This window comes from Cydia fagiglandana, chromosome 8 (genome assembly GCF_963556715.1).
Source record: "Cydia fagiglandana chromosome 8, ilCydFagi1.1, whole genome shotgun sequence".
Classification (NCBI taxonomy): Eukaryota; Metazoa; Arthropoda; class Insecta; order Lepidoptera; family Tortricidae; genus Cydia; species Cydia fagiglandana.
In genome coordinates, this window is record NC_085939.1 from 4,946,859 (window position 1) to 5,091,037 (window position 144,179).

General features: G+C 37.5%; 6 protein-coding genes and 1 long non-coding RNA gene across 9 annotated transcripts; 1 reads left to right on the forward strand and 6 right to left on the reverse strand.

Moving 5' to 3' along the window:
- The first annotated feature begins 763 nt into the window (after positions 1 to 763).
- Positions 764 to 10,404, forward strand: LOC134666914 (uncharacterized). The gene is made up of 4 exons (XM_063524219.1): positions 764 to 1,549; positions 5,179 to 5,256; positions 5,871 to 6,024; positions 10,217 to 10,404. The coding sequence occupies exons 1-4, from the start codon at positions 764 to 766 to the stop codon at positions 10,402 to 10,404; spliced, it is 1,206 nt and encodes a 401-aa protein (XP_063380289.1).
- A 613-nt stretch (positions 10,405 to 11,017) lies between these two features.
- Positions 11,018 to 22,701, reverse strand: LOC134666506 (NADH-cytochrome b5 reductase 2). Of its 2 annotated transcripts, none has more exons than XM_063523688.1 (7): positions 22,566 to 22,701; positions 21,143 to 21,356; positions 19,848 to 19,966; positions 17,505 to 17,709; positions 16,149 to 16,343; positions 11,909 to 15,503; positions 11,018 to 11,694 (listed from the first exon to the last, which is right to left on the reverse strand). In XM_063523688.1, exons 1-6 carry the CDS (start codon positions 22,590 to 22,592, stop codon positions 15,331 to 15,333), a joined length of 933 nt encoding a protein of 310 aa, XP_063379758.1. In that variant the 5' UTR covers positions 22,593 to 22,701; the 3' UTR covers positions 11,018 to 11,694; positions 11,909 to 15,330. The 2 variants fall into 2 exon arrangements, with proteins under 2 accessions (XP_063379758.1, XP_063379757.1); XM_063523687.1 differs by lacking the exon at positions 22,566 to 22,701 and adding an exon at positions 21,925 to 22,081.
- Positions 22,702 to 25,404: 2,703 nt separating this feature from the next.
- Positions 25,405 to 26,101, reverse strand: LOC134666998 (uncharacterized). Its single transcript, XR_010098571.1, has 2 exons — positions 25,916 to 26,101; positions 25,405 to 25,596 (listed from the first exon to the last, which is right to left on the reverse strand). It is a non-coding gene; the product is annotated as an uncharacterized LOC134666998 (long non-coding RNA).
- A 5,174-nt stretch (positions 26,102 to 31,275) lies between these two features.
- On the reverse strand, positions 31,276 to 45,113 carry LOC134666508 (proton-coupled amino acid transporter-like protein pathetic). Its single transcript, XM_063523690.1, has 9 exons — positions 44,950 to 45,113; positions 38,885 to 39,025; positions 37,990 to 38,140; positions 37,105 to 37,226; positions 35,178 to 35,262; positions 34,456 to 34,700; positions 33,286 to 33,498; positions 32,578 to 32,747; positions 31,276 to 31,786 (listed from the first exon to the last, which is right to left on the reverse strand). Exons 1-9 carry the CDS (start codon positions 44,985 to 44,987, stop codon positions 31,548 to 31,550), a joined length of 1,404 nt encoding a protein of 467 aa, XP_063379760.1. The 5' UTR covers positions 44,988 to 45,113; the 3' UTR covers positions 31,276 to 31,547.
- A 4,246-nt stretch (positions 45,114 to 49,359) lies between these two features.
- Positions 49,360 to 55,350, reverse strand: LOC134666509 (proton-coupled amino acid transporter-like protein pathetic). Its single transcript, XM_063523691.1, has 8 exons — positions 55,208 to 55,350; positions 54,489 to 54,639; positions 53,844 to 53,965; positions 52,686 to 52,770; positions 52,330 to 52,574; positions 51,451 to 51,663; positions 50,358 to 50,527; positions 49,360 to 49,728 (listed from the first exon to the last, which is right to left on the reverse strand). Exons 1-8 carry the CDS (start codon positions 55,273 to 55,275, stop codon positions 49,475 to 49,477), a joined length of 1,308 nt encoding a protein of 435 aa, XP_063379761.1. The 5' UTR covers positions 55,276 to 55,350; the 3' UTR covers positions 49,360 to 49,474.
- Positions 55,351 to 56,411: 1,061 nt separating this feature from the next.
- On the reverse strand, positions 56,412 to 76,057 carry LOC134666511 (proton-coupled amino acid transporter-like protein pathetic). 2 transcript variants are annotated; one of them, XM_063523697.1, is made up of 8 exons: positions 75,797 to 76,051; positions 74,648 to 74,798; positions 63,928 to 64,049; positions 63,180 to 63,264; positions 62,548 to 62,792; positions 60,733 to 60,945; positions 60,192 to 60,361; positions 56,412 to 57,469 (listed from the first exon to the last, which is right to left on the reverse strand). In XM_063523697.1, the coding sequence occupies exons 1-8, from the start codon at positions 75,892 to 75,894 to the stop codon at positions 57,219 to 57,221; spliced, it is 1,335 nt and encodes a 444-aa protein (XP_063379767.1). In that variant the 5' UTR covers positions 75,895 to 76,051; the 3' UTR covers positions 56,412 to 57,218. The 2 variants fall into 2 exon arrangements, with proteins under 2 accessions (XP_063379767.1, XP_063379768.1); XM_063523698.1 differs by lacking the exon at positions 60,733 to 60,945 and having other exon boundaries at positions 75,797 to 76,057.
- Positions 76,058 to 78,312: 2,255 nt separating this feature from the next.
- LOC134666512 (protein yellow) lies at positions 78,313 to 89,341 on the reverse strand. The gene is made up of 3 exons (XM_063523700.1): positions 89,111 to 89,341; positions 80,716 to 80,904; positions 78,313 to 79,461 (listed from the first exon to the last, which is right to left on the reverse strand). Exons 1-3 carry the CDS (start codon positions 89,334 to 89,336, stop codon positions 78,389 to 78,391), a joined length of 1,488 nt encoding a protein of 495 aa, XP_063379770.1. The 5' UTR covers positions 89,337 to 89,341; the 3' UTR covers positions 78,313 to 78,388.
- Positions 89,342 to 144,179: the final 54,838 nt, after the last annotated feature.

Consider the following 144,179-nt stretch of genomic DNA (forward strand, 5'->3'; position numbering starts at 1 on the left):
AAGTTCAAATAGCGTTAATAAAAGTTGATTTGTGACATCATTTGTTTCATTTATGTGTTCAATACAAAAGTGTCCATTAATGGATGTTCATAATTGGGTCCATGTCCATGACTGGGTGTCCATTACTGAATTTTTGATGTCCATCAATGGTGATTTCGTAAATTTCAATTTATATATTTTTTATTAATTATGTATTAAACATACAGAATTTATGGTTTTGTTTAAATGTTCCTCATGTATTTAAGTGCCGAAAAAAAAATCACCATTTTTGTATCGTCAAAAAACATCCCATTTTTAAACGAAATTCTAATTTAGTGCGCTTAACATGTCCATGATTGGTGCCGTCACTCTAGGTAGATTTGTATGCATGATCTATTATACACAGTCCATGTACATACGGAATGAAGTCAAAAATAAATTACCGATTGAATTAAAATTATATACATTATAGGTACCTACTGCGACAAGTAGGTACCAACCCAAGTGCATAGCAATTCCTGAGGTGGACTGTACCTACTTATAGCTATATACATTGGTTCGTATACCTACCCCTGCTGTTAAACTACCTATTCGTCTTCAAAAACTTTATGAGTCCATAAAATTTAATAAGCTATCATTGTTTTTATTGTGTCAATTCTGGCTAATACCTATCCAGAATTGCTAACATCCGTTTTGACGATTCGGACGGAATATTCTCTACACTGTTTAGTCGATACCGGACAAACACAAAGTAAACATACCAATACTTAGACAAGCCCGCAAAATGTCGATCCGTGAATATTTATCAGAGAACTTACTAGATAATAACTTTGTAAAGTTAATATCGCCTGTTTATACGGCACAATTAATTTTAGGAACTAGCTGTTTAGTAATGAGCGGAAATCTCGTATCAACTATAACACTTTATCAAAAAATATATTCCATAATTTGGATAATTACTGTGAGCGGATCATTTTACTATTTCGTACTATCGTATTACATTTCTTACTATGATAAAGAAAAAACTCTTTTTTACACCTTTGCATTTGGTTTGTTAGTTCAATACGTATCGTATTTGTTAAATATATTTCACGCCAGATTTTTGAAATCGAAAGAAAGTGTAGGAGTTTTTCTGAAAATACAGAAAGTTGACCGCTTCCTCGAGAATAAAAACTTGAACGTTGTAGATCCGGGTTATTATTTGAACAGAGTGTGGCTTGGGTACATAATAACAAATTTCGGCAGCGGATTCTCAATATTCGTATACAGCCAAATAGATAAGCCCCTCTACACCGTACCAATGGGGTGTGCAATACTGAGCTTATACCTAGAGATAGTACTTACTGGCAGCTGTATTTATTATTTGGCACAACGATTGCAACATTTAAACACGATTATTGAAAAAAACATTGTAAACAAAAAGCAGAACATTGACATTAGAAAAATTGATGTACCAGGTTTCACTAATGTGGGAGAAGCACATAAAATTATAGGTTTGAAAGATCTTACTAAAATACTGACGTCTATTCTGAAATTATTTCACGAGTCGTCCAATCTATTCACTTTTGAGGTAAGTACGCATGAATCAAAAATATTGTTAATGACCACTGTATAAAGTTATATAGTAACAGCACCAGTCATGGGACATTTAAGAGGATATTTGGAGTATTTATGATATTTCCCTTATACATGTAAATGGTCTACCGCTTATAGCGTGTTAAAAAATGAAAGTCCTATCCGTCTTTCATGTTTTATGCATGTTGTATCAAAGATACTGCAATTAGTTTCCACATATTTAACAAATTAAAACTATGCTGTTTTTCTCCAGTCATGGACACCAAAGCTCCAGTAATGGGCCCCCGGTAATGGACGTGGATCCAGTAATGGGCCCCCTATAATGGACATTGCTCTATCAGTATAAAATATTGAAATATTGTTACGGCAAAAAAATCAATTTTTAGGGTTCCGTACCCAAAGAGTAAAACGGGACCCTATTACTAAGACTTCGCTGTCCGTCCGTCCATCCGTCCGTCCGTCCGTCCGTCTGTCACCAGGCTGTATCTCACGAAACGTGATAGCTAGACAGTTGAAATTTTCACAGATGATGTATTTCTGTTGCCGCTATAACAACAAATACTAAAAACAGAATAAAATAAAGATTTAAATGGGGCTCCCATACAACAAACGTGATTTTTGACCAAAGTTAAGCAACGTCGGGAGGGGTCAGTACTTGGATGGGTGACCGTTTTCTTTTTGCTTTTTTTTGTTTTTTTTTTTGCATTATGGTACGGAACCCTTCGTGCGCGAGTCCGACTCGCACTTGCCCGGTTTTTGGTATAAGCTTTTATCGCTGAATGTATTTTTCTTTCCACAGCCAATTATTATTGTATTAGAACCATCGAGACAATTCTAATATACCCAAACACAATTAGTTAGGGTTTATTGCGATAAAGTTCCCATGGTCACCTCCTGTCTCCATCATCAGATCAGGTCCATGTTATCATAATATTGCATTATCATCCGATTTGCATACTTAATTACATACTTACACAAAATTTCAACTGAATCGGAAATCGAAAAGTGGCTCTAATTCAGCTACCAAGATTGGACCCACACTAACTAACAGGGGAAGTTAAATAAAAGTTTGGAAAAACGATATTAATTTATCCGAAGTCCGAGAATACCTCCTGATTGACATATTTCGTAACTACATTTTACTTCTGTATTGTTTAAACATGAAATTATGGCATGGCAAGCATCATTCTGTCAATTGTCCCATCATAGGAGGTACGCAGTTTTACAGCTCCTATAATGGGATTGGGCCAAATACTACTATTTTTTTACATCTGTGGAGTCACAACATAGGTGTGTTGTATACCTTATCTCATGGTAAATGCAATTAACAAAACACATTCTAGTTTTCATCAAGTACTAATTAATTAAAATTTAATAAATTAACTCTCCTCTCTTAGGGAAGTTGTTAAGAATTCGTAGTGGTATTTTTTTTCAGTGACACGACAACTTTTGGGTTGACGCCAATTTCTTAAAAAGCAACCAAATTTAATGAAACTTTAAACTGAAACAGCTCTAGGACTCTTATTTATGATAATACTAGCTGTTGCCCGCGACTTCGTCCGCGTGGACTCTTATCTTGAACATTTTACATCTTGAGTACCTACCTATAATTTTCATCGATGCAAACTTTATAATACAAACTTTTAATATAATGTTAATGCCCTTTTACCAAGTTTGAAGTTCCTAGCTTGAAAGCTTGAAAAAAAATGTTTGATATTCATACAAACTTTCAACTCCTTTTGCATCACGTTAGGGGATGAATTTTCAAAAACGCTGAAATGAATTTTCTTGTAATTTAATATAATACCTTTCAAAGTTTGCAATGTTTCAAATTCCTAGCTTAAAATAAAATTTGCACCCCAAGACGAACTTTCATCCCCCTATTAACGTTGCAATTACTTTTTTTTGTAATCAGCTATTACGCTTTTCTAAGAAGTTTCAAAGCATTGTAATGGATTCAAACTTTCAACCCCATTTTAACCCTGTTAGGGGATGAATTTTACAAAACGCTGAAATTATTTTTCCTGTCTTTTAATAATATCCCCAAATACAAAGATTCTAGTCCCGCGTTCGAAAAAAAATTTGATATCCATACAAACTTTCAACCCCTTTTTCACCACCTTAGGGGATGAATTTTCAAAAACGCTGCAATTAGGATACCTTTTTGCAGTCTCAAGTTCCTAGCTTAAAATAAAATTTGCACCCCAAGACGAACTTTCATCCCCTTTTTAACCCCCTTGGGGGTTGAATATCCAAAAACGTTGCAATTACTTCTTTTGTAATCAGCTATTACGCCTTTCTAAGAAGTTTCAAAGCATTTGTGATGGATTCAAATTTTAAACCCCTTTTTAACCCTGTTAGGGGATGAATTTTACAAAACGCTGAAATTGCTTTTCCTATCCTTTAATAATATCCCCAAATACAAAGATTCAAGTCCCGCGTTCGAAAACAAATTTGATATCCATACAAACTTTCAACCCCTTTTTCACCACCTTAGGGGATGAATTTACTAAAACGCTGAAATTAGTTTTCTTGTATTTTAATTAAATACCTTTTTGCAATGTTTCAAGTTCCCAGCTTAAAATAAAATTTGCACCCCAAAACGAACTTTCATCCCCTTTTTAACCCCCTTAGGGGTTGAATTGCCAAAAACGTTGCAATAACTTATTTTTGTAATCAGCTATTACGCCTTTCTAAGAAGTTTTAAAGCATTTGTAGTGGATTCAAACTTTCAGCCCCTTTTTAACCCTGTTAAGGGATGAATTTTACAAAACGCTGAAATTTCTTTTCCTGTCTTTTAATAATATCTCTAAATACAAAGATTCCAGTCTCGCTTTCGTAAAAAAATTTGATATCCATACAAACTTTCAACCCCTTTTTCACCACCTTAGGGGATGAATTTTCAAAAACGCTGAAATTAGTTTTCTTGTATTTTAATAGTATATTTTTTTACGAAGTTTCAAATTCCTAGCTTAAAATAAAACTTGAACTCCATACAAACTTTCATCCCCTTTTTCACCCCCTTAGGGGTTGAATTTCTCAAAATCGCTTCTTATCTCTTGTACACTTTATAAATGTAATCTAGTGTGCAAATTTCAACTTTCTATCTTTTGTAGTTTCGGCTCTGCGTTGATGAATCAGTCAGTCAGGACACTTGCATTTATATATATAGATATATAGCCAGTGTTTATAAACTACTTTTAGATACTTATTTTAGAGGAATTATGTTTTTTTGTCCCATTACTGGTTCCACGTCCATTATAGGGTATACTACTATATATAACATTTTTATTTTATTCAGTTTGTGACTTTTCTAGTGCCCTAGCCCTAACCTAGGTTGGTAGCAAAAAAAAGGTTTTAAAAACCCACTCTGTAATATTGGTTAATTTATGAGTAGGTACCTAGGTATTATGATTTATAAGAAACATAGCGATTAGCGATTAAAAATATTAATGTTTTACAAGGGGGCAAAAATACTTAAAGCTCAAGATTCCACTTTTCGAACCACTCGCCACGCTCGAGGTTCAATTTGGAATGTTTCGCTTCCTCGGGTATCAATATTAGCACAAGTAGGATGCCTCGTGTCATCCAGACACAAAATGACTATCGATATATTTTTCTCAGATTTTCAACTTGGTTGTCACAATGCTAATCTGGACATTCCTGGTGATTGAATCGACCGTCGTAGGACTAAGAAGCAAGGTAAGCGGGTGTGCACTACTTTAATGTTCCTTTTTGGAACTCTTGGAACATAGGTACTAAAGGTTATATGTGACATCCCACGGGTAAAGGTACCTTATGGCGGTTGGCGTTTACGCTATTATTAACGTCGCTTCAATATATTATGCCGGCGCTATGCGATGAAAGCGCCAGCCGCCATAAGGTACCTTTTACCGTGGAACGTCACGTCACATACATATTAGGTATCAATTTATCACTACACATATAAAACAAAGTCCCCCGCCGCGTCTGTCTGTTTGTGTGTATGGGCATTTTCACAGCAATCGTTACAAAACTGACGGTCAATGTCAAATCCCATATGTACACTTTGTCAGGAATGTAACGGTTAAACGTTACTGAAACACGACTTAAGTCGCGCTTAACATGTACAAAATAAATGAAAATGCCCGTATGTATGTTCGCGATAAACTCAAAAACGACTGAAGGGATTTTCACGCGGTTTTCACCTATCAATAGAGTGATTCTAGAGGAAGGAGGTGTATATTTTGTTAAGGTTTTGTGTAACGGCGGGCGGGTCGCTAGTTATGCATACATATTATTCCGTGATAGAAACAATATTTATTGTTGTGTTTCAGTTGGTCTCACTACTAGCCTCAGTGATCCTTATGTTGTGGATAGCGTTCTACTTCACCCAACTGATGTCGGTGGCGATCTCTTGCGATTGGTTCGCAAAGCAGGTGCGAGACACAAAGAGGTTGGCAGTGCACGCGTTATCGGTTTGTCATGAAGGTTAGTTTACCTAGTATAACTGTCGGCCCGATTCGAACTTTAACACATTCAGAGACAAGAACCCGACTGTCGGGTACACTGTTCGTAGCGACTACGAACTAGCGTAAGGAGCGTGCCATACGGCGAAACCGTGGCTACGCGCTACGAGTGTAACCCGTAGCACTTAGTGCCCTTTAGTGGCAATGAATGTGTTAATATATCTGGGATACCGAGCTTTACTCGGAAAATACGTATATGTATATAAATACTCAAAAAAGCGCGTTTTCCCAGAGATAAGACCTAGCTAGATCGATATATCCCCCCGAAAACCCCCATATAGCAAATTCATATACATGTGCTGATATGTTAATCCCGTACCGGAAGGCGCAGCGTGGGTAGACCCCCCCACAAGGTGGACTGATGACCTGGTGAAGGTCGCGGGAGTCCGCTGGTTGCGGGTGGCGCAAGTCATTGTGGCTCTTTGGGGCAGGCCTATGTCCAGCAGTGGACGTCCTCTGGCTGATATGATGATGATGATGATGATATGTTTATGCGTCGCTACGAACAGTGTACCCGACAATCGGGTTCTTGGCGCTGAATGTGTTAAGAGCCAACGGGAGTGGTCATTCCTCCATACAAACGTAGTCCTCGTTTTCCTCCGTGGTTTTTGAAGCTAGAGCAATGATTTTTTCAACACAGATTAATATTGTCAATATCTGTGTCGGACCGTTTTGCTTTTTTTGATATTTTTGTTTTTTAAGGCGCTAGAGCCCTTCAAAAATGGCCAAAATGGCCTAATTGACTATGCCGCAATGAGAGGCGTGGTATTCAAAACTGAAATCAATTAGCCAAAAAAGTAAAACGGTCCGACACAGATAATTTCATAATCATTCAGATTTCCAAATTTGGTTACGATTGGTTAAGATTTGGAGGAGGAAAAAGAGGACTACGAAACCTCGATTTTTGACATTTTTACGCAGGATTTTTCGCCTAAGCTGCAGTTGTCCCTATCGCACTAATTTTAGGGGCGGGTTCAAGTTTCTAAATACGTACACAGACAGAAAAGTGATGGGCAATAGTCGACATGTAATATCGATAATCTAGTGATGTGAGAAGTTATCGATAAACCATAACAAAGTCGCGATTTGCCTCTTAGTAGGCGAAGTTAGTGAAGTAAGTAATACCTGTTGCACTTTTGCCTCAGGGGAAACCGTTTAACACTATTATTTCTTGGTTCATACAAAGCTGAGTAGACGCACTTTTATTTAATAATAAATATTGGCGTAAAGGACATTTTTAGCGAAAATGAGTTATATATACAGTTTTAATACCTGGCTTAACAACCTCAAAGCTGTACTCTGATTGCCTAATCATGCATGCCATACGATTAAATAAATAAATATACAGTTTTGTTCAGAATTCCAAGCGCTTTTGTTCTGTATAGTTAAAATTTCGATATCTCGTAAAAAGTTGCCTTTACGACCCAATTTTTACACTATGAGCTTGCAAAAACAGCTTAGCTCAAGGGGCGTAAATGACCAGTTATTTTTTCTTTTTTTTTTGTAATTAAATTATGTTGTAAAGGACTAACAATACTAACATGTCCTTTGTCGTCATTTAGCCCTTCATTTGTCATGATAATTTTTCATATCGTGTGGTCAAGATGGTCGTAAAGGACATTATTTGACTATTGAAATTATTTTACTTGCCCTTTACGACCCGTCCTAAAAATGATTTTACCTTAAGTATACGAGGCGAACAAATTGTAAAGGACTTTTCTAACTTTTGTGTCGTTTAAACTCCAAATTGCAAACAAGTAACATGGACGTAGCAGTATGTAGACTATCAAAAAAGTCGTTTTCTGGGACCTTTATTACTATAATGTAATGTTTGCCGTCAAATTTGAAAGCATTTACGCAAGAGTTCATGCACGTAAAGGTCTATAAAGCCAAATTGATAAATAGTTTTATGGGTCCTTTATTACCAAAATATAGCGTTTGCCCTTCAAATTAGAAAACTCAGCTCAGTGTTTTTCCGCAACTATTACTGTGTTTCTCGCAGTGGAATCTCTTATAGTCTTGCGACAATAACATATGTACTAGCCTGTGCATAAAAAGTATGTATTATCGTAAAAGGCTCTCTGTTTTCTCATATGTTTTAGTTTTGAGCCATTTGGTTACAGTAGACTTACATTCATGGGATTGTTTAGGGGTCATCCATTAATTACGTCACACGAATTTCTAGGTTTTTTGACCCCTCCCCCCTCCTTGTCACACTTGGTCACGTTTGGCAAACCCCTCCCCCCTAGTGTGACGTCACATTTTTTCTACGAAATCGCCTAATCGAATTAAGTATTTTAAGTAAGTACCTAAGTATTATTAATATTTTATCAAAATATTTTTGACGATATAAATATTAGTAATTTTATAACCCAAAACTGCTTAGGAAAGAAAATTAAACGAATAAAAAGGATTATCGTTTTAAAAACTTGTTATTTAAATGTACAGCGAATAAAATAAATTAAATAAATTTTCGGTTACTGATGAAGTTAAAGTGACGTCACAAAGTTTGTGTCTCCCCCCTCCGCCATGTCACAATATGTCACATTTTCTTGACCCCCTCCCTCCCCCTAAACGTGTGATGTAATTACTGGATGACCCCTTAGGGTAAATGTTTAGGATTTTATTGATTTTATTATATATGGAAGCGGATTTTGGGTTCATTTGTGAGTTCGCAAAGGTTGTTCTAGTATGAGAAGATCTCGCTACATTAATTAACTACCGTTTGATACATTTTTAAGCTTCGTTATAAACTATGCTGAAAACAGTTAACATGTGTAGGTACCGTGGCTGGTAACTAATACACCCCGAATTTGGAATAAAATAGTCTCAGAATGTCACTTACGACCCTACTAAACAAGATACACTATATTATCAAAAAACGCAGCATGGGTGTAAAGGACATTCATAGTGTTTTTGACCAATTCTATAGGACATTAACTTCTTTCGTTTTTAATTTATAGATATGATTGCAATTCAGGTTAAAGATACTAACATTTTGAGTACTTTTTTAATACACATCAAAAATATAGCTCCATAAACAACAAAAATAAATCAACATTTTAAAAAATCTCTGTCTCCTGAAAAATAGCATTTTGTCCTTTACGCCAATTGAACCCAAAGGTATCGAATATTGTATGGGAGGTCTCAGGTCTGCAATTCTTTTTTAATAGTTTTTATTTTACCGTTCCGTCGCAATGCGTGATTCATGTATCCATGCCAATAAGTTGCCAACTTGCAGCTTTTTAGCACTTACGATCACGAAGCAAAGCCTCGGATCGGACAGACAGGCAGACAGACGAACATGGCGAAACAATAAGGGTTTCTTTGGTGACTACGCAACCCTAAATATCGGACCACTAATAAAACAGTTATTAAGATTTTAATTTGATTGCAGGTTGTAGACGGATATTGAATTCAGTTAGGTACCTAAAGCCAAGAAGTTAAATCACAATAACAGGGAATATGATTCGGTCAAATTGTGTTCTAATGTATGGGGAAGACAAACAAATTATAGCCAGCATTCAATGAATGTAGTATGATACCTTGGGGTATGGTGCTTTACGCACACTAGTGTCCCGACCCCTAAAATAAAAATAAAACTGCCAACCGGGACTTATTTCATGTTAAAAGGGGTGGGGGGGATTGCGTCAGGGGGAGGGGGTAGGACGCTAGTGTGCGTAAAGCACCATACCCAAAGGTATCATACTACATTCATAAAATACTGGCTATAGTTAGTTTTTCAAAAAACACAATTTGACCGAATCAAATAAGTAAACGCTTAGTGGCGGTAGCGAGCTAACGAGTTACCACCGAAGAATAAGTTTGTACTATAAGAAAAGAACTAGGTGTAGCAAAGCTATACCGGGCCGACCGCTTCGCGAGGCCCGTGAAGGCAAATGACGTGTGCGTCTGTGTGCGCGCACCACACACACAGGGATAGTCCTTCACTACGCAGCGCCGCCCCCGTCAGCGCGACGGCGATATTCACCTCAAAATCTCAAAACGATCGGGCTGACGTCCTGTTTCGTCTTAACGCATTCACTGCCAGGGGGCGTGGCCTAAGGAACAAACTTGTATTGAAGGTGAACGCACATGTGCGACTGTGCGTTGGAGGCAGTGAATGTGTTAAAGCAGCAATAACTATATTCCAGACAAGGACGCAGATATCCGTAAAGCGGCGTGGGAGCTGCTACAGCTTATCGAGTTTGAGAAGCCAGTTTTCTCGGTGTATGGTATTTTCACTCTGAACACCAGACTGCCGATTCAGCTCATTAGCGTCATCACCACAAATGTACTAGTTCTGATTCAATATACTTCTAATGCTCTAAATACTAATTAGTCATTCGCTACTTAAGTTTGTTGTAAGGTGTAATACCGAATGTCGGATAATTCCGAAATTCAGATGAAAATCACCTTTAATTCCATCATAATAAAAGTCTCCTTTCGGAATTATCCGACAGTTTTCGACATTCGAAATTACCCGAGTAAACCTTACAACTCTACTACCTCTAGTTTTTTGTGTGACTTAGGATAAGTTTGGTTATATTAAAAATTTGTAAAGATGTAGCATATATCTCATAACTGACTTGCTGGGCTATTAAACAGAGTTGGTCATCTGATGTATCTGGAAAAAACGCAACCAGTTTGGGCTCATTACAATTGTCTCGAAGACGATTTGATACACGAGACGTGCAAAGGACGGCAAATGACAGGTGTACAGCACAGCAACTTACCCTCTAGATATTATTTGAGATTAGACATGTGTTTTATTACCTATTTAAAATCTAATATTAAGATTGATAATGTTAAATACCTAGATTAACTTCTAAAATAAATTAATGGTATGGCCACGTATTGTCTATTACAGCAATACCATGCAATATTTAATGTAAGCTACTGTGTTTGTGTAATTTTGTGTAATGTTCAGAAAAGTGTTAAATTAAAGGCAATAATAGTAAACTAGTATTTATATTTTCTAAAAACCAGTCCAGAGTATAAACTACGAAAGCAATAAAAACGCACTATACATATAAACAGATAACAACATTGAATAATTCTCATTCACCTCTTTTATGCTTAATGTTAATATATATAGTCAGTCAAGCCATTTCCGTCAGTAGAAAAAAGCGGCAAATTTAAAAACAATTAGGCGCGAAGGGTAATCGTTCCATAGTAAATTAGAAATTCGCGCCTTTTCCAACTGACAAAGTTGTTTGACCGGCCATAACAATTTTTCCAAAAATACGAAACCGTCTTCAAGATAAAAGACATTAACGGTATCCCTACAACCCTCTAGAAAAATGCTTTGTTTTTTCATTTTCATTTAAATGCTTTGTTTTTTATGAATGGCAAGAGTTCACAAAATATTGTTCGTCATAATATTATGGTTACAGATAGAAGTAACCACCACAAACTTCCTTGCAAACATGGACGCAGAAGAGTTTTGCCGATTGTACAATCGCCATCGGATATATCGGAACCGCTCCGATATATCCGATGGCGATTGTCACGTCAAGGCGCTCACAAATATCTGAACACGCCTCTATTGTCAAGGCGTTAAAGTGCGTGTTCAGATATTGTGAACACCTTGTCCGCTCCGATACATCTGATGGCGACTGTACATACTAACCTCGGAGTAATTAACAATGGAGCCGCCATTAACAGGCATTCCCCTCTGTCGAAAATAGGCGGCCAATGGTCAACCATATGTATGGACTGACGTTTATCTGACATGACGTACCTATACATTTGATGTGCCCCTCCCCCGCAAAAAACGGCAGACTATTTTGTACCGAAAATTTTAGACATGGCGTCTCCGTTGTTAATTACTCCGAGATACTAACTCATCACATATAAATATTAACAATATATCCGATTGCACATATTGCGACTAATAGACTGGTCATATTTTTCATAAAAACGATTTCGACTGGCAAAGCATATTACTTTTTGGCAACCGGGTTTTTTAACCTAATTAGACCTCGCTGAATCCGAATTTGCCGGTTGCTTGATCGAATTCGTGACCGGAAGTGAGATATTTGACATTAAAGGTCCCTTTTTTTCGTTTTTCGTAAATAACTCTTAAACGGTGGCGCATAGCAAAAAATGTTCTATTACATAAGTAATCTGCATAAAATTGCCTACAAGAAACATTCGGTACAATTTTTCGCTAGGATCAATATTCAAAGAGATTTCAACGCGGGAAATTTAATTATAATCACTTCATAGGTCCCGTTTTTTAGGTTTTCGTAAATAACTCATAAACGGTGGCCAATATCAAAAAATGTTGTTAGACTTTAATAATCTACACAAAATTTTAAATAAAAAAGATTCAGTACACTTTTCGCAGGGATCAATATTTAAAAAGATAATAAAGAGGGAAAGTTCATTATAATAAATTCTAAGGTTCCTTGTTTTTATTTTTTCGTTAATAATTTGAAAAGTATGACTCATAGCAAAAAAAATCTTATACATAAATAATAAACGTAAAATTTCCTACAAGAAACATATAGAACACTTTTCGCTAGGACCAATATTTAAAAAGGCAAAGCAGCGGGTAAGTTAATTATAATCAATTTTAAAGTCCCTTTTTAGTTTTTTGTAAATAACTCGTAAACGGTGTCCCATAGCAAAATAGGTTTTTAAGAACAAATTATCTACATAAAATTTCCTCCAAAAAACATCTAGAACACTTTTCTCTAGGATCAATATTTCAAGCGATATTAAAGGAAGAAAGTTAATTACAATCAGTTCACAGGTCACTTTTTTTTAGAGTTTCATAAATAACTTGTAAACGGTGGCCCGTTGCAAAACAATATTCTACATAAATACTAAACATAAAATTGTCCACAAAAAAGGTTCTGTACACTTTTTCGCTACGATCAATATTTAGGGTCGGTTGCACCAAACTGTTCGTATCGTTAAAGAGTTCGCTAAATTTTTATGTATGGAAAGTTTCATAGTAAAGCGCCGGGGCGCGCCGGCTGACTTTGACCAGTCTGTCAAATACGGTTGGTGCAACTGGCCCTTAAAGAGGTATTAAAGGGGGTAAGTTAATTATAATCAATTTCCAGGTCCCTATTTTTAGGTTTTCGTAAATGACTCGTAAAATAAGGCTCATAGCAAAATAAGTTCTTAATGTTCTTGTAAATAAATAATCGATATAAAATTTTCTACGAAAAACATATGGAACACTTTTCTCTTTTTAGGGTTCCGTACCTCAAAATGAAAATAAACCGGCCAAGCGCGAGTCGGATTCGCGTTGCAAGGGTTCCGTACATTACCCAATTATTAATAACAATGTATTTTGTATATGTGAAACGCGAGTGATTGCCTTTAAAAAACCTGTCGGGATCGGTTCAAAAACTAAGTAATGCCCGACTCGCGCTTGACTGCATAATTCTAATAGGTTTTCCTGTCATCTATAGAGGTTCTATTCTGTATATTTTTTCAAAATTTTAGATCCAATAGTTTCGGAGATAAAATAAAACATTAAAATACAAAAAATGACCATCCCCCCCCCCCTTTATCTCCGAAACTACTGGGTCTACATTTTTAAAATAAAATAAAATAAAATAGTTATTTACCTATATAGACGACAACCTAAAAATAGGGACCTGGAAATTGAATATAATTAACTTACCCCCTTTAATACCTCTTTAAATATTGATCGTAGCGAAAAAGTGTACAGAACCTTTTTTGTGGACAATTTTATGTTTAGTATTTATGTAGAACATTGTTTTGCAACGGGCCACCGTTTACGAGCTATTAACGAAAAACTAAAAAAAGTGACCTGTGAACTGATTGTAATTAACTTTCTTCCTTTATTATCGCTTGAAATATTGATCCTAGAGAAAAGTGTTCTAGATGTTTTTTGGAGGAAATTTTATGTAGATAATTTGTTTTTAAAAACTTATTTTGCTATGGGACACCGTTTACGAGTTATTTACAAAAAACTAAAAAGGGACTTTAAAATTGATTATAATTAACTTACCCGCTGCTTTGTCTTTTTAAATATTGGTCCTAGCGAAAAGTGTTCTATGTGTTTCTTGTAGGAAATTTTACGTTTATTATTTATGTATAAGATTTTTTTTGCTATGAGTCATACTTTTCAAATTATTAACGAAAAAATAAAAACAAGGAACCTTAGAATTTATTATAATTAACTTTCCCTCTTTATTATCTTTTTAAATATTGATCCCTGCGAAAAGTGTACTGAATCTTTTTTATTCAAAATTTTGTGTAGATTATTAAAGTCTAACAACATTTTTTGATATTGGCCACCGTTTATGAGTTATTTACGAAAACCTAAAAAACGGGACCTAAGAAGTGATTATAATTAAATTTCCCGCGTTGAAATCTCTTTGAATATTGATCCTAGCGAAAAATTGTACTGAATCTTTCTTGTAGGCAATTTTATGTAGATTACTTATGTAATAGAACATTTTTTGCTATGCGCCACCGTTTAAGAGTTATTTACGAAAAACGAAAAAAAAGGACCTTTAATGTCAAATATCTCACTTCCGGTCAAGATTTCGATCGAGCAACCGGCAAATTCGGATTCAGCGGGGTCTAATTAGGTTAAAAAACCCGGTTGCCAAAAAGTAATATGATTTGCCAGTCGCATCAAGAAGGAGAGCGATTTTGAATTTTTTTGTCTAGTCTATAACATGGGCCGTTATATAAAGAGCTTAATCTGTAATACAATACAAACGAGAGCCTCTTTCTAGCAGCCGTTATGATAGAGTTGATAGACTGTCGCCTTTATTACACAGGCCTTTATAAAACTACCTGTTAGGTTTCTTTAACACCACAGTATGTAATGGAATCACGCCTAATTCGGGCCGGAAGCGCCTGAGGCAAGCGGCACAGTTCGACAAAAAAGGGTAGAAATTAAATAAATTGAAAGTAAAGTATTTAATACCTGGCAACACAAAATTGTGTTGAATTTTCATTATGACAAACACCCAGTTGCACTTATGTTGCAATGAGATGTATTACAATAGTGTTCCGTGAACAAAGTTTTGTACGGAACACTAAAAATGAGGTAAGTATTACCACTATCACGCGAATGCAACATAGGTCACAAATATTCAGCTTAATTATTAGCTTAGCAACCATGCATACAAAACAAATGTAATGTAGGTATATAAGCTAATAGCTTTGCCGACTGTACAATGTTTAGTGCTTACGCTCAGCGGCGCCATCAATACACTTTCTTGTCGGACCTACACAAATGTCTAGGCTTACGTGATTGAATTAGTAGTTAATAGGCGAAGCGCAGGTGTTCCTTGAAGCCGAGCTTCTCGAGCGCCGGCGTGCAGGCGAAGTTGATCATGGGCGGCGGCCCGCACATCAGCACCAGCGTGTCTTCGCCCGCAGGGAACATGTGTGCGCCGATCATTTCGTCGTTTATGAATCCCGTTCTGTATTTCCACCCTGAAACGTCAATATTTATTGTAGATAAGTGTTAACTTACCACTACCGGTGGGAACCGTCGCGAGAGGTCACGAGATTTTATACACGGTGTAACATGTGGAAACCGATTAACTTTATCCACGCATTTATGAGGTCAAAAGAAGGAAACAATTTAATATGAGTTTAGGTCAATTTCACCAAAAAAAATTTTTTTTGATTTGTTTTTTCAATTTTTTTAATGTATTTGTACATAAAAAATAAATGTTATTGGTATAAACTTGTCACTTAAAATTGTTTTTTTTTTTGTAAAACCTACTTTTTCAAAATGTTACTTGTTACTTTTTGACATCTATCAATAAGGATTTGTAGGCTACTTCCCATAACAGCAACATCACCTTCAAAAAGGCCTTTTACACTATGTAACAATAAAAACTTGATTTTTTTAATATTAATATTATATAAGTAGGCGAATTTCAAAAAAAGTTTATAGGACATTTTTGTCTCTAAATATGATCAGGAATACGCTGTTAAAATTATTCGGTTTCCTCATGTTACACCGTGTAGATACAGTGACAACAACACAAACTTTCACATTAATATACTGCGGTGTGGCATCTAAGCCCCCGATCACTGGTAATTATTGAATATTCATAGTCGTACACTAACCTGGGTCAGCCCTATCAATGGTGTACCACAGCTTGAACTGGTTAGGGTAGTTGTTAGCGTAGTTCTCAAGCTCGTTCCTCAACAGGATGTCCTCCTCAGTCTGGTTGGCGAACAGCAGCCGGAGTTCCGTGTGGTCGTTGACGTCGCTGCAGATATGGCGGATCAGCTGCAGCATGGGAGTGATACCGGTGCCACCTATAAAAATACACATAGAATTAGCCTCATGCATGACTTTTTATTTAATTTTTTAACTTTGACTAAAATTATTAGTGTGGTCATTTTAAATCTATAATACTTCTAGTATTATTAGTCAAATACCGTTAAAAATGAGCCCCAGTAGTTTTGTAAATGGGGATCCGAATTTTCCTCACAACTTAAAGTACAAATTAAATAAAGCGAACCAAATATCTACCCATATTATATCTACAGTCACGGACAAAGTGCCAAAAATATATACACACTGCCTAGTATGGGCGATAAGGTCTTGCGTAGATATTTTTGGCACTTTATCAGTGTCGAATTGTCGATTTTAATCATTTGACCTTGCAGTGCCAGATTTCTTGTTAAATTATATTCCTATAGGTACAGTCGCTACTAAAAGATATATCGGAGCGGCCAAGGTCAACGCCTCTATTATCAAAACGATAAAGATTCAGATATTTTTGAGCACCTTGGCCGCTCCGATATACGTGAAAGTGATTGTACGACAAAACAATAGGGATGTTTCCTGTACTTAAAATAAATTATTTCAAACCGTGCATGAAATAAAGCACCAGATAATTATTAGAAAAACATAGATAGCAGCTAGTTTTAAACTCAATTTTGTATTTAATAAATCGGAAATATAAAAAGTAGGTGAGTTTACCGTGACGTCACTATATGTTTTGTGTGTTATGTGTTGTTTTCATATAAATTCCATATTAGCAAATCGTTTCGACAGTTCTAAAAAAGAAGCTGATTTGACTAGTAGGAATGTAGCCTACTAAAACGTTGTTTACATGGTGGGACACAGCTAACATCCAGCGGCCGTAGCATGATCGCATTTTTATAACCTGTCACCATGCCTCTCACCTCTCACGTCCTAACAAGTATGTAAGTGAGAAAGTGATCGGCATAGTGACAGGCAATAAAAATATAAGCATGCTGCCGCAGACCGCAGGAGGCGCTAACGCAGCAATATCAAATAAGTATGTATGACTGTTTTCCGTTTGCAACTATCATGCTGAATGTAGCATAATACGTAGTGTAGATTGCTTAGGCTCAATAGCGCCCTCAATTTATTTCCTCTTGACGTACTGTAGGCAATTTAAGTAACAATAGCTATGGGTTAACATATGCGCATAAAATTAAACATACCAGCGATCATATTCAACTTCTTAACAACCACTTTGGTAGGCGGGTCCTTCCTAAGTTTCTTTATGAGGAACTGGCCATTGCCGACGTACTGCAGACGCCCTGAGGGTCCCCGCACGTCGATCGTTTCTCCGAGCTTCATGTTTTCCAAGTGTTGGGACATCTTGCCGCCGTCGGGGAATTTCGGGTGCACATTTTTGAAGTACACCTGCAAATAATATTTTAAAGATTGTAGCACAGTAGGTATACAATTTAAATTATTAGCTAGTTGGTTCTATGGCCTGTACACACAATCCCAAAGATTCCTAAATTTTTTTCTATTACAGTCGCCATCAGTTATATCGGAGCGGCCAAGGTGCTCACAAATATCTGAACACGCCTCTATTGTCAAGGCGTTAGAGTGCGTGTTCAGATATTGTAAACACCTTGACCGCTCAGATATATCTGATGGCGACTGTACAAAATTCGTGCTTCTCGTTTGACAACTGATGTAGATGGCGCTATACGGCTCCGAACTATGTTATGCGGTAGGTAACTCTGATTGTTCAAAGTTGATGTTTGACAATTTAGGGCCACCACACATTAGCGTCTTTTGAGCGTCGGCATCTAGTAATCGCTATGGAAAATGGCATCGCTGCGCCGTTGCGCCAGCGTTGCGTCGAACAGTAGCCATAGACGCTAGATTAGGGTGGCCCTTAGTGATCACAAAACAGCTGGCAGCATAAAGCCATCTTAAGGATCGTTAAGGATCGGCCACACATTGTGAGTTGATAATTTATTGATAATCATGGTGACAATGGTAAATTTCACGTCATCCATTGAAATAGCTCACGTAATAGCTATCAACGAATTGGTAAAAAGATAAATCATATAATTATGCTAGGTAAGTAGATAAAATAAATCATTAAATCATAATTAACTGTATGACGGTAATCATACGTGCGTATCACATGAGGCACATTACTTTCAGATTAGTAGGTAGGCATTTATAATAATTTAAAAAATAAAAAAATAAAAATAAAAATAAGCCTTTATTGCTGTGTAACATGATAATAATATAAGTATTAAGTTGCACTATGTTTCTTTTATACTACACTATATATTTTATATCTAATTCCTTAACTAAGTGAATCGGCAACCGGTTTTCGCTTCTTCCTTTTTACAGCTTGTCTTTCGACATAGGCCTCCTCTAAACCTTTCCATTTTATCCTGTCTTTTGCAGTTCGTCTCCATGTAGGGCCAGCTATCTTTCTTATGTCGTCTTCCCAACGTTTAAATTGTCCTCCTTCTTTTCTTGTCCCGTCCCTCGGGTACCATTCCGTTATTATTTTTGTCCACTTTTCTGTTCAACAGAAAAAAAAAAAAAAAAAAAAAAGTATAATAATTTAATTGATAACAAAGGAATTTTAAGAATTTAGGTCCATTTGAGCGCAAGTTGTATTTTCGCATCTAAGAATCATAATATTCATAATACAACTTCCCCTGTGTCTCAAGCGCAAACTCATCGACATGTGTATCCTGCCTATCCCAACCTATGGTGCTCAGACATGGTCATTGACTGAGGCTTTGAAGTCCAAACTCAAGGTTTGCCAGCGAGCGATGGAGCGCAGTATACTGGGTGTTCGCAGGACTGATAGAATCAGAAACACGGAACTGCGCTCCAGAACTAGAGTTGTAGATGTAGGTGTCAAGACCGCTAAGCTTAAGTGGGACTGGGCTGGACATGTCTGTCGTATGCACCCTGAAAGGTGGGCCAAAATGGTTACGGAGTGGGACCCACGGAACACCATAGATGGTGCTAGCCGGAGTGCAGGCAGACCGAAAAGGAGATGGCGGGACGACTTGGACGTTTTTTCTCCGGATTGGCGGGAGACTACAAAAGACAGGGTTGAGTGGAGGAAGTGAGGGGAGGCCTTTGCCCAGCAGTGGGACACTTAATCAGGCTAACAAAAAAAAAAAAAAAAAACCTTAACATCAGAGAACTACTACCTATTATATAATCTTGGCCACTTCCCTCATATCAGTATGAAATAAAAGTAATACCACTATATTTGTTGCATTATCTGAACAATGTCTATGTCTTCACATAGCCTACTTAACTCTACCTACTTCATTAAAGGGGTGCACAGATTAGCAGTTCGCCTGACGATATTGGCCTGTCAGTTTAACCCAAAATTTGACAGTCCGAACTGACAGGCTGATATCGTCCGGTGAACTGGTAATCTGTGGGCCCCTTTAGAATCAAACCCAATGTGCTGTTGACTCATGATATACCTACAAGATTTTTAGTTTAGCATTGTTACAATTAATTTCCCTAATTCAAAACAAAATCTGCAAGAGCATTACCTTAATAACCAGATCCACATATCCTTTTTCTTCATCACTGGACACAGGGGTATATGCTCTGATGACCAGATCATCAGCCAGCTTCACTGATAAGTGGATGTGCTGTCCTATGGGCAAACCTGAAATGGAAAGAGATGAAATAGTCATTAGGATTTTTACAATTTAATGATATATTTTCATAACATAGGATTCCACTTCCAGTCTTAGAATTACTTAGGATAACCTAAGTAATATACACGGTGTAACATGAGGAAACCGAATAATTTTAACCACGCATTTCTGAGGTCAAAAGAAGGAAAAAATGTAATATGAGTTTAGGTCAAATTCACCAAAAAAAAAATTTTTTTTTCTTTTGTTTTTTCAATTTTTTAAATGTATTTGTACATAAAAAATAAACGTTATTGGTAAACTTGTCACTTAAAATTGATTTTTACATTTTTAGTGTTCCGTACAAAACTTTGTTTACGGAACACTTATGGGATCACTTCGGTCTTGTTTTTCGTAAAACCTACTTTTTGCAAAGTGTTACTTGTCACTTTTTGACATCTATCAATAAGGATATTTAGACTACATACCATAGTAGCAACATCGCCATCAAAAAGGCGTTTTGCACTATGTAATAATAAAAACATGTTTATTTTTTAATTGGTATTAACTATGAAACTAGGCGAATTTCAAAAAAGTTTATAGGACATTTTTGTCTCTAAATATGATCAGGAATACGCTGTTAAAATTATTCGGTTTGTTCATGTTACACCGTGTATTATAAAATATAAATTTTACTTTACAGTTAATACAATAGGTATAGACCTAAACAATAAACAAATAGTACTCAGATACCATTCTTGAGTATCTAATTGCATTAGTTGTATAATACACTGTTAACTGCACGTTGGTGGACCTTATGCCTTGTGTAATAAGGTCCACCAATGTACAGTTAGGAGTGTTTGTATGTTTGTTATAATTACGGTAATTAGCAGACAAACGTAAGTGCTTGTTTTCCTCTTTAATAAATGAATTCAGTATGTTGACCAAAAACTGCTACGTAACAAAAATCACATACAAATTCTTGAACAGTTTAAGACCATTGTACTGACGTTGCAGTTGGCATGCAGTTCCCTTACAAATTGCAATCGGGTTGCAGTTGTCTGTATCGGCCCTACTGAAATGGGGCTTTAAGTTAGATCCTGATTTCAAACAGAATATTGACTGTGTTTAAACTTTCAGGGGGTGCATTAAATGTATAAATTGATTACCTATGTTAGATTAAAACATAAATAATACAATTCACCTACCTAATACATGATCTTTGCTTGGCAATCCAAACCGGAACCGTCGTGTGTCGTGACTGATCTCCTCTCGTTCTATGAGCGGCAGTGCGTATTTCGCATTGGGATCCACAAGGGTCACCGGGTTCTTGCTTTTGGCCTTCTTCTTGCCCCATAGACAATTAGCTATCACCGTCGCTAGGACTACCGTAGAACCAACAGCAATAACTATAGGCAAAACCTGAAATGAAACTGTTCAGTTTAACAATGAATACATTTTTGAGCTTTATGATACCATGATACATTTTAAGTGATTACTCCACCGACCAGAGCAAAGCTATGATTAGGGAATGCTTCCGGTACTGAGTTTGTATGGTGACAACCGGGAATTCCCGGTTCTGGTACTGTATTTGTATAGAAAACCAGTACCAGGAGCACTCCCTAGTTATGATGATAATGATAAAAGGTGCAAACTTGTTCAAGATAACCTTAAACTTTTTATGGTCTATCTACTCTAAGTAATGGTCTATCTACTATAACTAAATGACTTATAGTAATGCTGGTGGTAAGGATGACTGACATATAGGTATTAATATATACTTGATAAAAAAATTGTAATGCAATGGTGTTATCTATTATCTACATATCTATCTCAACATTCTCAACAATACAAAATATACATTGGACAAACATTTTTATTTGATTTCTTAATAACTCTCTTGTAAAGGAGTGTCCTCTGTTCAAAGTTATGTCTGCTTGTTACCTTTGACCCGAACTAAGTAAAAAAATGAGGTTAGTTTAATACATACTGGCACACTGTCTAAAAGATCTGCTGTTTCAACTTCCAGGTTACTCATGATCACACAAAACCAGTATGTCACTGGCAAAACTGGCTTAAAATAAGTTATAACACAAGAATTGAGAAATAGGCCGCAAAGTAACGTGCACACCGTATGAACTTAAGTTATCAACTGTTTCAAATTCAAATGACATTACTACACAAACACAAAGACCTTGAACTTGGTTATCTAAAGAACTTTGTCATCATTATTCGACATAACCATAACCAATGTTTGCATCTCATCATGAATGTAGGTATGTTCGAGAGTTCGAGTCTTCGAGACAAGCTTGACATGGAAACTAAGCTCTCTCTTACTTACTAACCATGTTCAATGTTGATGTCACCGCAGCTCACGCTATAGCCCGCTAACGTAAACTAAAATAAATATCCTAAGGAGAAACATTTACCTGTCTGGACTTTCCGATAAACGATAAAAATGATAAGTATTATCGACAGTCATCGTACTTAACTTAATCAATGTTAGTAATCATACCACAATCATACTAATACAGTGTAGGATAACCTACGAAAATGTCGATTAGATGTCGATAGATTAATAGCAAATAAAAGAACTAGAATAAAACATATCTTCATGCTAAGCATACTTACAAGTTTGCTGTTGAAATTTAAACTCATTTTGACCGATTATTTAACACTAACAATAAAATAACCCTAAAATATAACACTCGTTCACGAATCACTATCACTCTTGTGTAGCTATGGTGTGTGGTGTCGACTGAAACTCACGAGACAGACAGATTAAAAATACTAATATTTCAGTTCATTGTCCCAAAACTCGAACACGTTACACTTTCACAATTTTAACGATGACGACCTAAGAAACAAAAATAGGAATTTCAAGGGATTGGTGTTGAGGAGTTGTTCCTATTTAGGGCTTTAGGTAGGTATTGGCACAGGTATGCCATGCCCAAACTTTCCTTTTCATCACATGAATATTAATATCTTTCTCCTTTCTATTTTATAAAGTAAAAGCTTTCTTTGATTGCAGTCAAATCAAATTGTATTATGGCGGCATTTTTCGCAGAAACCACAAACTAACCACTGTTTTTTTTTTATTATGGACTTGAGGGCTACTGGTTTACAGTGGTATCCAGACGGAACTGATCAAATCGGTCGATTTGATCAGAAATGAAATTGGCGTCTATCTATTTTAGATTTATGGTGATATTAGAGCCCTCTAAATTGAAAAAATGCCCCAAAATGAAAGTACCTATTTGTAAGGCCAGCTCACAAATTGGTATTTTTGCGTCCGCACCTCATTTTATCGGTAATATCGGTCATTATCGGCGGTTGAATGCGGCGAGCCAAATTGATATTTGCGTCCGCACCTCCTGCTGATTCGATCGGGCAATTGAATCAGATTGGCGAAAAATTTACTAATCTGGATACGCCTTAAGTCACAGAAGAAATATAATAATAGTACTACCGTACATACAGAAAGGACACTTCCTACAAACCCGAAGTTAGACAGCGATTCAGGGTCGAATCATGCTATGCCTTTCTAATATATAGCACTATCCTTTTCGGCTATTTAGGGTTGTCAAAATGTGATTATCTTATCTGTGGTCGTGCACGCACAAGGAAGTCAAGTGGTGCCAACCCTAATAATTGCTCGGAGCAATGCAGGGCTATAACCGTGAAAATCGAAGTTCGCAAATTGCGTGCATCTTTCTCTGTCACTCTAATTACGCCTTCATTGGAGCAAAAGAGAAAGATCCCCGCAATTTGCGAATTTCGGTTTTCGCGGTAGCCACTCTGAGCCGAACGGAGCCGAGTTCGACCGAAGTCAGGAGTGTCTCCCCTCCCTCCCTCTACACACTATACAGTAAAGTTTTGCTCGCGATTTTAAATTGGCAAAACTTCTACTCGTTCTATTTTCTGTGTACATTTTTCTTTAAAATATAGCCCGCTCCACACTGAACTTGTGCGTGAATCGCGGATTAGTAATCCGAATTGGGAATACAGATTCGGAAACCTGAATGCTCTTTTTTTCATACAAAATGTTCGATCAGTCGCACACGTTCTGTATTTTTTTGAAAGCGTATCCATATTAGGAGATTAGTCAATGTTTCGCCAATCTGATTGAATTGCCCGATCGAATCAGGAGGTGCGACGCAAATACCAGCACCTCTAGCACAACTGGCCGCGACAGGCGTGAGAAGTGACAGATCGGCGCGACTTGGCGGCTTGTCGCGTGTTGGCAGCACAACTCACGCGCGAGAGTCGCGACAAACTCGCGATCAGGTGTCACTGTCAGAAAATGACAACGATCGCGACTTTGAACTAAAATCCGTAGCACAACTGCCTATTTTGAGACAAAATATTCTCTCGTCTTTATGTCAATCCGCGAGTCGAAGTCTACGCGACTTTATAACGCGACTCGCTCTCGCGGGTGGTTTGCTTGTACTTTTTTAACTAAACTCTTGATAATTATAACTTAAAAACAAGTTTCATATATTATGTAATAATATAATTTGTATAATTACTTATTGCCCTAAGGAATACGGAAGTATGGAACAATCACTAAATGCGTTTTACGCACTCTTATGTTGATTATGCACGGTGATACCTACAAGTACCACAACACACCCATCATGTTTACAACTTTAATTTCAAGCAGCTAGTTTTTAGGTACTCAATTAAGTAATTAGGTACATATGTAGGATTTTTAAATTTCAATTCAGGTTCGTAAGTTTGTAAAAGTAATCCTAAGACTTCCTTACACAAAACTTTCATCAACCTAACAACGGAGCCCGCTTGCTTGTACATAAATGAAGCCGATGAGGTGGGTAGGTACAAATGTTCAAAACAAACTATCCAACTTATTAAGTAAGCCATAGTCTTAGTAGTAATATTTAGGATCACGGTTACATGTCTAATTTCAACAATCTCTTACTATTTAGGTACCGTTTGGAACCTTCCTCGACTTCAACAAAACATACCTATGTACATGTGGCCTGTGCCCGCTGCATCGTACTGTAACAGAATGATGTAATACGTGGCTATAACAGGATCATGTCCGGCTCAAAATCATGCTTTGTATGAAATATTATCAGTCATCACCCACTAAACCATTCCGTCCCCTGACAACACCATACCGTGACGTGACTGGACCGAGCCGACCAACAATATTTTGAAGGAGTTATTACGCTCATGTCATAGTCTGCGTAGGTAGCATAGGTACGGTTATCATAATATACGGTCTACCATATTGAAACTCCTCTAGATCAAACCCGTGTTCTAGATGTTTCACTTCATGTTTGACAGGGCCTGATACGATCATGCTATGATAAGTTGCTGTCAGCATTAGGTATGAAGTGGGCCTTGGGGAGCTAATTAATCGTGGCTTCTAGGAGTTCTAGGTACTTACCTACCTACTTTATTTTTGTTTCTTTTCAGGTAAAAATACAGGAGAGAAAAAAAACAATATTTAAATTAATAGTATATTGCTTTGCCTTATATATTCTTGCAATATTCGACTTCTTATTATTAAACCTAATATATATTAACATCTAGAACCACTATAGAGAAATTGTAAGAATCTTCTTTATTACCCTTGAAAAGTATTTTCTCTCTTCCTTTTTCTTCGACATGCGGCGTAGGACAATTAAATATCACCCTGGAAAGAAAATTGGTTTATAAACAAGACAATAAAATATGGTCATGACTTCATCGAGGACTATGAAATAAGCTTCTCATATCAATTTGTCACATCATAAACAGTTAGGTACACAGTACACACACATGCCATCCATTATTGGCACAAGAAAAACTATATGAAACTTATTTGAGAGTTACTGTGGCAGCTTAGATAGGTACGCCATAACCATTAGGGTTATTATTAATAGTTCACTTCGTCGGTGGTGTTCTTAAAGCTAAAGCGGTTCTCACATCTTAGTTAATTTAGAAAAGCGGACAGCTCCGCGTTTGAAACCTACAAGCTTGCCTAGTGTGTTTCTTTTCCTGAATCTCCACTTCGGGTCCCGTTGGCACGTTCCTGTTAATAATATTTTCCTTTGGGTGCTGGGATATCAATCGTGTCTAGGATAATGCTGAACTTATTCTGAAAAAGAAAAACACTATTTACAACAGGAATATGAGAACAAACCCAATAATAGCAATTCCATTATGATAGTTACTTACAAAAATATTTTATTTAAAAGGTTTATTAAACAGAAATTTTTAAACAATATATATATTAAGGAATATTATCAATATTAATTATATAAGGCTCTATTACTTACATTTTTTCATATTTTTTCCCATAATTAAATGCTGACAAAATTTGAAAGTTCTTTGACTTTGACAGGAAAAACTTAACCATCGACAAAAAACTAGATTTTTTACCACCAAAGAACGAATGATTTAGCGCATCCCTGGTTTCCGATTCAGTGTTGCCACTTGCAAATATCGATTTGTTTAGACTTTGATTTCGCCGGGTAACACTGACGAGTCGCGCCGCGACTTTGAGTTCTCTACGCGGCTGTTGCAGTCGCGGGTACAAGTTATGCTACGGAAATCGACAGATTTGACAGCCGCGGGAATGGCGACTCGAGTCGCGGTCTAAGTCGCGGATGCAAGATGTGCTAGAGGTGCAGGGGTGCGAAACTCCTGTCTTCGGCCAAACTCGGCTCAGCATTGCTCCGAGCAATTTTTAGGGTTGGCACCTCTTGACTTCCTTTTGCGTGCACGACCACAGATAAGATAATCACTTGAATTTTGACAACCCTAAATAGCCGAAAGGGATAGTGCTATATGTTAGAAAGGGATAGCATGATTCGACCCTGAACCAGGGGTGCGAAGCTCCTGACTTCGGCCTAACTCGGCTCCGCTCGGCTCAGCATTGCTCCGAGCAATTTTTAGGGTTGGCACCACTTGACTTCCTTTTGCGTGCACGACCACAGATAAGATAATCACTTAAATTTTGACAACCCTAAATACCCGAAAGGGATAGTGCCATATATTAGAAAGGGATAGTATGATTCGACCTTGAACCGCTGTCAAACTTCGGTTTTGTAGGAAGCTTCCTTTCTGTACGGTAGTACTATTATTTATTCTGTGCCTGAACCGCTGTCAAACTTCGGTTTTGTAGGAAGTTTCCTTTCTGTACGGTAGTACTATTATTTATTCTGTGCAAATAGAGTCTGGCTACTGAAATTTTACCTAAGTTATTGGCGGAAAATTCAAAAAATCTCAGGCTGGTCACAATTTGTGTAGTAGGAATTATAGGTTTGATACTAGACAATATTTTTGATTTCCTGTGCACAAGTAAGATACCTAAGGAAATAAGTTAAATAAACGTTTACGTGCACTCAAAAGTCAGCTCACATAATTTCTACCACTATTTAAATTACAGTCAATGACAAACACATATGTTTACGTTCCAATATTTAGATTTTATAGATATTTTTCAGAACTTTATTTTATACGTTTCTTTATACACTTGTCCTGTTTCTGAGATTCAGGCATTAATAAATTCACGTACTTAATCAAAGTAACAGGCAAATACTAGAACTAGTATTTAAAGTATCAAAATATTTATAGAGCACCAACCTCATCATTTGTTTACATTTGGTTAGGAGTTGTAAACATTGCAGTTTTTCGTTATACAACGCTACACGTTGACTTCGCACATTGTCGTTATAATTTACGTGTTTAGCCCGCTCCACACTCGTGCGCGAATCGCGGCGCGAAGGCGCGAACGCGAGTCTGGAGTCGATTTCGCATATCAGCGAACTAGACTCCACACTCGCGTTCGCGGCTTCGCCCGCGATTCACGCGCATAGTCTGGAGGGCGCTTTTAAATAATAGTTTGCGAACCTCACTCAGTATAGAAATATTAATATTATTTAAAATAAACCCCTTAAAACCAGCAAACAATTTGAATGAATGACATAAATTGACAACTGACCATAGACTTACAATATATAGAGACGGGGTCTCAGCGAGCTGTCACTGTTGCCACTTTTGTTTAGTGTACGATTAACAATTTAACATTAACACCACCTTGCTGTAGCCATGTCGATAAAGTCATATCGATAAACTATCAACATTTCTTACAATTTTAATTTTACTTCAAAGGTTTGACGATATCTAAAATGAACAAAAACGCTTTTATTCTTTATTGTGGTTATCAAAGGGCCTACCGCGAACCACGTTCGACGTGTTGCCTTCCTGTCACACTTACGTACGAATTTACAAGTGCGATAAAGACGCAACACGTCGAACGTGGTTCGCGGTAGGCCCTAAGATCACAATTTTATCGTCACGCCCCAGCAGGGAACCAAGGGAAAGTTCAGATATTTAATTAAAATACATAAAATACCTACTAAGATATGTGTTCCGCAATAATTGAAATATTTTATTATATTCTAATATATTTATTATTCATTAGCATTTCAATTATGTATATGTTTAACGGAGATATTGAAGCTTCAATTAATAGCTATTTTGTTCCACTGTGTAGCGTTTATCGATATATAAAACGATTAAAATCGACTTTTCACATCCCTAAAAGAGCACACATACACGTTTTTACGCACGCATACACAGCCTGGATGCATCAAAAAAGGCAACACTTGATTTGAAGTTCACCTTGTCAACAGTATGGTTGTCCTTTTTTGACAAATGGCACTTTAAAAGAGCGAGGAGAGAGAAATGATACTAGTTGCTGCGCCGTCAAAGAGAACAGAAAACGTAGGGGCCTTGCAACTGACTTTTAGCTTTTTTTTAAATCATAGACAATTGGTGATACAACAACGAAATATCTGTCAACAATTTTTGGCTAGCCAGACTATACCAATTTGGCTCGCCGAATTCAACCGCCGATAATGACCGATATTACCGATAAATTGAGGTGCGGACGCAAGAATACCAATTTGTGCGAGGCCAGTATTTTCGTTCTGGGGTATTTTTCAATTTAGAGGGCTCTAATAACACGATAAATGTAAAATTGCGATTTACGCCAATTTCATTTCTGATAAAATCAACCGATTTGATCATCCCGTCTGGATACCGCTTTAACGTTTATTTCGGTTAATCGACCTAAATTATAAATATCAATCATATAGCTAATAAAAAATCATTAATTAAGATTCAATTATATAGCGTGACTGGGTCACTTTTTTGTATCCTAGACTTCCTAGAGGGATGACTTTTAAGCACTCTTTTAAGCAAGTTGTGTGAAGCGCTTTAAGCCCCCTTCACACTCGGCTTCGCGTCGCGATTCGCGCACGAGTGTGGAGTGGGCTTTAGATTTTAGAATAATTCGGCGATGAAAATTGCGTGTTGCAATGTGAGTGGAGCCCTTTATGCTGCACTGCACTGGTTTTGTGCCGGCTACATACGTAACGATAAATCGTTGCGATAAAACTGTGCAGTCCGACTGTGCAGATAAATCGAACCGTGTGTATGGCAAATCGTTGTCGATTATCGTATAGCCCGCTCCACACTCGTGCGCGAATCGCGGCGCGAAGCCGCGAACGCGAGTCTGGAGTCGATTTCGCATATCAGCGAACTAGACTCCACACTCGTGTTCGCGGCTTCGCCCGCGATTCACGCGCATAGTCTGGAGGGCGCTTAACGATTTGTCATACACACGGTTCGATTTTTCTGCACAGTCGGACTGCACAGTTTTATCGCAACGATTTTAAGTATAAGTTTTTTCATGTCGAAAACACGGCGAAAATCATGTACCTACCAGTATTTGAACTTACCTACTTATTTAGGACGTTGTTGTGATGTGAAAATGTGATTCCTAGTTTTGTAAGTTTAAAGAAAACTGCTGTTTGCCGCAGGTTTGCAGCCATGCTTTGCAGTGGGTAAGTCTTTTGCTGCTCAGCATTTTCAACAGTAGGTTATTTTTTTACCGGTTCCGAGTTCGATCGTAAGATCAGGCAAATCGTAATGTTCCTGTGTAATGTTTTGACGATAGACACATAAAACCAATATATAGGCAGGATAGGTTCGTTAGGTTGCTTCAAATGCCCGAAGGGCAAACTGCCCAGAAATAGTCTGCCTGATCTTACGATCGGCCGCCGACGTTGCGATCATTCTATTGGTGGCAAGTGGCAACCGCCAACCGTCTGAACCGCCATACATGTTTTTCTCATAGAATAGGAGACGGTGACTTTAAAGTCGTATCCAGACGAGACAATTTTTCGCCAATCTGATGAAATTCTCTGATCGAACAGGGCCGTGCGGACGCAAATACCAATTTGATTCCCCGATCACATCAACAGGTGCGGAAACAAAAATGCCAGTTTTCATAGTAGAATGCAAATTGGTGATTTAATTTGTGTACGTGTGAACGCTAGATGAGATTGGCCAATTATTTTCCTGAACAAATCGACTGATTTCGTCACTCCCGTCTGGATACCCCTTAACTGCTGCGAAACGCACGCTCCGAGTGTGTCTGTATAGGTACTTTCGACGTTGACGCCGACTGTTATGTTTCTTCTTCTTTCTTCTTCACATGCACGGTCGGAGCAATGCACATACACGCTCGGAGCGAGAGCGTGCGTTCCGTTCAGTGGCTCTTCTGTGGCTGGTACGGGCAAAGAGAATGTAATGGTATTTACAAGAATGGTAAGCATAAGAAAATATGTGACGTTCCACGGAAAAAGGTCTCTTATGGCGGCTGGCACTTACGTCGCATAGCGCCGCAATAATATTGGAGCGACGTTAATGGCTCCTCTACACGATGGGCCAACTCCGGCCACTCCAAGGGACGCATTTATGCGTTAGAGGGAGGAATATTCAGCTTTGAATATTGCTATCTCATTCTACCGCATGGCTGCGTCTCTTGGAGTGGCTGGCGTTGGCCCATCGTGTAGAGGAGCCATAATAATAGCGTAAGCGCCAACCGCCATAAGGTACCTTTACCCCTGGGACGTCACATATTTCAGCACTTTTGCTAATAATAATATTGCAATGTAAATCTGGTTTTATCGGCACGGGACTACCGGACGGGCCTAAATGGAATAGACCCTCTTTTCGCCTGTTGCTTGCTATCTCTATATTGCGCGCATAGCGCTTTAGAAGAAATATTCAGTGAATAAAAGGGAATAATATTATTTAAGTAGGTAAGTATATTCTTAAGTACTACTATTTATTACTTTTTCTATGTATAAGTATATATGTACAATAATAGTCTAAAAAATAGGGAGTTGGAATAAAACGAAGGCAAATTTTATATAAAGCATATTTTATTTTATATTTTAATATAAAGTATATGTATGTACTATATCGTTCTTAATAAAAACTTATAATATGTATAATTACGATAATTTTGTATAATATATAGTTTGTACATCTTTGGTCACATTCAAATCAGCTATCATAAAAGAAGTTTAATCGGTGTAATTTTGCGACGTAAATTACCTTCATAGGTACCTATCAAGCTTTATAAACAGGAGGTCCCTTTAGCACATTACGATATACATATAGTTCTTTTCATTATCTTATTTTATTAGGTTCTTTTATCTAAAGAACAACGCACATTTAGTCGTATATTCTTTTATTAAAACTATACTTATGGATATTATTAATAAAATGACACAGCCACTTTCACTAACTAGTTCTGATAATTTCTCTAACACTCTGGGTTACTCCAGTGAACAACACGAAGCACCCAAATATGATAAGAATGACATCCTTCACTAGTATCCAGTAATATTTGCCTAGCCCTCGCTCCCAGTGGAAGATGAGGTCTATGATAGATGGGACGATGAGGCCAAGGAAGGAATAGAAGAATGCTCCTTCTAATCCGATTACTTGATCTAGGCGAGGCAGCGTTGCCGCCGCTATCACTGAAAGGACAAAATAACCAATTAGAAAAATAAAAAATCCGCATAGCCAGGTGTAGAGGGCCTGCTGCCGCGAGCCACGTTCGACGTGTTACCTCTCTGTCGCACTTGTAAATTCGTACGTAAGTGTGACAGGGAGGCAACAGATCGAACGTGGTTCGCGGTAGGCCTTTAGGTACAGCTTACAATCTTAAAATCCGAACCACACCAGCAGTGTGTGACGTACCTAGAGGTACCTACGCGCATGTGGCGTATTAGCTATGCTAACTAAGCCAACAAGAGCCCGTGGCTAACTCATGAAAAGGAGGCCTATGCACACGGCCTCTCGATCAAATTAGGGGCCGTTTCGGGTCAATGTCATGATATTTTGCCCAATTTGCCACCCTAGAAACGGCTTTCAGGTCCGTCCACGACTTGCCACGCGGTTGCGAAAAGCAGCGGCCATAGGTGGGAACGAATGTTCTTGTTTCTCGCTTTCACGTTGATTCCAACTTGTAAGGTAAGGCCTGAGTGGACGCTCGGAGCGGAGCGTTCGGCGGGGCGTGCAGCGTGGCGTCTGGCTTACAAGTGATTTGAGCAGCGTGCACTAAGGCCGCTCCTATGCGTTTGCAATTATTTAACATGCACGCCGCACGCCCCGCCCCGCTGCACGCCCAACTCGAGCGTTCACTCAGGTCAGGCCTCACACTAAGGCCGCCGCTCATCGCTGCCGCGCGAAGTTGTGGCCGCTCTGTTATAAAAAAAAGCTTTAAAACTACTAATTAATTATATACATATAATGTTTATAATCTTACCAGTAAGGGTAGCAAACACTGCTCGCATGACGCTTTGTCCCAGGTTATGGTGTTTTTGCCCCAAGTATCCTTTAGTGTTGCGCCACACGATTTCCATGGGGACGTAGAATTGAAGAGTATAGGTGAAGAAGATGGCCACCACAATAAAACTCTTTGCCATCAATGCTGGGCTGAAAAATAATTACACTTTAAATCGAGTGTCTCGTCATTTTTCCAAAACCTACATGTGCCTTTACATTTTATTGATAATAATGATAATTGATAATGGAAATGATTCCTAGCAAAAGATGGTATTTCCTAAATTGTCGCTTACATGTGTAGTCGCCATATATCTGAACTGTTCACAAATATCTGAACGAAGCCTCTATATTATCAAGACGTTAAACTGCATGTTCAGATATTTTATTGCCTCTTGGCCGCTTCGATCTATTTCATGGCCACTGTACATAGTAATAATGACCGGGCCAATGTTTGGTTTATGTATATATTGTTTAGGTATGTAAACTATGCTAATAACAATATACTATGTATAATTATGTGCGTGAGCAATGATTAAATTTTTTAAGGCAAGTTCATCGACATTTTTATTGACGTCGTTGATCATGATCACGTCATATCAGTTGCTTTAAACGATTTTGGTTAAAATAAAGTATTTGTACTCGTTGTACATACATATTGAATTAATTCCATTATCTACTAGGTACATACATTTCACTCGTAGGCAGATTTAGCGTGATACTGCCCTCTGAGGCTTCTCCATATTTAACATATCCCAGGAAACCCATAATCATGTATAGGAGCACCACGACCGTCATGGTGATGTTGAGGACCCCTGGGCAACCCAGGAAATGTTGAGGTTTGGCCATGGTGTTCTCAACCGGGAGCACTACGCCGATGCCCTCCATGGCAAAAATCACTGTACTGAAATAAACGCCAAATGAGTTAAGTTTATCATAAATCATGTCTTGTATGTACCTAATGTTAAATGTATAACTATGTTTTTCTGAATAAAATTTTTATTTATTTTTATTTTATTTTGTATAAGTCTGTGATTAAGTAATTTGTGATTTCATAATTTGTCTTAAGGTGACAGTCCATTTCCAACGACAGCTGCACTACTGTTCATTTTACTATGGAAATTGACAATGACAGCGACGCGTCAGTACGTAGTGCAGCTGCGGTTAGAAATGGAATGTTACCATTAGACTAATTTAACAGTAACATATGATGTAGGTACATTTGTAATCGGTTACTTTAAAAGTGCGGTTCTAATTCAATTATCTATTAATAATAAAAATAAACTGGCAAGGAAATACATAGTTACCTACTATCCTACTGCAGGAGTAAGTTTTTTTTATTATTTGTGGTTATAGCGGCTATTGAAACATAAGTTTTAGAAAAATTCAACTGTAGACTTACATTCAAGCTTAGTCATAGAGTTTAGATCGTAACACTGCAACGCCACTATAAAAACGCCTACACATATGAAACAGGCAATATTACTTATGTTTACAATCCAACTGTTTGACGGGCGTTCGGGCAAACCAGCCGACAACGAAACGCTTTGTGTCTCTATCACTCCACCATAGGTACACCATATTAGTGCGACAGTGACAGTTGCGTTTCGATCGCTACGGATCTTTATCCGTATCTAAAATCTCTTTAGATTTTAGACAAGGCAAACGCGAACGCTCGTCACGCTATCGAATGAAATTGGTAAGTATACTCACCGCAATACCAATTGGCGACTGAGGTCATGATGCTATCTCTTTTACCCTTGATAAGACCAACTAAGAGTGAAAGAGATAGCATTATGACCTCATTCGCCAGTTGGTATTGCTGCTACTATAAAGGGTAGAAAGAGCTGAATGAATTTACCCGATAAACAGTGGCAGTTTTCCAATATCTACAGACATAGGACGCTGGCTCAGGTCCGGGAAGTCTGAACAGATGTAGTAAGAGCAAATGAGAAATGTCGCTACAAGTAGAATATTTGCGACACCCGAGAAGGGGGCCAAGTACTTGAGGTTCCTTATTTGGGTAAAGGCCAAAAGTGGTACTAGGAATATCAGGTAATACATGTACACGCTCAAGTTGTTGTCCTCGTAGAAGAAGTCGACTATCTGCAAAAGAAAATAAAATCTGTTACAAAACATTTAAGTAGTAGCAAGGGAATTTGCAAATAACGGCTCTCATGAGAAAGAATTAAAACAAAAGCAAATTTAATATTATTTAGTAACTGAAAAATTACATGAAGAAAAAAAATTCGTAAAACTGGATGACGAAATTATCTGAAAGAAATCGAGGGAACTCTTCAAGGCACATAGTGATTTGTGTATTTTTCTTGGCTTACAACTACGGAACCTGATTTTTTTTATTAATTTAATACCTACATGATTTTATTCGACGAGAAGAAAACCCCTCAACTAGATTTTTTTAATAATATAAAAAAACATGTGAATAAACCAAAAAATGCAAGATTTATTTTTTTGTTTGTTGATTTTTATTTCACACCTCCTACTCGAAACCGAAGTTATGTTACATTATTAGTCTGTTTATTTTTGTTAAGGAATTGACTTTGTCACGGTTCCAATACCTACCTGTTTAACAGAGTCCACCAGTAGGATGACGTATACCGCACAGGCGCCAAGTATGGTAAACGCCATCGCCCAATCTATAAATATCCTGTAACATGAGAGAAACGTCATTTCCTGACAAACTAAATTGCATGTCTAATTTAAAAGCAGACAAATCTCAATCTTTAGATAAGTAGGATGATAAAATTGATAAATTTGCGTATGCAGCACGTCCCTGTCTGCAGGTCGAGCACGTCGTAGGTTAACTCGTATGTGTGCGCGTCACGCGTCTTGATTCATAGATGCAGACAGAGACGTGCAATTTTTGCATGCATACTCATTCGGTATGCACTGGCCTTTAGTGAATATCTTCGAAAAAAATATTAGGTACTCTGAAAGTTGCAGCTAAAGTAATAAGCAGCTGCAGTTGTTAAAGTAACATGAGGGCGCGCCACATTTGCTTATGCAGCTCTCGGTTCCCTGTACAAGAGCCCCAATGTTGGGTAATGAAGCTTATTATTTTCAGGACTAGGTACGTGCTTCCACTATGGGATTGGGTTCACAACTTCAAAGTGAAAGTACACGTGAAAGGTTAAATAGTTTAGGGCCCTCTCTTATTCAAATGCCGTAAATGATGCAAATCTGTATTCTTGGATTTGTATTCGATTTGTTCGCATCGAATGGATTTTTATTTGCACATTGATATCATCGGCAGCACTGCGTGATATCATCATGCATTTTCCGGTTTAAATACTAATTATTTTTTGCATTATGACCTACTGTATTATACGAGCATTATGTTTAGGTATATAAGCTACTGTTTAAAAATATTAAGTGCTATTTCGGTAGTTCAGTTGCTCAGGAAATCAAATAGGACCAATCACAATCAATTGGAGTAACCGGCGAATCACTCTGCCATATCGTGATCTGATTGCCTTACGTTGATGCTCGTTCAATTGCAAAGTAAATATTGAATCATGTATTCTATAGTATTCACTATAATATTTTACTGTTACAGTATGTTAATAGATCTATGTCAAGTGTGCTGAGCAGTCTAGCTTTTAATCCTTACACTTTAGTTATCGGTAACATCATGATGTGTAATTATGTAAATATGTAATCCGAAAAAGGCAACGTTCTTATATTAATTGCCAAGAGAAAGAAAATTATGTTACTTAACTTTCTTATAGCACTTGATTTCACATTCCTGATAGTGATTGGAAATATTCGATATTTTTTCTAGGTTTTTAGGCAAAGGCTACTTTGGAATGAAATAGTAACTCCCCTTGTGAAAGCTCTGTTAAATTTTGTCGCTTTCTAATAAATGTCAAAAAATGTCAAAATGACGGATAGGGAAAAACGATAATCAACTGTTTGTTAGATTTGACACACGTTTTTAATAACTTTTTTTTTGGATTTTATGGCCTGGTTACGAGAGAGATAAGTAGTTAATTGTTGCCAACTGCCAATGTATTATTTATTTAAGTATGATAAGGTGTATTTTTAGCATCAAAAATGCACAAAATAAATTTGCACAGAATAAAAGATTCTTCGTGTATATGATACTTAGAATATATGTCCACGACGACAGGTTTGAGGACCTGTCTGGCCTGGTGGGCAGTGCCCCTGCAGACTCATAGAAAATCTCTAGGAAACTCTGAAAATTAACTGGTATGATTTTTAGGTATCAAAAAGGTTAAATAAATAAATACAATATATATACAGTGGTACTACTAAACGAAATTAATAACTAACTTAAATCTAAAATAGGCCCCAGAGGCATTGTACCAAGGATGCTGGCGGCATTTCCTCGCTGTATCGCAATGCTGATACGGTGTGTGAGGTAGCCGCCAGCTCTAACATCCGTCTTATAAATAAATTAATTAAAACTGCCTAAAGAGTAGAAATAAGAGTAGACATGTATAAAATATAAAATTCAAAAATAATTTACCTTGACGCCTTAGACAATCTTCTCAAAGGCCTTGGTCCTGTCGCGAAGACCGCTTCCACGGTTTCTGCGTAACCCAGGGATGGCACCTTAGCCACTTTTGAGACGTCTTGTGAAGTTTTGACCTGTGAATACAAACATCTCTATAAATATTTTAATTACAAAACTTTCATGTCATGAGACTCAGACGACGTAGGTACACTGGTACAGTCGCCATCAGATATATCAAAGTGGCCAAGCCACTCATAAATATCTGAACACGCCTCTATTGTCAAAGCGTTAAAGTGCTTGTTCAGATATTTTTTAACACATTGGCTGCTCCGATATATCTGATAGCGACTGTACCTATTAAAAACGTGAGATATAATTTGGGATCTTGAAATTTGAAATATCTATTCTTTAATGTTTATATATTTATACATATAAGTATTTAAACATTGCACACAATACAAAATTGATAATGGCATTATCTAATTGGCAGTCAAACATCGGGCTAAATATTAAATTGTAATAATAGTGTAGTAAGCATTGAATTGGAGGAAGAAATAAGAAGAAATACGGGCGGAGGTTAATTATAGGTACATTCAATAAAAAGCTTATTCCAAAATCCAAGTAGATACAAATAGCAGGTTCTGTTAAACATCGAGTTACGACCTACAAAGCTTAAACTTAGCGAATTATTAATACCTACCTAGTAATTTATGTAACACTCGCATAGCAAGGGTTTTTAAAGTGCGAGCATAAGTTACGAAACTATAGAGGCGTACCTAGTTGAGTTTTTTGATATTAGATATTACCTAAGTATTATAAGTCCTATTTGGTCCGAGTCATGTTACGTTGCATAAAGTTATTGATTGAATGTTGGGGTGAGTTATCATTATATCTTACCAGTAAATATACACAATGTGTACAGATGTAGCCCAGGATGATGGTTCCGAATATTCCGACAAGAGTTCCGGAATTCTTAAAGGCAGCTGGCATGGCTAATATACCGGACCCAAGGGACGACTTGAGCAGATTTGCGAATGACCTTAAATCTCTGAAAACGAAAATTTGTTAATTTTAGTGACAAATCTAATCAGATTTGGAGCTTCTTGCGAAATCTCGCAAGAATTGTATTGATAGTTTAAAAAAAACCTCTTCCCGATCTATTTATGTTTTATTATTTAATAAACCTAACCTAATAACCATTCCGTGGAATTTGGTTGTCGTGTGGACCCCAAGCTTTCCAAGTTAGGCGTGGCAAAAATGCCGGGACAACTATAGGAAAATGACAATAAGAAACACACAGTTTGCTTAATATCTAAACTAAAACCTGACAAAAAAAAAGTAGTGCAGGGTCTCTAGAAGAGTGTTGTGTGCATAATAGTTAGATCGCAATTTGAATGCTGCAGATCATCATGCACTAATGACTTGCGATGTCGCGCGCGACTCTATATCTGAAGCGCGAATAATCTTGACGTTACAAGCCTTTTACCAGCACCGGTGGTCACGGGTAAATTGTGTAGACATTTTTGTATAAAAAGAGATTTTTTATATAAACAATCCCCACAATTCAACGCTTTGGCCTTCTTGTTCTAATGTATTTAATAGCTTGTTTCTTTGTCAAGTTGAATACTGGATCTGAAGAGTGGTGAAGAAAAACTATTTGACGATGAACTAGAGGTCTGACAAATTTATTATAGGTAAATTAAACTTAAAACAATACTGCTTGAAATATTAGGCCCCATTTATGCCCAGACTTAACATTGTTAAATCAAAAAGTAACTTAAAATATACTTACGAATTAGGATATTGTAGTTTTCTGTTTTGGAATGGTTCATATTCGTTCTTCTCCGGGTCATTATTATTCTCTTTACATTTGGTGTTGATTGTGTTGATGGATATTGTTGATGGGAATACCCCATTTTCTGTTATAATTGCCCTGAAATCATGAATACCAGTGATTAGTTGGAAGGTGTTAAGGTGTTTTTATGATTATAGGAGGCAAAAGAGCAGACGAATCGCCTGATGGTAAGCGATTACCGTCGCCCGTTAGACACTCGAATTCTCGTAACACCAGAAGGGTGTAGGGGGTAGGGGCTATCAGTGTATTCACGTATTTGTATGCTGTTTTAAAATATGGCCCAAAACTACCGCAAGATTTGAATTTAGGGGGAAGTCCGGTAGTGTATCCGGTCTTCGTCATAGTCTAAACATACTATTAGATGCTTCAAGTCCGCTTCAAGTCAAGTTCCGTTAAATTTGCTTTTCACTTGTTTAATTAGTTTCCCCCACAGCTTTGCCTTTTTCGTTACTTTTTATGTCATTGGCTTATTGCTTAAATAAATTGCAAATTTCACTTCATTTTTTTCTTTTCCATTTTTCCTGCTCCCTCCTTCTTTCTGAGACATCGGAGGTACAAAATACAACCGAATAAAAAACATGTGCCCTGTCCGGCTTACGGGACACTTCGTGTCCAGTACTGAGGGTCAGGAAATCATTAGATTTTTTTATTGTGTTACCTCAACTGTTTTCATTGTCCAAAATACTGTTATAGACTACGAAATGTAAGTGAATAGTCAGTATTTTAAAAATGAACATATCCAGCTGTACACAAAAAATTGGCCAAAACACTCTATCGAATCTTATGCGGCGCAGTGCGTTCCCTACAAAAACACGTGTACGTCCATGGTACGTCTCTCCGCGCCCTTCTCACATACCTACCCTTGAATTGCTCGGGTGTCCGGAGCTAGATGCCGTCCGGCGATACGGGACTTCCCCCTAATAGAAAACACAGTTTTTAGGGTTCCGTAGCCAAAATGGCATAAACAGAACCCTTATAGTTTCGTCATCTGTCTGTCTGTATGTACGTCACAGCTATTTTACTCGAAAATATAAGATATAAAATATTATATCTTTATTAATAAAATTTGCAACGTATGTGTATTTTGGGAGCCGCTACATTGGAATTTAAAATTTATAAAAATATATTTTCATACATGTAAGTTGTAACTAAAAGTAAAAAATAACAACATCAACAGGGGGCACAATATTAGATGATAGGTCTTTAAAAATAACATCAAACCAAGGTATGGACAAAATTGTACACTCGTAGAGTAATAAAAACCCTTTGCTTTCCACGCATTTGGTTTCTATCTATCTACAATATTAGATGATAGGTCTTTAAAAATAACATCAAACCAAGGTATGGACAAAATTGTACACTCGCGGAGTAATAAAAACCCTTTGCTTTCCACGCATTTGGTTTCTATCTATCTACAATATTAGATGATAGGTCTTTAAAAATAACATCAAACCAAGGTATGGACAAAATTGTACACTCGCGGAGTAATAAAAACCCTTTGCTTTCCACGCATTTGGTTTCTCATGGGTTTTTATTACTCTACGAGTGTAAAATTTTGTCCATACCTTGGTTTGATGTTATTTTCTCTTTAATAATTTTGTCCATTCCATAACTTCCTTATTGCATAATGTAAAAGATATTCACGTTTATTTGTTATACAGTAAAGTTATTCTTATCATGAATAGTTTTAGACTTTTTCCAACCATCACGAGCGCAAAGAGTGTGTATTTATATAACCTTGTCAATATTTAATTATAACTTGGCTATCTTAATCCTAACATACTTAACATAGTATAGCTGTGTCATTACTGTCATTAGTTATACTGACTAGGTACTAATAATAATATACCGGGTGTGGTCTGTAATATGAGCAAATAATTAAAACATAGATTGTATTTACTCCTCAAATGGTGACACTTTGTTCTACAACTTTTAAAAATTATGAATTATTTAGACTCCCTATTTTTCATACAAAATAAATATTATTATTCAATGGACGCCATCGCCACGCCATATCATTGTGATTAACGTTGCTTGTCACGCCTTAAACAAAACAAAATTCGCAATACATTGCGTCTTAGAATAAACTTTGAACTGTATTAAAAATCAAACCACAAGTTATGTTTAAAAGTCGCTGAACAAATGTTAGTCAGTATGAGGAGTACAACCTACAGTTTAAATTTTTGCTCATATTACAGGCCACACCCGGTATGAATGCCGGTAGTCGCAAAATGCACCAGTTACATACCTATGAAAATTTATTTTTTTATAAAATATTTTAGGTAGGTAAGTACATAAAAGATACATAATATAATATAATTATGAATATGATAGCGGACAAGCCTTATTATTCATTAATGTTACGCTCTACGCTGTGCGAGACTTCATTACCCAATGGAGGCTTTCAGAACAGTAATGTCGCGAAGCACGAAGAATTTCGTACATTGACCCGCATATTTCTATCTCTATCGCACGCTCGTGTTTACGCCCATTATGATGGCGGTCAATGCCATTGTGCGAGCGGGACGGTTTTTCTGAAATATTTTCCTCATTGCACCCACGCTCCAGACGCTGTTTTGCCGTATGGTTGATTAGTAGAGAATGCCATAAGGCATTACGTCCGCCATTTGTATTTATTTTTATTTTTGAAGAAAGTTTCGTGACGTCACGATTAAGTTAAAGCAGTCTTGAAGTATGGACAATAAAATAAATCTATTTTGACGGTGGAATATTGCGAAAGATATCATACGTATGTAGTTTTAAGTGTAGACACAGTACCATTATATTTTCATATAGGAGGTTTAAAAATTTTTGGAACTTCGAAGTCTTTTATTTCTTTATCAGTTGCCGTTTTTATTCCAATTCCGTTACGCTCTTATGACACGGACAGATAGCATATTACGTACTGTTCATGACTGTGAACACGTGAAAAGTTACAAAACTTGCACAATGTTGGCGCCGCTTCAGCAGACAGTGCCTAGCCAACGTGCAGATCATTACCGCTCCGTGGCGTACCGTAGCCATCTCTCTCTATCACTCGTCCTTACAAGTGCGACGGACCGACGGAGACAGTTCCATTTCTTTGGCGATTTGCATGTTGGCGACGCGGCCAGCCAGACTACCGCCTACGCGGGCTGTGAATAGTCTTCGTTTCGTGCGATAGGTATGTGGGACATTATAATTATAAACCATAATATAGAGGTTACTATACGAGCACATAATAGTACTTACATTACGATACAAGTGCGAAAAGTAGGAAATTCGCAGTGAGTGACGATAAATGAAAAATTTAAAACACGACCGAAGGGAGTGTTTTAAATCGGCACGTTTTGCGAATTACTTTTTCGCACGTGTATTGCAGGTTTAAAACGTTTTACAGTAGGTAGGTACATAAATATGGCTGGTGACGGTAACATAAATAGGGCGGTAAATTAGCACCATATGTACTGGAAAAAATGTAAACAACTAGTGTTACTATTAGTACGAAAAATAACTATTTTATAGAATGAAATAGGTAATTAATGTATGACAGAGATAAATATGAGTGCACGCACGAGTCCAAAAAATTAGTGAAATCAATTCGATGTGACATAATATATTTATGCACTAATTTACCTTTGGACCCGGCATGGCTCAGAACGGGTTTTAGATACATATAGAAAAAAAAAATATTTACTACGTGCAAATTATATATAAATAACTTGCGTGGGATTTTTTATGCGCCTGAAGATGTATTTACTTTACGAAAAACAACGGAAACTTATTTTATAAGGCATAACATACGAAGGAGAATAGTGCATAACAATTCTATAATAGAATCTGTTTGTGCACATCTGTGGACGTAAACATTTTTACGTCATGTTCACAAGAATAACATAACAACAATCATAGAATTGTTGTAACAAAGTCGATAACCAACCGGTATCGAACTATATGGCTTCTATTACATTGCGAAAAAAGCTCCTAAAGTAAATGTACTTACAAGGAAACATGCCCAACTGTCCGAGCCACGTAACAGAATACGTGTCCATTACTTTTTCATGTTATCCCAATATAGTATAATCAAACCAGTAACTAACTAGCAATTAGCTTGAACAATTCTCTCTAAAAAAGTTGGAGGGTTTGGTCACTTTTCAGTACTTAGGAGGACAATTTCTCCCAATAGCCTGAGTTTGAGCAGTACAGCTAAATTCGTGTCTATTATTTTACGCTACTTTATAACATACAACATATAAAAATCGGAGCCGGATAGTTAGGTATGTTTCCTTGTTAGATCAAAAAAAAAAATTATACATCTGAATTTAATTCAAGGAAAGTAGATATTTAAAAAAATCCTTTTAGTTTAGTTATCTTTATTTAGTAGTAACCATGTTCTTCTAAAGAAGCACCCTTCGGGTATCAGAGGGGCTACCGCGAAAACCGAAATTCGCAAATTGCGGGGATTTTTCTCTGTCACTCTAATTACGCCGTCATTGGAGTAAAAGAGAAAGATCCCCGCAATTTGCGAACTTCGATTTTCGCGGTTATAGCCCTGAAACGACCTAACAAATCGATCCTACCTAAAGCAGACCACTGACGAGCCTTCCAAATGGATGCCGTTACAATGGATTCATCCAAATGAACGGCATCCTAATATTAAACATTGTACGTTTTTGACATTCACGGACCGATTTTGGATTGCAGCCACGCAATTTGGACTGTTGGAAGGCTCGTCAGTGGCCACCTTAATACAAAACGATCGGGCGGATTTTCCGATCGACCGTCGACACGTACAGGATGTAAGAAACAGTGAGGATCCGTTTAAGGGCATATTCGGTATCGTGTTCTGATTACGCGCATGCATATTCGAGCCTCTATGGCTATGCAGATAATAAATTTCAATTATGGAGCGTGTCATCGCCAGTTACTTTGAACGAACATAGACAATTTAAAAATTAATGTTGGAATCGGAATCTGTAGCACAAATAAGTCTCAAAATGGATAAAAAAATAGCGCTAAACCGCGAACACTATTATGTACCATAATCACTTTTGCCAGAAAGTGCACGCCTGCCATTTTGTGTTCCAAGTTCCAAACTTTGATTCAAGATTCGAAATCCACTCTTCTGAAAACATTGAACCCGACTACCTATGATGTATTTTCCAGAAGCGTGCATGGTCGCTAATGCAATGTACCACAATCCACAACGGAGAGTGCCGGTAACCCCGGGGGCCACGGAACGCACGCTTGATGCTCACGCCGATTGCCATACAATCGTTTTATTCAATGTATGGTGATCTATGTTCGCGTCGAGCGTGCACGCTTGGAGCCTGCATTTTGTGGCCGAGATGTACCTAAAGTTAAACGCTGATACCGCTCTCGACGATGGTTTTTGGGACTACGGACTCGAATTTGCACTGACATCAAACCGATATTGGAATGATATTGGAAATCATATTTAGGTATTGGTTATTCGTAGTTGTCGCGCGTTCATTTCGCTCAGACTTGTTGGCTATAGTGCGAGTGAGACGGTCGCGCGGAACACTACAGATCATATCTGTAGTCCAATATAATTCTAATACCGGTTTGATGTTGGTGCACGTTCGAATTGGCCTGAATTTGTTAATGCACATGCAATAGAAAACAGTGAAAACAACGTTATGTATGGGTACTGTTTTTAGTAAACAATTGCATGTAGTCGATCTTAGTTATGTGAGCATTTTACAGTTCAGGAACGTCGCAACATTAATAAGTCTTTAGTATCTATAAATAACTACATATTCCTGAAATGCGAGCTAGGTATCGCCATCGTTAACATTCAATATTCGTCAGATTCTAGCGAAATCGTGTAAAGGTTTCTATATTCCGTTCTGATTTTATATTCCACCGTGATAAGGTAAAGCCTATATTGAATAACACTGCCTGTTTAATTATAACCTATGCTAAATATTCCAAATGGGTTTTAACATAAATTCATAAGAATGTTATAATGGTTTATTGGTAAAATATCACTATTTACTCACGTGGAACTGAATGCTTTCATATCATAGCTGTTTGACATCGCTGGATCACAACACTGTTTCTGTATTAAACATGAATTAAACACTAAATTGGTTGTTTTAGTTTGTGGTGCTTCAGCGCATGCGGCATGTTTGGCGCGCAACGGATTGTCAAATGATCGCGTGCACGACACTAAAGAAATCTTGATCACCTTAAGCCCACTTTTTGGCACGTGTTTAGCGACGTATGTAATTCATGTTGATACAATGTGTTCAGCCCGACTTAAGTACTAAATTTGCGAGTGTTACTAAAGGGATCGGAACGGGGATTTGGCACATATTTGAATTTGTTTTAAAAATAAGTGCTCCGTCAACAAAGCTTTGTACGGTATACTAAAAACAGAAATCTTTAGGAATTTATAAAGCTACAAGTTCGATTACTTATATGCTAAAATCGATATTAAATACTTATGTACCTACAAGTGCAGAGAAACTTAACCAAATTTAATAAAATTTCCAAAGTTCACTCTCTATTATTATTATTCTCTTTATTATAATTATTATCGCCTTTGCACTGTGTGAAATATTCTTTTATAAATATTGCAGGAGATTAAATCCTTTTACGAGTAGGTAAGATTAAAAATAATTATGCTAGAGCAGAAACCAAAAATGTACCCAGACATTTGATAAGAAACTTGGTTTCAGCATTATATAGATACCTATGTAAAAATAAACTCTTACACAGTGGTGTGTTCGTTTTATAAGTAGACTGGTGCAGCTGCAGAGTGCGTTGGCTCAGCATTGGTAGTGACATTTGGTATAACGCAGTTCAGGGTCTCGCAGAAGATAGGGCGTGAACCTATGCCGCAAAGGTGTGCAATAGCAGTCAATAAGAAAATGAAAATGAGGGGAAAACTATTAACTTTAGATCAATTATTTAAAAGAAATATATTATTATCAAAATAGACTGTGTGATATCGTAAAACAAAATAGAATAATCATGAAATCGGCTTTTTTATTACCACTCTATGAAGTTCTTAAAAAATGTTAAATCTTATAAAAAAACATTCATTTCTATATAAATTGTAATTTAGTATCTAGCCTATTATTTCCAAGCTAAGCTTTACATCTAAAAAATATGACACCCAGAATAAATTAACTTATTTTTTTTAATTTATATTTTTGTGATTTTTCCTTGTAGGTATACTTGTAGTAAGACCAGTCACCAGGAAAGTACCTTATAAGTTTAGATTCTCCTGAGAGTATGAAAATATACGTTTTTTGTGGCATATACGGCCGTATCTTCTTTTTACGTTAACTTAGAAGTTTGATTTTTTTACAGCTTCAAGGGACTGTAGACCTGAGTATATTGTTTTAATTTAATATCGATATCCTCACGCGTTCCCGAGATAAAGGGTCTTGACAGAGAGACAGACGGATGGACGGACAATAAAGTGATATAGGATCACTTTCGAAGTTCGGTTCTGGGTTCGGTTTTTGCGTTTGGAGGTACGGAACCCTAAAAAAGAGCCAATATACTTAATTGATCTAAAGTTATAGTTTTCTTCTTCTTTTTCATTTTCTTACAGACTTCACCCATCTTATAAAATAAAATTAATCTACTAACTACTGTAATGACGGATTGTGTGTAATTTTACGTACTTAGGTATAAGTGTAGACTAAATAATGTCATTCACTTACAATGTTCGGTAAATACGCTCAATGAATTCTGTCATCCATTTTTTTAGCCCTTCATCCTTTTCATCCATGGCCATGGAGGCATGGAGTACCATTAAAACAGTTACATTATTTTGCACTAAGAAGTTGATTGCAGTCTGACTGCTGTCGTTCCACTAAACTATCTGTGCTATATTATTTCATGCATTTGAAATTTATTACAATGTATTTCATGTGATTACTAAATCATCTGACGTGAAATGCGCATTTGGCTACCTTCCTATGAGATTTGGCTAATCAAGTAGGGGTGTTCGCAAACTTATTATTTATTATTGTGGAATAGGGGAAGGGCAACGAAACAACTTCAAAAAGAGAAATAATTTACCAGTCATATTGATCGTTAATTAGTTTATTGTAAAATATTTTGTTGATATAAAGATATTCAGCATTCAGCGAATAAGAGTTTGCAAGATAAATAAATAAGAATAAATAATTTCTAGATCTGTTCTCAGTTACCTGCTAATTATTTAGAGATAAGTTTATGCCGGATCCTGGTGAATATATTGTCAATTTAAGTGGTCTTCACTCATCATCTAAAAATCATCAAATAGACATAAATACTCATCATCGAGATTTCTGCTTTCACTTAAGTTTGACTGGTAGCTAAAGCCAGCATTAAGTCCGCCACCAACACCCGCCAGATACAAAATCAGTGTTTTTATATTAACTGTGCTTGACTTCGCTCTCCAGTAAATAACGAAGGATCTCTAAAACTCCTCGTCTGTCTAATGGAAGTCGCGACAGATTGATTCAGTTTGCCATTGAACTTTGAAAATTAACCTACTACGCGTTACACGTTGCTCGCGAAGTCCACGCGCTACGGAGCACGTGAAAGTTGGTTTGTCAATTGAATAAATGCTAATATAAACTAGAAGGCACAAGTATGGTGCAAACCGTAAATACATATGATATTATTCTACTGGAGCCAAGAAAGATTGGCTGCATGTCAACGGGACCGTCCGATTACTCACGTCTAAAAATAAAAAAAGAATGTTTATTCACATTAGGAATCACTTTTACACTACCTACCAGTGGTAGCGCGTCAAACATATCCATAGGCAAGCCGGGGCTAATTTGGCTTACATATTTTTTTAACAACTATAATGCTCTAACGTCCAAAAACAGGCAAGCCGGTGGGAATCGGCTTTAATGGACGCGCCGCCACTGCTACCTACCTTAATAAATCACATTAAATTATCTTACAGATAATTTTTTTTATTTTCCTTCTGAAATAAGTGGTAAAAATTCTCAAAAGAATCTACGACGTGTATACAATAGTTACTACTAGGTACCTATCCCTCTTGTTAATTACAAGTAGCCAAAGTGAATAACCAATGTTTTAGTTATGCGCAAACATATTCAGTGAACCGAAATAACTAAGAATTTATTTGTGGATTGGCATTGGCACTCCGTAAACTATAGTTCTTAAAATATTTTACCGATTATTTGCAACAAACACGTACGTTACTTAATGACCGGGATGATGATAGATTTTGAATCCATGCCAACGAAAACAGTAATTTGCAGTCTTTCCCCTTAAATTTCATCATGCTCGTAACTAGTACCGTCAGCATCGATTAGAAAGCGAGGGCTAAAGTTTCCAAATATTGTTTGTAACCTTAGGATGTGTATAATAGGGATAAGGGTGTGTGATAAGGATGTGTCATAGAAAAGTCTGTTTACTAGGTGTCTGTTTACTGCGCATTTATTTGCGGCCAAATAAATGCGCAGTAAACAGACACCTAGTAACCATCACCCTCCGCCACTGTTCAGCATTTTAGGGTCCATTGGTTGTTCAATACTTATGCTATGGAGATTCCAATTTAGCTAGAACCCTAAATGGCTTTACAATCACAGAGCGTGACTGTACAAATCAATCATTCAGGTCATCTATGCAAACTTTTGATTCAATGCTTCGTCATGCTTTGCATGCATGCTATCCATGCATGCTTTGTTTTTTTGTGTAGCTTTTTTTGCCAGAATTACGCGCTATTCACGCTTAGTTTAGTTAGACGAAAATAAATTAACTGTATACTTGGCAGATGACGGTTACTCTACTCACCGATATTGCCTTCAACAAAACCGTATAGATGTAAATCTATCTGTCCCTGACCGCGTATCAGGGACAGATAGATTTCCATGGCCAATAGCATCTTGGGCGAAAACGGTGGTTAAGGGCGATGTATAATGGACGTCAGCTGCCGCTCTGTTGGTGGGTAGAGGAAAGGTTAAAAAAAATGTTTGCCATCGCATCCAGCGGAGTGGCAGCTGACGTCCATGAGGGTTCATTATTCCAAAATAACTTACTGTATATGTATAGGTATATGTATAGGCGCCGTGAAGATGCGCGTGTGTATGTTTAGGTACTATATAGAAAGGAGTGGGATCAAAAACCTACATGATAGCTGACGAAAACTACCTTTATGTACAATTCATTTTATTTGAATCTCTCAAACAATCAATAAATAAATTACTTATATAAATGAAGTCTAATGAAGTGTAAACATAGGTCTTGGAAGTTGGAAACACATCAATCACACAAAGATGACCCTCTCGGGTAGCGATGCTCACTATAAAAAATTAAATGACCATGTTTTTTACAAAGGAGACTCGTGACTTGTCGCAGTTTTATAATCTATCTATACCTGGAATATTATTTGTAATGTGTTGTTTATTCTGCTTAAAATAAGTCTGACAAGTTCATAAAGGGGCGAGTTCAAATCATGCCCGAAATTTAAAAACTTGTGCCAGATTAAATTAATATTTTTTCGTTATTATTTATTTTTACTATTTCACCCACCGCAATCATTGGTCACTCCGTACTTTGTTCTCGCAAATTCTGTATAATATCTCCTATAGTGACAGCACATCCGGAGATCAAACAGACGAATCCAAACAGCACTATTAGACAATTTTTCCACAGGATCCATCGGCACTTTCCAAGGTCCGGCCATCGGAAAATGGTGTCGACAATACCCGGGATGATGAGCCCCAAGATAGAGTAAAATAGAGCGCCGACAATGTTGATGATCTGTTCCAACATCGGTAGGGCTATACCGATCGCACCTGAAAATGCAAATAAAAAAAACTTAAAATATACAGGTACAAAGGTAAAAATGTACCTCTGTTATTTAAAGGTAAAAATGTACGTAGCTATATGTATGTATTAGAATTCATTTATAAACAGGGTATGTACTTTTGCACCTAGGATGTATTTTATTACATCGAGTAAAGTCGAGGCGAGTAAACTTTGTTACAATTGATGAGAATGATGAGGATTTGAAGGCGAAAATATGTTGATAAGTTTTTAACTTAAGACTAATTGCAATATTATCTTATTTTATTGAAATGTTATGAGTGTGAAGTAATTTCCTAATTACTACATTTGATTTTCTACTGTTAATATAACAATCGTGGTCTTCTTCGATTGTAGGTAACAAGAGAAGAGATTCGCCAGTTTTCTTTAAATTTCTGCTTTAACGTTCTCTTTTTATGACGACTAATTACTATGACCTTGTACGATGTTTACGGAAACGTAAAAATTGTATAGAAAATATGGGACATGTTCTTAAAAAATAACAAGTTCGAATTCTTGAGAAGAAACAACATATAATTTCCTCAATCCAAAATATAGCGGGTACGGTTTTAATAGGCTGTTTGGTCAAGGCTGTAAAAATTGTCAACAGAAAACATACCACAAAACCAAACAATAAAGATTCTCATGCAAATCTGAGTAATGTCCGTGTATTGTTTCTTGACGTGTGGGTTGACGTATTTTGTTAAAATGTCCACCACGACGAAGAAGTGAAGAGGATACGTGAAGAAAATCGATAATGCTATGAACGATTTAGCACATATCGCAGGCCTGAAACACAATTCATTATTTAAATCTTGACTTAGTAGATTATGAGAGACTTATTTCTCAAAGTAATTCCAAATTGAATCTAATGTGAAACAACATATAAGTTCATAGTTCTCTAACACATTCAAAAGAAATTATTAAGAATCACTTTGTATAGATTTTCCGTTAAAATCGATCCAATTTCATTGATTTTGACAATTTTGATTGTATTTTACTGCAAATTGAACAGCAGTGCGCTCAGCGCATTGTATGAAGGTAATAAACTACGTCGCTGAAATTAGCTACATGTCAAACTCAATAAAAGCCTTAAATATTCTAACGAATAGACTAGATAATCAAGACAAAAGTCAGAAATGATAGTCAAAGTCCGACAGTCGTACTTCATTCGCGAGACGCTCCTAACAAAACGATAAAGTCGCTGAGATCCCATCAAATTATGGAAAATAAGTAAAATTGCGATTTTTATCCTGTATTTTTAGGGTTCCGTACCCAAAGGGTAAAACGGGACCCTATTACTAAGACTTCGCTGTCCGTCCGTCCGTCCGTTCGTCCGTCTGTCACCAGGCTGTATCTCACGAACCGTGACAGCTAGACAGTTGAAATTTTCACAGATGATGTATTTCTGTTGCCGCTATAACAACAAATACTAAAAACAGAATAAAATAAAGATTTAAATGGGGCTCCCATACAACAAACGTGATTTTTGACCAAAGTTAAGCAACGTCGGGAGTGGTCAGTACTTGGATGAGTGACCGTTTTTTTTTTGCTTTTTATTTGTTTTTTTTTGCATTATGGTACGGAACCCTTCGTGCGCGAGTCCGACTCGCACTTGCCCGGTTTTTTTATCATTTTAATATCCACATTATATACATATTTTACTAGATTTTGCTATAAAATTTAACATGAGTCATTATCCCTATACATACCAATCATCGACAGGTAAATTGAGCGTTATAGTGGCCATCACTGAACCACCATATCTGAAGTAGCCGAACAGGCCTAGAATAGTGTACAACACCATGATAAAGCTCATTGCTATTACCAGGACACTTGGGCATCCGAGGAAGTGCTCGGGCTTCTTCATCACATTCTCTACTGGCATCACCACACCGATGCCTTCCATTGCGAAGATTACTGTTCTGTGAAATAATAAATATGTTTTATTGCGTTTCGAATAGTGTAGCAGGAAGGTGTCTATAGAAAGGTTACGGATTAAAAAAAAGATTTGTCTCTCCCACATATATACATAAATTTGGAGCTTGTGTGTAATGTGCATATAACAAACAAGGGAGTACGTACCCCTTTATTACTTTAAAATTAGGCTTTATGGCCTTTAGCTTTGGGTGTATCAAAAGGCGAGCCGCGAGACAGGAATCTAATTGCTGAGTATGATCTAGAAAAGTTCCTCTAATGCTTGAACTATAACAATAATTTGAAAGCCTCTTCTTCTTTGTCTTTGTCGTTATACTCTTTGCAGAGTGTCGTGGTCAACTGATAGTGTTAGGCACAGATGTTGCTTGCCGTACCATTTCACGCCATTTTCCGCGGTCAGAGGTCATTCTGGCTAATTCGTTCAGGGGTGGCAGATTTAATTTGATCTGAGCCTCTACTATCCCACTAATTTTTACGAGTTTTTTTTACGAGTGTATGAGATCAACTTATTTTATATTTATTTAGGTATTAATAATCATCATTTTACTTTTCTCGGTGTTATTGTATTTTATTCATTTAATTCTTGTTTCATGGCAAAATTATCCCTACTAAGAAAATAAAGACTAACACGTCGGCACTCGGCATATACTTACGATAGAAAAGCAGGGAATCTAGATATTTGCCCCATAGCGCTTGCACCTTCGATGGATATGGGATCTTTAAATATGTAATATAGACATATTATGAATGTAAGGACCAACAACACGTTCGCTAGGAAGGAAAAGGGTGCCAACCACTTGAGATGTCTAATCTGTGTCATAATACTCAAAGGTACTAGCAAAATAAGACAGTAATATTGCACTGACAGAGTTACGACGGGATAGTATGTGTCTAGGAGCTGAAAAGAAAACAAAATAAATTAGTTAAACAAATCCCCATTCCACATGATTGTGTTCTTTCACTCTTCCCAAATTTTATAAACTATGATAAAAAAAAATACACAACTAACCTGTTTAATATTTTCCGCTATAAGTACCGTAAATATGCAGCAAACACCAATGTAAGTGCAAAGTAAAGATAATTCCGCAAAAATACTGTAAAACAAAAGTACACAGAATTACTCAAATTACTGCGGCGTAATGTAATTTTCTCTGTGAAGAAAATATGCTTATTTCGAAATTTTCAAGTATTGTGTAAAGAGAAAGCCTCATAAAAAAGTCAGACAAGTTAATTTTGCTGTCTGGCCATTAGGTACTACTACGCATTTCCGAGGTTGTTCTGTCTCAGAATAGTCGCACAACGAAATTCGTTATGGCTCCTCTACACGATGGGCCAACGCTGGCCACTCCAAGGTACGTATATATGCGTTAGAGGGAGCAAGTGTCATTCTACCGCATGGCTGTATCCCTTGGCGTGGCCGGCGTTGGCCCATCGTGTAAAGGAGCCATTAGATTTATTTACACACACCCAGAAACAGACATATGCCGAGTCAGGTTGTACATATTATTTATAATCTTTCTTCATTTATATTTTGTACAACGATGATCTCTGTAGTTACAACTGTACAAGTCCGGTGTGTTACATCATGTTAGGTATTCTGCTCTTGGTAATATTATAGTGGCTATTCATCTTGTGGCGGTAATATTACATTACTGCAACAAAGTAAAAGTTTGCATGATTGCTCTTTATTATTATTAGGCACACTTTGGTACTGTGTAAAGTGAAAGCCGGGCTATCTCTGTGTGTGATGAACAGATAAGAAAAACTCTAAGAAATAATGGTTATAAATATTTTATACCGGGTGTGGCCTGTAACAGGAGCAAAAAATTAAAACATATATTGTACTCCTCAAATGGTGACACTTTTGTTCAACAACTTTTAAAAATTATGAAGTATTTAGACTCCCTATTTATCATACAAAATAAATATTATTTTCAATGGACACCATCGCCACACCATATCATTGTGATTGATGTTGCTTGTCACTCGTTAAAAATAACAAAATTCGCAATACATGGCGTCTTAGAATAAACTTTAAAGTGTATTAAAAATCAAACCACAAGTTATTTTTAAAAGTTGCTGAACAAATGTTGGTCAGTATGAGGGGTACAGCCTACACTTTAATTTTTTGCTCATATTACAGGCCACACCCGGTATAACTACTTACCTTGCAGCCTTAGCATAGGGTCTAACATTTTTAGGGCCATTAGCAAATGCAGCTCTGCAGGTCTCTGCGTAGCTGAGGAGAGGTTTTCGTTCCCCCTTACAGCATCCGCGGGACGTATCCACCTGGAATGAAAAGGATTACAGATAAATAAATGATTTAAAAAATATTTAACATGGTAAGAGTAACTGGTGTACCGATTTCCCAAAACTATTCTTTGATCAACATCAGATTTAGTACGTTTAACAATAACTTAAACTTTATCTTTACAACATAATATTATGTAGTTTTGGCAAAAAAAAAGATGTCTTTTGTCAGCATTTTTATTGCTATTGGTGGATATTCTGTTAGGTACATACTGAAGTGACTAGCTTTACCTCGTGACTTAATCTGTGTAGAATTAGTACTTCCATAGTTCATCTCACCCCCCTTTTCACATCCTAAATGGATAATTTCTGTTATTAAAAACTATCTTATGTCCTTATTTGGGACTCAACTTTAATCGTGTACCTAGTGTATCCGTGTATTTCTCATTTTATTAAATGTAGCATATCCTTTGTTTGAAGAGTTTACTAAGTCTCGTTGCGATACCAGCACATCATAATTATAATCTGTATAAACTAAACTTGCTATCCAATAGGTACTTACAAATATGTGAACGCAGTGACCACAGATAAAAGCAATAATGATCGTGCCTACGATACCAACTACCCATCCAGCATTGGCAAATGCCAAGGGCATGGCCAGCAGGCCAGACCCCAGCGAGGCCTTGAGGAGATTAGCGAGGGCTCTGGCATCCCTGTAAAGGAAAATAACTCTGTTAGGGAACTGCCTTCTAGTATCATCATCATTTCAGCCTATATACGTCCCACTGCTGAGCACAGGCCTCCTCTCATGCGCGAGAGGGCTTGGGCTATAGTCCCCACGCTAGCCCAATGCGGATTGGGGACTTCACATACACCTTTGAATTTCTTCGCAGATGTATGCAGGTTTCCTCACGATGTTTTTCTTCACCGAACTACTATACTTACTAGTATACTTTTGTATAAAAAATATTTTTAACAAAACAAGTAGATATTAATTACTCTATTATAATTATAATTTTTAAACTAGTGACTCTGTGAGCTGTTGACCTCGCGAGCATACCTTAAAACTGAATAAATGTATGGCTCCGCCAATTTGGAAAATTTCCACGACCTGAATCTACAAAAATAATCTATTTGGTTATTGAACCTGCTCACAAAATTTTCCGAAAATCGGTTGAGAATTGCGATCTGTAGAGAACATCCGGACGTGAGTAAGTATTATAATTCTTTGATCCGGATGTATTACTATACAAAAATAGGCAAATAGGCAAGTTTACTTACGAATTAGGCTTTTCCACTTTTCTATGCTCAAAAGGGTTGTAATCATTTCCGGCTGCATCTCCATTCATATTTATATGTTTAAACCTGTCCTCTGTTTATACAATCGATTATTCAAGTAGCACACTTATAATAAGTAATTTAACACCCAGATATTGTTATTGATTGGCGATTAACTTTGATTTTACACGATGTCTTAACACAAGTGCAAGCTGATGATATCAAGATACATGGATGTAATGAAGTGACTGGTGCTGATATGTGAACGGTGTTAAGTACCTACTAAGTATTTATATTTATACTATCTTCAACTAGACATCTCCCGTGAGGCTCAAACATAACTATAATTACAGGTGGTCTGTTATACAGTATTTTAATCTAGTATATGATCCCTTTTATACATTTTGTGTCTTACTTAATATGTAGGTACCTAGAATTGGCAGTGGTAGTCTTGAAATTTAATATCGGATTCATTTATTAAAGAATTATGCTGTATAAAAGTACTTACGTCTTGTTTTCATCTGACTTAAATACGTTTTTATGATTGTAATCCCGTTTACTTATCTTCTTGATAAAATTAAGATAAAACAAATGAGTTAACAGTAAATTCTATTCTGTGTTTGCGAACAGTGTAACTATAGCTGGGTTTAAAATATTTTTCACTTGAAGTACCTACCTATATACTAGGGGATAGCTCGGATAAGATCACAGAGGCGGTTTTCTGTGGACAAGATGGAATGACGATCTTTGCAAGGTGGCTGGCAGGAAATGGATGAGAGAAGCCGCGGGTGAAATGGGATTTGTACATGATGATGATTATGATGTAGGTACTTAATAATTGACCGAGCGTTAGTGAAGATCTCCGTTTCAAATTTGGCAAAACTCCTTTTATATGTCCGGATGTTCTCATCTGCAGCCCTACCCTCAAGGACTTTAAAAGTAATGTTTATCTGGACACCACAAGGTACAACTGTACCAATTTTCAAAACTACATGAACTATTTCCGCTGATTACCCACATTCGGCTTAATTTGACGTGGCTATGTACAATTTTGATTAGTGTGGAAATGAGTTTTGGTAGGTTTTGTTCAATCTAGGTGATTTTGGTATAATCTGTTTGTGTTTCTATATTAAAACTGAGCTATACGATTTATTAATACAGTATATTACGTAGCTTAGTTATCCGACAAGGACAATAAGACAAAATATTTCATTTAATAATTTATTTCACTGAATAAATACTTAACTAAGTAGTAACTACTTATTAAACATGAACGTACCGTACGGCTTTGTTTAATAAATTAGGGTAAGGTATATAATTGTAACAAAAAAATAATTTGCTCTATCGCACTGAATGCCTAACATTAAGCACAAGTAAAATTACCCATTAACCTCTAGCCGCCCATACGTCAAACCTTGCCAAGCAAAATAAAATTTTATTTTGTCAACACAAAGTTCAAATTAGAATGGACCAGGAGACCTTTTTATAGGTCTCGGGGCGGCTAGAGGTTAAATATCTCACATCACATGTCGGTCGAAGAACCTTAATTGGGATTGTGATAGAGAGATTTCTCTAAAGTCGCTTAAAATGTCTCTTAAATATAAGTTTCCATTCTATTAAAGTACCCTATTACTTAATGCAATATTTGTATTTATTAATTTTAACTACCTAGGTATGTATATATAGTCATATAATCAACTCAAAGCATTAACCTGTTACCTACCTAATCGGATTTGTCCTAGATCCCTTAGGAAGTTTTAACTATAATAGGTAGGTACTTAGAAGGTTATACATTAAATAAAGTTCTAAGGAGGATTCTCAAATCAGGTATGACCCGAACAAAAGTTCGTAAAGAAAAGAAAACGCCATAAGTATATAGCTCTTAATACATAACACTCACTCACTCATTTCGTGTTTTAAGCGAAGTAAGAAAAGTTTAAGTTCTTGGCTAATACAATTCAAAATAAAGGAAGAAGCTCCGGCCCGGTCTAACGTGAGTCATCCTTAAAGCGATCTACATGGTTTTACTATGTTGAATTTTTATGATATCTAAAATAGTAACCGTACAACCAGAAATTAAACAGAAGATTCCGAATAAAACTATGAAGCTGTTTTTCCATAAAACCCAGTTGTACTTTCCGAGATCATGCCATCGAAATACTGTTTCGATGGTTGCCGGAATGATGAGTCCCAGGATAGAGTAGAACGCTGCGCCGACGATGTTGATGATCTGCTCTAGGAGAGGAAGGGCTATGCCGATACCAACTGAGGACAAAATAATTTAAATTTTAGTGCCTTCTAGTTATAAAATGAATAATTGGCCAAGTGCGAGTTTGTTTCGCACTTCGCACCCGGGCTTCCGTACCATTATAGATTTCTTTCAATATTTAAATTTTTTCCTTATGACTTTCTTACACTTGACAGGTTTTCATTATTTGCTACCTATTTACTATTTAGGCAGTATATTGTTCTTTATTATGACAGTGAGTTTGAGGTTTGTATTTTCAACCGCTACAGAAATAAAACAATAAAACTTTTTATGTTTGTTAGCTCCGCCCCCTTGTTATTTTTTTAAATTAATTAATTCGAATTAAACGTAAATTATAATTATAATAATGCAGCCTGTAAGTTTAGGAGGATAAATCTGATTTAATATAATGAGTACATGGCTTTATACTAGGTTAACAGCTTCGCTTACTGAAACCTATAAAATCCTTAAAAATAGAGGTTATGAAATATGTTTTTTAACTAATAAATTAATATAAATTAATTAATTTATATAAGCCATTACACAGCCACGAAAAACGTTCGAAAAACTCTCTACCTGGCACTGCTTGTATAGTCTGTAATAGACTCAAAGGCCGATGATGACCACATTATAATTATTTAGATAAAAAATAATTATTCTTAAAAAACACTTCTCTTGTGTTTTCTTAATTACTGTACAAAAATATTGATGCATTTGGGTTATTTCTACTCAGAATCACGTAGAATATCGATTTAAAAAGAAAAAGACTTAGGTACCAAAAAAATTACAGTTTTGTAACGCATTTTCACATACTTTTTGTATGGACCGTTACAAAACTGACACCCGAAATTTTCGAGCCGACCCGAGAATCTCAAATATATTTTTTTTGTAATTTTAAAATAAATAGTTTAGAAGTTATTTAAGAAAATAGCCAAAACATTACCACAGGGTCTAAAATTTTGAAAAAAAATATGCAAAATAGTTCTTTACCTATAGATAACAGAAAAACCTATTAGAAATATGCAATCAAAGCGTGAGCCGGAAGATAATTACTTAGTTTTTGATCCGACCCCTACGGGTTTTTTAAAGGCAATTCACTCGCGTTTCAGATATAAAAAATACATTGTTAAAAATTGGGTAAGGTACCGAACCCTTGGAACGCGAGTCCGACTCGCACTTGACCGGTTTTTTTCTGAAATCCTCCACAAAAGCAACGGTCAATGACATGCATGAAAGTATAGTGTAAATAAATTCTTATCAAAGTCAAAACAAGTGCAAATATGCTTTGTTATTTTTATAGTTCGTTACGATATGTCTACACGTTACAGTTTAAGATGGGGCAAACACAAAATTGTAGTGTTTTTGTAGATTAGTTGGCTAAATAGAAAAATAATCATGAAACATGGTTACCTTTCATTTATTTTCATTTGTATATTGTTATCCTGCATACTGCATACCATAGTAGTATAATTTTGGTATAAAATAACTACATAGTGATGTAGGTGTATGATATAGTGTGTAGCTGGGTATCTGACGAGCAAAACTTTAAACGGAACCATACTTTTAGAGCAGGTACAGGTACAGCGAAACTTTGCAGAAAATCTACATTAAAAATAAACATAAGTAAAACAAGTAAACAAGACTAAGACATCTAAATTGAAAAAAAAAACACAAACTCCACTAAAAACCCACAAGACCAATAATTTAAATATCACCCAAAAACAGATCTTAAAAACTCTTTTCCGTCCGTAAAGGGATATTTCCATATACATATTCCACTATAGTATAATGGTATATATTTAATCCTCTAGTTTAGATTTATGGTTATTCATAAATCTTTTCCCTATACAAACTATGTATGTATTAAAAAATATCTTATGTTAAATATATTATTTAACACTTACAAATACATAAGTCAAAATGACAGATAAAGATAAACGATTATTAGCTAATCGAGGCGTGTAGCGCGTTTATGAATAAGGCCATTAATACCGACTTGAACCACTTCACTAGTAACCACGACAACATTCTTTGACATTCTATGCTACTTGAGTGATATAGGTGGCAATCTGGACAGTAAAACTATGACAACACTATTAGAAGATTGGACCTACTTATATTACTTTATTACTTAGCTATTATGTCAGCATAGACAACCAGCGATCAGTACATGCTTCGTATCGGCTTCAGAGCGAATCATCGTACTTTCGTTTTTTAATAGAGACGGATCCAGAATATAACTGAGAAATTGCTTTATATTCTAAACTATCTCTCAGTTATTAAGGTAGAATTTATAATACTTACTATACCATTGTTTTATCGACGTTAGAGTTGCGTGTGTGGTTTGTGTTGTGTCATGTGTTTGTGATGTCGACCAACAGTTTATCGTAATAGGAACCGCGCGCGTTGGTGGGTCTACCATCTTGTGGCCTAAATCAGAACATATGTGCACATGTACATTGCCAAAGCAAGTGCTACCATCTATCATTATAGTCGGTACGTTTCCTTGTGCATAGTAGGTTCTGCCATCTTGTGGGCTACATCGGAAGCATAGACGACACAATTATTTACGCCTCGCGCCAAAAATCTGACGGCTCCTATGCTGCCCCCTATAGACCCTATAGTTCATGCACGGGACCTATAGCGATCTGTCGCATATCGTTCATCGCACGTTTGTATTGTAATTTGAAGTTCAAAGTCGCACTCAAAGAGTAGGGTACTATGAGTAACAATACTAACCACAACAACACACTCCGAAGACGCGGGCAGCTACCTGGGTGACAACCTTATATTTCTGATTTATTCGTGGATCGGTGTATTTGGTGTATATGTCAATCACGACGTAGAACTGTAGAGGGTATGTGAAGAAAATAGAAAGGGCTATGCACACTTTAGCGCATATCGCTGGCCTGTAAGGAAATAAAAATAATTACATAAATATAAGTGCAGCCAAAGCTTCAAATGAACGTCGGACCGTCTATCTGCTAAATACTACAGTTCTGAGTTTGAGTTAAGCCAGCTAACACTCGCCTATCAAGGATTTCTCAGTACCTTCCTAAATACTGAATGTCTTACTCTTACAAATGTAGTGCATAATTATTTTCCATCGTATTTTCACGGAAACGTACGAACGTTTTTTGCTATTTCAGTCAGTCTCGGTACAAAAAGTAATGAGGTTGACTGAACTAGCGTGACAAATACGAACAATACCGAGAAAATATGAAGGAAAACAAGGATATGCATTACACATGTAGCTTCCTAGGATGTCAAATAAACTTACCACTCGTCCATTGGCAGATTTAACGTTATCGATCCTCTGAGAACATCACCGTAGCGGAAGTAACCAAAGAGTCCCAAAGAGGTGTAGAGAAATACAATCGCTCCCATGGCAACCACGAGGACGCTCGGGAAACCTAGAAAATGCTTCGGTTTCTTCATCGCATTTTCCACTGGCATAACTACTCCAATTCCCTCCATTGCGAAAATAACCGTCCTAGAAAACACCGGTAACTTTAATTATACGTAATAATGAATTAGGGGGCATGGACGTGGATTCAGGAAATTACGAAATAATAGTTCAGATGGTTATCGTTAATTTTGACCAATACATGCCATAGTGCATTGCTATAATAATCGTAGTTGTGTAATACGTCATGAATCTATAGGAAATTACAGTAAAGCAGAATACATACTCCTAAAGATAAAATAGCACAAAAATCGCAGAGCTAATGTTTGCTCTATTTGTCAATCTGTTTCTATTTAAATACTCGTACACATAATGGGCTAGATGACAATTTTTTATGAATGGTATCAATCGATCAGGTTTATTATTAGGATTAGCTCCTATATGCGACGCCGCGACGTCTAGCAAAGTCCAGAAAATCCTTACCCATAGTAGGTATAAAACTTTACAATACTCTAGACGAAGAGTTAAAAGCTACTTCGGACTCGATATTCGAGAAAAAACTTAAACTGATATTGTTGGACATGGCGTGCTACAGTATTGACGAATTCGTTAACTGCTACAAGTCACTGACCCATCTACACAATAAAATTGTTTTTTAATTTTAATTTAATTGTGATAATACCAAATGTACCTAATAATAATATATAGTACCTACTTATAGAATAAGAGAATGACATGTAATTTTTTTATATTTTTATCAATAAATGATCTATCTATCTATCTATCTATATGGGACTCATTGCATTAAAGCAATACAAAAGTCAGATTGTGCCATAAATACCGGGAATACGGCCAGTATATTCCCTCGCTGAATGATAACTTGATAAGTGATACTTGTTGGACCAGGAAAGAACCAGAACAAGATTTGCAGCTCTTTTCTCTTAATAGCTTTTGAGCTACCGAAGCTTACGAGAAGCGTGCAAATCTTTCCACCTTTATGTTTACAAGCTTTAAGTATTGATTAAGCCAAATGTGAATATGGCTGAAGTCACTTAATTAACAATTATTTCTACATATTTAACGAAAATGGGATTCAATCGTATTCCAACCTTTGGGCTACGGAACTTGAATTTTATTCGGGTAACCCGAGCGTTGTCTGGGAGACATCGCACTTTACCTTCACAGCCTGTTGTCTGCTTCTGTGTTTTTTTTTCTCTATCTTTTATTGAGGTGTACAATAATGAGTACTTATACCGGGTGGGGCCTACAATATGAGCAAAAAATTAAACTGTAGGCTGTACTCCTCATACTGACCAACATTTGTTCAGCGACTTTTAAAAATAACTTGTGGTTTGATTTTTAATACACTTTAAAGTTTATTCTAAGACGCAATGTATTGCTAATTTTGTTATGTTTAAGGCGTGACAAGCAACGTCAATCACAATGATATGGCGTGGCGATGGCATCAATTGAAGATAATATTTATTTTGTATGAAAAATACGGAGTCTAAATACTTCATAATTTTTAAAAGTTGTTGAACAAAAGTGTCACCGTTTGAGGAGTACAATCTATGTTTTAATTTCTCGTATTACAGGCTACATCCGGTATATACCTAGCTGAATATCAAATAAGGACAATAATTATCAAAAAAGTCCTGCTCTAATATCACAACTAATATTTCAACTTACGACAAAAATGCTGGGTATCTCGCAGGGTTGCCAATTGCTTTTTTATCGCTGAAATTCATCTCTCCATTGAAAATATAATACAGGCAGAAGAGATATGTCACAAAAAGCAGAATGTTTGCCAATATTGAAAAAATCGCTAACCACTTCAGGTATTTTATTTGGCACATCAGACACAGTGGTATAAGGATGATCAAGCAATAGTACTCCACGGGTAAGACCACCGAAGGTACGTATTTGTCAAAAAGCTGAAAAAAAATTATGAATATTTAGCATTGTTCCGTAAATAGTACTCATAGGGGAGAGTCGTCTATATTGTACCGACGTTAAATCTTTGAGGTCTTATCCAAATTGTCACCCCAGCCCATATTATTATTTAAATATGTCTAAACAACTTCCCACCTACTATAGTACGAGTATCTTCACACTTCCTAATTTTATGAATAGGTGCAGGAACTTATTTTAAAAAAGCGACTGCCACTTGAATTGACTTAAATGGCCTAGAAGGGAAACTAAATTAGAATTTAATTCAGTCTGGTTTCCTCACGATGTTTTTCTTCGTCAATGGATACCGGATATCTGCTTTACCATTGCTACCAGTGCTCACAGTAATGCAATGCTGGGTTGCAACTTACCTGTTTTATCGAATCTCCTATGAGCACCGTGTATATGCAGCACACACCCACATACGTACACATCAGAGAAAATTCAGCAAATAAACTGAAAATATAAAATGATGATGAAAGTCAAGATTCTAGAATAAAATAAACAAACTACACGATATTTTTCAGACGAACCAGGCCCCGTAGACAACATGCCAATCGCTAACGCTACGTAGCGAACGAAACGAAACGCAACTGGCAATGTTACACTAATATGGAAGAGTGCAGACAGAGAGACACAAAGAGCTTCGATGGCGAAGTGCAAGCGATCGTCACCTTGGCTAGGCCGCCTGGGCTTTAGTTATCTTTAGCAAAAAAAACTAAGTCTATCAAATGGTTTGTTGTACCACTACGGAAGTTAACAAGTGTATGGCTCGCCTGATGGTAGGTCACAGCAGAAAATTCAGCTATCACTAGCCCGTTACTCAAAGCATCATTTGAAGCTTTCTTAAATAGTATCCTTGTTGATCTGGGGTCACTTGCACCATCCCACTAACCCAGGGTTAACCGGTTAATCCTGGAGTTACCATGGTTACCAGTACAATTTAACACTGGGTTCATTGACCCAGTTTAACCGCTTAACCCCGGGTTAGTGGGATGGTTGGTACAAGTGGCGCTTAGAGGTTTTTAATCCTAAATGATGGAAATGGCACTGGTTTTTATTCCGTATTCTAAACATGCCAAATCAAAACAGAAAATTAATGTTTAGTTTCAAATTTACCTTGCAATATTGGCAAATGGTCGGGCACCCTTAGGCCCGTTTTTAAAAACGGATTTACATGTCTCTGCGTATCCCAGCAAAGGTTTTCTTTCTGCAATACAACACCCTCGGGACGTTTTTACCTGTAATATATTATTAAAAAGTGTGTGTAAGGAAAGAATAGGACAATAGCGATTACCTATTACGAGTATAATCTTAATTGATTTTACAGACACAGATTTTTGTATTTATAAAGTACCTAATGATAAATGCATCTGCTCTAGGAAATTTATTTTATAAAAAAAAATATTTATTATAAAGTATCATTTAGTAACAGTGATTGGATTTGCTGATGAAGACCATTCAATAACGGAATTTTATTTTATTGTTTGAATATTATTTTTTATTCTTTAGTGCATATTTAGATATAGTAGTTGCTTACAAATTTTAAATTGATTCAGAGGGCCTACCGCGAACATCGATCGACGTATTGCCTCTCTGTCGCACTTGTAAATTCGTACCGTACGATAGTGTGACATTCCGAGGCAACAACGTCAAAATTGGTTCGCGGTAGGCTCTCCGACTTCGACAGTAATATTGGGAATAGTAGTGTGTTTATGCCGCTCCGAGACCAAAACTTTTCCGCCAGAGGGCGACAGTATGTATGCGCAAGGTAGTGACAATTTAGTTCACCCTACTCCCCGCTAGATGGCGCCACTGTGTATGCGCAACGTTAGTTCCAAAGGTCGCCGCTAGATGGCGCCACTGGTTAGTTCACCCTACTCCCCGCTAGAGGCGCCACTGTCTATGCGCAACGTTAGTTCCGAAAATATCCGCCAGCCCCGCCGGAGGGCGACAGTATGTATGCGCCGCTGGTTAGTTCACTCTACTCCCCGCTAGAGGCGCCACTGTGTATGCGTAACGTTAGTTCCAAAAATCCCCACCAGCCCTGCCTGGGGGCGACAGTATGTATGCGCAAGGTTAGTTCTAAAAATCCCCACCAGCCCTGCCTGGGGGCGACAGTATGTATGCGCAACGTTAGTTCCAAAAATCCCCGCCAGCCCTGCCTGGGGGCGACAGTATGTATGCGCAACGTTAGTTCTAAAAATCCCCACCAGCCCTGCGTGGGGGCGACAGTATGTATGCGCAACGTTAGTTCCAAAAATCCCCACCAGCCCTGCCTGGGGGCGACAGTATGTATGCGTAACGTTAGTTCCAAAAATATCCGCCAGCCCTGCCTGGGGGCGACAGTATGTATGCGCAACGTTAGTTCCTAAAATCCCCACCAGCCCTGCCTGAGGGCGACAGTATGTATGCGTAACGTTAGTTCCAAAATTATCCGCCAGCCCTGCCAGAGGGCGACAGTATGTACGCGCAACGTTAGTTCCTAAAATTTCCGCCAGCCCCGCTGGAGGGCGACAGTATGTATGCGCAAGGTTAGTTCTAAAAATCCCCCGCCAGAGGGCGACAGTATGTATGCGCAACGTTAGTTCCAAAACCATCCGCTATGAAATGTTTAGATGTCTCCACTTTGTATGTGAGTTGTTGAATCGCTTAAATGAATAGATATCGCTAGTGGCGCCTTCGTCGGTGGACACCGCTAGTTAATTCCAAAAATCCCCGCCAGCCCCGCCAGAGGGCGACAGTATGTATGCGCAATGTTAATTCCAAAAATCTCCACCAGCCCTGCCTGGGGGGCGACAGTATGTATGCACAACGTTAGTTCCAAAAATCCCCGCCAGCCCTGCCTGAGGGCGACAGTATGTATGCGTAACGTTAGTTCCAAAATTATCCGCCAGCCCTGCCTGGGGGCGACAGTATGTATGCGCAACGTTAGTTCTAAAAATCCCCACCAGCCCCGCCTGGGGGCGACAGTATGTATGCGCAACGTTAGTTCTAAAATTCTCCTGCCAGAGGGCGACAGTATGTATGCGCAACGTTAGTTTCAAAACCATCCGCTATGAAATGAATAGATGTCTCCACTTTGTATGTGAGTTGTTGAATCGCTTAAATGAATAGATATCCCTAGTGGCGCCTTCGTCGGTGAACACCGCTAGTTAGTTCCAAAAATCCCCGCCAGGCCCGCCAGAGGGCGACAGTATGTATGCGCAACGTTAGTTCCAAAAATCCCCGCTAGCCCCGCCTGAGGGCGACAGTATGTATGCGCAACGTTAGTTCTAAACTTTCCCCGCCAGAGGGCGACTGTATGTATGCGCAACGTTAGTTCTAAAACCATCCGCTATGATATGTATAGATGAGCAGCCGTCTGAGTATTTCTAAAAAAGTCCGCAGAGTCAGAGGGGGTTCATGGTAAGTTAATTAATCTTGGTCAAGCAAATCTAGTCAGTAGAAAAAGGCGGCAAATTTGAAAAATCGTGGGCTACCAACACTACGTTTGAATAGTTCGAAAATCGTGTGTCATTTATATCTTATCTGTGGAACTATTTTGTTTACATTTCATCGCTGTTCGATGTACATTCCTGCCTTTTGTTCGTTTCCTAGGGTTACCATACTTTAGTTTGCTTTACATTGCTTCTGACATATCCGGCTTGACAGACTATCGATTCGCTTAACAATATAGATGTCGCTAGTGGCGCCTCGTCAGTGGACACCGCTAGTTAGTTCCAAAAACATCCGCTATGAAATTGCAAAAAGGCCCATCATGTTTGTTTTAAAATATGAGACATATATCGGCGTTTTTTGTTAATACCACGTCAGTGGCAAACAAGCAGACGACCCCGCCTGGCAGTAAGCAGTCACCGTAGCCTATGAACGCCTGCGAATTCTATAGTTTACACGGATGCACTTTTATTTGCGGTTGGTTTTGTCGCTTGTGCTTATCAAATGTATGGAGTTTGTAGTTTACCAACCGTAAAGGGGTTTTTCTTTTATTATACCACATTGGTGGCAAATAAGCATACAGTCCGTCTGATGGTAAGTTGTTACCGTAGCCTTTGGACGCCTGCAACTCCAGGGTGGATACAAGCGCGCTGCCGACTGCCCAAAGATTCAATAACTTTGTTTTAAAATATGAGGCTTATATCGGCGTTTTTTTTAATACCACGTCAGTGGCAAACAAGCAGACGACCCCACCTGACAGTAAGCAGTCACCGTAGCCCATGGACGCCTGCGAATTCAATAGTTTACACGGATGCACTTTTATTTGCGGTTGGTTTTGTCGCTTGTGCTTATCAAATGTATGGAGTTTGTAGTTTACCAACCGTAAAGGGGTTTTTCTTTTATTATACCACATTGGTGGCAAATAAGCATACAGTCCGTCTGATGGTAAGTTGTTACCGTAGCCTTTGGACGCCTGCAACTCCAGGGTGGATACAAGCGCGCTGCCGACTGCCCAAAGATTCAATAACTTTGTTTTAAAATATGAGGCTTATATCGGCGTTTTTTTTAATACCACGTCAGTGGCAAACAAGCAGACGACCTCGCCTGACAGTAAGCAGTCACCGTAGCCCATGGACGCCTGCGAATTCTATTGTTACCACGGATGCATTTTTATTTGCGGTTGGTTTTGTCGCTTGTGCTTATCAAATGTATGGAGTTTGTAGTTTACCGACCGCAAAAAGATCCAGATTTTTTTTTTATATACTACGTCGGTGGCAAACAAGCATCCGGCTCACCTGATGGTAAGCAGCCACCGTAGCCTTTGGACGCTTGCAAGTTCAGACTTTTGAAACCTATACATCATCATCATCATCATCATCATTATTATCATTAGACCCTCAGGAAAACCTCGACAGGGGACACCTCCGGCCCCCCTGCTCATGTAGTATTTAGGGTTTCTAGCACACTTATTTACGGTTGATTTTGTCTCTTTTGGTTATCAAATGTAGTTTGTAGTTTGCAGACTGCAAAAAGGCCCAGATTTTTTTTTTTTTTTTTTTTTAAATAATACGTCGGTGGCAAACAAGCATCCGGCTCACATGATGGTAAGCAGTCAACGTAGCCTATGGATGCCTGCAACTTTAGAGTTGTTACATGCGCGTTGCCGACTGTAAAAAGGTTCAATAAGTTTTTTCTTTTTTTATATACCACGTCGGTGGCAAACAAGCACACGGCCCGTCTGGTAGTGAGCAGTTACCGTAGCCTATGGACGCCTGCAATTTCGAGATGTTACATGCGCGTTGCCGATCGTTGAGATGTAGACCGTGACGTTCGAAAACAAAAAGTCGTATGTGACTGTAAACTTCCATTCACCGTAGAATTTGACAGATAGAGAGAGTTTGAATTAAGTATTGTAACCTTAGTCAGATAATGAAGCTTATTTGAAAGATTATTAACTCTAAGTACTAGAAATAAAGTAGATTTTACTAATGCTGTAATTCTGTAATGCGACATGGTCATGAAACTCGTGCGATGTTGGGGGTATACTCTTCAATCTTTTCAATCGGAATGGTCAGAGGTCAGAGTTCAGAGGTCAGAAAGTCCGTGAGGGACAGAACATACGCAAAGTGACGAAATTGAAAACACGTTTTAATATACCTGACAACATATCAAGCATAACCTACGTAACTTGGTCGGGTTATTTGTTACCTAACATAAACCATACTAAATTCACAGTGGGGAATTAAAAAAAAATGTGAGAATGTGACAAGGACAAACAATAATAACGCTTTCTCTGCTACTCCTACTGAAAGATTACATAAGACTATCTCGTTTGGTCATTTCCCCCTCCCCCTCCCCCTCCCCCCCCACCAGTTCCGGACTCGGGTCAAGGTAAACTTCATAGCAAAAGCAGGGAAAAAGGACTACTGACAGCCTATATCCGTCAGTCCATTATTAGTCTAACATCGTTTCTACCCAAAACTTCTTCTTCCACACGATATCCAACCTAATGCAAAGAGCTCTAAAGACAATATTCAAATGGTGGCAAGCAGTGCGTCTGCATAATATGGACACTAAACAGGCCAAATGCACATGGAGCTCTCAAGCATTAACCAAACTCAACACCTGGGTTTTTGCAAATATAACCCTTAGCATGCCCACTGAACATATACACCGAATGTCATTTTACCAAACTCTAAGACAAATGAACCAATGACCGAAAGTACGTTGAAGAGTTCCAAGAAAGGCAATTCAATAAGCTCAGAGCTAGCATCAGCATGGGCAGACAGGCCTCAATCTTCCAGGCATTAACAAATATATGATGCTTCCCTGCGGTCTGGAAACCTATGTCGTCAACATGCACACTACTACAAACGCAACGCTATCTAAAGGATGATTGACCATATTTTCTTATTTCGAAAGAGATTATCCTATGAGCCCTAGCCCATTACAATAATTTGAACTTTACAGTAAAGGAAATTATGTCGAAATTGCATCTACGATTTTTATTTTTGAAGATACGAGTAGCCCATCTAGCGTCGCATAGTTGAGCTACAATCACAGAAGTTCTGCTACCCCGCAACAGATGTCAACCTTATTACATTTAAGTAAAGTTGATTTTTGTACTAAACAATCAAAAAATCCTAGCGAAAATATTGAAATACTAGCTTTTGCCCGCGACTTCGTCTGCGTGGAATTAGTGACAGCAGCTAAAGTAGGTATAGCGCCTGGATAATGCTAATAGCAATCATTCAATATGCTCATTGCTTACTTCAATTATTAGGCAATGCCATTAACCCTTTCAATTCCACCCGCCTTTGCACTCTCTTCAGGAATGATATCCCTGATTTTCCCCAGGACTCGAACTATCTCTATACCAAATTTCAACTAAATCGGTTCAGCGGCTTAAGCGTGAAGAGGTAACAGACAGACAGACAGACAGACAGACACACTTTCGCCTACTTAGCGATGATATGAAATCCCTCCTTGTAATTTTAAACGGATTTGTTTTCACATTGACATTGCTTAAGCGCCACCGTACTGAACTGACAATAGGGAGCATGCATGAACTATACAGCATAGGAGCCATCTGATTTTTGGCGTGAGACGTAAATGTGACGTTTATGCTTCCAATGGGACCCACAAGATGGCAGAACCTACTATGCATAATATGTAGATGGTATAGCACTTGCTTTGATTAGGTTAGGTCTTGTTTTTGTTTGAAATCGAACTTGATATATTTTTAACGACGATGATGACACACGCTTAGTAACTCTGAAACATTGCTCTACACAACCTCACCTTAAGGGGCTCCCCACGGTTTTCATCGATATTTGACAAGGTTTGAGCCGTTACTTCTACATTTACACTTCAGATAGAATTATAAGACAAATGGCTACCGATTATTCAATCTTTAATCTCCATTCTTGTCTACCGGATTTTGAAACTAATGAATACTTATTTTTTTATGATTTTTTTAAACATTGTCTAAAATAACACTTTTTTCGTAACTGGATTGCTGGAAGGATCTTACATGTACGAAATCTGCATATTTGGGTTCGTCTTTGACGTCTCTAAAAACTGGTCAGAGATGTAAATTTTAAAATAATTAACACAAAAGCTATGGCCTGAAAACCAGGTTATTGGCCTAAAATTGTTCAACTTGATGTCGAATATCTCGAAGACAATGAACTTTGAAGTAAATATGGCATACTATATTGCTAAAAGTCGTTGCTATTATAGCTACAAAAAAACAACGGATTGCACTCCGGGAGTGAAAACTCAATGACTAGTCCAAAATGTCTGCAGCACTATGTATAATTGACCCATCCTCCTTTCTATTGAAACACTTTAGTCCGAAATTGCTGGTCAGTGAGCTTGTTTAAAATTAGAAATTCAAATTTGTAGAGTTAATTGTTTAAAATTCGAATAGAAATTGTAAAGTTACCAGATCCTTGATACCTTGCAGATCTCGCATCTAAATATATTTGATCATGATATTTTGAGTTTTATTCACCATTACTAGAGTTCACTTTTATTAGCGATTTCATCAAGATGTAGCTTTATTGAATTATATTTGAGTGATATAAAGCTTGAATGTAGCTGTGAGATCCTCGTATTTCAACCCGTACAAGATTAGAACCTTTTTCATGTAATGTCATTGAGTTTTTCTTTATTGATTTAATTGCCATCTAATTGAGTGGTCATCTAAACGTTACGATCACGTGATCGCTGTCTCAGAAAGTGCCCAGCACCGCTAAAGAAGTTCTCACTTCAAAAACATTAGAAAACTAAGGGATTCAGATCGAATGTCATTAGCGCCAAGGAGCCCCTTAACAACGAATTTTGAAAAACCAGCTTTTGCATTTCTTTTTTGTACTCGCATTGGGAACATTATAAAATATCTAAATGATTGGTAAATAAATAAATAGTCATTCACTTTTAAACATTTTTTTATTTCAGACATACACAGACGTACACTTATTCGAAGTCAAAAAACACATAAGTTCTCTTGATGATTTTCGGGTTGGTCACCTCTACGAACCACACCCCCGCGTCTTTCCAGATTAAAGTTTTCTGTTTAAGAGGCACGGAGAGGAATGATCTAATGTTGTGTTTTCTTAGCACCTCCAGCAAAAGCCCCTCCGCATGGTATCCCGAGTGTAACTGAAGGATGCTCCTCTCCTCCAGAAGTTCTTTGATCAGCTTCTTGAGATCGATCCGGGCCGCCTCCCACTTGTAAATGTCCACGTCAGGTGCCAGCGCCTCGATTGATGAGATGAATGCAATATTTGTTTCTTCGCTATCTCCACATTTATAATTGTACCCTAACCCCTTGTTACTAAACCACAGCCTGGCAACGAGTTCAATGACGTACTCCATTGTTATTTTCTGATTTTTTAATTAATTTTAGAAAGCGTATGCGTCAGTTACAGGTTGCAGGTATTGTGATCTCATTTATGATATTATAATTGGAACTGGTGGGGGGAGGGACTGGGAGGGGGAAATGACCAAACGAGATAGTCTTATGTAATCTTTCAGTAGGAGTAGCAGAGAAAGCGTTATTATTGTTTGTCCTTGTCACACACTCACATTTTTTTTTAATTCCCCACAGTGAATTTAGTATGGTTTATGTTAGGTAACAAATAACCCGACCAAGTTACGTAGGTTATGCTTGATATGTTGTCAGGTATATTAAAACGTGTTTTCAATTTCGTCACTTTGCGTATGTTCTGTCCCTCACGGACTTTCTGAACTCTGACCTCTGACCATTCCGATTGAAAAGATTGAAGAGTATACCCCCAACATCGCACGAGTTTCATGACCATGTCGCATTACAGAATTACAGCATTAGTAAAATCTACTTTATTTCTAGTACTTAGAGTTAATAATCTTTCAAATAAGCTTCATTATCTGACTAAGGTTACAATACTTAATTCAAACTCTCTCTATCTGTCAAATTCTACGGTGAATGGAAGTTTACAGTCACATACGACTTTTTGTTTTCGAACGTCACGGTCTACATCTCAACGATCGGCAACGCGCATGTAACATCTCGAAATTGCAGGCGTCCATAGGCTACGGTGACTGCTCACTACCAGGCGGGCCGTGTGCTTGTTTGCCACCGACGTGGTATATAAAAAAAGAAAAAACTTATTGAACCTTTTTGCAGTCGGCAACGCGCATGTAACAACTCTAAAGTTGCAGGCATCCATAGGCTACGGTGGCTGCTTACCATCAGGTGAGCCGGATGCTGTTTGCCACCGACGTAGTATATAAAAAAAAAAAAAAACTGGATCTTTTTGCGGTCGGTAAACTACAAACTCCATACATTTGATAAGCACAAGCGGCAAAACCAACCGCAAATAAAAATGCATCCGTGGTAACAATAGAATTCGCAGGCGTCCATGGGCTACGGTGACTGCTTACTGTCAGGCGAGGTCGTCTGCTTGTTTGCCACTGACGTGGTATTAAAAAAAACGCCGATATAAGCCTCATATTTTAAAACAAAGTTATTGAATCTTTGGGCAGTCGGCAGCGCGCTTGTATCCACCCTGGAGTTGCAGGCGTCCAAAGGCTACGGTAACAACTTACCATCAGACGGACTGTATGCTTATTTGCCACCAATGTGGTATAATAAAAGAAAAACCCCTTTACGGTTGGTAAACTACAAACTCCATACATTTGATAAGCACAAGCGACAAAACCAACCGCAAATAAAAGTGCATCCGTGTAAACTATAGAATTCGCAGGCGTTCATAGGCTACGGTGACTGCTTACTGCCAGGCGGGGTCGTCTGCTTGTTTGCCACTGACGTGGTATTAAAAAAAACGCCGATATAAGCCTCATATTTTAAAACAAAGTTATTGAATCTTTGGGCAGTCGGCAGCGCGCTTGTATCCACCCTGGAGTTGCAGGCGTCCAAAGGCTACGGTAACAACTTACCATCAGACGGACTGTATGCTTATTTGCCACCAATGTGGTATAATAAAAGAAAAACCCCTTTACGGTTGGTAAACTACAAACTCCATACATTTGATAAGCACAAGCGACAAAACCAACCGCAAATAAAAGTGCATCCGTGTAAACTATAGAATTCGCAGGCGTTCATAGGCTACGGTGACTGCTTACTGCCAGGCGGGGTCGTCTGCTTGTTTGCCACTGACGTGGTATTAACAAAAAACGCCGATATATGTCTCATATTTTAAAACAAACATGATGGGCCTTTTTGCAATTTCATAGCGGATGTTTTTGGAACTAACTAGCGGTGTCCACTGACGAGGCGCCACTAGCGACATCTATATTGTTAAGCGAATCGATAGTCTGTCAAGCCGGATATGTCAGAAGCAATGTAAAGCAAACTAAAGTATGGTAACCCTAGGAAACGAACAAAAGGCAGGAATGTACATCGAACAGCGATGAAATGTAAACAAAACAGTTCCACAGATAAGATATAAATGACACACGATTTTCGAACTATTCAAACGTAGTGTTGGTAGCCCACGATTTTTCAAATTTGCCGCCTTTTTCTACTGACTAGATTTGCTTGACCAAGATTAATTAACTTACCATGAACCCCCTCTGACTCTGCGGACTTTTTTAGAAATACTCAGACGGCTGCTCATCTATACATATCATAGCGGATGGTTTTAGAACTAACGTTGCGCATACATACAGTCGCCCTCTGGCGGGGAAAGTTTAGAACTAACGTTGCGCATACATACTGTCGCCCTCAGGCGGGGCTAGCGGGGATTTTTGGAACTAACGTTGCGCATACATACTGTCGCCCTCTGGCGGGCCTGGCGGGGATTTTTGGAACTAACTAGCGGTGTCCACCGACGAAGGCGCCACTAGGGATATCTATTCATTTAAGCGATTCAACAACTCACATACAAAGTGGAGACATCTATTCATTTCATAGCGGATGGTTTTGAAACTAACGTTGCGCATACATACTGTCGCCCTCTGGCAGGAGAATTTTAGAACTAACGTTGCGCATACATACTGTCGCCCTCAGGCAGGGCTGGTGGGGATTTTTGGAACTAACGTTGCGCATACATACTGTCGCCCTCTGGCGGGGGCTTTTTAGAACTAACCTTGCGCATACATACTGTCGCCCTCCAGCGGGGCTGGCGGATATTTTCGGAACTAACGTTGCGCATACACAGTGGCGCCTCTAGCGGGGAGTAGGGTGAACTAACCAGTGGCGCCATCTAGCGGAGACCTTTGGAACTAACACTGCGCATACACAGTGGCGCCATCTAGCGGGGAGTAGGGTGAACTAAATTGTCACTACCTTGCGCATACATACTGGCGCCCTCTGGCGGAAAAGTTTTGGTCTCGGAGCGGCATAAACACACTACTGGGAATCTGAATTAGAAGTCCAGAACTTAAAACTTACCAAAATGTGTATGCAGTGCCCGCATATTACACCCACTAGTATAGTTCCAATAATTCCTACGCCCCATCCTGCGTTGGAAAAAGCGAGAGGTCCGGCCAGCAGACCGGAGCCTAAAGATGCTTTGATCAAATTAGCCGTTGACCTTATGTCACTGAAAAAATAATTGTTATACTTACAGTGGAATCTCGATAAGTCAAACATCCGACTCGTCACACAAAATAAAATGCTATTTCTTTCTCTTTTGAGCAATATTTTTTTAACTGTCCTCAGGCAGTCTAACACCGCAACGTGATTGGTCGGGCCACTTGGACAGGCCACTGACGAGCCTTCCAAATGGATGCCGTTACAATGGATTCATCCAAATGGACGGCATCCTAATATTAAACATTGTACGTTTTTGACATTCACAGACCGATTTTGGATTGCAGCCACGCAATTTGGACTGTTGGAAGGCTCGTCAGTGGCCACCTTTAGACTTAGACTGCACGATTGGCTCGAATTCGCGAGTGACACAGCTGTACTAGCACCATAAGTAGTAGTCAATGGTGAAACCGCATATAATGTAGCATTTCTAGTACCTAATGATACGTAATGCGATATGTATTATGTTTTAACGCTGGGTTTATTACGTTTATCAGAATATTTGTGCAAGTCAAATATTTTATAAGTATAGTGTGCGTTGAAACTGCTTGATAAATTGCAGGGAAGGAATGTTAAACCAGTTAACTTGAAGAAATTATTCTTATAAGGTACAGATAATAATTAATTACACAATAGTAAAAAAACTTCTTATTATGTTGGTTATGATTAAATCATGCCCGGCAGTGGGATACCATATAGGCTATTAATATAATATATATGATTCAAGATTAATCTTCATAGTGGTGACGTAAATACAGTTTAATCGTAGGTATTTGTTTATACTTTAATTAATAAATATTATGGGACAATCTTACAAAAATAGATCTAAATAGTCTTAATACCTAAGCTCAATAAGGCTCGCGTTGTAGGTACTAGTCGAGGATATACATACTTAAGTCTATTATCACAGATACAAATCTTGATACCGGGATTCGAACCCAAGACCATGTTGTAGACGGGGTCACTACCGACTAGGCTAGGAGGCAGCGTACGAGTTTGGCTACTTACGAATTAGGCTTTTCTACTTTCCGGTGTTCGAAGGGATTATATTCCCCTTTCGACCCTCCTGTACTGTCTTTATTGTCTTCCTCCTTTTTCACGTTCATACTGCATGGACAGATTCTCAGTTATGTTCAAAATAAACAACTCACTGTAAAACTGCGGAAACCACTTCAGCAGTCATTAAGATCCGATTTGTTATGCGGAGCTAACTACTATAATCATGGTAATAATGATGACAATACAAGTATATCACGGGCTTTACAGCCGTTGAGCCATTCAGCGCGGCCTCACTCTCAACTCAATGTTCTTGAAAGGTTTTATGAGTAAATTAATCTACGAGTACCTAATGAGAAAATCCTGCATCAACAAGATAATACTGATAAGACGTTATTTTATCGAACCACTGTTTACTTAAATATATATTTATTAAAAAAAAAAAATAACCTACATGAGTTGGGGATCGTAAACAACTGCATACAAAAGGTAATGAGGTAAGTTTAAGTGACAAAATGTATTTTGGCATTGAATGAGCAGACAATGTTTAAAGCGTAACTAATTAAGTACAAAGGCTGAGAATTGGCGTCACACTTTACCAGAATTGGCGTCACACTTTACCCAAACTTTAGCCAATGGAAAGAGTTACGATTTTAGTTGTGTGTGTGTGGTATGTGAGAGATCGTGTGTTGTTGTACTTACGTGTCCTGAGTTTCGTCGCAGTGGTTTTGTTCTTTTAAATATCACGTTGGTGCAAATAAACATACATCCCGCCTGAAGTAAAATGTACTTTTATTTTTACTAATAAAAATCTGTATTCTGTATTCTGATGGAACGCGGTCGTCGTAGCTTAGGGACGCAAGTGACTCCATAGGTGTCACATGCGCGTTGACGACCCTTTAGAAACCTGCTATGTTAGTAAAAAAGTAAGCACCATTCAGGATAGATTTGGTGTAAGGCTGAAAACCTAAACAAATTGTCAAATCAGAATCAGACAGATGCACTATCACCTGATTATAACCTGTAGTGTTTTTGAGAGCTGAATAAAATGCTTAATGTCAATATACTTTTAAAATCTGAATACGCCTTTTACGAATACGAATGGTATTATGGCAGTATTGTATGAGACGGTTTTTCTTCATGTTACTCGTCAGTTCCTCAATCTTTTCTTGTTCTCCATAAAATTATATGAATAATAAAAACAGGCCAATACCCAAGAGTATCACGCTCCGCCGGATCACGCTCAGTACCAACTGATTACTTAAATTAAGAAACATTTCAGTGTTTGAGCAAGTGATTTAAGTACGAATAATATTGTTTAGGTACGCTTGCACGAGATTGTGGGTAGGTACCTAGAAAGTAGTCATTTGTGTTGTTTAGTCTAACACTTTGAGGGTTGTAATATGAGTTAAAAAATAAACCAATTAATGAAAGCGATAAATATTTATTGTCGTAAGACAATCATGTTACTCTTAATTATTTTCAGACATAAAAACCGGCCAAGTGCGAGTCGGACTCGCGTTCTAAGGGTTCCGTATATTACACAATTTTTAACAATTTATTTTTTATGTGAAACGTGAGTGAAAAATCTGTAGGGGTCGGATCAAAAACTGTAATTAAGCCCAACTCACGCTTGACTGTATTGTGTGTCTAATAGGTTTTCCTGTCATCTATAGGTATAGACCTATTTTATGTATTTTTTTCAAAATTCTAGACCTAGTAGTTTCGGAGATAAAGGGGGGGGATGGTATTTTTCTGCCTATTTTCTTGAATAACTTCTAAACTGTTAATTCGAAAATTATAAAAAATATATATTTGAGATCCTTACAATAAGCTCTTTCATTTGATATATAACATGATATAGTTCGAAAAAAAAATATTTTTTAATTTTTTTAATTATCCCCCAAAAGTGGCCCCTATATTTAAAACTCATTTGTTTACGTTACATGTCCGTATTTGGGTCACTAACTTACATATGTGTACCAAATTTCAACTTGATTGGTCCAGAAGTTCCGGAGAAAATCGGCTATGACAGACGGACAGACAGACAGACGCAGGAGTGATCCTATAAGGGTTCCGTTTTTTCCTTTTGAGGTACAGAACCCTAAAAATCAAACATGCCAATCTAATTATCTATCTTTACCTTTACATACATCTTTTTTAGGTTATATAAAACAGGCACATGACTTAAGAGTTATACCTACATAACAGGTATCTGAACATAGCATAATGTACTGTTTTATTAACGTTGATTGTAGGTAATTATGCTGACAAGGACATAACAAAAAAAAATCAAATCAAATATCATTTATTATCAGGCAACTAAGGCCCATAGATACATACCTTACAAACTAACATACATACAACACACATATATTTAACATAACATAAAATATTAATATTTGTTGTCATTTTAGCTTAATAATGAGTTTGTTACCTCTTAGGATGTATGCAATTAATGATAACGCACATTCTTTCAAATTCAGAACAACACACATCCAAACATATAACCACGCTATCATTCTCCCTTTAAATTATAGGAATAAGTAACAGAGCATGCATCTTCGTCAGTTATCATATATTATATCTAAGTTTCTTTATAATTTAGACATTTTCGTATACGTCATAACTTCTTTGCCACCATCTATTCGGTTGAGGTGTTTTATTTCTGATCTGTGTTATCTTGGGAGTATTTATGTATGGACTGTAGGCTGATACATGAGGAATTATGTTTTGCGTTAACTGAGGACTATTAAATGGCCCTTGGTTCTGGCTCTGCGGAACCGCCGGCGCTACATATGGCGGCAACGGCTGTGGGTTAGGGTTTAAGAAAGGATCATAATATTTTGCAAGCTGAGTATTTTGGGCCTTATAAAACTGCGCCGGCAACTGGCATGCAGTTTCCTCGAGCAGTTTGTCTAAAGGTGCCGTATAAATTCTGAAATTTATGTCACTGTAATCCAGCTGCGATTCCAAGAAGACCGCCATCCTGTCCGATATAACCCACACGTTCCGTTCTTCATCAATTTTCACGTCACTCGGGAATACTAAACCCACGTCATCCTTATCCACAATGGCCACGTTTTGTGGCTTCAATGGTCGGAAAGTATTCCAACATCCAATTGCGTTCTGATCAATAAGATTGAATAGTTGCACACCGCTCTCGTCCATGACTTTGGCAGTCGTGTGGCCGTTGGGGCCACGGTTCCCGACCACTTGGAAATCGCGGTATGAGCCACTGACCTTCGACTCGTCTCTCAGAATACGAGTAGAGACGGCGAATTCAGTATGACTGGAGAGAGGACTGAAATAAAGAGTTCTAAAACCATCTGATCCGACAGCAGACGCACTGATCCCAAAAATGCCTTCGGTTCCCCATTGGAAATTTAGACCCGCAATATTGTAGTCACCAAGGAGTGGGTCGGGGAAGAAGTAGCTGTGACTGAATCGCCAGGATTTGTTCTGTCTCCATGAATAAGCGATGAGACCGTATCCGAGTTCATCGGAAAAGTAGGCGAAGGTGTCATCACAGGTAGGGCCTTCGTCGAGGGCTATGTTGGCAATGAAAGTGGAGGGCACGATGTCGTCAGGTCGAAACACGTACCGTCTGATTCGCTGGTCTGTGTTTAGGTCATAAACGTTGAGGCTGTACGGGCAGAGGTTTGTTACGTTCGGATCTGTAAAGAAATAATGCGATATTTTATTATATCACATTGGTTACCAAAAGAGCAGTTGTATTCAGGTGAAATGTTTAAAGTACTTAAAATTTTGGGTCCGTAGACAGAGGCAGGGTCGCCACCTCTGCCAATCTTTCTACTCTTTGGTTCGTCTTTATAACTTATCTCTAGTTAAATATAAGGATATATTTTGATTTTTCAGGGCGTATCCAAAATATTCGCTTAACAAATGGAAGTTTTCCTTTTTTAAGTTTCAACAACTCTCGCATACAGTTTTAAAATTGTAAAAAAAGACAGTATTATTAATACCTATATTCATTCAAATTTTTTATTTTCTCCATTCTAAGATCTATTAGTGTAACCTTTGTAGGTATCATTATGTTCCCAGTGTTGGCAAATAGCGTCAGTCCACGAGTTGAAACCACCTTATCAGACAAGATTAATCTTGCTGTCTTTAATCTTTCATGCTGGTTACATGTTTAATAAAGAAAATCTGCTAGTGCTCGACACTGCCCCATTAATAAACTCATTTTTTTTTACTACTTAGTATATATTTATAAAATATATGTATTACAAAATAAGTACAGTCAAGGAATTTAAATTCCGACCCATTTCGTACTTTGTCACAGTGACAATCAATATGAAAGCCGCTAGAGACCTCATACGGTTGTCACTGTGACAAAGTACGAAATGGGTCGGAATTTAAATTCCTTGACTGTACATCAATACCAAGGTAACTAGAAAAAGTGACAAAGGTGTAATTTTTTCGAAGGCGTAATTTGAATGGTGTAATTTTTTTGAGAATAAATGTAAGCTGGATATTCAAGGTACTGTTATGGGTAATGGCACCATTTGTCAGTCTGGCAATACCCGGCTTCTTGAAGCTTAGGAACACCACTGCAAGGAACAAAATTCAAACTGCATTTTTTTATGCATACCTACGACACGGTTCTAAATATCCTGATCTAAAGTTGTGCTGTTCTTGAGAACGTTCTCCGTTTATTATGGGAAATATGCCATGAGGCATCAAGTCCGCCATTTGTACCTTTTTTTGATGTGCAATAAAGTTTAAAATATTTCCGAGCGAAAACGTTCCCCATAAAAAGCGGTTCTCCGTTTCGTCCTCGAGAACGGCACAACTCTATCCTGGTCTATAAGGCATCCTTGGTCAACTCTAAGGTCGAATACCAGTTAGTACCTCCTTCCCTAACCATGTAATAAACTATGTGATACAATTTTGTACGCCGAACTTACCATAACCATAGGTGCCGACGTCCAACACCCAAAGTCTGTCGCACTTGTCAGCTTTGATCCTGTAGACTGTGTTGAGCCCATTTTCACAGTCGCCGAGAGCATTGCCTGCCCAATTCGGGTAGGGGTTTAGTTTTGGCGATGGTTCGTAGGGCGCGTCCAGCGGGATATAGTTCAAAGTCGCAGGTACACCTGGAGGGAAAAGAATCATATAGAGTACTGGTACATATATCCCTCTGCCTCTATGTAGTCTTAAATTAGAGTGAAATTAATATACCGGGTATGGCCTGTAACACGAGAAAATAATTAAAACACAGATTTTACTCCTCAACGGTGACACTTTTGTTCAACAACTTTTAAAAATTATGAAGTATTTAGACTTCATATTTTTCATACAAAATTAATATTATCTTCAATTGACGTCATCGCCACGCCATATTATTGTGATTGACGTTGCTTGTCACGCCTTAAACATAACAAAATTCGCAATACATTGCGTCTTAGAATTAACTTTAAAGTGTATATTAAAAATCAAACCATAAGTTATTTTTAAAAGCACATCACTAGTATATTGTCTCTATAAGTTAAAATCTATTTTATATACATACATTACTCGGCATTGCTCTCTTGTCTCGATGATTTTAAAGCAGCATAATTGGTACTTACATACATATCAACTGACAAGATTAGTTCCGAGTTGAATCATAATATATTCATAAGTTGAATGTTTCGAAATTAATGTGGCCAATTGGGTTAGTTTAAGAGCATTTTACATACTTCACTCCAATATTCAAGTCAAGTATCATTAATAGTTCAGAATTTAGTAAAACAGAGGCGGACAAGTCGTGCTCGTGAATGAAGTACACACATAATGGTATAATTAATAATGGATGGTTGGATATTCCTAAGTAATCAATTTAGACATGTTGGTATGGTTATTAAATTAAAATTTAATGAACGTTTTGCAGTTATGCTTATGTTGACAGAAGAAAATAATGGCATTTTTTTATAATTGTAGGACTGCACTAAAAATATGTATTCAATAATTAACGTTACAGATAGTATCTTCCTATATCAATAATTTAAACAATTTATCATCATAATCATAAGTTTATATTTTTTTACATGTTATTTATTCTAAACATATTATTATAGTTGGTCAAGCAAATCTTGTCAGTAGAAAAAGACGGCAAATTTGAAAAATTTTAATAATGCGTCTTGTTCTACTGACAAGATTTGCTTGACCATCTATACGAGTATATAGATATATACCTATGTAGAAGGATTAAAAACAGGTAGGTGAAACATAAAACCAAACTCAGTACAAACAGCAACACTAGGGTGGTTCACGTTTGTATGGGAAAAATTCAAACTCCAGCTAGAAAAAGCGGCACCCTCTCATTTTATTACACGTGTTCTGTTGACTAAATATGCCAAGTTTTGTAATCTTATCTCAACTACAAGGGGATGCTCAAACACTTTGAAATTTTTCAAAGTTGTATGAAATACAAAAGAAACAAGTTATTATTTTTTTCAGTTTTATGTAAGTAGTAGTTTTCACATTATTTGAAAGTGTGATTTAAAAGTTATTTGATGAAAAACTATTTTTATTTCTATTTTTTATGATTTTTTAGGTGAAATTCTAAAAATCTTACTTTTCGTAAAATTATAAAAAATAGAAATAAAACTGTTTTTCTACTTAAAAACTTATACATCACATGTGCAAATAATGTGAAAACAGATACTTAAATAAAAATCTGAATAATAAATACTTCTGTTTTTTGGTTTTCATACAACATACAAAATTTTCAAAGTGGTTGAGCACCCCCTTGTAGTTGAGATAAAATTACGAAACTTGGTGTATTTTATCAGCATAATAAGTGTAACAAAATAAGGGGATGGCCCGTCAGAAAATAAAAAAAAATGTTTTTTGAACCACCCTAAGCAACACTCTTAACTGTCCATCGGTGGAGCTTATTACAAAAGGCATAAGGTCCACCGACGGATAGTAAAGTGTGTGGGCGATGGAACCTACAGCCGATTTTTGACGATTACCAAACCCGATCGCACCCAATATGACCTTCTTTGCGTAAGTAGTAGCCTTGAGTAGGCGCAGTTAGCTTATCGATCGCTCCAATTGATTTAAACGTTGATTGATGAATTTAAGTGCCTAGTCTCGCTCTAGCGCAATGTAGACTTCCATTCTCGCATTTATGTATCAAATATAAGGCGTTTACAGTGCTTATGTACATGCCCACACATATTTATAGTTTAGTAATGATATTACTTACTGTGTTTGTTAAATACATAGTAATTAAATTTAGCCTGCTGAAACAATTTTAATAATATTTTTTTCGCATATTTCTGCTTTTATGAAATTAAGATTAATAAACCTCTTGGATCGACGTCGTATTACATATTTTGGAGAATAATTATGGTGAGTAAGGATAGTTAGTCGGAGGTCAGAGCCTGTCAGGCTCTTTCTGATTAAGTCAGTAAGTAACGCAACCCCTATTTACCCTAATAGCATTTTCTTGTAGGGATTTTGTTGGGCCTTTGTTTACGTATTAGTTGGGCAACCGTTATATTTGGCCGTACGATTTGCTGGAGGGCCCTCGACAAAGGCCCTCCCGAAGCTTCCCAACAGAGGGCCATTAGAGTAATTTTTTCGTTGGGCCTATTTAAATAAATCATACAATTATTCAACGGTGGTGGTTTTGGTTGGGCCGTGGTTGGGCCTATACACATTTGTTTGATGGTTGGTTAATTGTTACATTTGGCCGTACGATTTGCTGGAGGGCCTTCAAACATCAAACATCATCAAACATCAACATTTATTCAGCAAATAGGCCACAAGGGCACTTTTACACGTCAACATTGAATTTACATAAAAGCAAAAATAATAACATCAACAATTTTATAAAATAAAACTAACAATTCAATCTAACGTATTACAATTACTAAGAGATGTATATGGTCTCTTAATGTCGAATTACATACAAAATACAGATAAAAAAACACACACAAAAAAAATCTATAATATTTAGAGGTGTAAATGTCTCTAGGTGTCAGAACTATAAGATTATATAGTTTATCAAGTTATCCTTAGAGATGTATAGGGTCTCCAAGAGTCAATATCCTGTATAATTAATACATTCATTAAAAGAAAAGAAACATACGAGAACAGAAGTTGGTAAATGCGATATTTGTGCTCACTGGGCCAACGAATGTTATCGTTGTTTAGCCACCGGTACCAAAATACACAAAGGCCCATTGTTAGGCGTCAGTGCCACAGCCAAAGTTGGTAAATACGATATTTTTTCATCATTGGGCCATCGGATGATATCTTTGACTAGCCAACGTTACCAAAATACACAAAGGCCCATTGTTGGGCATCCGTGCCACAGCCAATGTTGGTAAATGCGATATTTGTCATCATTGGGCCATCGGATGATATCTTTGACTAGCCAACGTTACCAAAATACACAAAGGCCCATTGTTGGGCATCCGTGCCACAGCCAATGTTGGTAAATGCGGTATTCGTCACCATTGGGCCAACGAATGTTATCGTTGTTTAGCGAACGGTAGCAAAATACACAAAGGCCCATTTTTGGGCCTCAATGCTACAGCCAATGTTGGTAAATGCGATATTTGTCGTCATTGGGCCATCGTATGATATCGTTGATTAGCCAACGTTACCAAAATAAACAAAGGCCCATTGTTGGCCATCAGTGCCACAGCCAATGTTGGTAAATGGGATATTTGTCATCATTGGGCCATCGAATGATATCGTTGACTAGCCAACGTTACCAAAATACACAAAGGCCCATTGTTGGGCATCAATGCTACAGCCAATGTTGTTAAATGCAATATTTGTCGTCATTGGGCCATCGGATGATATCGTTGATTAGCCAACGTTACCAAAATAAACAAAGGCCCGTTGTTAGGCATCAGTGCCACAGCCAATGTTGGTAAATGCGATATTTGTCATCATTGGGCCATCGGATGATATCGTTGATTAGCCAACGTTACCAAAATACACAAAGGCCCATTGTTGGCCATCAGTGCCACAGCCAATGTTGGTAAATGCGATATTTGTCATCATTGGGCCATCGAATGATATCGTTGACTAGCCAACGTTACCAAAATACACAAAGGCCCATTGTTGGGCATCAATGCTACAGCGAATGTTGGTAAATGCGATATTTGTCGTCATTGGGCCATCGGATGATATCGTTGATTAGCCAACGTTACCAAAATAAACAAAGGCCCATTGTTGGGCATCAGTGCCACAGCCAATATTGGTAAATGCGATTTTTGTCATCATTGGGCCATCGGATGATATCGTTGATTAGCCAACGTTACCAAAATACACAAAGGCCCATTGTTGGGCATCAATTGGTGAAAAACAAGACAGGAGACTTAACTAGTAAAACTAATTATAGGCCGATATCGCTCGCTACTGTTATGGCAAAGGTACTGGATGGTGTGCTTAATGCACAGTTGAATAAGAACCTTTCGTTGCATGACAACCAGTTCGGGTTTAGGCCCGGGCTGTCAACTGAAAGTGCTATCCTGTGCCTTAAGCACACCGCCGCGTATTATGTTGACAGGAATACGCCAGTTTATGCTTGTTACCTTGATTTATCAAAAGCGTTTGATCTGGTTTCCTACGATATACTTTGGAAGAAACTAGAGGGAATTAACCTAGCTCCCGATCTGATAGGTATATTTAGATATTGGTATGGAAACCAGATCAACAACGTGAGATGGGCAGGTACTTTGTCTGAGACGTATAGGTTGGAATGTGGGGTGAGGCAGGGGGGGTTGAGCTCACCATCACTCTTCAACCTATATATGAACGAGCTGATTGTCGCGCTCAGCAGCATGCATGTGGGCTGTCACATAGACGGGGTTAATGTGAACAATTTGAGCTATGCCGATGACATGGTGCTGCTGAGTGCGTCAGTCTGTGGCATCAGAAAGCTGCTTAAAGTGTGTGAAGATTATGCGCACACGCACGGACTCAAATATAACACGGTCAAAAGTCAGTACATGGTCTTTGGGGTCGAGTCTAAAATACCATCTGTAATACCACCTATCAGAGTCAACACGGTTGCCCTAGAAAGGGTATACCAGTACAAATATCTAGGTCATATAGTTACGGCCGACCTCAAGGACGATGCCGACATAGAACGGGAACGTAGGGCCTTATCGATCAGAGCTAATATGATTGCACGCAGATTCGCTCGATGCTCAAAGGTAAGTAAAGTGACTTTGTTCAGAGCTTTTTGCACAACATTTTACACCTGCAGTCTGTGGCGAAAGTTCACTTTGAAATCGTATAAGGCCCTACAAGTACAGTATAATAACGCGTTTAGGGCGCTGATGGGGCTACCGCGATATTGCAGCGCGTCAGGGATGTTTGCGGAGGCGCATGTGTCGTGTTTTAAAGCTACCATGCGCCTGCGAGCCGCGTCCCTGGTGCGACGCGTACGCGCCAGTTCCAACAGCGTCCTAGAAATGATTGCGGATAAGTTTTGTCCCTATATCGCATTTTGCTGCGGACTTCATACGCCCAGCAGCACTGTGGTAAGCACATTGAGAAATAGATGATGGTTGTCAATGTGCTTACCACGGTTGCAGTAATTTTGAAAATTATAATATTAAGTATGTGTTTAGTGTTTGTTTTAATGATAATAATTGTATTTGAATTGTGTATGTACTTATGAGTCACAGATACTCGAAATAAATGAATTTTAATTTTAATTTAAATGCTACAGCCAATGTTGGTAAATGCGATATTTGTCGTCATTGGGCCATCGGATGATATCGTCGATTAGCCAACGTTACCAAAATAAACAAAGGCCCATTGTTGGGCATCAGTGCCACAGCCAATGGTGGTAAATGCGATATTTGTCATCATTGGGCCATCGGATGATATCGTTGACTAGCCAACGTTACCAAAATACACAAAGGCCCATTGTTGGGCATCCGTGCCACAACCAATGTTGGTAAATGCGGTATTCGTCACCATTGGGCCAACGAATGTTATCGTTGTTTAGCGAACGGTAGCAAAATACACAAAGGCCCATTGTTGGGCATCACTGCCACTGCCAATGTTGGTAAATGCGATATATGTCATCATTGGGCCAACGAATATTATCGTTGTTTAGCCAACGGTACCAAAATACACAAAGGCCCATTGTTGGGCATCTGTGCCACAGCGAATGTTGGTAAATGCGATGGTGGGCCAATACAAAATTAACGTTGGCTACGGAACGAACCTCATCCCAACGTTTTCCCTACCGTTGGCACCGTGGGCCCCAACGAAAATGCTACTAGGGTAGTCGTTCTCACTACATAGAGATTACCGGGCTGGATGCATGCTGATAATAATATGCATTTCTTTGCACGCGAGCGGTGCAATAACCGATTAGCTTCTAATTTTAATAATTTCTCGCATGTCTGTGCCACAAATAATGGTGGCTAGTATATAGGTTAGTACATCTACCCACATGTTGAAATTGGTAATGTGCTTACTCCATAAGTGACAGTATATTTCCGGCTTTATCTCAAGTAATTATGGTTAAGAAATATCATGTTTACGTACATGAGCTACAATCTTTCAATACATTACTACTTTGAGTGGAACATTTTTAATATGACGGTATTAAGAAATATAAGGTGTCTAATTGAAACAAAAAAATAACGGTTTAAAAGTACCTACAGAAGATGCATTTGTAACACATACCTACAGATGTAGTGCTTAATTATTTTCCTTCGTATTTTCACGGAAACGTACGTTCGTAACGTGTCTTGCTATTATTTCAGTCAGTCTCGGTACAAAAAGTACTGAGGTTGACTGAAGTAGCATGACAAATACAAACGTTTCCGAGAAAATACAATACAATACTCTTTATTGCACACCTCACATACACGTAGTTTACAATAAATGGACAATAACATAAACAAAGACAGTAGAGGTAGCAACAGGCGGTCTTATCGCTTAAGAGCGATCTCTTCCAGACAACCTTTGGGTATCGGAGACATAAGAATTAGAATATACGGTAGGTGGCGCAAAGAAAAAAATATGAAAAGTCGAATTGAATATAACTTAACAATACAAAATATTACTATAGATAAACATACTTAAATACGTATAACCATAAACATACATAGACATACATAAAAAGTATATATTAAATAAAGAAAATAAAGAAACAAAAAAATACGATGGAAAACAATTATTATGCACTTACCTAATCATAAATGACAGATCTACAATAAAGCTTAACTATTATTATCGCGTGTGACTGAATAATGTTAAGCCTGTCTCTTACTATAACGCGATCTCAGAAAGTGATGTATGTAGATATGCTGTATGTCATATAATACTGATAAAACCGAATATAATGAAACATTTTTAAAATAATAGCTGCCTAGTATTTGTGCTACACACTTAACACACTTCGCTGGACAAGTTGTTGATTAGCTACTTATATCACTTATATTGTGTATTTGTGTCTATGCTCGTTTGGCTTGCATGTATGTTAAATGGGTGATTAATTTAGTTTTTACAAATGATACTTCGATGAATTACCAAACTTACTTATGTATGTATGTAGATTAATGTGTGCCATTCATGCCTTTAACATAGCTTTAGCACGCATTGCAAATACTGCAATCGAACCAGTTGTAAACTCACAGCGGTGTAGTTAGAGTATTAGCCACAAAAATTAATTGGTTTTGAATATTGATATTGTTAAAAATGTATAATTAAGTAGATTATTTAGTTCCGCACTTATCAACATTCTTATTTTACATAGAATGACACTTTACATACAGCGGTCTTTATTAGATATATGACTTTAGTTTTATAATAACACTAATTCGAGTTTAATATAATATTAATTAATCCGCCATTAGTCCCTTTATTATTTCAAGTGAGTATTTTAAGCATGTAGGTAAGTACGTTTATTTGTCTTCTATTAAAATTATGAATAAATTAAATTATAAAAATGATTTTAAACGTAATAAATATACATATTTGACGGTAAGTAAGTACTGTAAGAACATATTGTTTAATATTTATTTAAGCGACGTGAACTCTGTTTCATATTTACCATTATGCTGCTCAATCTAAATGATTTCTCGCGAACAACTATCTAGTAGGCATTTTAATGTCGTTGATTATTTTAAAGTAATAGGTAACGGTCATGAGGATGGCATTTAATTATTCACTTTCTAAGTTTATGTCATTTTATAGTCTTGCCTATCTAGTCAATTTTATGTTTATTACTAGGTTAATGTTTATGTTTGTTATGCAATCTTATACCAGTTAGTATTTTAGGCCGCCTGTTAATGGTCACGTAAAATTAAAAAACAAAACAAATACCTGCAAACCATCTAGGGACGCTGACAAATAGCTTGTTTCTCCACCTCTCGATACCCACGGGCAGGGCATTCTCGGGTATCAGCGCCCCCGTTTGGATGGCCTGTTGTCTGGTGTACTGATCTGGGTAATTCCAGTCCAGCGCGTTCCAGGCATACAACTCCTGAAGTTTCACCGCGGCCGACGCGATGGTAACCAGGGTGCACAGTATGAAAAACTGCACCGACATTTTGATCTGTGGGAGATAATAAACTTAGAGTAAGTACAATGGCTTGACAATCTGGCATAACTTTTATTATTTTTTAATACGTTTTGGGAAACTGTTTCTTTATTTTCGTAAACATATTCGGCAATGCTTTCATTTAGTTCGTAAATATAATAAATAAGGAAGCTTAATTTTATTTCTTACAAATAAAAAAAAGTGAGGTAACTTTGGGATTTCATTGGAACATTTTTCTCCTAGGAGTATGAAAATTCCGCTGTATCAAACTCTGCTATTTGCTTGCACTAATAAGTAAAATAAAAATAATATAAATATAGGTAACGCGCGGCCGTATTGCTAAAAAGCGATTTCTTGCAGACGAATTTTGAGTAGCGGGGAATCAGAGTCAAATTAGTTAACATGCCGGTAGAGCAAGGAGCTACACTTAAAGAATAATTATGTACATTTATAATATAAGAAGAATAAGAGCGTTTTTACATTGTCCGATCCGATAACGGATGTCGGATGACCTTTGGAGAGGAAGAGCCTATAGAAAAGGCCCTATGACTATGATATCAAGCCCTTTTATTTTTGCATTAACAATTTCTTTTGAACAATAACAATAATTAAATGTATAAAATAAAAAAAAAGTCATCCAACACACACACACATCCAACATCCAAGGACAGGAACGAATGCCGAAATCTAGTGTCGGAGGCTGAGATCCACTTCGGATTGCTGAGCCAGCGAAGTATAGTTCGTTTTTTTAGCATTAGAAAGAACTTGGAAGAAGGTAAGCGATTTTGACATGTCTTTTAATTCAAAAACGCTTTTTAAAAATCGGTAACTTTTACTTATGAAAGCAGAAGAATATAAATGATCGTATTAGATTCATAAATGTAACATATTCGCCTTAAACCACGTCCAAGACCACCGGTGGACGGGCAGCAGCGTCCCTCAAATTCGGTGTACTCGACTGCGATCGCCAACCCGCCTGCCAAGCGTGGCGATTATGGCATTCACCCCCCAAAAAAGGGGGAGGCCTATATATAAATAAATAAATAAATAATATGTTTTTCAATTAAAAGACACATCAATCTTGAGGTTTACCTTATTTCTAATGCTACAAAAAAACGAACTATAAGCAGTATACAAATAGCAAAAAAGGCTGTTTTTACTTTTTGCCTTTTTGTATTCGTATCCGACATCCGATATCGAATCGGACAATGTGGAAACGCTCGAATGCGTTTCTTTTTTATGTGCCTATTAAATAGGTACAATTATAAGTATATGATTTACTGCCGTTCCATAGAAGTGTGTGCAATAAAGTGCGTTTATATCGTGCATAATCACTGGCCCGATGAGCTACAGAACCGGCTTGATTGGCCTCCAGTAACCAGGAGTTTACATGAGCGCCTGTAACGGCAGTGATTAACTTCTATCGCTGCAGAAGACAATTTCATATTGTCATCACTACACCATTATAAAACAAACGGCTCGATTCGGGAAATGAATAAGAGATGCACTAGATATGAAATAGTAAAGATATGTGACGTTCCACGGCAAAAGGTACCTTATGGCGTCTGGCGCTTACGTCGCATAGCGTCGCAATAATATTGGAGCGACGTTAATAATCGTAAGCGCCAACCGCCATAAGGTACCTTTATCCGTGGGACGTCACATATCTTTACTATATCGTATCTAGTTAATCTCTAATTCACTTTTCGAATCGCGCCCTAAGTCCCCTGCCGAATCTTAAAAGCGGATCGCTAGGTATGTAAAAAAATCCCCATACAAAATTATAAAATTTTATATTTCTGGAGTGTACATACCTATATTACTGTACCTTAAACTTCACAAGTTACATGTACATGAGACTAAAGTCTAAAGTCATAAAGTGATATCATTAATAAGCATATTGTAAGTTAATGGTCTCCATTCATTCCTCGTTAATTCTATCGGCAGATCTACTTAGATGGTACCTATGTATATCAATTTCTAATAATAATAAAACATCTGTAAACTACATTTAAACACAAAGGGAAATATAATGACTCATACAAATTTATCTCGTGAAAAGTGACAATGTGACCTTGTTATTAAGCTTCAGATCAGCGGGCCCTCTATCTATCATCAGTAGGTTATGGGCCCGATTCGGATTTTGAAATAGACATCTATTAGATATCTTTTAGACATCACCAAGATACGATAACGATATGTTTAAGATCTAACCTGTCAAATTTGACATTTGTGCGATTCTGGAGATACTCTTGAACGATTTCCACAGGATATGACTTAGAGATCCAATTCACATCTAATAGATATCTTACTCTATCTAATAACGTAAAAGTGACATTTGTTGCCCGAATTGCGCTGCAAAAGAGAACTAGTTGATATCTAAACTATAACGTATCTAGAATGGATCTAGTACGTGTCGTCTCTTGTGAATATCTTGAAGTTCGAATACGGCAGTAAATCTCATATACTGTAATGTATCTAAACAGTTCAATATTCACATGACGTATCGCTCTTACCCTTATACAATATTAGTACAGTACAATTCTAATTATCGCACACCTCACACAGTTTACAAAGACAAATAGATAGAGGTAACAACCGGTGGTCTTATCGCTTCAAAGCGATATTTTCCAGACAACCTTTGGGTAGCGAAGACAAGAAAATTAGAGAATGCTGTAAGTAGGTGGTGCAAAGACAAAAAAATTACTGAATATTACCAAACAACACAAAACATTAATAAATAACTACAAAAAATTTAATACTTACCTAAAAACTTACAGTGATAGAAATAAACAATGATTGTCACTTGGGCTAAATAAGTACGATGTCACGAAGCCCTTGGAGAACAAGTTTACAGACTACTTACTCAATTTTTTTGAAATGTATTTATAAAATTTCGTATTATAATTGTACACAGATTGAAATGAAAATATAATATACTTTTCGCGACTAAATGTATAATTGAAATGATGAAAGGAAGAGTTATTATGCTTTTAAATTAGGTAGAATTAGGGTCAAATCAATTTATTAGGAAAAACTAACAAATTTCTTAACACACTTCCATTCAGGGCACTATTAGGATATCGCCGTCAACTGTAAACAGTCCATCCGTACACACTAATCAGGCACTTCCGCCGTCGTAATTGTTCAACACATCTCATACTACTAATATAATATATAGTTACGTACATATTTCAGGCTGGCATCCAAAGAAACGGTTCACACGACAGCTGGAAGTGGACTGGGGGTTCAATCCGCAAACCTCATCAATATAAAACTTTGGCAAGACTCCTACCAACAGATACCACGAGTACGCGAACGTAGGCCGGCGAATACATAGACCTGTGTCGTAGGTAATTTAAAACTTTAGTGTGCGTCCTGCTTGCAATCCTACAATAGTAGTAGGCGGTACCGTCGACGTCGAAGATATGCTTACACTTTTGCGCCTTACTCCTTTGTAATAAGGAGAAGATGTATACATACCTTTGACGTCGACTGTCCCTATATTCTTACTCTTGCAGAGAGTTAACTTTGCAGGACTTCAAGCAGGATAATTTAGTATACTCGTACTTACTGGTCTACCTATTTAGTACCTAATACAACATATATGTAGGAACTTGTCTCAAGCAGTAACGAATTTAATTACCATATTTTATTTCACGTGCTAGGACATTTAACACGTATTTAACGTCAATAAAAGTGTATTGTACAAAACACGAATAAATAAAAACAACAATAGGTTGTTTAACACTGAGAATTGGTATCTGCAAACATCAAAATACAAAGCAAAAATTAACTCTTTGTTAAGCAATGAAGCGGAACAAACTGAAAATCGAGTGCAGGACTTATTATGCCATAAACCTATGCTCTAACGTCCCTGTCGAATATAATTTTCCAAGTGCTTCTTATCAAGTCATCACATACAAAATAGAAAATCGAAGGGTCGTGGGGTCGAACTCGGGCTGCAACGTTCCATTTCACTTCGATATCCAGTCGCTTACAATAATTTTATGTATAAATATCGTACATACGAGTATACATATAATAATAACTAATAAGCCATGTCTAAAAGATTGTTAGCTCTTCAAAAAATAGGCCTAATAAGAGATCATTGCATAATTCAGGGTTAAATGTGATTTTTGAGTTCGTGGTCAACTGCATTTTGGCTTACACTCGTTTGTTAGCCATAGGCTATACTCGTTTTTGTGCGAAAATGTGGGTGACAATCAGTTACGTTTGTTGATAAGGCGATTTAGAAGTTGCAGCCTTCACTGGCTCTTAAGCAGGCCACTGACGAGCCTTCCAAATGGATGCCGTTACAATGGATTCATCCAAATGGACGGCATCCTAATATTAAACATTGTACGTTTTTGACATTCACGGACCGATTTTGGATTGCAGCCACGCTATTTGGACTGTTGGAAGGCTCGTCAGTGGCCACCTTTAGAAAGCATAAGAAGTTACCTAGATATAATACTAAAAAACTATAAATGACGTTTATAACGCGAATTACGAGTATCTCTGTAATAATTTCAATAGACTTTAGCTAGAATCTGTGCGGAAAGAGAAGAGTCCTGGAATGTATGGGGCCCAATACATTCCACTCCACGACTCTCTTTCCGAACAGACTCTACTACTGGCTAAGTACTTTTATCATTTTACATTTACCGCGCTGGCCGTAATATTTAAAATGTTACAAAATTGTAAGTACTAAATTATTTGAATACGTGGTGATTAAGACATAGGCCGGAGGCGAGGTCGCTTTTTAACCCTTATCTTGGCATCGTAACACCCGTGATACATGGAACTTCAAAAAATCTAGCAGGTTCACTTTATTACCTAACATAATAATTCTGCCATCAACATGTCGAGCTACCCTCCTTACTTATAGAAAAAAATAATTGACACGAGTGTCATTGTAAATTAATTAGTAATAATCAACATGGCGCCACGGAAACAATAGATTTCGGTTCGTACTGGAAGTTTTGCATTTATTTCTTATGTTAGTATATATTTTTCCATAATCTACATTTTGATATCTTTACTGTCTCTTAGTGCATACATATTTACAATGCCTTCGAATTTAAAAACATTTAATACACAGAATCTTACATGAAACTGTTATGTATTATATTTGATACACTGCCAAGAACTCAGAAATGTACATATCGAAAGGATTGTATTACATTTAATACATTACCAAGTTATCGTCAAAATATTTTTACATGATTTTTTTATTATTTTTATTTTTGTGGGGTTACAAAACATGCTTCAATTATTTAATATTGGTTGTCGTATTATTTAGTTAATAAACTTTGATTTTTTTAAGTACTAGATGTTATTTAACTATATATTCGTACGCTGTAGCATTATTGCTACGCCGTAGCCCGTAGCACTGAAAAATATGTGTATGGCAAAAAATGGCCCCAAAGTAAAAAAAAAGTTTTTTTTTTACTTTTAATTATTTGTTTACTTTTCATATTTTACTCAACTTTTTGCTGACGACTTTTTTGAAACTTTACGGGATCTAATTTTCCGCCCATGTGATCAGGTATTCGTAGATATAATTTATTTTTACAGGTTTAATAGTCATATGATGCTTTAGATTGCGTTTAATTAGCAGTAAATGCTAATTTCTGTTGCATTACATGTTTTATTTTTATTAAAATCTTCATTTTTCTTCTAAAAAGTAGGTAACTATTTTGTCGAGTTATTGGCATTGTATCAAATATGATACATATGATTTTCCGAAACTGGAAAATCCTGGATTTTTTTTCTTATTTTTTAACAGTTTAGTATGCTCAATAGGTGACAAAAAACTAAAAAAATGTTTATATTTAAGATATTTTGAGCCTTGCCAAGATAAGGGTTAAACTTCACTAGGAAATTTAATTAAGAGTGACATAAATTAGCACCTGATTAAGGTTACTTTTCATGTTAATTTGACAGTCACCTTGTTTCGTTACCAATAAGCACAAATCTCTAGTTTACTGTGTCATCGATGATGTACAGTCAGCAGCAGAAGTTGTTAAGCGCGCGCGGTGTTCAAAATCACCTTGACACGCTCTTATTCTCTTAACATTAAAGTCGCGTCAAGAGCTTAGCAACTTCTGCTGCTACCTGTACTAAAAATTTACAAAAACTAAAGTCCATGGATGATGTCCAGGTTTACAGTGGATGATGTGGCAACTGGCAACACCAGTAGAAACACCAAACCAACACATCACAGAGACAATTTAATACATCACCCCAAACTTTATGTGAAAATACACCGGTTACCCCCCCGCCCCGCACCGGCCCGCGTCACCTCCGTTAACTATGTGGCCCTTGGCTGCTAAAAGGTTGCCGACCCCTGATCTAGGCCATCGTCGCTGAATTTGACATTTCTTGCAGCAACGCCACGATGCCCCGGGCCTCACCGTCGCACGTCGTCGTGGCGTTCTTTCAAGGGCGTCGGGAGCCGGTGTACCAACAATACTCACATCGCCCGCTCTAGGTTTTAGAGCAAACACAGTAATAAATTTACAAAGGAGTCGCAAAAACTTAGAACATATATAAAGGCACCGCAGTACCTACATAAACATTGAGAAACCCCGATATCCAATTTACGTTTTATTTTCCTTTTGTGCAGTGTATCCTCATCAAATTGCGTTAAAAAAATAACAAAAAAATATACAAACCTTTACATTCATATTAGTAGGATGCATTTTACTATGTAAGCGTTAACACATGATATGAGTAGGTGTGGTAATTACGAGTGGTGTTTTTGAGTTTTATGGCTTACTGTGTCACGCTCATTTGAAGGTCTCCTTTCGTCTATTTTCCATATCGTTGAGTTGTAATTACACCTACTAGTGGTTTGTTGATCCCGTCTGTCGACTATTTAACCTTATTCATTATGAAATATGTAATATGACCAACATAATGTACTTTCTCACAGATATAACCTCTGTTTTATCTGTCCCATAGTCTCTATACTCCCATAACTCCGCAAAAGGTGTATATATAGATCATGCGGCATTAAACCACTTATGAGTCGGTTTCGTTGTATGCAACCCACTCGTATCTATTGGCTTTAATTACAGTGTAGGTTTATCTATGATTTTTTGTAACTACTTAATAGCAACTTTGGCACCGAAAAACAATTTTAGTAACTAGACTAACAGCCGTATTCGAACAATGAGATACGTCAAATACTAGATATTGAAACGATATGGATTAGATATGTCAGTGTCAAACAAGTGTCAAAAAGCGGCCAAGTGCGAGTCGGACTCGCCCATGAAGGGTTCCGTAACAGCAAGTAACATAATAAAATTGCGGTTTACGGTTTATGACGTATTAAAAAAAAACTACTTACCAAATCTTGTTCAAACCAATTTTCGGTGGAAGTTTGCATGGTAATGTACATCATATATTTTTTTTAGTTTTATCATACTCTTATTTTAGAAGTTACAGGGGGGGGGACACACATTTTACCACTTTGGAAGTGTCTCTCGCGTAAACTATTCAGTTTAGAAGAAAATGATATTAGAAACCTCAATATCATTTTTGAAGACCTATCCATAGATACCCCACACGTATGGGTTTGACGAAAAAAAAATTTTTGAGTTTCAGTTCTATGTATGGGGAACCCTAAAAAATTATTGTGTTTTTTCTATTTTTGTATGAAAATCTTAATGCGGTTCACAGAATACATCTACTTACCAAGTTTCAACAGTATAGTGCTTATAGTTTCGGAACAAAGTGGCTGTGACATACGGACGGACAGACAGACAGACAGACAGACAGACAGACAGACAGACATGACGAATCTATAAGGGTTCCGTTTTTTGCCATTTGGCTACGGAACCCTAAAAATGACGTATTTGTTTGAAGAAACGTCAATTTTGACACTTGTTTGACACTGACATATCTAATCCATATCTTTTCTAGATCTATTAACTGACGTATCTTAAAGTTGGAATCGGGCCGTAAATCTTTTCATAAAAATGTAAAATAAAAGTAAGTTACGTGTAGAAGGTAAAACGCCCACAAACGGAAATTACGAACTGCTAATAGATATCTTTTAGTATAAAAACAAGCGGCCAAGAACGTATCCGGCTATGCTAGGTACAGTAAAGGGATCATTAAACTTTAATCGTCAGTTAGAGAACGAAGGCTTTTAATTTCATTCACACAATGTTCTCTGATGGCTCCTCTACACGATGGGCCAACGCCGGCCACTCCAAGAGACGGATTTATGCGTTAGAGGGAGCAAGTCATATTGCTATCTCATTCTACCGCATGGCGGCGTCCCTTGGAGTGGCTGGCATTGGCCCATTGTGTAGAGGAGCCATGAGAATTGCCTTATGAGTGTACATATTTTTAACAGTTTTGAATGATTCATGGTTAGTTTCACTCTCGGAGTAAATATCTATGGAGTAGAGACGCGCACTAATTTCTATCTGAAAAATTCTGTCGTTTTTGGCGCGGGGGACGAGGTAACGCACACTAATAATGTTAACACTAATGCATTTTTAGCATGCGTCGCTACACACGCACACGACAAAATTATCAAACACTAGCAAAAACTGTATTCACACAAGTACAAGAACAAACACAGACAACCCTGTCCGTGAACGAGATGACGTCAGTTCTAAGTAAACCTAGATAGTGCGAGGGACGCGTCGATAATATTGTCGATAAAATTGACAATGAATTTTAATTTCTGCTTTTATGAATTATAATAATAATACAATATCAAGTCTTTGTACCAGCATTTTACTAACTTTCAATTTTTGTATTGTTTAGATGTTATTTCTAATAGTTTGTCAATTTGTTTAGGGCGAATCTTGCAAGCTGATATAGAATGATTTTTTATTATCAGTTCATTAGTTAATATTTTACATGTTGATTTACTTCTGAAAGCAATGCAATATACTATCGAGCATGCAGATCTGCATGATGACAGAGATGGAACGCGGCCATAGGATGTCATTTAAGGGATATTGAGTAGGGGATAATTAGTATATATATCGGCGGTAGATCGTAAAATCGGACATATCGAGATATTCCTAGGCATATCATGAAACGCCGCCATTTAATAATCTGCCTTCTGCATTTTTTGCCACTGCTAGTGCTGCATTCTATGTGGCATTTGTAGCAGAATGCGTAGGTACTAGGTAGGTACTAAAATCATACGCTACCCAAACACGTACTATAAGTAGGCTGTCAAGCCATTTCAATGGTTAGCATTTGCTAAAATTTAGGACATCCTACTTATTCGATATGCCTAAATGTTGAGGTTTGAACGGTATGGCTGGTGGTCACTAGTCAGATCATGACATGCCGGCGTTTCATGATCTGCTTAGGAATATCACACCTTGAAGTTAGCACGATATGGCTGGTGGTCACTAGGCAGATCATCATCTGCCTAGGAATATCACACCTTGAGGTTTGTACGATATGGCTGGTGTTCGCTAGGCATCATGACCATCTGTATATTATTCATTATGTTTATATCGATTTTACCGATATTGGTTTTTATGGTGTCCCATCACTAATATTGGTATGGTGATACCAGAGTAATAAATTAAAAGTGCCTATTTATGGAAAGTGACAGCCGTAAATACCTTAAATTAATAATATATTTGACATGTTAAATAAAAATATATAGCTGGTCAAGCAAATCTTGTCAGTAAAAAAGGCGCGAAATTCAAATTTTCTATGGGACGATATCCCTTCCCGCCTACATTTTTCAAATTTGCCGCCTTTTTCTACTGACAAGATCTGCTTGACCAGCTATATGTAGAAACTAAAGGAAAAATTAATTTTCAAAAAATAGTCTATCGGTAATTTTACGTTATTTAGGGGTTGTGCACAAATCACGCGAGATGTTTTCGACTACTTTTTGATCCCCCGTCCCCCTTTTCTTTATTCTTATAGATCTATTAATTTGATTAAATAGATTAGATTGATATGAAACTAAGGTGTTATATAAAAATAATGTGTTACATAAATTATATAACAAAAAGCATAGCAAATAGGGCATATTACTGCAATGTTCTGCCGCCAGAGTGTAGCACTAAGCTAGCTAGTAAATTTTCTCTTTTCTCTTTATCGCTCAAATATGCAATAGTGATAGAGAGGTTAGATAACGAAATTTAAATTTTCTTGTTCCGCGGCGGACCCCCAGATTGTGATGGATTGTGGTAGTCGCGCCCCCTACGCAGAGTTTCGCATAATATTTCCTATTAGAAATTCTACTCGTACCTAATTAATATTTAGAAAGTCTTCTTTAGAATTACCCTAAATTAGATCTAATATCATATCACTGGTATCACTGTCAGATTGACAATGTTTTTTAGTTATTTGCAAAATTAATGCACTATTTGATAATATTTAGATCTAATAGTACTTAAATATGATAAGAAACGTGTTCTTTTTGTAGACTAGACGTTTCCGATCTTATTTTGCATGAGAAAACGCTGCAATTCGGCATTTTCGGCTCCTATCATTCCGCTTAGACTGATGTTTGCTGAATGGCGTATGACGTGTGACAACTAGTTTTATATAACCTCCTTGACCGGCGGCCGCGATCTTTTTGCAGAGGGGAACGCCTGTTAATGGCCGCTCCATAGATATTTACTCCGAGGTTTCACTAGACTTATATAAATAACAATACAAAACGTAATCACGGTTCATATAGGTAAAGTGTATGTTTAATTAGATATTATCAAATTATGCATAATATTAGATGTTTTAGTTGTGTAGGCTGCATCCTAAATCCGTTGACTTCATTGGTAGGTAATTGATACAAAGTTGGAGGACCTGTGAAGGAACCTACAACATAATTGTTATTAAAACTTGACGCTTATGATTAAAATAGATAAAAATAATTAATAAACTCTTATTAGATAACTAGACGGGCCCGCAGCTCCGCTCGCGTAAATGAAATAAAGAGTTCGTCTTATGTTTAGTTAAATACCGACATTATTATATATTCAACCCTGCCATGGTTTAAAACTGTGATAGGGATTTCTTATTCGTAGCCGTTATTTGGATAACTCAATTCGCAAATTTGTCAAAAAATGATGTGATTTGATAAAAGGCAAGATTGTATTTTTTCATCTACACGTATTTATTTAAAACTTGTTTTAAGATAAAATTATTATTTGTTCTTATAAGCCTAGTTGCAAAAACGTTCATTAGATTAATTTTCGCCTTAAGACGAATATGGACGACCACCGCCCTTAAATCGCCTTTTCATACAACCATAGGTAGTCTAGTCCTCTCGGTCTTGCGATAGCTCTCGCCAGTCGCCATGGCCGAGGTTGAGCAGGTCTTGAGCAACTACGTCGTTTCAGCGGTACCTAGGACGTCCACTCGGGTTGTCTCCCATTTTGTTGTCCCAAGTACCTGCGCTCTCTTCACGGCACGATCCTCTCCCATTCTCTCTAAGTGTCCGAGCCACCACTGAATTTAGCCGCTTTTGTCTCTCAATATTTCGCCACTATATCGGACCACATCCTTATTTCTATGGCAACAAAATTATATTACGATATTTGGCTGACTGCTGACTGTATATTTGCTTATTTTTATCAGGTCGCTCAATAATATCTGAACATGCACTTTAATCTACCTAAATAACTTACTATCAACTTTGTATTTTTGGCCCATCTCAGCATTCTTAGCCCGTTCCCCGGACGAATGGCAATGTTTGCCGAAGCCGTTAAAGTCAATCTGAATAATATAACTCAAAAATAAATTTAAAACAACAAAATACAAATTGATAACAATAATATAGTAATTACTTTGATTGATAAGAATGATGTCATATATGACATAAATCACTCGTATGGGCTCTATAGACTAAGGTTGAGGTTGAAAGCACTTTTTATTTTACTTCGTGTAAAAAAACTCAGAAATACCTGTATACCAACATGACAAACATAATTTAGTTTACTTTAACTTACGGATTTTTTGGTCTAATCTGTAGCATCGCCAAACGAAAGCAACCGAGAGTTGCCGAGAGATGGACGATGTCGTAAAATGAAGATTGTTTTCAAAATTTCATTTCCTTATTGTAAATTAAATACGCATCGGAAGCGATAGTTTTTATGCTCTAGTCCTATTCCCATATATAGATAATTGATTTGAACAGTTTTTCTTATCATACGTGCGTCGTATTCGAGAAACGTGTCAAAAACTTTTTTAGAAATTTGTAAGGCGCCATCTCGCTTCTTCCCTCGTTTTTTATCTCGTTCTGGTTTTTCAATTTTATATATATGATGATATACAAATGTGTGACAATTAATTATTTGACTCATTATTGATTTATAGATTAAACCGATGTTCAATGCATAAGTTCTGAAGTAATATACTTACAATTATTATAAGATACTTGGTCTTAGATACTGAATAGCCTTCGAGCAACACAGGCTTCCGACACGTCGGAAGGGAGGAGCCCAAGCTATATCTTACCGTTACAAATCGTTCTGCCATTTTTTGCGAGGGGAATCGTGCACACAGTCGCACTCGCACTTCTCACTCACGACATACAAAATCCAATCCTTAGGTAATTATGACACAAATACATAGAAAATGTCGTCAAAGACATATCTTGCACACCTCGATCTCTTTATTGTGTACGGATGAGTTATAACACGCACGGCGCTAGATGTGCATGCACAGTTGATCTTGCAGAGGGGAAATATTGCGAATGCCGACTCCCTTCCGTGTTGCTCGAATTTATAGGTATTCCAAAAGGTTCATGATTTATATAGGCCGTGGTTTGCCGACCCTATCATAGACCATTACATTAGGGAGTTAATAACCTACTGAGGCAATCAACATCTTCTTTTACCGGTGTATCATGCCAATAGTTTACGTTCCATGCACGTCGACAGGCCGTCCACATGCCGGAGGCTTAATTGTGCGAAAAAAACGTGACCGGACCTAAAATTCTCCTTTGTTGTAAGGCCGGCAAGCACTACATCAACGTAGTGTCAACTACGAAGGTTAATGAATTAGCAATTTATCAAAACGCTAGGAAATTTGTCAGTGGTCAAGTCAAGAATGTTTAGGTTTGGGTCATACTTAGAGCTAGGAAGGTTTAGAAAATTCGGGTATTTGTTTTTCTCGGACATATGCGGAAATATTGTAACTAGTAATAATAAAAATGTCTCTTCAAACAAAAACTTTATTTCTGACACTGACATATCCGATCCATATCATATATATTTGACGTATATTAAAATTCGAATCAGGCCGACTGTCAATGCCTCGTTGGTACTGGTGGCAATAAATAAAAATGTAACATATAGAGGTAAGTAAATATTATTCCTCTCAGTTTTAAACTTCTTCTGTTCTTACTTTTTATCCCGATATCATTATTAAAGTTACTATAATTTATTTATTTATTTATTTATATATATAATAGATAGGCACTTCATAAATATAGGTAACGACGACGTGTGTATTTATTACTTAAGCCCACTATTTGGTAGCTTGACAAACAACATTTGCGTCTGATAATCAACGAGAGTGAACGCAATCGCTCATGGTGTCAATAATTTATGGTGCGACATTGAGATACATAATCTCGGAGTAATTAACAATGGAGCCGCCATTAACAGGCGTTCCCCTCTGTCGAAAATAGGCGGCCAATGGTCAACCACATGTCAACATATGTATGGACTGACGTTTATCTGACATGACGTACCTATACATTTGATGTGCCCCTCCCCCGCAAAAAACGGCAGACTATTTTGTACCGAAAATTTTAGACATGGCGTCTCCATTGTTAATTACTCCGAGTACATAATACATAATTTGTATTACTAACTTACATGACAGACATAATAGGATTAATAGGTCGGGTAAAGAGGTTTGCGGTCGGTAGCATGTTGCACACATTTTAATACAGAATTAATTCGTGCAAATAGCTGAGAACAAGCACGAACGGTCTCAGCGTTTTAATATACGCACGATGCGACACGCACGCAGGGTGCTATTATGTCCTATTCATTATAATAGAATCTAACAGGAATAACGAGGTACTTAGATAGTTACATCCTTACCACAAAATGTTTACTTCTGTGAATACATTTTTTTACCGTATATAGGTGACACGAGGCCAAAACTTTCATAACACGTCTTACAATATTTAATGGAAAATGATGAATTTGCAGTGTTTTACTAAAACGCTGATAGTATGTTAAATTAGAAAATGCCACGCCATAAGGTACGTACGTAATGAGACTGCAAGCAGCTCTGCAGTCGCGGGAAACTGGAGATGTAATTGACAATATTTTTAATTAAATGATTCACGCACTAGTGCGTGATATAGCACTTTTCGCGCGTATGTCAAAAGTTTAGAGGGACATATGTACTGTAAAATGTTGTACGATACACGTGCGAATAGGTGATTCGTAACTCGTATCGATTTAAAACTCTCCCTTCGGTCGTATTTAATTTATCGCCTCTCGTTTCGAATTTCCTTCTTTCCGCACTTGTATCGTAAATAACTATTAAAAAATGCTAATATAATTCAACCTAATCGCTTGAACAAAGCACGGTTCGTTTGAGCTCATACTGCGCAGTTCCCGTTAGTATCCACATAGCATCGGTGTAGCGATTGATGATTATTAATGCACCTCGGCCATCAGCACATTGCTATCGGCATTACGTAGATAAAGGCCGAAAACAGCAATATGGCGATACTACTCGGGGATCACTAGTTCTTTATTCTTTATTCAGGTAAACACTAAGTACAAGTTTACACCTCCATCCAAGGCACTTACATATAACTATAAGGCACTTGAATCCATGATGGGTATTTCGGCATGCGCACTGATAACGTGATGCACTTACCTACTTAGGTAAAACTGCCTTGTGTTGGACTTGTGGCGGTTTTACTCACATCTAAGTATTTTCGTTTCGCAACTAAATTTTACTGTAAGTAGGGGTATATTACAAGTGTCACGAGTTTATTTGAATAATTTTAAGAACTTAGACCATTAACTGCTTTACTGATTTATCGAATAATGTTTACCATCGTTTTTTTTTTTCGAGTAAATTATAGTGTCATTTCTGGTCTATAGATTATCTTTATCTGTATTTTTATACGACGTTAATTACTATCTCTTTCTTAATTTTAACTCTTAGTTTAGGTTTTCTACATGATATAAAAATGTCCAAGATAACTATTATTCACATAAATTACATAGTTAATTCTAATTAATACTTACTTGTTACTTTCTGCTAAAATACTTACATACTTACGTTACGTACTCATAACTGGCGCAAAGTATTCACGAACCTATCTACAGTCACTTAAGGTCTATTTTCCAACGGCAGCACAACACGGTGCTAACTCTTTTGTTATTTACTATAAGTGGTCAATAGATACTTAACTACCTAGATTGTTTTCGTTTCGTCTCCTCCTTTTCGTAATCATTCGAAAAATAGTTGAATTGCAAGTCTTATTTCTAATTGTTTTGACCATTTATTCTTATATTAATTCTCACAAGAATTACTTACACACCTGTTGTAGTCAGACGGATTATTCGTCGCAAATATTATTTAATATTTATAAGTTAAGTTGCGTACTCGATAGTATATTGTCGGGTGGACCTTATATCATAGTACATAAGGTTGAAATTTGTTTGTTCCACAAGTTGTTTTGTTTATTAATACATATCTAAACTAATCATGTCTAAAGCACTTGCTCGTCGCAATTTGCAATTAAAACGCGAAATATCGATCAAACGGATCGATGAATGTTTGGCTGCCGGGTTGCAAGCTAAGGCGGATTCCTCGCGATTACCGTTGTTTATGTCTAGATTTAGCAAAATAGATGGCTATTGTTCTAGCTTTGAAACCCACCACCTGAAACTCATTTCGGAAATGACAGATGTGAACGAGTTAGATCAGGAAGATGTCGTACGTCAAGAATTTGACGACAAATATTTTCAAATAATCGAAATTCATACTTCGTTGTCAACCGCGACTACTATCGAAGGCGAGACAAATAGAACCGATTTGTCCGTTAAGTTGCCCCGTTTAAATCTTGTCCATTTTGATGGCAATATTAAATCTTGGGGAACATTTTACGACATGTTCAACACAATGGTACACCAAAACAAACGACTGTCAAATATTGAGCGGTTTTCGATTTTGATTTCACTCCTCTCGGGTGAACCATTGCAGTTATTGAAAGGGTTTCCTTTATCGGACAGCAATTATTTAGACGCTTACGCTACGTCTTACGTAGGCGAACAACGCGCGAACGCGGCGCGGCGCGGCGCGGCGAAAGCGGCCGCCGCCGCGCCGCGCCGCGCCGCGCCGCCTGACATTCGCGTGCAAATCGCGCCGCACCGCGTTCGCAACGAGATCGCTTACGTAGGACACTTCTATGGGCATCAAAGGATTGATTTCGCCGCGCCGCGCCGCGCCGCGTTCGCGCGTTGTTCGCCTACGTAAGACGTAGCGTTACGCGGCTTTGATCGATCGGTATAACAATAAACGAAAATTAGCTTTCCGTCATTGGGAAGAAATTCAGAACGCCTCGTTGAAATCGAACTCGCCTAGCGAGTTGCGCCGACTCGTAGACACTTTCAAAGAAAACATCGCGGTTTTGAAAAACCTGAGATTTCCCGTCAACGATTGGGATTTCCCATTGTTTTATTTATTGATCAATAAATTGGACCAGGATACCCGTCGTCGTTTTGAACTGCAGAACGACAACAAGGACGTACCGTCGTTCGACTCGTTGTTGGATTACGTGAGTAAGGCCGGTCAAGCGTTGGAGCTCGTCGACCTCACAGAGAGCGCCGCCGCCCCCGCGGCACCCGGGCGCACCGCGCGCGCCCCCGCCTGGCGCCCGGCGCAGGAGCGCGCACCTGCGGGCGCAGCCTATAAAACGCTAGTCACCACTAGCGCCACCTCGATTGAACCGTCTTGCGTGTTATGCAAGTCGAATCATGATCTCGCTAAATGTCTCGAATATCGGAACAAGACGCCTCACGAGCGCTTTTCTGTTGTCAAGGACAATCGGCTTTGCGTTAACTGCTTACGTTCTGGACACGTAGTTAAAACTTGCCCCTCGAAGTCTCGTTGTCAAAAGTGTAATGTCGCCCATCACACTACCATTCATTTCGATGTCGATAGCGGTCATTCCAAGGTCAGCGTCGGTACTTCGTCCGCGACCAACGCTGGCGCCGCAACTTGCTCGTCGTCCTCGCCCCCCGACACCTCAAGACACGTGTCTGACAACACGTGTCTGACAAACAAGTGACCATGCTTGCATCCGATCCAGCACCTGTGGGCAAAATTTCGCTTTTTGCCACTGCGTGCGTGGAAGTACTAGATAAGTTCGGCAGTTATCAAAAAATTCGTATTGTCATAGACAATTGCAGTCAGCCAAACCTTATTACGCGACGTTGCGCGCAGCGACTTGGACTTCCAATACGACAAAAAAATACATCCATCGAGGGTGTATGTGAGGTGTCAACGATGTCAACTTCTTACACTACCCTTAACATTCGCAGCATGAAATCTGATTTCGAAATGTGCGTCGAAGCCTTTGTTACACCCAAAATCTGCAGCAATCAGCCTGCAGTGAAAATTGACATAGACCGGTTGTCATGCGTCAACGCATTCAAACTCGCCGACTCGAATTTTGATAAACCTGGTAGCATTGACGCCTTATTGGGTGTGGATGTATTTTGTCAAATATTTTTGGGTAACCGCCACGATTGTAACGATGGACCCACAATCTTTGAGACCAAACTTGGCTGGGTTGTCATGGGAAAAGCCCCTTGCGCAACTTCCCAATCTCAAACTTCATTGTTTTGCTCAATGGATTCGCTCGATACCCAAATTCGAAAATTTTGGGAAATTGAAAGTCTCCCTAACGCTTCGCCCTTGACTGATGATGAAGTCATGTGCGAGAAAATATTCGCCTCGACTCACGCACGTGACTCGAACGGGAGATATATCGTGCATCTGCCGTTTCGAACCGTCGATCCTCGTTTTGGCGACTCGCGCGCCCTCGCCGAATGCCGCCTGCTCTCCCTCGAAAAGAGACTCTCTCGTGAACCGGAACTCCGGAGAGAATACAATGACTTCATGCGTGATTATCTCGATGCTGGTCACATGGATCCAGTTGCACCCCAATCAGACGGGCGTGCTTATCACTTAGCACATTTCTGCGTGCTCAAGCCCAGCAGCGCCACTACCAAATTAAGAGTGGTCTTTGATGCAACTGCTCAGCCTGCTGGAGGCCCCTCGTTGAATGATCAGTTGCTCGTTGGACCGAAACTACAATCTGATCTCGTTTCGATATTGCTTCGTTTTCGTCTACATGCGGTTGTTTTCACAGCCGACATTCGTCAAATGTATCGACAAATCTTGGTCTCTCTTACCGATCGAGATTTTCAACGCATCTTATTCAGGTTCTCGCTCGATGAACCTATACAAGAATTTCGCCTGAACACCGTGACCTACGGTATGTCTTCGTCCAGTTTCCTCGCAATTCGAGCCCTGATTCAATTGGCCATTGATGAAGGCAAAAAGTATCCTCGTGCAGTTGACGTCCTCAAACGAGACATTTACGTCGATGACGTAGTGACAGGCGCTGAGTCCGTCGAATCAGCTCTTGACCTTCAGTCGCAGGTTGTCAAAATCCTAGAGAAAGGATGTTTTGAACTCCGCAAGTGGTCGAGTAATTGTCCCCGTTTGCTCGAAAATCTCGACCCAACCCATTGTCATAATAAGACGCTATCTTTTGATTCGGAACCGACATCTCCTCTTAAAGTGCTCGGTATGGAGTGGAACCCGTCCAGTGACGCGTTCACGTTCACAGTCAACGCGCTTCATGAAAAGTGTACAAAACGAAATATTCTTTCGGAATTGGCGCGCATATTTGATCCTCTTGGGTTTCTTACACCCTTGACACTCTCGTTCAAGCGCATAATTCAGGACCTCTGGACGCTTGGTTTAGATTGGGACGTGGTAGCACCCCCCAATATCAGCCAAAACTGGCTTCGTTATCGTTTAGATCTCGACTTATTGTCGTCTCTCGAAATACCTCGATTCATTCCGTCCACAAAGTCTTGCAGTGTTCAGCTGCATGGCTTCTGTGACGCTTCGGAGGCGGGATATTCTGCAGTCATTTATTTTCGCATTCGACATGGCGATGATAGCATCACCATACATTTGATAATGTCACGCTGCAAGGTCTCACCTTTAAAACGCACTTCTATTCCCCGATTGGAACTGTGCGCTGCAGTTTTGCTGACAGACCTCGTGGAACACGTAAAGGAAATCTACGGCGGAGACGTCAAATTTGAGGATATATTCTGTTGGTCCGATTCCACTGTGACACTCTCTTGGTTACGTTCGCCATCGCAACGCTGGAAGACTTACGTCAGTAACCGCGTAAGTCACATACAAGATAAAATACCCGCTGGTCATTGGCGCCATGTCACGTCAGAAACCAATCCGGCCGACTGTGCCTCTCGCGGTATCACTGTTCGAGAACTTGTGAGTCATCCTTTATGGTGGACAGGTCCCGATTGGTTGGCGCTTGACAGTAGCTGTTGGCCAAGGTCACCGTTGTCCATCGAAGTACAATCGGATTCGTTGGAAGAACAAAGGGTTCCCAAACAGACCGTATTGTTCACTGCCGTCAACCAACTTGACGACTTCTTAGCTAGACATTCGAGTCTCAATAAAGCTAAGCGTATTGTCGCTTACGTTCATCGCTTCGTACATAACTGTCGTAACCCTGACCAAAGACGTTTCGGCCCACTTGTTCAATCGGAACTCGATGGTGCCCTTACTAGCTTAGTAAAGTTAACTCAAGAAAAGTCATTTTCGAATGAGATTAAATCTCTCAAGGAAGGTAAAAAATTGCCTAAACCATTCAGAAAACTTAGTGTTTTTATCGATAAATCTGGTTTGTTGAGGGTGGGCGGTAGGCTGGTTCACTCTGAACTCGATTATGATTGCAAGCACCCTTTACTGCTACCCAGTCAGGATCGCATGACGCAGCTCGTCATCGACCAAGTACACAATGACAATCAACATCCGGGGTTACGCACGCTAAATTTCTTAATTGCACAAAACTTTTGGATCTTCGCCTCTAAGCGCGTGATCAGTTCTCGCCTATCGAAATGTGTGAAATGTTTCCGCTCTAATCCAAAACCTTTGGTGCCCCGTATGGCAGACCTCCCAAAAACTCGAATTTCGCAAGTAAAGCCTTTCTCGTGTATCGGTGTCGATTTTGCGGGTCCTTTTCCTACATACATTAAACGCTATCGTGGAGCCAGGCCTTTTAAAACACACGTGTGTTTATTTATATGTTTTGCGACCAAAGCGTCACATATCGAGCTTGTTATAGGACTTACTACTGAAGCCTTTCTCGCTGCCTTGCGTCGATTTATCGCTCGCCGTGGCCGTTGCCAACGCATACATTGCGACCGGGGTACGAATTTCGTAGGCGCTTATAACGCATTACTACCCCTCATGCAAGACGCAGCTTCTCGCGAGAGTATCGAATTCTCTTTCAATCCACCAGCGGCATCCCACTTCGGCGGCCTGTGGGAAGCCAACATTAAATCGTTTAAAACACATCTTGCTCGCGTTGTAGGAAATCAAATCCTAACTTATGAGGAATTTCTTACGGTGTCCGCCCAAATTGAGTCGGTCCTTAATTCGCGGCCACTCTGTGAGATGAGTGCCGATCCAAACGACATGTCGGTGTTAACACCCGGACATTTTCTCACTTTAGAGCCCTTGACTTCACTTGTAGATACTTCGACTAGCGATACTAACACTTCCATTTCGAGTCGATGGCAGCTTGTGCAGAAACTCCATCGTGATTTCTGGAAGCGATGGCATTTAGAATACTTGCATACGTTGAATCAACGCGCGAAATGGCACTCGGATATTGATGAACCCAAGGCGGGCATTTTAGTATTGATTAAAGACGAACAACTGAAGCCACTTCATTGGTCTCTTGGTCGTATAGTATCGTTGCATCCGGGCAAAGACGGGATCTCCCGTGTAGCTACGGTTCGAACACAATCAGGTCTAATACAAAGACCTCTGGTAAAGTTGTGTCCTTTACCTATAGACTAGTTTATTCGTAAAATACTTCGTATATTGGTGGGCGGAATGATGGTTCCGGACACTATACCTATCTAGTTTAGTTTTATTTGTTATTATTTGATACATGTCATTTCTATATATAGTAAAATGGAACGCATTAATTAGCGACAGTTTGGTAGGGTAGTTCTTTTCGAATATTTTGACGTTTATAAAAGCCAGTTGAAGGTAGATCAAGGCCTGTTCACTTCCTAAGAAAGTTATGTCCCCAAATAATTGCGCATGTGTGCGCCTGAAGCTTCTATGTGTGCGTTGGCCTCCGAGAAAAAATTGCGAGTAATAAAAATAAAAAAAAATTTCTACAGCAACATTGCTCCCAACTCTGATTTAAATTATCACGAATTTTATACATAATTAATCATAAAACGGGACTTAAAACGCTTAAAACTTAATTACACGCGATTAAGTTTTATAATGAATATTTGCTTCCAACTGTCTTTATCAATATTCAATTCATAAAATATATGGAGGGTAGGTACGTCTACCCACCATAATAAAAAAATATATTTGTCAATGACTCTGTCCAACTGCTGTGGTTAAAGTTCATAACGAAAATTTTATTTATTAAATCTTTAAATAATAAATACAACGTAGCGGTACAACCACTTAAGACTGTAAGTCTGTACCTACATAGATTACAGCAATGCACATAGAAAATGTGCTAAATGCGGAGCAACGGCTGTTGAAGCAGCCAGAGTGAAATTTATACAGCTTTACTGGATTCAGAAGGAACCGAGTCATAACGCATCTGGAAAGCGTATTAATTAACCGTGAAGAAATGTATGAATGAATACAAGTTAGAAATATGTGTAAAATGCCGTGTGTAAAGTGTAGTGTATCTGTGTGTAAAGTGTAATAGGTAGGCATGCCTAATGTTATTTGTATAATACTGAAAACTTTGTGAATGCGCTTTATTAATGTCTATTTTTATTAAGTTGTCAGGGTTTAATTTTCAGTGTATATTTCTATATGTAAAACATAATACAATGTTATAAACATAAATATGCCTTTTATTTAAATCAATAGATAATACCACAAACAAGGGGTAATATTTGCATCTTTCATATATTTCGTGATATGAAGATAACAAATATGTTTATCAACATAATTACTATACACCTATAATACCAATACCCGCCAGGCTAAACCGGTTGTCAACTTTAGTTCCATTGGTACACATTGAGGGCGCCAGTAGTATAAACGTATAAACGGTTGGGGACATTTTTTTGTATGGAGTTACCGTTCTTCTCCTAGTGAGTATTATATTCTTTGAGGTAGATCGATTTGATGGCTGCTCATGACCGAATGCGCAAGGCCGTTCGTCGTGATAAATCAAAAATACGCTAAAACTGTCGATTTGTGTGCTAAAAACCCTCGCCCCAGCCACTACAGCATCAGCTCGCCCATGGAGAGTGTCGGTACCGACCAGCAGTTCGGAGTGCAGAGACGGGGTGAGTTGGCTTTCGATTGATTCGCTTTCACTGGCATTAGATTGTTTAATTTCTCGCCAAATACAATTTCCCTGCTCGAGGGCGATTGTACAACTATTATTTTTAATCGTTTGGTTTTTTTTTTAAATCTCGCGAATTATACGATATAGTTAGATTGTAATTTGATGTAATTTATTTTACATAAAATTTAACAAAGCGCTTTTACCTACCTACCAGCTAAGAAATTTAATAACTAATTTTAAATTTACTTAAATTTATTACTATCATTTATAATTTCAGGATTTTTTACACAGCACAGAATTTGGCATCCATATACATATAGATAGAATTGAGGTATATCTCAATTCTTTCCTCGACGACACATATTCATAATATTGAACTTGGCTCTTATTTCACATTTACCTATGTTTTTGATGGGATCATATTAACTTACTACAGAAATGTTGAAATTGCGCTTATGTACTAAGCAGAAGAAGTGTTTCAGTTATTGGCACGTTTACTCTATGCTAGACTAGTTTGGGTGTGGTGTGTTCGTACAGGATAGGTACGTATAACACACCGTTTTAATAAGTGGAGCGGTTTCGTAACTGAATATCTTCGCGATGTTTTACGATAACTACAAGCCTATAATTACATCGTTAGTATTAGCGCGAAGAAACTGAATTTCAAGGACGAATTGGTAATAATACGTTATCGTGAAAATTAAATGACCCTTGAGTGAAAATTAGCCGATCCAATAATTACAGCAATACTTGACTCTATGACAAATATTTTCACTTAAAAATATATAATTATATTTGGGGACAATCTCCTAGCTCCTAAGAAGAGATTGTATTTTCAGTAATAATAGGTATCCAAAGGAGAGTAGAGGAGAGAGAGAGAGAGAGTACCGACTACTGCAGGTAAAACAAAAAGTGGGTTATGATTATGACCAGTATGTATATGGGTAGGTATGCTGTCATTTTTACACGTGTTAGTGAAGATAAAATGCCATGAAAAAAATCATTCGGAAACTAGACTGTAGTTAATCGCAGACTTCGAGTAAACCCTTAAAAGGTTAAATTCGGTTCGATAGAAAATACACGAAAACTTGTCTAATTTTCATTTATTAATAATAATAATAATAACCCCCCAAAGGGATCACCTTGACGTGGTGGGCGGGCTTACGGGTTGGTGGTACTATGATAAATATGGTCGAAGCATCTAGACCGCACCCCTATTAGGGAGGTACAAAAACGTTTTCCAATGTCAACTAGGAACCCTTCCCAAACCAAGATCTCAACTTTCCTATTCTCTCTTCTTCTTCCTTCCTATTGTCTGTCTCGCTTCCTTCACTTTAGTAGTTATGCAGTTACGATCGAGATCTTTACGTCCGGGGCCGCTTCCCGAGGGTAATCGTCGGGGCGCATCTGGAGCCGTTGCTGGGTGCCACAGCATGCGATCCAACGGCGATGTGGAGCTGAGCAGGCGGGCTCCCGTCGAACAATTTGTTACAGCCGGTCATCGGGAGCTGAGCAGGCGGGCCACCGATGTCGAAGCTACAGCCGATGCAGATCATCAGACAATGCCTGAGGTCACCAACACCGTCTCATATCCTTCATCACCGAGTTCATCAATATATAGTTTGTTCCAATCACCTAGCTCATCTCATCACTCTGACAACTATCTCCCCCCACGATCACCTGTATCGTCACCAACATCTTTAATGTCTGTAGATGTTGTGCAGGAGGCGCGTGCCATTAACCCTGCACCCACTACAAACACGACACGTACGCGAAAAAGGTGGACCGAAGAAATGAATAGGTTTATTTGGCGTACATATCTAATCACTAGTAAATTAGAAACACTTCAACGTGGATACTTAGAACCCTTGCACAGACAGTTTCAAGCGATGTTTCCTGAGATGGACGTCTCAAGACAGAGAGTTGGAGACCAACGTCGAGCTATACTAAGTCACAAATTACTGTCACCAACTACCTTAAACAAAATCCGTTCAGAGGTCGAAATATATTTAGCAACTACAACCGAACCTCTTGGCTCACAAATATCCGCAGGTAATCTATTTTCACAAACTTTACACTCACCAAAATTCAATAGCAATACAAACACAGTAACAACTGGAGAGAGAATGACGTGGACACCAGACATAAATGAGATGATTATGAAACTTTACTTTGAGGTAACTGAAGCAGAAACTAATATGACAACATATAGAAAAAAACTACACGAAAAATTCATATCGCACTTTCCCCACCTATCGCATCTATCAGAACAACGAATCGCCGACCAAAGGAGAGTAATAGTAAATAATAAGATGGTAAGTGCTGTAAAGATAGAGACGATTAAGAATAAAATCAAAACCGAATTAGGAATGACTAACACTCTGGCAAGACAGAATTCATTTCCCGAATTACAAACACCAACAGATAGTCCTATAGTTAACATCACCACTCATAATTCCTTTGACGACTTAGATGCAGTACAACAAGAGGAGGTAAGTAATCAAACAGACCTGCAAAGCCCAACACAATATAATTCACCTACAGGCACTTGCACAAGGAGCCAACAGCACCTACGACAGAATGTGACGAATATAAATGAAGATGTGATTCGACAGCAATTTAAAAATAATTTAAATATATTCAAAAGCATACACCCTACAGAAAGGCCACATATCCCCAAACTAAAAACGTCCCGAAAGCTTATGTCAGTAGTAACTTACCTAGATAAACATGTCATTCCCCAATATATTTCACACCAATTAGATTTTATTTCATTTCAAAATATTATTTATACTTCTGCATACACAACAGCCGCCTACATGGGGGTAAAAATTGACAAACTCGCCAGTATTGGTAAAATACAAAAACCTAATAAACCAAAATGGCAGTTAAGATTAGAGTTCAGAATAAATAAATATAGAGCTGATATAGGTCGCCTAACACAGTACTTAAGAGGTAATAGAAGCAGAAGGATAGTTGCAGCAGTAGAAACGATAAAAACAACATACCATACGCATGCTACATTCGAAAATCCAAACACCTTACCTGAACATTTCTTAGATACACTAAAACAAAAATTAAACACAGCTGCTAGTAGACTTAAGAGATATTTAACTTGTACGGAGAGGAAATCACAAAACGCACTATTTGCAAACAACGAGAGCGGGTTCTACAGAAAACTGTCGTCGTCAGCAGGAGCACAACAAAATCAGTCAGGTAACACTCAAATCCCTAGTATGGACTCACTCCGCCGATACTGGGCGGATATATGGGAAAGGCCGGTGCAACACAACGAAGATGCAGCATGGATCAATGATGAAGAATCAAGCACTACACCCGCCATCCCAATGATGGAATTTGAGCACATCCCAATAGACACATTCGTACAGGTAATAAAGCGCACACATAACTGGAAGTCTCCTGGAACTGATAACATACACAACTTTTGGTATAAAAAACTTACTTGCACACACCCATATATTCATAAATACCTGAATCAGTTTATAAAATCTCCGGAAACAATGCCATCCTATATCACACAAGGCCGAACGTATATGCTCCCTAAAGACAATGATACTGCAAACCCCGCGAAATACCGCCCTATCACCTGTCTTCAAACCTTTTATAAAATCTTAACCGCATGCATTAGCGAAATCATATACAGTCACCTGTCACAACATAACATTCTTAAAGAGCAGCAGAAGGGTTGTAGGAAACATAGTCAAGGATGTAAAGAGCAATTAATTATAGATTCAGTAGCTATGAAACAGGCAATGAGAAGAAAACGAAATATTCACACCATGTACATTGATTATAGGAAGGCGTTCGATTCAGTACCCCACACCTGGCTCGTTTATATTTTACACCGCTATAAAATCCATCCATCGATAATAGACTTCCTACAAACTGCTATGCATAGTTGGCAGACAACCCTCACTCTGAAACAAGAAGGGAAAACATTGATTACTGAACCTGTTAGTATTAAGAGAGGAATTTTTCAAGGGGACGCCCTTAGCCCGTTATGGTTTTGCATGGCATTAAACCCTCTATCCGAACTTCTTGACAAGACTGATGCAGGCTTTAAACTTAAACACGACAATTCACACTACAGGTTGACTCACCTTATGTATGTTGACGATATTAAACTTTTCGCGGATAATGTGACAGAACTGTTCCGGCTGGCAGACATAACGCAAGAGTTTTCCACAGATATAGGTATGCAGTTTGGCGTAGATAAGTGCAAAATACACTCATTTCATAGAGGACAAATCCAAAATAACACTTACACCTTAGATACTGGAGAGCGGGTTAATTATATGAGCGAACAAGACACATATAAATATTTAGGGTTTCAACAGTCCAGACAGATACATCAAAAGCAGACGAAGTTCGAACTTAGGAGAAAATTTAGACATAGACTTAACATCATCCTCAAATCACACCTAAACTCACGCAATACAGTTAAAGCTATAAATACTTTTGCAATTCCGGTCTTAACGTATTCCTTCGGCATAATAAACTGGTCACAGTCCGACTTAAAGAAGCTCCAGCGCACAATAAACACAACATCAACAAAAAATAGGAAACACCACCCAAAATCCTGCACGCAAAGATTATCTCTATCGCGGCTAGAGGGAGGGAGAGGCTTAATAGATTTAACTAACTTACATAATAAGCAAATAACCACCCTCAGGCACTATTTCCACACCAAAGCCGAGCAGTCAACATTACACTCCTACACAGTAAAAATAGATCACCGCTACACCCCCCTTAATCTACACGATAAAAATATCTTCGGAATGGGCCCAGAAAGCGCTTCACGGAAGACACCACGCTGATCTTGCTCAAACGTTTGTAGATAGGGATCTATCAAATACTTGGCTGAAGAAGGGTGAACTCTTCCCGGAAACCGAAGCTTTTATGTTAGCAATACAGGACCAAGTTATAGCCACCCGCAACTACAGAAAACATATCACTAAAGACTTGGACCGACCGACTGACTCATGTAGACATTGCAATAGTGCCCCCGAAACCATTCAACACATAACAGGCGCATGTAAAGCTATAGTACAAACAGACTACAAACACCGTCATGATCAGGTAGCCTCTATAGTCCATCAATATCTAGCCCACAAATACAAATTTATTGAAGTACAAAAACCATATTATAAATATACTCCATCCACGGTACACGAAAACCGGCAATACAAACTGTACTGGGATAGGACAATAATAACAGATAAAACAATTCATTTTAATAGACCTGACATTACATTTTTCGACAAAGATAATAAGACCATTTACATAATAGATATAGCGATTCCAAATACACACAATCTGCAGTCAACAACCAATGAAAAATTAACAAAATATAAAGACTTGGCAATAGAACTCAGACGTCAATGGCATGCAAATACAGTTCACATAGTTCCAATCATAATTTCCACAACTGGAGTAGTCCCCAAAACCTTAAACAATAGCCTAAAAACCCTACAAATCCCCTCTTACATCATATACACAATACAAAAAGCCACAATCTTAAATACATGCCGATTAACTAGGAAGTTTTTAACCTCATCGACCATAAATGATAGTTTGTAATACATAGAAATGTTTTATTATGCTTGGCCATGGCCCGCATAACAAACAAACAACCCTTGAAAAAGGAGATATATAAAATATAAACCATAAATAATAATAATAATATTCTTTATTGTGCACAATGATTGAATACAGCAAATTAACAAACATAAAAAAAAAAAACTAAGCAACAACAGGCGGTCTTATCGCTAAAGAGCGATCTCTTCCAGACAACCTTCGGGTAGTAGAAATTATCGAAGGGAAGAAATAAGTATAAGGGTAGCAAAAAATAAATGAAGTGCAAGAACAGGAAAAAAAAACCAGCACAACTAAATATATAACAATATGAATACATACATTAATAAGATATATAGCTAAATAAATAAATATATAAATAAATACATATATACATAAATATATCACACAACACAGAATCAGACAGACAGACATAATCTAATTATTAACGAGTTTACGAGCATTTATTTTCAGTTGTATATCGTTCCCCTTTATACCAAGCAGTATAATATTGTATAAAATAGCTAGTGATATTGCCGAGGGATCCGACAAGCCAAATTTTAAACAGACGTACCTACCTATATTTTCATTGAACTAGGTAAAATTGCCTGACCTGCGCGATGGTCACTTCATCCATCGTAAGTTTTTCGCGGCGCGCCACATCTTTTGTCCGTTTACAATTCTTATCCTGGATAATCTCTTAATAATGAAAGCGAAACAAGAATTGCGGATGCTGATGGAAGACGCATTAGGTTACCAAACAACCGGTTACAAACAAACAGGAATAAGGATTATATAAATCAAATCATCGATTCTTCTACTAGTTCTACTTAAATGATTGTGTACTCTTTAGTTGAAGGGTGATTAGGGGGTCTTTTCCCTAATGGTGAAAGTTACGTGGGCAGTGAACTATTCTTATTTACATACTTTATAAAGAGATACTATACTTTAGACAGTTGAAATTTACCTATTAGTTTACATATTTCAATGTTAAGATTTGTTGTATCTTGTCGCATGATGTGTAAATATATTCGTTTAGTTTCTGTCAGGATTAGTACCCAACTAGCACCTAATAGCAAATATTTGCTCAGATACCTCATTAATATTGAAAATAAGAAAATCAGGGCTGTGACCTGCCAGTCAAGTGGCCGGAAATCATATATATATTATGCTAAAGTTGCATCATGACGGCGACATATCTGAATGCGAACCAAAATGATTATATTTCCGGCAGTTTTTCGTCACGATTACTTAACTACTGTTGTTACGTGACAACTTATTTGTTTTAACGAAAAAGCGTTTTTAGGTCTAAACAATTAGGTGGACAAAAAATTTTAAATTTCACAGTTAGTTAATTATGACACCCTAAAAACTACAACCACACTAATAATATCTAGGTACTTCTAATAGACTTGCGTGTTAGCCCGACTCCCTTCCCTAATAAAATATGACAGCATTGTCTCACCTGGAAGAAACCTATCACAGACATAGTTCAATAGGTATATGTTCAACAGATTACAGTGGCCACTTACTTGTAAGTACCTATCTACTAATAAGCTTAGAATCGACACTCCCTTTACCAGGCCAGGCTGACAGTTCAAAAATGACAATCGAAGGTCAGTCTCACTGAAGTGATCGCAAATACAACACATGTTTGAAGTGCTATATGTGGGAAATATATATCCTTAGCCTGGTTAATGGTTAAATATCATCAGGAGTTACAAAATTTAACAGCGTATGAAATGCCAAACGGTTACTTACTGTTCAAAATGAAAACACTAATAGATTTCTGTTCTGCATTAACATTACGTACAAGCTCTTGCACATTCCATTATTTAACCGTATTATGCGTGTTAGGAGATGGATCAATCTGCAATCTAGCGGTCTGGCGGTCTGGGACTAAATTGGATACGCGGTTATTTCAAAGCAGTGTATATTAACAGATTCGCACGGAAGTATAATTATCTAGTAGTACCTACCTAAGCAGAAATTATACTCGTGAAATTAATAGCATGAGATGCAGACATCGTACATACATCTGTAAATCTAAACTTTTCAAAAACAAAATCATTCATACACGCACGTATATGATATTATAGGTCCTACCTACCTACTGAAGGCCCTGTAAGCTCGTTTTCTTCTCTAACTCACTGAGCGTAAGCGTGAGCGAGATGGATGTTCGTGCTCGGGACCGCGGATATCATGTTTTTGAATTTTGTGCAAAATTTATTATATTTTTTTAAAGTGCATTTTAGACCTACGTTCGTGTTTTTTTTTCTATCAAACGAAAGTCAAAAACTCATGACTCGAATCGCTGAACGGCTCGATTCTGAAAATGTATTAGATCTCTACTAGACCTCAACAAGTTACGATATGGATAATTTAAAGATATTTGTAAGATAGATATGTCAAATTTGACGTTTCCGCGATTCTGGAGGCTCTCTTGAACGATTTCGACAAGTTATGACTAAGATATCCAAGTCACATCTAGTCGATATCTAATGTAAATCTAGTTGATCTCTGTATCGTTTCTAGATCTTGTGATTATCTCGTTTCCCGAATACGCGTGGAAGTCCCTAGAGAAAGGCCTCAAGATTGCTAATTATTTTTTTGGCAACTGTGTGATTTAAAAAAGGGCTACGACTTTTCAAAAACTCCGGTCTCAGAACCTTAAAGTAAAGCTCTTCTCGCCGGAAGATCAGCGCCGACTCTCGGGTTAAAATTATGCTGAGGCGAGCCCACTTAGATGTTTGTTGCGGCGCTTGTGTGTTTATGGGGTCCCGCATCCTAACTAAGCAAATCCTATTACTCGTACTTACACATTTCAAATATGAACATCTTTAACTAACGGCGCGATTCGAACTTTAAGATATCGCGCCGTTAGACATTCACTAGATATGAAATAGTAAAGATATGTGACGTTCCACGGAAAAGGTACCTTATGGCGGCTGGCGCTTACGCTTATTATTAATGCCGCTCCAATATTCAGTCGGGGCAATGGTACCTTTTGCCGTGGAACGTCACATATCTTTACTATATCTTATCTAGTGCATCTCTATTTCATTTCCCGAATCGCGCCGTAAGTTTTTTTGATGTAGGTACCTACCTGCCTAAATCGAATTTTCTTTACAGATACTGGGTACCTATTAACTAACCGCCGCATATTTCACTTGCATCCCTATAATGGTATCCACCATTAGACTCATTAAGCTTCATCATCTGCTTTCTAATCAAACAGAACTTTTATTTTTTGCTTGCGCCCGATTTAATCTGAGATTGTCGATTTGAATCCAAGAAAAACCAGATGTCTGAAATTCCTGTCCCAAGATCTTCGGAAATTAACGGATACCAATTAAGATTGAAAGTTCTTCTTTCAAAACTGGATTAGTGCCATAATTAAACGTAAAAACAAACTTAAGACAGAAAAACAATTTAAGTTCACTTTCTACAGTGAAAGCTTTCGTAAAATATAAAGAATATTATTTTATTCTAAAAAGCAACAGTAATTAATGTGGGTATACTTATTCCTATGTTTAATTTTGATGGAATCGTGTTACCTTATAAAACTTCTTGTGATGCTGTCAAATGTGACGTTTCTTCAAACGAAATAGTCACTTTTGACACTGACACATCTAATCCATATCGTTTCTAGATCTATTAATTGACGTATCTTAAAGTTCGAATCGGGCAGTATTCATTAATTAGTACCGCGTTGGTGTCTTTTGTTTTATCCTTTGGCGACATGTCATTATAGTTAGTCGGAGTCGGGGCCCTTAGTGAAAAGTATGCGATTAAATACAGTTTGGTATAAGTACGAAGTCTTAACCATTAAAGTCGACGAGTAGAAAAATAAGAACGTACATATTTAATATCGTTAATATATTATTCACTTCCACATTAATAATAACATATTATTCACTTTATCGATCTTACAATGTCATACTCATTTATAATATTAAAATAGCTAATATTGTTATAATGATGTCTAGATATTTAAAAGTGAAATTTACAGTTGAATAATACAAAGTTGCAAAAACTATTAAATCTACCGATAATCAATGGAGGATGAATGGGTAGATCGTTATGGTTTTATTATAGGCTGATAATAAAATCCGAGTTGAATGTGCGGTGACGGATCAAATGTTTAATTAACAACATCGTAAATCTTGCGCTGTTGATACTTTTTGATAGTAAAAAATCATATATTTAGCTTTGACTGGACTAATCAATGTCTAACCTAACATCTTTGTGTTTTTATAGGCCGTCATCGTAGCCGTGTAAGTGCGATGCATGACACGATAGACGGTAAAAATGTAACTGTCATATGAGCACACGCACAGAGGGGCTACCGCGAAAACCGAATCTCGCAAATTGCGGGGATCTTTCTCTTTTACGCCAATGAAGGCGTAATTAGAGAGACAGAAGAAAATGCCCGCAATTAGCGAACTTCGATTTTCGCGGTAATAGCCCAGGCGTCGCATTATGGAAGGTTGATTCGACGATCATTGTCCCCAACTCTCCATAGTCGTTTTAGCGAACCGAAGGTCTCAAAACTCTCAAACCGATGGCTCGGCTGGTCTCAACATCTCCAGAATTTTTAGGGTTCCGTTTCCGTACCCAAAGGGTAAAACTGAACCCTATTACTAAGACTCTGCTGTCCGTCCGTCTGTCCGTCCGTCCGTCTGTCACCAGGCTGTATCTCAAGAACCGTGATAGCTAGACAGTTGAAATTTTCACAGATGATGTATATCTGTTGCCGCTATAACAACAAATACTAAAAATAGATTAAAATAAAGATTTAAGTGGGGCTCCCATACAGCAAACGTGATTTGTGACCGAAGTTAAGCAACGTCGGGCGGGGTCAGTACTTGGATGGGGGACCTTTTTTTTTTGCCTTTTTTTGCATTATGGTACGGAACCCTTCGTGCGCGAGTCCGACTCGCACTTGCCCGGTTTTTTTATAATCATAATTTATGATTGAAGCTTGAGATGAGGCATAACATTATATACTTACCTACACAAACATATAGGTATTATAACCGGGAGAAGTAAACACAAAATCGTGCAAACTTAAGCGCCATTTCAATTTTATTACCCTTTCCCCGGTGGCGATCTGCCTATAAAGCGTTACTTGAGCTAATTATATAAATGAGTCGATCAATAAAAATAAGATTTACTTTCCAATGTGGGACGTTTCGCTAACTCCACCTCTGCCATGTTTTAGTAACTAGCTCCATAATTATTATTCAAATAACAATTAAATTTATGTTCCTGATCGTAAAATCAGAGCAATTGACTGGGGATATCAATTTGATAAATTTATTGCAGAAGCAAATGAAAAGAAATGAAAATAGTTATTTATAGATAGTACCGATGTATTGCATTATTGTTTTCCATCGTATTTTCTCGGAAGCGTTCATACTTGTCATGGCACTACTTCAATCAACCTCAGTACTTTTTGTACAGAGACTGATAGCAAGACACGTTCAAGGAATAAAAATCATAATCGGGGTTTCTGAATCAATTACTAACCCGAATAGAGGTTCGGTGGGAACGGCTATCCTAGCCGTTTTGCCAACTGAATTTAAACTCTTTCTCTTCTCTCTCCTCTTCTTCTTTTTTTCTCTTTACTTTAAAGTTTTTTTTTCGTCTGTCTTTAAAGTTATAGGTTCTCGCTTCCAGAACGTGCGGCCTACAAGTCTTATTACTTTGTTATGTGTGTGTGTTTTATTTATGTACTTATTACTACAATAAATATTGTGTCGATTAAAAAAGTTTTTGTTGATTCTTTAGTATTCCATCACTATCATTAAGTATACACATATAATATCGGCAAAGAAAAGTATATTTCCGTACAATTAAGGGTTTTTAAAAACGTCTATATCTTTTAGAATTGTATAACTACATAGCCGAGGAACTCTAGAATTGTGTTGACATGCATAATTATTAGACCGTAAGTAACAGCTTGTCTTCTGATCCTTGTTGTAAATTAAATTGTTATAGGCATTTTATTACGTTATTCGAAATAACGATATATCAAACTATAATATACCACGTGTATTCATAAGTTTTGAGACGTAAGCAAAATAGGTAAGTAACGAAAACTGAAATAAATAAATTATAGAAATACGTCATGTTATAATATTAAATTTATTACTTTTAATCAATAGCCGCAAGTAGGTAATAAAAATAAAACATTTGATTGCTATAGGTTTTTGATACAAAAGTGTTTTTTTTAAATTAAGTTATCGTTCAATCGTCTGGTAATTGGCACGCGACATTTTTATGGAATTATTTTGTTTGTTTTGGCTGGCGGTAAGATATGAATGAAATTGAAATTTTTGGGCTTCTTTTACGTGTCCATAAAAACGTTAGTTTGTTCTCAAAAAATCAATCTGGAAGGTTTGGGTCAGGGGTCGGTGAAGACACTACTCGGAACCAATAATCGCCGGCAAACATTTTTTGACGCTTATAATCTGAATGTTTTTAATTATCTACTTATAGTGTAATTGTTAAATAAAAATATTAATGTTATCGGAAATCGTATAATATTTTAGTAGGTAATTCAATTGTTGCAGCTTTTTGCCAATTGCCACAAATGCAATTTATAGAACTGAAGGCGAGGACCGATATTAGTCGAAAATAATACGGGTATGTCCTCCTCCTCCTTACCTCCTTAATTTTTAAACTCCGCTTTCCACTTTGGTTGCGACTTTTTATACCACGACGGGGACAATGACAACAAAGAAGCGTGCGGCCGGCGGTCCTTTAATTTTCACTGCTGATTCCTTGCATGATGCCTATCTTGGGAAAACACTACTCTTAGAATCTCAAAGCTGTAACTTAGGAGCAAACTGTAGCCACATCACCCTACCAGGCTTTAAAAGGCTGATAGGTGGTGAGTCGCCTTGTTTGCTCTGCTGCTTTCGTTTAGCACCAACATTCAGACACAACATTGCGTGTAGAGATATGCTAGGCGCCAAAGGTAACTCGCTGGCCGCTTGTATTTCTTTTTTGCAGGTTTTCACGCTTCTTTTCTTAAATAGGTATGAAATATTAGTTTTTCACATTGACGCCAAGTCGCAAGTTGAGTTTGAGTAAGCAGTTAATTCAATAGGAGTAGGTACAGACTGGCTGGTTGGCTAAGGATCGTCAATTCCATGTCGCAGAGACTATTTTGTATTTGATTTAGATTTACCTACTCTAGTTTCATTGTTCAAATTGAGTTATTTTTACGACCGGTCTAGCCTAGTGGGTAGTGACCGTGCCTGTGAAGCCGATGGTCCTGGGTTCGAATCCCGGTAAGGGCATTTATTTGTGTGATGGGCACAGATATTTGTTCCTGAGTCATGGACGTTTTCAATGTATTTAAGTATTTGTATATTATATTTATCGTTGCCTGAGTACCCACAACACACGAGCCTTCTTGTGTTTACCGTGGGACTTAGTCAATTTGTGTAAGAATGTCTTTAGAATATTTATACTTATTGTGTTAATTATATGCAATCATATCCAAATTGTTTAGGTACCCAAAGTATGAGCGTAAGTTTAGTACCTATGTACCTAAGTACCACATGATTACTGATTCTACACCACAAGATTAGTGATTTCGTGTCACTTTTGTCACAAATGCTATTTCAACTGCAATTCTATGCAGGTATTTCTTTATATTTCTGTATGTACGAATAGAGAGATAGAGATAGAGATCTTTATTTTGCATCCAATGTACATATTTATATTACATACGAGTAGACTACATAGTAACATACAGGCACATGGACCCTGGCAGGGTATCGCAAAAATATTTGTAACAAATCAAGTTATAAATTTTATGTGACAAGCATAACATGACTTAAAGTAAATCATTTTTTTACGTTAAGATTGTAAGTAGGCAAGTAGGTAGGTATACCTAAGTACCTACTTTGGCACTTTGGTCGCATAGATATTTCCTGATATCAGTAGGTAGACCAAATCATGCCAATAATCATTTTGTCGCAAATCCCGTCAAGTTGTTGTTTTGAGATTAAAGTGCGAATTATATTCATAGTCACAGACTTCCCGCCGTGTGCAAGTTGCAGAGTTTTCTTGATTAATATTTTTAGTATTGTACAATATATCACATGAATTTTTCATAGCCAATCAATTTTTGCCAGGCATAGTTTATGTAGTATCTCGCCAAGTTACATGCATTTAAATTGGATTTTAACAATATCGATCAACATTCAATACTGGGCAAAGGGTGATCATATGATGGTGCAATATTTATTTATTTATTTATTTAATCTTTATTGCACAAAAGAAAAATCTTATAGTACAAAAGGTGGCGGCAAATATGGTGGTGGTCTTAATTTTCTTTTTAACGAAAACAACTAGAACACTGAATATACTCAAAAGGTTGTCTGGAAGAGATCGCTCTTGTAGTGGGCAATAACTATAGCTGTCCGAGATCACAAAATTCTGCAATTTGCCCATATCTTGATTGCCTAAATAAGTCTAGTTGTTCCTAACCCCTTTTTTAAGAGAACAAGGAATATTCTAGATCTATTGAGTTAAGAGCCAACAGGAGTGGTCATTTCTCCAAATGTTTTCAACACAGATTATTAATATTGTCAATACCTGTGTCGGACCGTTTTGCTTTTTTTGATATTTTTGTTTTTTAAGGCAAAAGTGGCCAAAATGGCCTCATTGACTATGCCGCAATGAGAGGCGTAGTATTCAAAACTGATATCAATTAGCCAAAAAAGCAAAACGGTCCGACACAGATTATTTTATAATCATATAGATTTCTAAATTTGGTTACGATTGGTTAAGTTTTGGAGGAGGAAACAGTCGAGTACAAAACCTCGATTTTTGAGATTTTTAGCAGGATTCTTCGCCTTGTTATTATCGCACTAGTTTTAGGAGCCGCTTCCGTTAGCGGGTATTGTTACCTAAAATATTTAAAACTCAGCTCCTGTTTCGTCTTAAGCTAATCGCTAGGGTCATCTGAATTAATTAGCGATATGAGGATTTCTTCACTTTTTCCCGCACTTGGTAGCGCCGAGGTCGGCTTAGAGGGTTGGCCACGTGCCGGTGCGACCAGCAGATGTGTCGTGACACCTGCCCTTACTTCACCCATCACTGTCTACGCCACGTTAATCAGTATACATCTATCCTTTTCTAGATGTGCTTATTTTATATAATTTATACGAAGTGGCGGTAACTAGAATAGACCTTGAAGCGGTTGTAGATAATGGCTACTATATACGCACATTGGCTGTCTTTTAATTTCTGGTAAGCATGCAGTACTTACAAGTCATCGACTTATGACGGCAACCTGGGCACCTGTCCTCTGCAATCTAATAGTAATATGATTAATATGTAAAAAGCTTATTTGTATGTATTATAATCAAACGTAGAATCTGCATGTCCTCCAAAGTAGTACTGTAAAACTTTCTTCTAAAGAAAAACTACCTGCGTTCAACATTGGGAACAAATCAAATTATTTTATCCACAATTTTTTTTTTTTACTTCTTAAACTAGGTACTACGAATATGTCTGAATTACAAACTGAAATAGATGTCATATACTTAAGAAAGTGTCACACAGCCCTCCAGAAAAAGTGACAAAGCCATCCGGCTTCCGGCGCTGGAGGGCTTTGTCTCTTTTTCTTTTTACCTAAGTGACATCTATTTTAGTTTATAAATATCTATATAGCCCAAAATTTCATTAAGTACCTATTTCTATCAACACAAATGCTCTTTTTAGTTTTGACTAATATTTTGAATTAATTCGTAAGTATATAAATAAATAAATATTATAGGACAATTTTACACAGATCGACATAGTCCCACGGTCAGCTAAATGAGGCTTGTGTTGTGTTGTGATGTGGTATACCTCTATAATTGTAATAATATCTTGCCCGAGATTCAGTCCAATCGATCAATAAACATTAATATAAAACAACGCTACAAATAAGTATTTACCATCACTATAAATGAATTTGTTATGGAATCAATGAAGGTAAGAAATTCAAAAATCCTTTCCTAATTTCCTGTCCAAATTTGATATCAGTAGAAAAATGCATAATCTCAACATAATTTAAGTCCAAAACAAACATTATTAGCGAGTAGTTACTTATGCTGTAAAAAACCTGTTGTTTGAACTTTACAGATGTAGTGCATAATTGTTTTCCATCGTATTATATTTTCTCGGAAAAGTTCGTATTTGTCATGCTACTTCAATCAATCTCAGTACTTTTTGTACCGGGACTGACTGAATTAGCAAGACACGTTCATACGTTTCCGTGAAAATACGAATGAAAATATTTATGCACTAAGTAGGTACATCTGTACAGACTTCATATAACAGTTTTGAATTATTCACGGTTAGTTTCACTAGATTTACAAAACAATACAAAAGGTAATCACGGTTCCCGGTCCCGATCGATATATATAAGTCTAGGCTTCATTATATGCACATAAAGAAAACTGTCAAGATCCTTTGTGCAAGTGTGAAGCGGCTGCCTAATATATGCGGAGGGAAAGTAGTCTGCCAGAGGTAGCAGGTGTATAAGACGACTTATTAAACCCAAAGAAAGAAAAAAAATCGACGTTATAGTTGGGAACTACCAGCACGTATCAAGAAGGTAGTCATTTGCAATTTGCAGTATTATAGTTATTTACGATACAAGTGCGTAAAAGAGAAAATTCGAAACGAGTGGCGATAAATTAAAACACGACCGAAGGGAGTGTTTTAAATCGACACGAGTTGCGAATTATCTATTCGCACGTGTATCGTACAACCTTTTACAGTACATATGGTCCTTTAAAATTTTGACATCGCACGAAAAGTGCTATTTTACGCACTAGTGCGGAAAAATAGGACCATATGTACTGTAAAGTATTTTTTATAGGTAGATATCCTACTATTGATTGTTATTGCATGAATGAAAATATGGCAAAGAACAAATTTTAATCGTTATTTTATATTCTGTTTGATTTTATGTTTTTTGTCTATAAAATAAATCTTACAAATCCTTACCACGTTTAAGTTGATATATAATATACATATTTATATGTATATACCTATCGGCGTTTTTACTAATTTAGGCATATGTGGCATATCATCATCTGCCTGCACCTTTTCCTATCATCTGGGGTCGACTCTCCTTGCCAGTTTTCTGCATTTCGGGCGATTTTGGGTGATGTCTGGGTTCATATCCGCTTGTTACAGGTCTTATTGGACCCTCGTTAGCCAAGTGGCGGAGGGCTTTCCGCGCCCATGCTTCGTTGTTGGTATGTCTAGTTGTCTAGGGTATAGTGCGATTTTCTATTTCTAGTAGTATGATTTTTCGCCTAATCATACCAAATTCCGGTCCCATCGTATACACGCTCGAGTTGCCCAAATATTTTGGGTTTTAAAGTGTGTAAACATTCTCTTTGCTAAACCCATAATATAAAACAGGTTAATCAACCGCTTCAACAATGTAATCATAATTACATTAAATCGTACATAAAGTAACTTACCGAAGATACAAAAATGCTTAATTAATTTTTAATTATGTACTCACATGAGGCTGATTCCCCGGTACTGAATGTCAAGTGATCGACTCCCGCGCAAACCCGATCTCCAATCGCGCAGGTGCACCATTAAACCATAACAATATGACAAAAACGTCCTATGCCAATATACAGTTTAGGCGCATACGATATTTTAGTTCTAAAGGAGCTAAAATTTAATACAGATGTCGCGTGTGCCGCCTTTTTACTTCACGACGCTCCATTATAATTAAAGAATATTATTTTGTCGTAAAACAGGAGAAGATCGCTCGCGACCGCCACGCGACTGATTTAACGGGACTTTAGATTTCTTCATAAGGAGCTGAAATGACTATGAACCGTAAACAAGAATCTTGTAATGTTCAGAGTAATCAACACAGGGTAAAATGTCTTAATTCGGGTTTACGAGTGCAATACTTTCAAATCTTATCGTGTTTTTGTTTGTGGCGTATTAAAGCATATTATTGTTCATTTATGCGTTTCTGTATATCCGGTGTAGGTACTGAATTACCAGTTTAAGTTATTTTGCTAAATGTTAAAGACCGACCTTAATGCGCATGCCCAATGCCCATACTAAAGTTTGAGCAGATTGACAAATTATTCTTAACGATGATATTACTGGTTTATGTTGTTAATCATGTCAATTTATTTACAAACATGCCTTTTTTGCAGATTTTTTGAGATGCAATGCTACGTCAAGCACAGTAGGTAAAGGTGCGCTACTGTGCCATTTACGTTTCAAGTTTTTCTCGTGGTTAAAATTTTCAGTAAACTGCTTTGTATAAGCTTAATTTGCACACGGCATCGTGCATCGGCTGCATTTAATGATGACTTACGTCTAAAAACTATTGTACCCACCCACCAGGGCCAGAGATATATATATAACTCCGTAAAAGGTAAATAAAGTCTAAGAAAAAAACGTGCCTCGGACGGCCAAGAAAAAGTCATTCTCGAATAGATGGCGCCATTACCTTTGGCCTATTCTCGGCTAGATGGCGGTAACGATACCGTTTGGTATTTAACAATTTTAACACATATCAGTGAAAGAACATGGGTCAGTATGGAACAATAAAAATTAAGAATCATTTATCCGTAAACATATTTTGATTATTTTATACATTTTCAATTTTATTTTAACTTTTAATCGTGTGTCGATAGATGGCAGTAAATGTACCGTGACTACAAAATTGACAATGACAGGACCTCTCTATACTATCTATTCTTTTTGCCAGGGCATAAATTCGGTTCAACGGTGTAAGCGTAAAGAGGTAACAGACGGATAAGAAGAGTTATTTTTGTATTCAATATACAGCGTGACATTCTACAGAAATGTTGTTTCCATATTATACAATATGACGCTATCTTTAAACTATCCAGTGATGGCAAAGTAGTTTGCAATGCATCTCAATGCCCACTGACTCTAGGAGGCACTAACCTGGTACGCCATACCTACACCAGCATGGATACGTCAATGGCTCGTTGTGGTGTAATAATGGTTCATATAGGTATTGTTTTTGATTTTGATGGATCCCACATGGATGTCCCAGTGAGGATAGACATTTACTGGAAGATTTCCCTGAGTCAAAATAGAACGTGAAGGCTTCACTGATCTTTGATCTAATTTCCTCCTGGTTGCGATCTACCATAGACACACCAGGACATTGATTTAAACGTGGAACGCGGCGGTTTCCAACACGGCGTGGGCGCCGCAGGCCGATCCGCCCCCCATTGTGGGCACCACAATGCCTCGTACCTCACACTAACGAGCGCTCCGAGCCAACCAGACACATTTGTAAAAATCGTAATAAGCGTACCATTTCGGCATATTGTTTTGACATATAATAAATATTTGCAAGATTACACAGTGCAGAGATTACAAGTCTGATTTTAAAATCGATCGCCTGTTTCCTTTTGTTTGGAGCGGCCATTGTTTTGCTGATCGGTCGGTAGGCATCCGGTAGACAGGATGAACCGTATTACACACAGTTGCGTTCAGCATCTTGCTTGACCCAGATGTATTGAGCCCGATAACACGATATCTTCATTTTGACTGGATCTAAAACTTTGATGTTTATTGTTTTTATTTTTATTTTAGTGAAATAAATCCAACCAAAGCAGCTATTACTTATCTTTACAGTGGATATGTGAGTAAATCAGTGGTCTTGCCGGCAGCACAGTACATTGCACGGCCGCAAATTGTAGGGTGCGCCAGCAGTTAGCGCCTCGTAGGTGTCAGGATTGCCATAATTTGCGTCGTCGGGCCCTGCAGGGGCTGTCGTCACGTGTTACCGTCTAAATGCCCTTCATTATCGAGGAAACATACCGATTCCACGTTATACAATAAAACGAAACTTAACGCCCCGAAATATGAACGCCACAGGTGATACGTGAAGAATCGGTTTGAGCTTGTGTTTTTGTAATTTATATTTGTATCCATATGCAACAACTTACTTCACAAGGGATTTGTACAATGCACAGTACCTACCAAAGATAAAATAAAACATAGTTCAGAGTCGTTGAAGTTAAAACGTTTTGTGTTAATAAACTTTAGTCTAGAAAAGTCTAAGAGCACGTTTCGTGAGAAAATGTGGGAACTTTGCTATCCTGCATAATTTAGTGCTTTGCGAAAGACACACGGCTGCCAGAACAACACAACATTAATTCACAGCGCTCATGGTGATCGTGTTGTCGCGTGTCACACTTCATGTCCCTGTCCTGCCGATACCGTCGCTGGACTTTGAATAAGAATCGCCGACTATTTCATGAGAAGTAGGTATCAGTCGGTGAAAGGTATTAATGTGTCATGGACTAGGATGCACTACTTTCCGCTTTTGTTTGAGCGCAACGTCTCATTTGTTATGTATGGAGGAGATAAAAAACTTTATTTTAACATGTAATGTTATTTAAAACTTATTGTGTTTAATTATGCTAAGCAAAAGATAACTTAAGCATGCGTAAGTAAATTATTCAACGATTAGGAATTTTGAAAAGACGGCATTCTGAAGGGAACAGATTAAATCTTATTCAATCGGTGAACGTGCTTTGGATGCGAATGTCTCCTGATTCAAGCAGATTAAAGTCAACTTTGAGATCTCTTCAATGGAAGGCCGCTATTTAAAAATCAGCTCCACAATTTTGTCTAACGTATTTTTAAGTAACTTCGATGTGTTTTGAACGCTCTGTTTTGTATTTAGAAATAAAGCAAAAGTAGTCACATTTGTTGTATTATTACTAAAATTAGAAACGTTTAATATGTTTTTGACGATCACATTCAATTGTATTCTGTAAATTTTGTGCGAAATGTTTTGCTAACGAGGTCCGAAGAATTCATAAAAATATGTAACTCTGAGGCTGCGGTGAAGAGGTGAGGTTCTTCACACATTAATAAGATATTTTGACTTTGAGATTATAAACGTGGGCTATAAATTGTGGAAACATCAATATTGTATGATGAGATTAATGCCCATGTTCGGACGCCCATTAGGGCTGCATAATCCCATTGTGTTTTTTCTACATCTTTGAGATCGAGTTTTAAAGCCGCCAAAATATCAAATCGTAAGGAACGGTTTAAGAATGATACATTATTTTTAAATAATTGGGCATCATTTAAATTTAACCTAAGTAAACATGTTCTCCATTAAGCAAGCATATTCATAATAATCGAAATTATTGTGTAGGTTGAACAACTTAAATGTGAGAAAGACTTCCATGAGCACAATACCAGGTCGAGTCAATCGTATCAGTTGCTTCAATATTTCATTTATGATATCGTTGGTTGTCAAAAGGGGCTATTTAAGGTTGCCGTTGACAGGATGGTCCGGAGGCCCTGCCTTAATGCCCGGCCATCCCTCATCGGCGAGCCCATTCATGAGGCACAGGAGCAGGGACCGGCGCGAGCGCCGACGACACTCCGCTTAGATTTATGCTCTCATAATATGGCGGCTTCTGTAAATGGACGACTTCTCACTACTTCTCAAGTCAATCCTTTGAATTTATTAGGTATTCGTATGGGAAATTTCTGACTTATATAAGTCTCTTTTAAAATGTCATTGATGTTATTGCTTGACAAAGATTTATCTTGGTCAATATTCACTTAAGAAGTGTGACGGAAACACAAACAACTCTTACCTGTTAAGTTAAGGCATTCACTGCCAGGGGGCGTGGCCTAGGAACAAACTTGTATGACGGTGAACGCACATGTGCGTTGGGGGCAGTGAATGTGTTAATCTATATAAGTATAGCTGTAAAATATTACAAATTGAATCTCAATGAAAGCTATTAAATATTTGTCATTTAAACGTACGGGGAAAAGCGGTGACACAATGTATAGATTGATTCCTTGTTACGTTCTAGTATTGGGTATAAATATAAATATGATGTCGCGGCTTAGGCATGGATACTAAAATTAACTATGTACTCAAAAGATCGAGATAGTTGGGTAATTTAATTAAATATGAAAGTCCGGTTATGACTTCTCTCCGAGGCGTAGGGCAGCGAGCGTAGTTAATAGATTTCTCGGTTTTAAATTATATCGATATAGCGTTGTCATTGGTTCTTTTATCACTTGTTGAAATACGACCCCCGTTAAATTTTATTAAGTCATAAGTTTAGGCGGAACTAAACGCGCCGGTTGTAATTCCGTATGGAATTCTTCAAAAGCTTCTAATTATAAATTCAGTGCCAACTGAAGTAGGGTAAATCAGGTGAAGACGTCTACAGTTTAACAGTACACTGCTTACTAATATTAGTGAGATACCTAACCTTATCACATACCTACCTAATACTCTTTAGGTGTGTTGAGATGGATAAACTGCTCAGCTCGACGGAAAAAGTTAGAATATAAGATGCGAGTAGACAGTGTTGTGAGCCCGGCATTTTCACCGAAAAACTAGCGTATAATTAATAAGGCCCACTGAATACAGACTCTACCACTGATTACGAACTGAGGTATGTGAAGACGCACAGAACTTCAACTGGGGGGATTAAAAATTCACTTCGCGATCCACTAGGTCGTATATAATAGGAGAGCAAGTTGCTAGTGAATAATCCTGGCTAAAAGATTATGTGCAAGTTGTTTGTGCTAATTGTGCAAGTACTCGCCATTGGCAAGATGATATGAGACCAACCGGAGATGATATGCCTGGGTGACTCCAGATATTACTTGTTACGTTTGGAATTAAATAAGTGTTCAATTAATTAGTATTATTATTTTAGTACTCTATCGATAACATATAATCAGTAGGTAATGGTTATTTGGCTATATGGTTACTTGATAATCAATACATCCGTTATCGTGTAAATACTCGTAAGTAGCTCAGTAGCTAACTATCAATGTTATAGGGACTCTCTGAGAGAAATGTTTTGTAATGACTTAATTGAAGAATTATCGTATTTTTAAGTTGTCTAAGTTAAAATTTATTGATATAATGAGCAACACTCATTAAATCATTTTCTACATGTTGTTGAATGCTTTATTCATTCGGTAGATCGTAGAATCTGCAGTCTTGGATACATCAGACAAATGTTACTTCATACAGACAAATAGCGGCTTACTATTTAACAAATTGCTAAGTATTCGCGAGGATCATTTCACTTACTTATAAGGAAAAATGTAAACAAGCTGAATATAATGAATATTAATAGGTAGGTTTCAAAGTTGTCGCACAAAATGTAGGCTCACCTAAGGCGCCAAACTTCTTTTTAACCGACTTCAATTCCAAGAAGGAGGAGGTTCTGTATTCGGCTGTGGCTATTTTTTATGTACCTATGTTCACCGATTATTCCAAGCCCCGTGGTTCGATTTGAGTTAACCATACATTACAAATTTAGGGGCTGTACTAGAGTTTCCGACCTTTATCCTAAATTTGATAGTGCTACGGACAGAATAACAAGGACACCTAAAAAAAAATAGTGAAACGTTATGTGTCGCGCTGTGCGTGGTTTAGCCCTTTACCAGGCTGTCATTTCAAAAATGACAATCGAATGTCACTGCCGTATTCGAACTTCAAGATATTCGCAAGAGACGACACGTACTAGATCCATTCTAGATACGTTATCGTTTAGATATCAACTAATTCTCTTTTGCAGCGCAATTCGGGCAACCAATGTCACTTTTACGTTAGATAGCGTAAGATAGGTATCTATTAGATGGGAATTGGATCTCTACGTCATATCCTGAGGAAATCGTTCAAGAGTATCTCCAGAATCGCGCAAATGTCAAATTTGACAGGTTAGATCTTAAACATATCGTTATCGTATCTTGGTGATGTCTAAACGATACCTAATAGATGTCTATTTCAAAATCCGAATCGGGCCCTCAGTCTCGCTCATCAAAAATAGAACACATGTTTGAAGTGCCTTATGTGGGAAATATATATCCCTTAGCCTGGTAAAGGCTTAAGCAACATAATAAATAAAAGTAACCCTTAGATTGTATTTAAAAATAAATACACGATGTATAACTGTATGTAAATTTACGCCAAAGGGAAACAATAAATGAAAATAAAACACCGTTGCTTATTTTGCACCAAATGAAACGAAAAGATTGAAAAGGCCATGAAATCTGTGCGATATGCCGCCCGACGTGAGCTGCCGGCGACTTGACGGGAAGCTGAAGGTTTATTTAATCAGCGAGCACCACGCTCGCCAGTATTGCCGACTTGGCATAAATGATGCCAGATCTGGCATATTTTCACTCGCTCTGGCACCAAAACTGTCCATTTAGCATCTGACATATTTTTTAGCATTATTTAGTCTAAGCCAAGTTTGCACCAATGGTAGCAACAATATGCACCATCGCCTTATGTGGTTCATATTTTCATATGAATTTTGACTTTTGTGGAGACGGATGGACGTCGACGGAATATATAAAGTTGGTCAAGCAGATCTTGTCAGTAGAAAAAGGCGTTAAATTTGAAAATTGTATGTGTTTTAAGTGTCTAATTTCAAGTGATAATTTAGTTTTTTTTAGCATATTTCAAAAAACTTTGGCATAACTTTGGCATAATCTAGACATTAGTCTAGCATTTTTTCAAAATCCGAGTTGGCAACACTGACGCTCGGACCCCGCGGCTGCACTACAGAACCCATTTCTACCGTCTCAATCACAACTACCTCAGCAATTGCATTGTCCTCGGGTAATAAAGAATTTAATGAAATTTCTTCACGGTTATATTGAGATTATTACATTGTCTGTCCGTTCAGTAGTTGTTTTGCCGTTTGTGATTGGTATTATTATGCATCGGATCGCGAATAGCACACTGTTACCGCGAAAGCTATTCAGGCTATTGCATATTTTAAAGCTGTGATGAGGCAAATATTGATGCCATGGAGGTGTGGTGTTGGCGAAAAATGCTACGTGTAGGTACCTTGGTGAGTTCCAAGAAGATCAATGGAAACACACAACTTATAGTTTGATTTGGAAACGAAAAACTAGAAAAGATGTTTTTCGAGTAATACTCGGGGCATCGTGGGGACGTTTAGCCTAATAAAAAAGTAAATAGCCGAGAACCACATAGAAAACTTGTAGAATTTTGATGGATGCGGTACGGTCTGCAACTTTTGATAATTAGAGGCGTAAACGAATACGAACGTTTGTAAACACACCATTTGTAGAATATCTTTTAAACTTTTTTTTTAATTCGTTGGTGGCAAACAAGCATACGGCCAGTCTGATGGTAAGCAGTCTCCGTAGCCTATGGATGCCTGCAACTCCAAAGGGGTAACATGCACCTTGCCAACCCTAAAACTCCGCACACTCGTTGAGCTCTAGCCATCTATACATTCCTCCATCAAGTTAATCTATTTTCACTCATTTTTGCAGTGTGATCCACCGTAAAATGTTTATCCTACTATAACACATAAAATGCGCATTTCAAAGCGTATAAACGGTAGGTTCTACTATTGTTCTATTGCACACGATATTTCGATGCATTTCGATGGATTTGCTCGGAGGGTAGTATATAAAATTTGTATAACAAATGAGGGGCGGGGCGGGAATCCGTCACAGTGGCGGTCTCCGCGTGGGGGCTAGTTGGGTGGCCTCTACAGCTTCTTGCAGATCCGAAAGTGTACATGAAGTATGCATTTAACTCATAATAATTGATATTGACAAAAAAGTATTAAACTAATTTTACTATTAATTATTAACCTCGTAAGACCCAAGTCAATTTTTGCGCTTTTGAATTTGGTACTTTCTTTTATATTTCTATAAGAGTTCAAAACTCGAATTTAATTAGTTCTTGTAAAACTACGCGGGGACTTACGAGGATAAAATTTAAAAGCCATGTTAAAAGTAAGTATGCTTAAATAATTAAAATTAGTAAGCCATATAAAAATGGAGTATTGATATTAAAATGCTTTAAAGCACTTCTAAAATCGATCATGTCGTGGCGGTAGTAACTACGTAAACTATTTTTTAGTTCATCCAAACCAAATTCACTCGCAAACTAAATTACAAGCCATGTTAAAAGTAAGTATGCTTAAATAATTAAAATTAGTAAGCCATATAAAAATGGAGTATTGATATTAAAATGCTTTAAAGCACTTCTAAAATCGATCATGTCGTGGCGGTAGTAACTACGTAAACTATTAGTTTATCCAAACCAAATTCACTCGCAAACTAAATTACATATTTGAATATGAAACCAATTCGGCAATTACTTATTTGCTAACCGCGGACGCGGTTAATAACAGATATTGGCTAAACGGATCCAGCGAGAAACCAGCCACCTTAGCCGATGAAACGTGATATTAAGCTATTATTTATCCCGCTAACTTGCTTGTTTTAGCAAACAAAGCTTGAATTGTGAAGAAGTTTCTCAAACGATCTTGATATTTTGGTAGAGTTTTACAATATACATTAGATATAAGATAAGTAATTTTCTACGGAGTAGTTAAATATATTAATATACCTAAACGTAGATATCCTTGTTTTTGACATATTTTTGTAGATATTTCGTATTTTTTAAACATAAGTAATGTATGCAGTGTAATGTTAAACAACAAAAAAAACTAAACCACGATTTATAAGGAAATCCGAAAATAAAGAATAGCACATAACTGAGCAATAGCACATTACTAGCTCGCGGTTCCCTTGGCTAAGCTTTTCAGAAAGTCTCTCAATGAAGGCATTGTCCCTAGCATCTGGAAGCGGGCTATCATTACACCGGTGCACAAGGGCGGCGATAAACACAATGTCAAGCTTTACCGACCAATTTCGAAACTTTGTGTTTTCGCTAAGATCTTTGAAAAAATTGTGACTAATGAAATTACTTCTGTAGTCTCGCGACACATCTCTGTGCACCAACATGTTTTTTTCAAGGGTAGAAGCGTCGACACTAACCTAGTCACTTATACCGACCATATTATTAATGCTTTGGATGCCGGTTATCAAGTTGACGCCGTGTATACCGATTTCTCTAAATGCTTCGATAAAATAGATCATTCTATTTTACTTCAGAAGCTTTTCAAGATCGGTATACACGGTGACCTTTTTAGGTGGTTAAAGTCCTACATTAGTAATAGAAGTCAGGCGGTTGCACTCAAGGGCTATAGGTCAAAGTTTCTTCCCATTCCCTCAGGAGTTCCCCAGGGCTCGCACCTGGGACCTTTTCTATTTGTTTTGTATGTGAATGATATTGATACTATTTTTCAGTCTTCTTCCCACATTCTTTACGCAGACGATACTAAAATATATAAGACTATTAGAAATTATGATGATTGTGTTGCGTTACAATCCGATTTGTCACAATTTGAGGACTATTGTCAGCGAAATCATTCAATCCTAAACGCTGAGAAATGCTATACTATCACGTTTTCCCGTAAACATAATCCTATCACTTTTGATTATAAACTAGCTGGTAGCAGTGTCTCACGTGTGTCGTCGATTCGAGATTTAGGGATTACTCTGGACGCTAAACTCTCCTTTAATGAACACATAGATAATATTGTGACGAGAGCCTATAAAAAGTTAGACATGATCTTGCGTTTAAGTAAACCATTCAAAAGTACGCTCACGTTAAAAGTCTTGTATTACTCTTTCGTCCATAGTATTTTGGAGTTTGGTAGTGTTGTTTGGAGCCCACATTTCGGTATTCATAAGTCTCGACTTGAAAGGATTCAGAATTTTTTTTGTAAGTCCCTTGATTATAGAACCGGCCGCTATAACTGTGACTATCTTTCGTCAGCAGCTAGACATAGACTTCCTCCTTTGGAAAAAAGAAGAGCATATCTAGATATTTTATTCTTATTTAAAATTATTAGAAATCATATTGATTCCAACCCACTATTAGAAAACATTTCCTTCAAAATTTCTCGGTTCCACTCACGTTCTAAACCTACCTTTTCTATTTCTTCCTGTGGCACACAGTATGCTAAAAATTCTTTCTTTAGGCGCACTTGTAATATGTATAATGAATCGCTTAATGATATAGACATTTTTGTTCATAGTTTGTCCGTTTTCAAGAACAAAGTTCGGCATATTTTGTTTTCTAGTAATTGAAAAAATTGTTTCTAGTTATATTTCGCATTGTATTCTTACTTTATTTGCGTGTAGTATTCACAACTATATAATACCTTCGGGTAATTTATAATTAAGTAACCTACTACCTTTATTGTAATAGTCAACCTAGTAACATATGAAACTTTAGGCCTATTTTCAATAATTTTTGTAAGACTTATTTGTAAAAGGCTGTTTGTTTTCTAAATAAATAAAAAAAAATACTAAGTACTTAACTTAAACAATCAATTTAATTTGGCGAAATCATTTCTGAAAAAGTAAATTTTCTATCAAAACCTTTTGCAACATTTTTAAGCAAAGTAAGAATTATCCCAAATGCTGATCCAGATATGCAAATATGTTTGTTTTATCGAAGCAAAACAGTAGGTATTAATTCGGTATCTGATCTAAGCGATGATCTCGCAACAAAAATGGATACATCATTTGCTATTCCAATAACCTCAGGGCAAGTGAAGAAAAATCGAAGTGTTTCTTCGGCAACCTTTATGATTAAAGGATTTAAAACTTAAGTAAATCAACTTGATTTACATTACTTGCACAGATTTATTGATATATTTAAAAACAAGCACTACTGACAGGCCAGGACCATTTGTAAATAGTACCTAATTACATGGAATTTTGTATATGCATAACGCAATTTTTATTGTACATACCAATAAAATTAATAGTCCGTTTGACGCACCTTTTATACTTAGTTTAAAAGATTTTTATGTAGGCTAACTTATCGCAGAATATTTTTAATTTTGTTTTCAAACGTAGCTATATAAAAATTATGTTTTAAGTACGAAACGTTATAAGTAACGCAAAAATGCTGAATTTGAACACGTCATTTCATATATTCGTATTTTAAATTTATTTGGAGGTTCATACCTCTAAATAACTTTGAATACAGACGCCCTGGCTCCTCTTGCGGCCGACAGCGAGTGATTAGCGTATGTAAACAATTCGTTAAATTACAGACCGCACGTTGCAGGTCATCACCTAAGGTGTGTGAATTTTGACATGTTGATATTGGGTATTGATTATTGGTTTTGATGAGTTAATACCGGTCCGAGTTTATTTTAATTGCAGTTTATATCCAAGCGAAAACCAATGAATCCATTGAAATTGTATTTATGTATTATGGTCGGTACTTTGAATTGCTTGGTAGTAGTAAACTAACAACAAAACACTTTAATATAAAAAGTAATGGTGACAGTTTTAGTTCGCACAAAGCAAGATTCAAAAGTAGTAAATAAATAAAGCCACCGGTGATGTTTAAATAAGGTTACTTATAAAACTCTAGATTCTTTATTTATAGGTATATAATATTCATTATCTAGTCTGGAAAAGATTCCCAGGCTCGGTTTACAATTTCTAACTCTTTAGTAATAAATTGTCACGGTTAATTAACGTTACGACTCGCCTACTGTTAAAGCAGGAGCTGACCTTTATAACGATAGCGATTTTAAATGCTTCATTTTACGTTAGATTTGGTCTTCGTAGCATTTTTTTCAATAGACCACCCCGGATTCACTTTTGAATTTCGGAGTAACTAATAAAATTAGTAAGATTAGAATTAATAAGGCATTCCCGTCAATTAGGTAATGAGCCGCAGTCATAAATGTTCTCATAAGAGTAATTTGGGTTTAAGTCACATTAACTTTTAATAGGGATGAGTAATGAAAATGAATAAGAGAGTACTTGTAACGCTTAACTTCAAACTCGGGCAAAAATCAATTCTACCCTCTCAGCAAATATCTACCCTATTAATAACCCCCTATCCCTAATAATATCTAATTGATCTTGCTAATATAGTAGTAGGACTTAGAAAAAACGAAAATGAACCGATACATACCTATAATTACTTATGCATTCTTCTTTGGTGCCGAGGTTCTCTTCAGTCAATGCCCATAAGCAGCGGTTTGCATGTTGTTAAATTGTTATATGTAAGAGTGTATGCAAATAGTTGCATGTTATGTACTTACGAGTCATGTGTCATGTTACTTATTTATATGGGGGCGACATTATTTTAGCACCATTTTTCATTACATATCTCACTACAAACATAGTCAAGCATTTGTCCTGTAAGTGGTGCGCGGACGATCAAGTTATGCTTAATTGAGAAATATTCTTCTTATGGACAAGACTTGATTCCAACGCAGCAATATTTTTTTCCTTCATAAGTTGGAGAGCATTTCTTTCAATTTTCGTTTCCTGCTTTAAGTAAGGTTAATAATATGGTTTTCTGCTCCTTTTAGTCCCTAATTAGAATGATTCAATCACTTCTTGAGCAACAACTACCAGGTAGAAATATCTTAGCTCGAGGTCAAAAAGCAATATTTCAGCAGTCTCTGACGCGCGCCTAAATGAATGTTTTGGGAAAATAACCTCATTTAAACAACCTCTTTAATAGCCCGGAACACCATAACGCGATGCGGTCCTTCTCTAATGATCGTCTTTAAACAATGAGTTATGTTAAACGGTATTTTATATTTCATTAAAGTAATAATTAAGTCGTTAATGCCTTTTCTCTGTAGCCGGTGAGAGTTCATGTTCGACGTTTGAACCTGTGGCCACTTGCCACGAATTTTACGATTATAGGCCGTTAATTGAATTTAAATTTGCGCCTCTCGGTTGGACGCACCGCGGATCGTGTGGAGCTGATAGTGACAGATAGTCATTATTTTTCTAGTAAAATGGCCTTTTATCACTATTAGAAACATAATAAACTCACATTAAAAACTTTCTAATCATGTTTTGGGAACACACACGAGCTATATAGAAACTATGGGGTATTAGAAACGAGTACTTAATATACATAAACTGAAATAGATTCCATTATTTATACAAAAGAAAAAGTGATCAAGCCCTTCGGTGGCCGAAGCCGGAATCGAACCGACGTCTTCACTTTACGCGGCTAACGTCCTGGGAAAATCGAAGTTCGCAAATTGCGGGGATTTTTCTCTGTCACTCTAATTACGCCTTCATTGGAGTAAAAGAGAAAGATCCCCGCAATTTGCGAATTTCGGTTTTCGCGGTAGCCGCTCTGACCACTAGACTAGAGAATCAAATAATATTTTAGAGTTGTTCCGTTGCTGAGCAGTACTTAATATATCATGTTTACTTTATGTGGGTAACCACAATATCTATTGTACCTACTACCTCCATTGGATACTACTAAAAAGCAAATATGTCAGTATAGGGACATAATGTTGCACCACAATGAGGTATTCTGCGCACTGTCACGCGTGTAACCTTATTAAATAGGCTCGCCCGTGGAGGACGGATCGGTGGCACGCTGTCATTCACGTTAAGATGTCTTAATGTACCCTTATTGTCCTTTTAAGAGATTGACCTGCTTTTGTATTCTGTTTGCTCTATTAACGCTTTATGCAATTTTTTGTCGACTTACTGTGTTGTTTATTATAGTTACCTCCGAACTAGATAATATTCAAATAAATGATTCATGTAACTAATATCAGACTTCAACTTCACGATCCCTGAGTCAGCATAAATATTGTTCTTTCAGTTTGCAACACATATATTTTATAGGAAAGGTAACATCCTGTCAATGAACATCCGGAAAGGTGCCAACGCAAATAAAAGGGCCGACATAATTCGTCATATTATTCATAAATAAAATCAGTGCAAGATCAGCAGATGCGAAAGGATTGCACACATGCCGGCAAGGTGCGTTCTTCACACACTATGGCTTGTGCCAAAGAGTAAAGACCACTACTCAGCAAACGTCAATAGTGCATATCGAGCTTAACATCTGTCAGGTTACGAATTTCTCTGACCCTTTACCAACGAGTTAATAAAGTTCATACAGAGGATTTAGAACGTTGATTAAAATTTTGTGCAATTAAGTCATTAACTTGATTAGCCATCATTTGCTCGCAATGGACATGAATACGGCTGTGACATTTGCACAGAAATTAGCTGGCCGGCGGACCCATCTCAAGATTCTCAAGACGCGTGGCGCGGTGCCTTTTACAACATGCCTCTGTTCCAGTTTAGCAATTAAAGTTACAACTTTATCGATCAAAGGCTTACCCAGTACAAGGACCACCGGGCTGCATATGCATATCGGCTTGTATTGGAATATAGACTGCCATGTATACGTATTAGCTGCGCTTTGGCATCGTAATGGAACTGTCAGCCGAACGTTCCTTGTCTATAATCCACCCAATGAGTTTATTACGAGTGCACTGCCCACTTATATGCAGATTCGATCTGTTGCAACTCTGACAAATACGGATAATAGTTCATTAATTTTACCAGTTAACGAAGCTTGTGGTCAATTTGCTGCTTCATTAAAAGAAGGCGATGAGCTTAAGAGAATGCGGATTTCTTGGTATTGGTTTGTGAATGTGGATTGCTTGATTTTTAACTCGGTGACAGTGTTTTTTTTAGATTAAACAATGTTATGCTGTTGCAAGCCCTCTAAATGGGAATAGTATTGCAGGAGTTGTTGACTTTCTTCTTGTAATAAAGTTTGCCACGAATGTTTGTCAGTGCAGCATATGTATGCATGCATATGTATAATGCAAAGAGAATCATACTGTGTTTTTCATATGCTTTTATTATTAGAAATCCGAAAAGAGGGA

Bases quoted from the DNA above. Each gene is read 5' to 3' on its own strand.
- LOC134666914 (XM_063524219.1), top strand. From the start codon at position 764: ATGTCGATCCGTGAATATTTATCAGAGAACTTACTAGATAATAACTTT. The intron at 1,550-5,178 runs GTAAGTACGCAT...TATTTTTCTCAG, and splicing joins CCAATCTATTCACTTTTGAG to ATTTTCAACTTGGTTGTCAC. The intron at 6,025-10,216 runs GTTAGTTTACCT...ACTATATTCCAG, and splicing joins GTTATCGGTTTGTCATGAAG to ACAAGGACGCAGATATCCGT.
- LOC134666512 (XM_063523700.1), bottom strand. From the start codon at position 89,336: ATGTCGGTGCAGTTTTTCATACTGTGCACCCTGGTTACCATCGCGTCG. The intron at 80,905-89,110 runs GTATTTGTTTTG...TTTTCCCTCCAG, and splicing joins CGTCCCTAGATGGTTTGCAG to GTGTACCTGCGACTTTGAAC. The intron at 79,462-80,715 runs GTAAGTTCGGCG...ATTTCTTTACAG, and splicing joins CGTCGGCACCTATGGTTATG to ATCCGAACGTAACAAACCTC.
- LOC134666511 (XM_063523697.1), bottom strand. From the start codon at position 75,894: ATGAACGTGAAAAAGGAGGAAGACAATAAAGACAGTACAGGAGGGTCG. The intron at 60,946-62,547 runs GTAAGTTGAAAT...GGTGTTTTCTAG, and splicing joins AGATACCCAGCATTTTTGTC to GACGGTTATTTTCGCAATGG. The intron at 57,470-60,191 runs GTTAGTATTGTT...TTTTGTCCTCAG, and splicing joins CTTCGGAGTGTGTTGTTGTG to TTGGTATCGGCATAGCCCTT.
- LOC134666509 (XM_063523691.1), bottom strand. From the start codon at position 55,275: ATGAATGGAGATGCAGCCGGAAATGATTACAACCCTTTTGAGCATAGA. The intron at 52,575-52,685 runs GTTAGTTGTGTA...TTTTCTTTTCAG, and splicing joins TAGCGGAAAATATTAAACAG to CTCCTAGACACATACTATCC. The intron at 49,729-50,357 runs GTATGTTTTCTG...TTGCATTTTCAG, and splicing joins CTTTATTGTTTGGTTTTGTG to GTGCGATCGGTATAGCCCTA.
- LOC134666506 (XM_063523687.1), bottom strand. From the start codon at position 21,972: ATGAGTAACCTGGAAGTTGAAACAGCAGATCTTTTAGACAGTGTGCCA. The intron at 17,710-19,847 runs GTAATGCTCTTG...TATTATTTGCAG, and splicing joins ATGTGGATCTGGTTATTAAG to GTGTACTTCAAAAATGTGCA. The intron at 15,504-16,148 runs GTTAGTGTACGA...TTGACGTTTCAG, and splicing joins CATTGATAGGGCTGACCCAG to GGTGGAAATACAGAACGGGA.
- LOC134666508 (XM_063523690.1), bottom strand. From the start codon at position 44,987: ATGTCAAACAGCTATGATATGAAAGCATTCAGTTCCAC. The intron at 39,026-44,949 runs GTGAGTAAATAG...TCATGATTTCAG, and splicing joins ATGAAAGCATTCAGTTCCAC to GGCAATTATAACAGAAAATG. The intron at 35,263-37,104 runs GTAAATTATTTT...CTCATGTTACAG, and splicing joins AGATTGTCTAAGGCGTCAAG to GATATTTATAGATTGGGCGA.